We start from the raw sequence: 144,179 nt of genomic DNA, 5'->3' as shown, positions 1-144,179 counted from the left end.
TTTCTCTTTTTCTTTTCCTCCTTTTAGTGACACGTTTATTGCCAAGATGATAATCAAGCAAATTGTATGCTTTTGTTCCCATTTGCCGAAATAGCAAACCCCACACATAGCTGCACATAATTAGTAATGGTAAGTTTCCAATCATGTCTAAAGGGCACGACAACACTGATGAAGTAGGTCAGTCTATGATGGGGTTGAATGTTGGCATTCCCGTGGCTTTGCACTGAACTGCAGGTGGTGCAGATCAGCATTTCACTATCTTTAACATGAAACCCTTGCCATATGTGAAGTAGTAACAAAACAAAGTTGAAGAGTTATTAGCCATGTACCTATGCAGCATGTTGGGAATATGTCATTAGTTACATACGCAACCTTTAAAAATCTATCAAGTTTACTGCATATTATGCACACATTTGTGTTCAGCTGAAGAGAACATGGGTTTCTAATCCTTTAACCTGCAGTTGAGCATAGCTTAGACTGATTTTTGTTAGAACTCTTCTGTCCTTTAAGGGAAGGTACTCTTCAGCTGTTCGGCAGACTGTGTCACATTCACACATCACCTTACTAGTGTGGAGATGATAGAATCAAAAGCCATTTTAGGAAAAGTTGTATTCAGGTCCATCTAGGAGAGAAAAGAGAAAAGGGAAAAGAGAAAAAAGAGAAAACAGAAAAGAGAAAAAAGGGAAAAGGCAAGTGACACTTCTGAATACTTTTCCAGCCTTGTGGGACTAGCAGGTGAAGGACCTCCTGTGAGACGTCTGTATTTAGAGATATTAATTGATTATTTTCTTATGTTCCTTCCTGAAGAACGAAGTTTTATGGGAAGAGATTTTGACTAATTTTATCAAAGTCAATAGGATGAATATCATAATTTGCTTAAGTACCAGTTCAGAGAAAGTCAGGGTTTACACATGGGAAGTTAACTGTTTGTTATGTTAGGAAAGATATCATTCATAGGAGATAGGTGATATTCTATGTGAAGTTTTAGGCAAGTAGAAGCAAAAGCTTTCAGAATGTTTCCCAGAATAATAAGAAAAAAATCCTTAGCATATAGCAATGATTTCAATAATCATATGAGTAATCCTGTAGTTATTATACAACTGATTATTCCTTTAGACAGAACTTTGAGCAGAATATCAGGAAAGTAGATTTGCTAGAGAAGAACACTAGCAACATCCGGATCTGTCCCAAGTACATACTCTAAGTAGATTATTGATTTTAATATTTAACGCATCTACTTGGTTCATTTACATCGGAGTAAATATTGTCATTGTTGCTTAGCAGCTAAGACACTGAATATTTAAAATACACAGTTGGAATCCCAGAGCTTTTCTTTGAAACCTGAAGTTAGTTTCTGTCTTTGTATGTTGCTTTCACAGGCTCACTATCACACTTACAATTCTGCATTTTCTAGAGTACAGGTTAAAGGATGTTTAGGAGAAAAACACACCTTTCCTAGGTCAGGTTTACTGTTTCATAAGCGGAAGTAACTGTCAATCCACTCTTCAGTTATGTTAATGATAATTTCTTTAACGATCCTTCCTTTTCCTCACCTTCTAAGACATGATAGATACTCACCCAACCTTGGATTTAGATTGTCTACACAGTTAATCCCACTATTTTACTTGAAAGAAAGTGAGCCCTCTTTTGGGGTTCAGAAAACCTACCAGCATTATGAATAGGCAAAACAATATAATACACAATTTATTTAATAAAGTCCTTCTTGGGTTCTAGCCTTGTTAATCTTTCAGTCATATACCTCTTAGTAGTCCCAAAATTCAGGGGACCAAGAAGCAACTAAGTTGTCCAGATGGACATTCTCTGACACTATACTGTAAAGCAAAAGTATCCTGAGGGTCATACTCAAGTCCAGATGTTCTACCTTTACACACCATTCACTTGCTTCAGGATCTTCTTTCTCTGTGATGACCCACTAAATATACCTGAGTTGAAAGTGTCAGGTATGGACTGATGTTCAATGAAAACATAGAAGAGTTAGATGTCCAGGCTGGATAATTTTTTGATGGTTACATGTGACTGTCAGAAATGAAGGATGCTTGTGGTTTTCTCTGAAAAGACTGAGTTAGGCTGGCTTAGAAAAAAAACAAAACATGAATTGATGGAACCAGACTTACAGTGTACTCTGACTGCTGCTTATCTTGCAGTCTCTAATACTATCAGTTATACTATTAAGACTGTGTTGATTTGTATGGAATTCACTGGTCTGAGCTTAGTTCCTCTATCACAGCTCCCTAAGGGATTATGTTTAAACTTAAACATAAACCTGAAATGGGGATTTGGGGGGCTTTTATACTTGTTCCCAGTTCTGAATTTTACGTTAAAACCATGACTGCAATAAGTTAAGCATATTGCAAAAACTAGTTGGAGCATTTTATAGAATGTAGGTGTTCATCTCCCACTGTCAGGAAAAAAAAATGGAGCAGTAGAGTTTGCTTTATGTACTATTTATGTTTTTATGTTTCAAATAGTAGCAATGTTTTTTTTTTTTTTTTAATTTTTTCTTGCAAAGCAAAGTTTCATTTAAGAATGCCAGTTTCATTTAACCTGGTGTGATTTGTATGAAACAGTCTGGGTTTGCCTTCACTGGGAGAGGTCTGTTGAAGATCCCAGGAAGCACTGGACCTCTTTTACCAAGACAGTGAGGAAATCCAGCTATGTCAGCCATCTTTAATCTTGATTCACTCAGAGTACTTGTCTTCAACAAAACACAATTGTCTGTTTTGAAATACACCTCTTTTAACCACTATTCAACATAGATTCCTTGCCTGAGATCATTCATTTAATAGAGAATCCTCATGAGGCAGTCACTTTTTCAGAAACATCTATTCTATTGAAGAGCAAACCCCATTCTTAAGAATTCTTATTTTTAATTAAAGCAGATCATTCTATAGCAACCTGTAGCTGAAACACTGCTCACCGTTCCTTCTTCCACTTCTACACTGTCTGGCAACATGATTAAACTTATTTCAGCTGTGATAGGGCAGGAAGTAACAAGATATGGAAAAAGTAATTTTGAACTGTCTCTAGAATACTTTTCCATGTTTGACACAAGACTGAGTTAAATTACTCACTCTAGTGATGCTAAACTATAATCTTTCCTAGAAAATATTGATCAATTATAGCCGTGCATTACTCTTTATACAAGTACAGATAATAAGTGGAAGCACATCCACTTTCTTAATACTCAGAAGCCAAATTCACTACTAGTTTGCTTTTATACTATCAAGACTCCTGTACAACTTGATGAGAAAAATCTCTTTTCCATTTTCCATTGGCTACAGTCTTCTCCTGGCTCCACAATAATAACTGTGGCATCATGCCAAGGAAACTGTCAAGTTCAATGTGATTCTTATGTTCCATTGAAGAACTATGATTTCCACTTCATAAAGGAGGGTTTCTAAGTTCTGAGCACTCCCTCCGCCCCAAAAGATTCAGCCCAAGAACAGAGCAAAAAAAAATTTACAGTGCAGAAAAGTTTCACTTTAGGACTGTCAAATAATATCTAAAATATTATGACTTATTCCTCTAGATATACTCTTAGCTTTAGGGCAAGCAATTTGCAGTGAGAATTTAAAGATATGTCCCTTAATACTGGTCAAAATACAACTTTTTTCTATTGTAATGTTTATTGCTGGCAGTTAAAGTAGTGAACTTCATGTGCTTCATTTCCAGAGTGCTGGAAGAGTTCCTTCTGAAAAGGCATCTGCTAAAACATTTTCTATCAAGGAGAAAGGAAAAGGTCTTTTCTAGCCAATTATTTCCCCATCTCTCTTATTTTGATCAACTTCAACATCATATTGAAGCCATTACTGTTAGAAAGTTAAAATCATATTTGTACCAGACAAATTGACTCCAAATATGGATTTTATTTTGGACACCACTACATTTGACATACTTACTATAATAAGCCATTTCTTATATTTAAATTGCAAGCATTTCTGTGGTAATTAGGATACAATATATTCTCCATCGGATGTCTGCCCAGCTTAGGAAGTTTTCAGGATAACAACTGTCCAAGAAGCGCTGGTTCAGTGTTAAAAATCCAAACAGATGGAAAGTTTTAGTTTATTTTAGTGTATTTCTAACTTTTCTTCAACTAAATCACAGGGCAAAATAAAGTTTAATAAAATGTTGAATGACTAATAACAAAGCCATATCACTCATTTAGACCCCTAGTGTGGCAAAATACACCAACTTGCGGTAACATATCTACAGAACAGGAAGGAAATTGACTTTGCTCCTTTTGGGAAACACTAAATTATCTTATGGAGCTTTCACTGGTCAGAGCACGAAACAATGGAAATGAAAGCTTCAAAGAGACTGCTCATTTAACATCTTGGTAGAGTGAGTACATGAAAATGAAAGTTTGGACAATTTGACATTTATATTTATGGATGTCTCATTTTTCGCAAGGTAATGGAATTTACTTGCAGCAATCCCAGACAAATAGTGGCATTTCATAGTTCACTTTCTTTCACATGTATTCCAAGATATTTTTTATTCTATAGGAAGTGATAGAAACCTACAAGGTAGGCAGCTGCCAGAAGAATTTTTGGTTTCAACTCAGGATCCATCACTGACTCATCGTCTGATTTTGCTGAACCTCAAGTTAATATTTCAGAAAGTTCAAATACTAACAAAATAAAGTGCAGGATCCTATTGACCACCAGATACTCAGCTGGAATGTCATTTCTGTGTTAATCAATTAAAGCTAAACAGAAAAATCAGCTGGGCTCAAAGAGCTCTAACCTGGATCAATAAACAGCAGAGAAGTTATGTTGATAGTATTACAACTTTCTGAAATGGGAACTGGGGTTCATATAGAATATTCTGGGCAGAATTATTACAAACAAAACATTTATAAATATAGCAACAACAAAAATACGTTAATTGCTTCTTAAATGTTTGAAAAATATTTTTGCTTTACTTAAAATTCAGTTACATAACTGATATGGATGTATTGTGATTAAACACTACATGATGTTGAGTTTAGAAAGTGAATACAGACCAAAATAAAAACCACTATTTCTGTTGACCAAAAAGCATTTAAGATTGGCAGAGTTTGAAGGACTGTGACCAAATAGGGCAATATGTAGGAAATGGAAGATCTAAGTGAAATCTAAAGAGGCAAATGTCTCTCTGAGAAGGTCAGAGTAAAACATCTTAATTCAATTTATTACTGGAGAGACTAGGGGTATGAAATAAAATTAAATGATTAAATGATTCTTAGTGCAGATTTTCTGTCTCCTAACTATGCTACATGAAAGGAAAAAAAAAAAAAGAATAGGTCAGGAAGGAGGCTATAAACTCCCCCCCAATTATTCATTCTGAATAGTTTTAGTAGTGTTACTTATGGAATGATTAAAAATCGGTGCAATTACTACACTTATGAATTAAGTTAGTGTAAGGCTAATATACGGCTTCATTAGCTTTTAGCAAGGCCAAGGTTATGGCAGTGTTTGTAACATCTTTCCCAACCTGAAGGATATGAATGCAGAAAAACCTAGGATTTCCACTGAACTGTTGGATGGGAAGTAAATGACAGGTAAGTGGATACAGGAAATTAATTATGTTGGCAGTATATTATGTATTTTGTGGCCCATCAATATTCTCCACCTGTTTGTTCAATGTACATTCACTTGGGTAGTGAAACTTTTTAAGACTTTTCTTAAATATATATGTAATTGAGAGGGAGATTTTTTTTTTTTTTTTTGCAGGTGGTTTGCAGCAGAACTTAAGGATAGTTCAACTCTGTTAATACTTAAGATTTATTTCCTTTGTGTTTGTAGTCTCCAGGCAAGAAAAATCAATAAACTTTGGAGTATTTTTAGGATTTTGGAGGAAAATAGGCTTGCTTATCTTTTCCCATCAGAAATAACAATGTTGCAAATTTATTCTTGCTGCCCAAGTTTCTTACTTTTAATTAGTACCTGTGGTCTGTCTGACAATTCCTTACACCAGGGAGAAAATGTCCATGATGGACAGACCAAAACTTATCTTATTATTATTCAGCAGAAACCAGTAGCACCTCTTTTAGAAGCAGATGCTTTTGATCTCTCACTCCAGCACTTCAACTGGAACGTGAAAATGAGGATGGTGTTAATTCTAGTTGCTGGACTGATATTGACTACATCTTAAAATATTCCATTTATAAACACAGCTAAGTTTTGAAAGTGGACTTGCTGAAAATTTTGCATTTGTATTAATTTCACACAAAATTTAAAGCCAAAATCTAACCTAAACCAATGAGGGAGGAAAGGAAGGAAACAAACAAAATTAGAAATGTATCTTTTATTTTAACATCAGAAACATTAGTTATTCTCATATCCTTACATCAGAATATAGGTTAAAACTTTTCTTTCCACTTCACAGAAGAACAATGGGCATAGAAACGGTTCTTTGTATCTAAGAATACATAAAGCTGAAAAGACAATTCAGAAACATAATTGAGTCACATGCTACAACCACTGCATAGAAAGGGGAATCCATACATTTACACAGAGAAGAGCTTCAAACAAATTTTATTGAGAACAAAAATATAAACAAATTAGAAACAGAAATATTAGGCATTCACATGACTGAATGGAACACATTATTCACTCTTGAGACGGTACAGCCTTTGCTTTAGAGCACATTTGCAATAGGCTTTTCTTAAACTTGGGTATCCATGAAAGCTAGTCAAGTTTTGAAAGAAGCCACAAGCATAAATCCAAGTACATTCTATGTTTTTATCTTTTCATGTTTTGTCTCTCAATCCAGTTCAAATTAAGTTTTATTGTAGCTTTTGTTGGTGCTCAGAAGTACCAGCCAAATTATGTTTTCCAAAGATAATTTTACTCCCTTCTTATATGGTGAACTACATGAACCAAATTGTAACTATTGCAAAACTGTTATTTTGTTCTCAAATAGCTCTGGATTTTGTAGCCCTGAAGTGCGAAAACTGTGATGACTGCTAATTACAACTTCTAATTTAATCTAGAACAAGAATGAAACACATTTGTCATAATACATTGAATTCATAAGCTTATTTTGCCCATTTGTACATTCCACTGATTTAAACTGTTGGAATTTGTTCACTGTTATCTAATTAATTTCAAATGCATAGATAACATTGCTGTCAAAACATGCTGACTTAATTTTCAGATTTCTTTTAAAAGACAGAAGTACATGAACCTCAAGCTGTTCACTATTATGTTTCAGCAACTCAGCATTTCAGCAGAGTATAGATATTTTCTGTGTTATACATGTGACAAATAGATCTGCCTCCAATCCATGTATGGCTTTTTTGAAAAAGGAGAGGAGGTTTTGTAGAACAGAAAGTACATACATAGATTTAGTCTTGCTGGATATTATCAAACGAAAAATAAGCATGGTTGAAAAACTAATCTGAATATCAGCTTCCAATTTTCTATTTCTATGCATGTTTATTTTACAAACAATGTCTTTTGATTCATGTTACCCTTTGATTTACTTATAGAAAAATTTCTAGGACAGAAATTTGTTCTGGGAGACTAACACTAAAGAATGTTCCAACAGTGTTTTTTAAAAATAGCATCATTATGTCCGACGGTCAAATACAGATTATACGTGTCCATAACTTATTGAAGTACCATGGAAAATATAGGCTGTCATTGAATAAATGCCGTTGTGTGCCAAAGTTTCAAGTGTCTATCAGATTCGGAAGTAAATGTGAACACTTGGAGTAGTAAATACCACTTTGTGTTTGCAGCTGTGTAGTCAGTTCTATAGAATGGTCCCCAACTTCATGTTAACAGATACCCTTAAATTCTGTGGGAGAGATTCAGATCGCAATTATGGCACTAAACCTCCAGCAAAACTCCATTGTCTTCTACTGGATTTCTTCCAAAGAAACTGAGATCAGAGTCTGTCTGGGTGGTTTTGTATGATGGTCCTGGCAGTGTTCACCTCCCCTGATGTTTACTGCTAGCTCCTGCAGCACTTCAGAAATGCTTACAGTGTCTTTAGGAAGGTAATAAATATGGGGGACTGACCAGTTCTGAAATTTTGTTTGTGGGAAACAGAGTTGTCTGGTACATTCTTGCCCCGAGATACAGGTGCATTTCTTAGATAAATACTGAAGAATGGTGCAAATACTTTCAGTCTATTCTGAAATTTCATTCACTTGCTGATGACAATCTGTGATAACCTCTTTGTTGAACCATGAGGAGCAATGTTGTTAGACATTTTACCTCAAGATTCAACTTGTTGAAAATGATGTTAATTTGTCTTAATTCATGCCTCCTTTTCTGTTTCCTTTCAAAATGGAAAACAATATTTATTTAATAAGATGCACTCTTTCCTACATAATCTTCATAGTTCCATTTAACAGCTCATCTGAGCATGTGATTTTATGTCAGTTGTACTACTTGAGGTATAAGCTTTGGTGTTTTACAAGCCCCTTAACAATGTTGTTGAAAAGCCTTAATCAATTAGTTTACTCAATTTATTTCTTCATATTGGCAGTCAGCCTATTGCTAATAGAACAGTGTTAAAATTTATTATTAATAAAGAATAATCACTTTATCAGTTATGCTGAAATTAACTTTCACATTTCCTGCCACTTTTTTTTTTTTTTTACAATGAATCTCTGTAATCCTCCTGTTTGCTGTTGAGTTTGTGGGCTGAATCCAAAAAGAGTTGTAGGAATGAATGTTACACTTCAAAATAGGAATAGAGATGTAGGATTGTATACCATGCACTGCATGCATATTAAGAGAAAAGTGTCCTAGGCAGATAAATAAAATAAAAAAAACATACAATAAACAAATCATGCAGCGAAAATAATAGGATGCAGTGAGTGCTGGTGTTTCCCTGAAAACCTAGTCAATGTTACACAGGATTTAAAATAGGTATGTCCATCTACATGGAATCTTCTTAGGATTGTGACCAGAACTATGCTTTGAAACAAACAAACAAGCAAACAAAAAACCAAAGCAAAACTTCATTCTTTGACAAACATTTGTCTTGTTAGGTTGAGATCAGCAGTATATCAGCCTGCTCTGCAGAGGACAGCAGGTTCACGACTATCCCAGAAGACTATACTGAAGAGATAAGTTTCAGCTGCTTAGTACAGAATGAGCAGTCTTGAATCATGATCTTCGAATTTGTTTAACAAATTATTCTTCAGTGTAAAATATCTAAGCAGTCTTTGGAGTTGTCCGTTCCATATAATGCTGAGCTGTTAACTGTGTTCTTTAGGGGATGAGCTTGAATCTGCTCAAAAACAAGACTAAGAATGCAGATTTCTTACTCTAAAGTATTCTAACCCACATTTTTTGCAACTTCTGATAAAAGACAATTAATGTGCTATATCAGAGACTGGAATGCAAAACCACTGAAAAAGTATAAATAAAGTTTTAAAAAGATAAATAAAAATGCCCACATTCCAAACAAACAAGCAAATAAAACAGGGGTAAGTAGTAGGAAACCAGTTAAAATTTCATCCTACTTCAGTCACAAAATGAAAACTGTTTTGGAAAGACAACATTATCTTGGGAATATTTTTCCCACCAAAAATCTAACTCATTAGTTACAAATGCTGAGAGTCACTCTTTAGACAAATAAACTACTATATAGAAAGGAAGAATGTCCTTCTCATTTCATTAGTCTGTGAACAGCATTGTACAAATGTGGTTAAACAAATCAGAGTTATTTGTCTAACATACGTTTATTGAATAAGCAATAGTCTGTATCCACCCAGGTGGATGTTCTCAGTAGGGAGTGAGGCATCTAAGGTTCTGTATCAAGAAAGTAACTTTGAATTAATTTTTCTACATTTCTGAACTTGTCAGTGTGTGTTAAACATCTTTGGAGCATGGTCCCCCTCACAGGGAACTTACGTGCTTATTTTCTTAATCTCTTTTACACTTGGTTGAGACTGTTCTGTACATGTACAAATATTGTGCTGGGGCAGCTTGCTGTATTGCCAGAGAGTTCAGTGGTCAGTGACGGAATGACATAACTAGTTCAGGCATGCCCTGAAGGACATGGATTGTTTTGGTTAAATCTCAAGACAGATATAAAGTCTGTCTATGTCTTCTGGTTCCAGACACCATCCTGATATTTCAGTGAGATATGTGTTGTCTCCAGTGATGGAACAACATGTTACACCTTGGAACCCTAATTTTTTACACTGCTGGAATACAGAGATGAGTGTCAATTCAAGTCTCTCTTTTCCATTTTTTTTTTTTTTAATTTTTTTTTTCCCCCTCCATTCTCTGCAGATTCAAAGTAGAAAACATGTTTGGAGTCTAATCCAAAAGTTTGTAATTCCTCCTGCTTGCACCAAGCTTAATCTCCCAATGTTCTTTCAAAAGAAGATAACTATTTATTTAGGAATGACACTGAACATCGGATTTTGAATGTGACTTCTGCTCATGTAATCAGTATTTTTATTTATTAATATATTTTTTCCCAAAATAATGCTTTGTATGCTTGAATATGGATTTATCTAGACAACCTTACAGTATTTATAAGATCTATTCTATTGCCAGCTTTGACTTGATTACATCCCTAGTGTTGTGTGTTTGTGTGATCATACAGGAGTTGCGAGTGGTTTTGAAACAGGCTTTTTTATTTCTCTAGTAAGCAATATGTTTAAAAAGTAATTTTCTGTAGCAAGCAGTTGTGCCAAACATAAATAAAGACTATTACAGCTCTGCTAAAGAATCTAGATTGACTACAGGTAAGATCATTTTGGGACAGTTTGTGAATGAAGAAGTCAAAAGGTGCACATATCTAACTACCATTTAGGTAAAGATGATGAATATTATGCTTTGTGTAAGAATGGAATGATGAAGTCTTAAAAGTAGTTTTCAATTTCTTCACTTTCACTTTTTTTTTCTTTTCATGCCATAGCCCTAATGTTTCCAGCTTAACTGGCTGTCCTAGTGGTAATTTGTTTCATATAGTTTTAACAAGTCTGTGTACTGGAGATAGAAAAGTTTATTGATCGTAATAAAGCTTTATTACAGATTTAATCTCCTTTTCCTTCATGTATGGTTTATACAGTATTTTTTTAATCAGTGTCTTCCAAGCACCATGACCAATGGCTGCACACAAAGACTTCACAAAAGTACAATGCTATTTATAATGAGAGATAAGATTTTGAGATACAATGAGGAAGATACGAAATCATATTTAAATTAATGCTTCTCAAAGACTGAGGGGTTCCCTTTGGTTGTTTGTTAATGCAACTTGTCCTTCAGCAGAAATGTAAGTTTGATTTTCAACAGTGGAATCCAAACAGGCTTGCAAAATGTAAAAATATTTTTGAGATGGGATGACTTATTTTAGCTATTCAAAATTTTACTAACTACATTAATTTTATAAAAAGAAGAAAAGGATGTGCAACAAAAAACAAAGTCCTTGCTACTAGAAATGTCAGAAGTAACACTACTTAGTGAAAAAATGAAAAACAAAAACAAATCATTCAAATAATTTTATTTTAAAATCTCACTTTAACATCTTGAGAGGTCTCTTACTTCTGTCTAGTGATGTGAGTATAAACCATCCATTGAACTTATTGAAAAAAAATCCATCTAAACTTACTTTTTCTGACCCAATATGAAATCCTAAATTATAAAAGCATGTTATGCAACACTTTGAGAAATTCCTTTTGTGTGTTAGTAAATGGATTCTTAGCAACCACATACCTTTTATTGTTTGTTAATCCCTGAGTTCTGGAGGGGATCTTTTGAGAAGAAGATTGCAGTGTACCAAAAGATATAATGTTGCCCCCAAGACACTATAACATTGAGTTAAAATAGTTAAAAATAAATACACTTATTGCATTTTTCACCTTTCATGAGATATCAAATGGGCAATCACAACAGACCTACATTTCTAGAGTAGTATTTTATTGTCATTTTTCTATTTAGAAGTAGAAATTACTCACACATAGAATTATATGGAAACTGTTTTGTTGATATTACTCAAAGGGAAAAACATTTGACTCAAGATATATTTATTTTGAATCTTCAGACGGAATCTAAATAAAAGAAACTCAGGAGTATGTGTACATGTTTATATATACTTACATATATATAAATACATACATATATACATTTTCTATGGCTAATTCTAGCTATGTTACTAAATTCAAAATTGTACTGTAAACATATACACAAGTTATTACACCTTATTTCATTGCTTTATTTTTTGGGTGGCTGATAAAATCTTGTTCCTTACTGCTCAGTGTTATTTTGAAAAGTTAGTTGATGAGACCTTTAACACCACCTTTTGGAGATCATTATATAGCCTTTCAAGCTTATTTTCACATACCTAGGTAGATCTCCATTCTATAAAGGCTTCTGCAGGTAATGCGTAGCTTGTTTTCACTTGCTATAGAAAGCCTGAAGTCCAATAAACTGATTTTGACCTAAGAATATTTCAAAATGTATCACTGAATCATAGAATCACAGAATGTTAGGGATTGGAAGGGACCTTAAAAGATCATCTAGTCCAATCCCCCTGCCAGACCAAGAACACTTAGATGAGACTACACAGGAATGTGTCCAGGCAGGTTTTGAACACCTCCAGAGAAGGAAACTCCACAACCTCCCTGGGCAGCCTGTTCCAATGTTCTGGTACCCTCACTGAGAAGAAGTTTCCTCTCAAATTTAAGTGGAACCTCTTGTGTTCCAGTTTGAATCCATTACTCCTTGTCTTACCATTGATTGTCCCTGAGAAGAGCCTGACTCCATCCTCGTGACACTCACCTTTTATGTATTTATAAACATTGATGAGATCACCCCTCAGTCTCCTCTTCTTCAAACTAAGGAGACCCAGCTCCCTCGGCCTTTCCTCATAAGGGAGATGCTCCACTCCCTTAATCATCTTTGTTGCCCTGTGCTGGACCCTCTCCAGCAGTTCCCTGTCCTTCTTGAACTGAGGGACCCAGAACTGGGCACAATATTCCAGATGCGGTCTCACCAGGGCAAAGTAGGAGAACCTCTCTCGGCCTACTAACCACCCTCTTTCTAATACACCCCAGGATGCCATTAGCCTGTATGTTAGAAAGGAGCCTTACTTGGTTATTCTTATGAATGACTGCCAGTTGTTTTAAACCTTCCATCCTGAGGTACTGAAAACTGATTGCATGGACATACTAATTTCTGAGTATATTATGAAGAACTATCTCCTGTTAAGTATTTTGTGTTGTCTGCAGTCTTCGGTTTCCTGTACTATTTTCTAGTTTCCATGTTTTCCTCAATGCTATCCTGTATTTCTTTCTTTAAAGGTCATGTTCCATCTCAGAGATTGCCTTTATTTACCATGTCTGGATATTTGAAGACACAAAGGATATGCATTTTATTTTCTTTCCTTTGCACATTTAGAGTGTCCTATTCATCCACATTCTACCTCTTTAGTCATGAAATGCTTTTGTAACAACTCATAGATTGTCATAGGTTGTATAACATGTTCACATGATGTTGCATTCCTCATGTAGGTTTTGAAGATCTTGCACTCATTTTCTATAAAAGGCTTTTCAACTATTTTTCAACTATTCCTCATTATTCCATTTGTCTGGGAGGATTTTTCTTGAGAAAAAAATTTCTTAAAAAAAACCTATTGTCCTTAAAGAAAGTTCCTTAAGGTTCTCTATCAAATCTACTTCCACCTCAAAAGTGATTGATACATAATTCTATGTCCAAAAGAACCATACAACCAAAAGAAATTTGTGGGCTGTGAGCTCAGATGGGACAAATAGTAATAGCCTCGCTAGAGTCAAAATATGCTGAGGTTGTAGTCTATTCTTTTTAAGCAGGGAGCTCGTGCCCATAGTGTGAACGCAACTCAAAACTTCTGATTTTCACTCCATTAGCTGTTGTGGTCAAAGGAAATGTTTTTTTAACTAAACATTAATATCATATTTATCTATTTGAGTATCTGCAAACAGTTTTAATCTTGCTCTCTAGCACAAATAACATTTGTGTTGACTGCTCCAAACATTTAAATACACATAGGAGTTTCCAATACTGAGGGAACTTCAGTGTTTTGAGAACTTAGCCAGAAAGAAAAATACTGGTTTTTTTTTGTTGTTTGTTTGTTTGTGTTTTTTTGTTTTGTTTTGTTTTTGTTTTTTTTCCGAGCATTTTACCAGGGAGAAAAATTACAGAATGTATTGAGTGAATTATTTAAAAAAATATTCTTCAAACAGTTCTAATTGTCAGGTCCAGAATGCTACCAAGTTAATTTGTCTTTGACATTCTTCTCTGCAAGAACAATGTCTTACAAATACAGGATTTTTTTATATATATAAATTATCTCAAAACCCTATCTATTATTCATAATAATAACTGTCTCTCTGGCTGACAGATTGAAAAAACGCAATGCTTTATGGCACTGAAAGAACATTCATTAAATACCTGCAGCCCTAGTTAATCATTTTTTCAAAGGTTATACTTTTAACATAATTCCAAAATAAAACTTGAGTAGCAGACAGAAAGTTAGACAAAATTCTGTCAAGATAGAAAAAATCTTTCAAAGCAAGACTCAAAATCAGAAAAATAGTTGAAATACAATTATAAGCCAGGCCAGAGGTTTTATGTGCCTCATGCACATAAGGAAGTCAACAGAAGATCACAGAAAGATGTTCCTGCACTTCAGTTGAATCTTACCGCCTACATGGTGGGTGGAGGTAGAGATGTGTATGCCTTTTTTAGGACTACAATGAGATTTACATGTTTTTTTCTCTTTCTTCATGGAGATTATGCTGTTTTTTTGGAAGAAGTCTTCAAAGTGAGCTCATCAGATGGCCGCACAAAAGAACATATTATTACTTAGCTTTTTAATGTGGCAAGATAATGAGCAATCCGAATTCAGCTGCAGCTTAGAGAGAGCTCTTAACATGAAACAAGAGTTACAGATTTCGTTTTTTTTTTTTCTAAACTTACATATTGCCAATAGAGATTTTCAAGTTTTCTTCCCAGTAAGATACAAAAGTTGTTTTCCCCACAAAGCTAATCTTCTCTTCTAATAAAAATTAAACATAGATCACAGTGAAGCATAGGAACTGAAGGCCAAATGCTCTGTTTTGCTTAGCACCTCTCCATTTCACCCATGCAGCCATCTCTGTTCAGGCATGCAAAGTTTCATACTTGCTAACACAGAAGAAAAATCTTTTTATTGTTTGTTTTTGCTTTTGTTTTCTTTAGTGTAATCTCAGAGAAAACAAATACAGATTACTATCCATCCTTTTGCACTATGGGTAAAAAGGAAGTCACATTTAGTCCTCTTCTTTTTTTGTTTTAATATACAGGATGTCAGGACACTTTCGTATTTGAGGAGAACGCTACCGTAGTAAGCCAAGGTGAATCAAAGTAATGTACATAAATATGAATGCAGAAATTAACACAAATGCAAATAAATAGAGTTATAAAGGACTGCCTTATCATACTGTAGCCCTATAAACTGCTACATAAGTTGATGTGTTCTTGGGTTTATCTGACATTTACTTATTGATGAAATGTTCTCAGTGTCCTTCCTGAGACAGTAATAATGAGGAAAATCGAAATAATGTTATTATTTTTGACATGATGTGAATCTGAAAGCATCTTAAAAATGTTATACAGGAATCACTTTGTTTTATTTTGAATGAAACACCCTCTTGTGTCTCTAAAAGAATCAGTAAGATAAAAAACTGGACAAGCACACATCTCGCTCCATAATCTTCTCCTCACATTGTCTGCCTCACAGGCTGGAGTAGTTAGTTGCTGAAGGACTGCACCCCATGGAAAGGACCCGTGTTGGACAAGTTTGTGGAGCACTGTCTCTTGTGAGAGGGACCCCATGCTGGAGCAGGTGTAGAGTGTGCGGAGTCCTCCCTGTGAGAAGGAAAGAGCAGCAGAGACAACATGTGATAAACTGACTGCAGCCCGCATTCCTCATCCCCCTGTCCTGCTGGAGAAGAGGAATGAAGAAAATTGAGAGTAAAGTTGAACTGCGAAGGGAGGGTGAGTGGAAAGTGGTTTAAGACTTAGTTTTTAGTTTTTTGTTACTCTACTCTGATTTGATTGGCAATAAATTAAATTAATTTGTCCATAACAGTAATTGCTAAGTGATCTCCCTAACCTTTTCTCAACCCATGAGCCTTCCATTATGTTTTGTCTCCCCTGTCCAGCTGAGGAGGGGAGTGTTAGAGTGGCTTTGGTGTGCACCTGGCTTCCATCCAGGGTCAACCCACCACATAAGGGGTTAAAAGCACAATTTAATATTGCAGGTCACCAAAGTGCTGTCATGTAAAAGGTTCAGCTATTTTTTTATACACTTACCTACTTGTTTTGATTCTTACTATTCCTGAATTCCAATCAATTTTACTATTCTTGTTGTCAATGCATTCTAACCTAAATCAGATGTTCCAGATGCAGCTGAAAGAGAAACTTAGAGAAAGCATTGTTTCTTTATTCCATTTCATTATGACGTTCATTTTGCTGCCAGTTTAAGTGGCAAACTTCTTTCTGATGAGATACTGCATTTAGATCTCCAGAATTTCCAGGCTTCTTTTTTTTTTTTTCCATTGCATATGTACTCGTATATATAAATACACATTTCAGATTACTTTTCCTATCTGTATTATTTTCTCTCTTAAAATTCTACACCATATGGAAACACTGATTAATCAGGACTGTTATGTCATGTCTGAAAGCTCTGCCTTCTGGAGAAACTAGGAAGCATCCATATAAGAACAAATGAGTTTCAGAATCCATCTATTGACCTATCAATTTGCTGCCTTGTTCTTTTTGGGCTTATCACAGTCACAACATGCAGGGATGGCCTGCAAAATGATTTCAGGTTTGTGGAAATATGGAATGACTCTAATCTCATCTAAGCATTTCTTTCTATGATTATTCTACTCTCAGTGTTACACAGTGAAGATGCCTGAGCTTATATACTTCTTTTGCTGCTGGCCATCTGCTTGCAGCAGCATTTTTTTCAAAAGATGACTCTACTTATATTTAAGATTATAGGACCTTCACTAGGAGAAAAAGGGGGAGGGAATGGACACATAAAACCCAGCCTTTAAATAAACTGGTGAAAATATGAATAAACCTACTGTTGGAGAAATGCTCACCAAAATGGACATACTGACTTTTCTACTGTCTCTGTATGTCCTCAGAGTATCCATTTTAGAAACCACGATTGTCAATTTGCTTCAGCTACAGCCACCAATCACCAGCATGTGGGAGAAAACCATGACAGAATTGACAAACATATTCTTATGGCATGTCAGATTTTCTAAACAAAACACTCATGAACATATGCTCTCTCTTATGCGTCTCAGAATAGCATTTCTCAGCAACAGAGTAAAAAAAGAAAAAACACTGAACTAAAGCAGACCAAAACTATGTGGCACATCTTGTTTTGTTCTGTGCACACATCTGTCAACTTATGCCACATTCGAAGACTGCCATCAACAACAGGAAATTATGTACACAACCCTTACTTATTTGTCCAATGCTACTCTTAGACTTATCAGTAGTGGAAGCTTGGGAAGATGGAAAGAATTCAGTATTTGTTGTTTTGGAGAACTGTTTATCTCGGAAGTCTGTGTGTGTTTGTGAATGTGTGCACATAAATGCAGACCCACACAGATGTCTGTGTATTTGAAAGACTGGAGAGCAGAGCTGCCATAGGACTTGCTGCACCAAAAGCACAGATGAGGGACTGGATCATCACTCTAAGAAAGGCAGTCTGATAAAGGTGTTTTTTTGACGTTATTGAATGAAGAATGTCAGGTTTGGGTTTATGCATGGGAGCTGAACACATGGACTTCATGACAGAGCGCCTTGCTATGACCAGGCAACAGGAAGATCTCCTAAATACCAGCCAGTAGTGAAGAACTAGAAAACAAAGGGAGAAGAGAGTGCAGGGAAGGAAATATCTGGCTTATGGTATAGACCATGTGGTCACCATGAAATGTACACTTGAAACGTGGCTTAAAACATGTGGTTATCCAGAGCTGTTAATTATATTACATATAAGTCTTTGTAAATAATTCTGTCAGGGCATTCAGTGATTTAAAGAGAGCTTTTGACCTCAAGCAAATTTAGAAATTGTCAACTGTATATGGGTAGGCAGAGAATAATATATTTGAGTAGCATCTTTCTACAGTGTAATTTGAAGTCCCATAAAAGCGTTTTCTGCTCCATCTATTTATTTTTGCTTTCTCTTAACATTTTTCTTTTCTTTTAATTTCCTGCTTTTGTATTGAGAGCCTCAGATAGACCCTTGCCTCTTCTCACTTGAAAGAGCAATGAACTGCTTCCCTGGGATTCAGAAACCTATGTTCAATGATGATTAAGATTTTCAGGAAAATCAAAGTTGTTAGGCTCCCTCAGGAAAGTAAAGAGTGATTTGTGGCATGCTTATCCTGTTCCTTGACCCAGGTCTTGGATTTATTTTTAAGTTGGGTTTTGCAGATAAAAAGAAAGTTTTAGACCACATTAGTTGGTTAGTTAGTAAAGCTCATTTCCACTGATAGCAGTAGAACTTACTTTTCTCCACGGTGAATTTTTGACTATGGACTGTTTAGAACACAAACCTGTTTTTCCTAACCCAGAACATGTCTATGGATTTATCAGGATACAAAACACTCTTGTGTTTCGTGTAACTGGAGTGTAAACATGTGCATACACTGGAGTGTACACATGGAGCTATAGCCAACCTATTTGCAAAGTTTAATTATGAGAGAAGTAATTTTGTACCATTAAAAGCAAATTGTATATTGTCTCCTCAGACATAAGGATTTCAGCAAAAGATATTCCCAAGAGATTAAGCCTGTACTCTGTCAGGATACTATTTTATTTTCATTTTCATCACTGCCTTGCTACTGAAATGAAGACCTTCCATTCTCCATAACTGTTCTGTGTAGGATTTGGAAAGGAGGAGAGATTATGAGAAATTCTAACTTCCAGTGAATCCACAGTTTGAGATTTTCACACATGAAATATGCAGTATTTTTAAGCAGAGTTATCTCCTGATGCACAATCCAGAGAAAGCTTCAGAAGTGGGAGACAGTGCATCACGCTGTATTCCTAGAAATTACCCTCTTTTATTTCTTAAGGAGAACTAATGATCTGCTTTTGAGAGGCCAGGATTATTAAATCTTTGTGCAGTTCAGTCAAGATACATGTAATAAAAGTTTTTTGGCCTCTGTATGTCATCAAAACTTTGTATGTCATCAGACATAACAGAGACAGAACAGCTTTTAGCAACTGTACAGTTGTCCTACAACATTTGGAATGTAAGAAAGAAACAAATTTTAGAGCTACTTGAAAGTGCTTCACTATGTTGACTAGCATCTTAAAAGTGTGGGAAATGAACCAGAATAAAGGTATCACCATACCATTTCACAATGATCACAGAATAATTATTGAGCTTTTCCCCCCAAATACTGGGATTGATTTTCCTCCCCTCTTCCTCCATTTTTAACACAGTGATGAATATAAATAAGTCACAGGAAAATTACTTCTCCACTGTTTCACAATGCTTCTCTTATCTAACAGGCACAGCTGTCACATATTCAAATGCTTTTACTTACCTTGTCTATGGATGGAAATATTAATGCTAATGTCATTTAATGGAAAAAATACTTATTATCGAAGTACATACTAAATTTTAACCAGCCTACTAATATTTTGTCCCATGAGAGGTAATGATTGATTGTTCTATCCAGTCCACCAAAATGCCTTTTTTCTTTTTCTCTCCTACTCTCATACTGACAACTGTCACTGGATTAACTGGATGCATACTCTAAAATATGTGCATACATGAAAAGTTCACCATGTTTTCTGGTCCTTTTGTCACCATTCATGCCTTTCTAAGAAACCCCAGAATATTTCAGCACATAAGGCTAAGCATTTGGAGTTATTCCTTGTAAAACCTAACTGGTTAAATTGGAGAAATGAAATATAACTTTTCAATAAAAAGTTCTAAAAAAATGGAAATTTTGTACATAAATGTACTGGCAAGTTTTGTGCTTATATTTAAGTAAATGGAATCAGTAAAATGAGATTTATTAAATTCACTTTTTAGTCTTGTGATGTTTTTATTTTTACAACGCTATATATGGGTTTCTAGTCCTGTAACATTACATTTAAGAATTTGCTGAATTTGTAATTTAAAAACTACAAGTTCATCTAAAATTTTCTGAATGTTTTAAAAGTGATTATCTGTGCCTAAAGTATATTACCTCCATGTTCTTTTCAGAAGTTGTCTTCACTTTTACCAAACAGTTTTAAGAAGATATTGAAGCTCATTTGATGGCATAAGGGGTATCACATAGACAGTGCCAATCTTGTAGGCTGCAGGAAGATGAATATTTGTAATGGTTGCAAACTTTAAGGTTACATTCAACTCCAGCTAACAAGTCTTCCATGATAATCACAGAAAAGAACAAAATATGATGATATTTTAAAATTTACAAATCTCCATGCAAGTTATTAGGAGTTTTGTGTCATTTTGTGATTACACACCTGGAAGCTAGGAAACTCTTCTGTAAATATATTTAAAATATTTATTTATTTATGTATTTATTTATTTATTATAATTAATTGAAAAAAATCATATAGTTAATTACTTTTAAATAAAAGAGCTCTTCTGGATGAAATTATATACAGTATTTGGCTTATGATTGAATATCAAAAAGAGTAGGAGCGTAATTTCTTTAAAATTACTGGGTAGAAGATTTTGAGTGTAAAGTGTTAAAACTGCATCATTTACACAGACAATCCATATTATCTTTGAGGAAGTCAGTCAGTAAAAATCAATAATACATAGATTTGTATACAGACTTTATTGTTAAAATGGCTGAACAGTTTCCCGAAATGCAGTAAGCAACACATATAGCATATGTCAAATGCATTTGATTCATTTACTGCATGATAAAATACTAAAATTTGTCATTTGTTTGGTAATAATTAATTACTTGTATTTTGTAGTAATCTGGTAAATATTTATGTTAGAGAAAATTACGGTGGTTGTGCCTTGTCCTTGGAGCCAGATGTCTGTGATGATCCTTAGTTCCTATGGGAGTTCATTCCACTTTCTTACACTGGTCATTGGGAAATTGCTGCTATCATAAAGAGTTAAATTGTGTTTAAAAAAATGATATCCTTTGTCCTGAAGTTTAATTATTTTTTTAGGTTAGGGCTGTCAATTAAAAAGAATAAAGAAATTATAACCAACATTATGTATTATAAGGATAATTTTTTTTTCTTTATATTTTTAAACTAGAGACATAATATGCAATAAGATAATTAAAAGACCACATTGGACAGAAAAGCTCAATTGTACTGAGAAGATGGCCTTATCTTACCAGGAGGACTGGAAAAATTATTTTTAAAAACTAGCAGCGAACAACATACAGATGTTTCCTTCATTATAGTAGTATTTTTTAAAGTGAAAAACCTTTTGATGAAGAGGACAACTGATCAAAATTACAGCTGTTATGGGCCCACATGATAATTCATAAGATGTTTCAAACCTTCAAAGCATTCTAAAAGTACAAAACAGAAATTACATATTATTAGGCTTGTTTTAAAACTGTTTCTTTCCAAAATGTATATGAAAAAGGAAATTCTCCCACAGTCTTGTTTAAAGTGTTTCCTTTTTTTCTAATTTGTAGCTATGTGAGCCAAAGTAATCACAGTTACCCATGACTCTGTAGCATTCCAAGTCTTTATAATTATTTATAATTTCTCCCTAGTACAAAATTCTCAAGACATGTTTTATATAGACTTATATGCTACAAATAATTTTATAATCTTCCCGTATATTAAAAAAACAAAACAAAACAAAAACCTTTCAGTTAGATAGGTAAACATTGTTTTGTATATATAAATACTTCAGGCTTTAGAAGAAAAAGGAAATTGAACTGATGTCATGCTGCTTCTGTCAAGGTCCCATATGGTCTCTGCATGTTTAGGAGTTTGGTAGTGGGGGCACTATGCCAGTGCATTCCTGAAGATGCAGGACATAAAAACTCTGAGTTGGAGTAAGAGGTGAGAAAGTTCTGTCTGTCCATTCAATCCAGCTTATACCCGGTGCACATCTTTCTTTATAACATGTTTTTCACTCCTTCATGCAGTCCAGTTTATAAAGGTAAAGATAAGAGGTTTTCAGTTCTTGTCTCAGGAAAATATATAATAGCTTATTGTAATACAACATTTCTATTTTTATTATATGATTATATACTATTTTGTCAGTCATAGATTATTAGCTGTTACACCTGAATAAAAAAAAAAATAATGCCTTTTTTCTGATAGGATTGTGTCTGACTCCAGATTGTCTATTCACCTTTTTAAAAATTGTTTTCTGTTTTAAAGACAAAGTAATTAATCAGCCTCTCTTGTATGAGATAAAGCAAAATACAGTGGAAGTTTTCTCACCATTTTGATGTCTCATATTATGAACCTCCTCAAAATTGTATTCGAGATTGTTTTAAAAAGTCACTATCAGTGTAATTTTTTTGTCATAAGATATTTATCAATAATATGATACTACACCTACTTTTCTTCCAGCTTTCCCAGCACCCACAAGATGGATGATTTTCAGTCAATTTCCACTCACGTAACACAAACATACAGAAACAGCAATAAATTAAGCCCATTCTTCCCATTAAGAATTTAAGTTGACTTGTAATGATACTACTTATAGAACGGAGTGTCATTCTTTAAACTAAGTTTAAGCCTTATGTGTTAAACTGTATTATGCTCAAAAAGCAATCTCCAATGTGAAACTTCTCTGTTGATTAAACTATTGACATTTCACGCAAGTTTTTGCGCAATTATTTCTTTCGTTATTTCCTTGGGAGATTTTTTTTTACTACTTTTAGGTTTAATTCCCTATTTTTTAATTCAGTTATTACTGAAGCTGAATAAAAAATGCAAATTTGTCAGAGGGCTGAGGGAGGAGAAAACTCATTTGATTTTTGTTTCTATCCAAAGTTCCAGAAGGAAAAAAAAAAAGGTATTCCTAGCTGAACCACTTTTTAAACCTTCCTGGGATCTGTTTCTTTCAACAGAAAGGAAATGAAAGCTTTGGTTTTCTGCATGTCTGTTTGAAAAGGTCCTTTTAACTTTATCTTTCTGTAGGCAAAAAGAGTAATTGAAAAGAACTGTACAGAGAGCAAATCATCATTCTGATTTTCACCAAAGGAAAAAAAAAAAGACAAACCAAGAAAAAGCATTACATCTTAATCATGGTTTTTCTGCTACAAATTCTAGTTCTCTGAAGTCACACAAGAAGATGTAGTTGGCTACCATCCCATGCTACCCATTCATAGACCCTTAGAATACCATAGGCTAGAGGGGACATCCTGAAACCACCTAGCCAACCTCTTGCTTCTTTCAGTAGAGCTGATCCCTATCTAGAAAGTCCCCAGCCTGCAGCATTGCACTGAGTTGTCTGATCCCAGGTGCAAGATTTGCATTTGACTTTGTTGAACTTTCTGAAGTTTCTTGTAGCCACTTGATGAGATCTCTTTGAGACCTCCCTGGTAACATAGGAGTAGACCATCTCACATCCAGGCCACTGATGAAAATGTTCAACAGCATCAGTGTCCATTACAAATACTGAGGAGCATAACTTACAGCTGGTCTCCAGTTAGACATTAGCTAACGGGTGCTGTGGGAGGTCATTCTGAAAGGCTTACTAAGGTCAAGATGAACAATACCCACTGCTCTTCGCTTGTCCCCAGAGCTATTAATTTCATCATAGAAGGCTATGAAGATGGTCAGGCACCATTTGCCCTTAGTAAAATGAAGCTGGCTCTTACCAGTCACCTTTCTTTTAGGTATGTATCCAGAAATTAATTTCAGGAGGATTTGCTTTGCAGATTTCCTGGGTGTTGACATTAGGTTGACCAGTTCATAATTGTCTATATCCTTCTCTTTTTATTTGAAGATGGGTGTAGCTAATATTTGCTTTTTTTTCCCCATTCATTGGTTATGTAACACTTTGAAGTTATTAGCAAGAAGCCTCTCAACATCACCAGGCTCCTTCAGGATCTTTGGAGGCTTTCTGGCTCCTTACATTGACTTATTCTCTCTTTACCTAGTGTCAAGGGTTTTGATTGCGGGGTGACAATAAAACCATAGCAGATGTATTGTTAACCTCCTCTCCCTCCCCTTCCCCCTTTTTAGCGCCTCCTTCTCCTCCCTTCCCACTGAGGACAGGTGATCGAGAGGGAAAGAAGGACAGAGAGAAGAGAGTTGGAAAAATTAAAAACGTTTTACTAATGCTACTAATAAGAATAGAGAAAATAATACAAAATATACAAAACCAATCTTGAAGTCTCAGCAACTGCAGAGCCCGCACCCGAAGTCCTGGATTGGATTCTACAACCAACCGGAGCTGGATTCAGTCTGTCACTAGGCCTCAGTTCTCAGGGACAACTAGCAAGGTCCTCTCCTAATGTCGGCCGTAAGCAAAAGGGAAATCATAATCAATCTGCCAAGCTTCTCCATACTTATACTTTAACCATCCCTCCCCGTACCATACAGGCTTTAACCGTTTAGCTTGTTTGATTTCAGCGCAAGTTTCACATTCATGAATAACCTGTGAAATAGTGTCCATAGTTAAGTTCACCCCTCAATCGCAAGCCCATTTATATGTTGCATCTCTGCCTTGATGCCCTGAAGCATCATGGGCCCACCAAGCTAGGAAAAGTTCACCATTATGTTGCCAGTCCAAGTCCACCTCAGCTACTTTAATCTTAGCAGCTTGATCCGCTTGTTGGTTGTTTAGATGTTCCTCAGTGGCTCGACTTTTAGGCACATGAGCATCTACATGACGAACTTTCACAGGCAGGCTCTCTAGCCGAGCAGCAATGTCTTGCCACAGTGTGGCAGCCCAAATGGGTTTACCTCTGCACTGCCAGTTACTTTTCTTCCATTGCTGCAGCCACCCCCACAAAGCATTTGCTACCATCCATAAGTCAGTATAAACTATTGGCCACTTTTCTCGTTCAGCAATGTCCAAAGCCAGCTGGGTGGCTTTCACTTCCGCAAATTGACTAGATTCACCTTGTCCTTCAGTGGCTTCTGCAACTTGTCGTGTGGGACTGGAGTCCACACAGCAGCTTTCCACCTTTGATGTTTACCTACAAGACGTCAGGATCCATCTGTGAACAGTGCGTACTGTTTATCAGTCTCTGAAAGCGTATTATACAGTGGTGCTTCTTCAGCACGTGTTACTTCCTCCCCATCTGGAGACATCCCAAAGTCTTTACTTTCTGGCCAGTCTGTAATCACTTCTAAGATCCCTGAGTGACTGGGACTTCCAATCTGAGCTTGTTGCATGATCAATGCAATCCATTTACTCCACGTAACATTGGCTGTGTGATGTGGAGACGGAACCATCCCTTTGAACATCCAGCTCAGCACCGGCAGTCGAGGTGCTAGGAGGAGCTGTGCTTCAGTACCAATCACTTCTGAAGCAGCTCTCACTCCTTCATATGCTGCTAGTATCTCTTTTTGGAGTTGGAGTATAGTTGGCCTCAGATCCTTTGTATCCTCGACTCCAAAAACCTAAGGGTCGACCTCGGGTTTCTCCTGGTGCTTTCTGCCAGAGGCTCCAGGTAAGTCCATTATCTCTGGCTGCAGTGTAGAGCACATTTTTAACATCTAGTCCAGTTCGAACTGGTCCAAGGGCCACTGCATGAGTCATCTCACCCTTAATTTGTTCAAAGGCCTGTCCTTGTTCTGGACCCCACTCAGATTGGTTCTTTTTACGAGTCACTCAATAGAGAGGGCTCACAATGTGGCTGTAGTCAGGAATATGCATTCTCCAAAAACCTACAACACCCAAGAAAGTCTGTGTCTCCTTTTTATTAGTAGGTGGAGACATTGCTGCAATTTTGTTGCTCACATCCATTGGGATCTGATGACGGCCATCTTGCCATTTTATTCCTAAAAACTGGATCTCTCATGCAGGTCCCTTGACCTTGTCTCATTTTATGGCAAAACCAGCATCCAAAAGAAACTGAATTATTCTCTTACCTTTCTCAAAGGCTTCTTTCGCTGTGTTGCCACATACAATGATGTCATCAATATATTGCAAGTGTTCTGGAGCTTTACCTTGTTCCAGTGTGGTCTGGATCAGTCTATGGCAGATGGTAGGACTGTGTTTCCACCCCTGGGGCAAGCAATTCCATGTGTACTGGATGCCCCTCCAGGTGAAAGCAAACTGCAGGCTGCACTCTGCTGCCAAAGGAATAGAGAAAAATGCATTAGCAATGTCATTTGTAGCATACCACTTGGCTGCCTTTGACTCCAGTTCAAATTGCAGTTCTAGCATGTCAGGTACAGCAGCACTCAGTGGTGGTGTAACTTCATTTAGGCCACAATAGTCTACAGTTAGTCTCCACTCATCACTAGACTTATGCACTGGCCAAATTGGGCTGTTAAAAGGTGAGCGAGTCTTACTGATCACATCCTGGCTTTCCAATTGACGGATCAGCTTCTGGATAGGAATCAAAGAGTCTCGATTGGTGCGATATTGGTGGTGATGCATTGTCATAGTAGCAATTGGTACCTGCTGATTGTCAACCATCAGCAGTCCTACAACAGAAGGGTCATCCGAAAGACCAGGCAAATCAGACAGCTGTTCAATTTTCTCAGTGTCCACAGCTGCTATACCAAATGCCCAAATGCGTTAGGGTCTCCTGAAATTGTCCTGTCAATGATGGAATCTTTTGAGAGAGATCCCAGCTGCCTGGCTTCACCACCTTCCAATTCAATTGTTTCTGTCCCATTGTCCCAGCATTGGAGCAGCCAAGTTAAAATATTCTCACCTTCGTGACGACTAAAGTCTTTTGACAGATCTCTCAGCTCACCTGGAGAAAAGGACTGAGTGTTGGTCACTTCATCTCCTCCCTGCGCTGATGATGCCCCTTGGGGTGATGTTGGCCCTGTGGCCCCTGTGCCATCACCCGCTGCACGAGTAGTCTTTCTAGTGACTTTCTTACAACCGGCAACTGATGCTGATATGGGCTCACCATCATTTGAGTCATTTTCAGAGTCTGAATGACTGTCACTGGCATGGGCATAAAATCATTGTGATGGCCACGGTTACAGCAGCGACACTGTCCAGTGTGTGAGGAAAGAGGGGGCTGCCTTGTTAGCCTTTGAGGCTAGAGAAGTAACATTATCTTCAGCGACCTTGGCAGAGGAGCTCTGCGTAGGAGCTGTAGCTTCAGCCTGTGAAGCTGTGACTGGGGGGGCAGTGGCTGCAGAAACAGCTTTTGCTGTTTTGCTTTTTCTTGAGCGGCTCAGAGTGCTTTTTGCTAAAGCTTCCAAAGATGTACCACGAATCTCAGGACTAAAAAGAGACGCAAACCTCCTATTGAACCTCATTTCTCTTAACAGTAACACAAACTGACACACATTCAGCAAACCAGATAACACCATCACAGTTCTATCAAAGCTTTGAGGATATTCAAAGCTCTCTAAAACATTTGTAAACTGTCCTAGTGAAAAAACAAAAGTATTGTCAGTCAGCCTTTCTAAAGATTCGCTCGACCAATTAGCAAACACATAGCCATATTGCTGTTTTATCTCTCCTAGAGGTTTTTCAAGGTAAAGCAGAAACGAGTAGAAACTCATTAGCGGCTGCAGTATAATGAAATAAACCAGTGCCAAACCACACAGTATCATCATAACCATCGTCCAGTTTCTTGTTGTTGTATAACGAATACTTCAATTCAGAAAGAGGACCCAACACAGATATGGGATTTCCGAGCACAACGTAGAAAATAACTGATACAACTTATGCCATAACATCTTTAAATCAATGTAATTCACTTTGCCTTAATACCACTAAATAATGTCCGAAGCAAACAGGTGCACGAGTATCACTGTGCCAAGAAAATTGAAAGGTATGTCAGAGCAGTAGAAAACGCAAAAATCCCCAAATTTACCCCTTTCTCTTGCCCCAATTATCTGTCGAGGGTTTTGATTGTGGGGTGGCAATAAAACCGTGGCAGATGAATTGTTAATCTCCTCTCCCCCCGCTTCCCCCTTTTTAGCCCCCCCCTCCCCCCTTCCCACTGAGGACGGTTAGGTAACACCTAACTGAGCGCTCCTCTGTTGCAGGTAGCACTTCCCCAGAACCTACTACTAGATGCAAAGAGCTGATATGCCTGAGAGCAGACCTGGCCAAACCAAGGGATAGGAGGCACAAAGTTCATCAGCCTTTGCATTAGCTCTTTTGCACTACCTACCATTTCCCTGAACAAGCCAAAATGCATTCCTCTGGAGTTTAGTGACTTCATCATGAAACTGTTTTTCCTCACTTCTCTCAGGATCTGAAACTGTACTGCTTCATGGTCAGTCCAATTGGGGTGGCAGCAGCTGTCACCTCCTTGATTAGATCTTCCTTACTTATGTGTAGCAGCAGAATACCTCTCCTACTTGTTCTGTCCAGCACCTGTGCCAAAAAGCTGTCCCCGCTGCCTTCCAGAAATCCATGGGACTGCTTGCACCCCACTGCATTGCCAATCCAGCAGCAGTTATTGAAGTCCCATTAACATTCAAAGCAAAAACCCAAGCAAATATGATGTGTCTTCAATGCACATTTTCAATTTTTTCATCAGTGAAAAGCCCAATGTATTTAAATCATAACAGCTGAAAATTCCTCTATGTACCTTCACATTTTCTGCTGCAATAGAACTGTTAGCCACAGCTGAAGGAGAAACTCAGACAACTGTGTTTAAACTTTTGTGTGACAGTGCCATGCAGAGTACTCTGGGATCTCAGTCCTCAAAAACAGAAAAGGGGACCTTTTAAAGCAGATAGTGTCTGCTTTCTGCATTTTGATGCATCACACGAACAAAGTTGAACAGAGCAAATATTGTTTCTCTTTGAAATTTGTAATTAAAATAAATTCTTCACTGTCTTTAACAGTACTGTCACAATTTTCTTTTAACTTTCCTTTTCAGTGTTTCTCATTCTCACCTTTTGAATGCTTCTAACTCTTATTTTTTTCATTGCTTCCAAATATTTTCTTCTTTTTTTCTTTATTTTCTCCAGTAATTTAATTATTTCCAAAAGGAGTAAATCAAATTTTAAAAGAAAGAAGTATTTCCAACAGAAGAAAATCATCAGTAAAAATTCCATGCAGGTAGCAGCCAAGATACGAAGTTTAAATTCCATATGGATGTCAAATGATCATATATTCATATGTCTCCTTTGGAACAGAAGACATTTTATTTTAATGGAAATTCTTTACTGAATAAGATTAATAGTTATTCCATTATTTGGAAGAGGGAGAAAACAAAACAACCCCCCAAAACAGTCAAAACAAAGCAAACAAACACAAACACAAACAAGCCAACAAAAAATCTCAAACCCAACCAAGTTATTGTTCCTTCTCTGAGTCCTACTTGGATCAAGTGATGTAAGCATCAAGGAATTAATATGCATGAAAATGCCTCAGATAAAGGTCATTGTCCGTGTGTTTGACCTTACTTCTATGTTGAAACTAATAAAACAGCCCTGTTGAGTGGATCATCTGCCACGTCTGGTCTGACATAAAACTTCTGAGTAACAAAATTGTTATGACTTACCGCTGAGTAACAAAAATCAACAATTCACTATCATGTAAGCAATGAAGAAAATAAATATTCTTGGTTTAAGTACACTTTGCGGGCAAAAGTTTACAACAAAAGAAGAGCAGTGGTTTAAAGCAGGAATACAGTTAATGGCAGTTACTATTCTCCTTTATGTACAATCTCATGGCACCTAGAGCTGGCATTACACTTATAAGGACCTCACATATCTTAAATTGTGGAAACTGAGAATTGGAGCACCCAAACAGTCGCATCATTGCCCTCCAGTGATATGCAATAACAGTATTCTTCCAGTTACAAGAAAAGCAAGTAAGTGCCTGTGGTCCAGATCACATTGTTTACATTTCAAAGTAAAATATCTCCCTATCTTTCCTTTCTGTAATAGTTCCGGAAGTGATAGAGTTCAGTTTGGCTCAAAAGGCAAAGTTATTTTGTCTAACAGGAAAGCTGAGATACAAGCTGCACTATCTTGAGACCATGCTTAAACACTTGCAATGATTAAATAGCTAACTAATGAGTTTTTCTTTTGTTCAGTATTCCAGCTGTAACATTTTTTAAATAGTTTTAATACACTTTTTCTATCTTGGAGTCAAAGGCTCTTTAGTCACACCTGTGTCTCTTGGCAGAGTTTAGAATAGTAATTTTCCTAGCTGTGAAGTTGCACATGCTTTGATTTCCTTAATTTTGTAGTGGAAAGCTAGTCAGAAGACAAAGTTTTGATAGAAGCTTTAAATTAGTAGCATGAGAGTGAAGGTTTATTTTAGTATTGGAGATTACATGTTTTTCTTTGTTCAGTATTAAATGCAAGCAGTTCTGTTTCTTACATGACAATTACCACATTATGTAGAGTAAAATCTGTTTTTATGAACACCAGTTTAAAAGTTTTTATCTAAAATTCATTATTCCTGTCTTCTCTATTGAAATTATGTCTGTATTATGTGACCAGTAGTGTAACATTTTACTAGCCCATTCTACAAAATGGCAAGGTGGCTTATAAACCAAGAAACTAAGCGTTTTTGAATTTTGAATTTTGCTTTCAGTCATACACCTGTGACCAGAATAGGTAGATGCTATGACTTACATGCTTAACAGAAAATCAACAGTATGGATATTATGGAACACCTTATCTATAATAGTTGCTTTTTTATGCAATGACTGGCCTTGTTGCACCTGTATACAATGCTTTTGTACTGTTAGGTGAATCCACTTTGATTAACCTCATGTGGGGGAATTAGGATGTGTATGCGGGAGGTAAATATAAATTCAGAAGCGCAAGGACTACAGGAAGAGGAAATAATTGATCAGAATAAGTGGTATGTTAAGGTGAAAAAAAACCTAAAAGGCATGCAGGAAAATCAGCCTTTGCCCCCATCCCCTCATACAAGTTTCTTTTAGGGTCTTCTAGAAGAAATCATTTTTTTAACTAAAAACAGTCTCATCGCAGATACCACCTTTCTTGGCAACAGAGCTTCTTCAACCATAACAGCACCAACAGTACTGTGATGCTGTTATGCACATAGAAGAATTTCTGCGTTTAAAATCCTTACCTTAGTAATCCTGCAGTAGTTCTTTGACTTCACCATACAGACCTGCTCTTACTTCTTGAAGAAATAAAGATGGTCTTCTCAGCTATATCAAGGCTCCTAACAGAAAACAGATAGAAGAAAGGCTTATCAATAGTTGTCATTCACAAAAATACGTGCTCTTTCCTGACACACACGTGTACTGTGTATGAAGTGTGAATGAATTGCCAGAGAGTAAATGTGAGGTAATGTCAGCATGAAAGAGGCTTACGCTACATTAAGTTAGACTCCATTTTCCTCAGGTTTAGAGTATTTACATGGACAGATGCACTAGATTATATAATGAATTACTATGTATTCTGCTTCAGACTCCAGCAAAAATTACAAACCTTATAAACAGTCTTCAAAATGACTATTTGGTTTCACAAAGCAAGATTAATCATGAGTTTTTCAAGCAGCAAACCACAAAAATTATTCTATATAATTTCATTGTAATGAGCTTGTTTGTTTTCTTTGTGACATATTTCAGTGTACCAAATAGATCTTATCATATTTTTTTCATTCAGATCACACAGTTGTTTGATAAGCCTCTTCCTTCTTTGCACAGACTATTAATTCTCCTATTTTTCATTGTAGTGACCATCTGTCCCTTTATTTTATGACTACCTAGTATCCCTGTAGTGAAAGACAAGATTGCTTACTTGGAAAAATAATAACAGAAATGTATTCAAAGTATCTAGCTGAAGTTAGCTGTTGGCCACTAAACTTTAGCAGTTGGAAATAGGCAGTAAACTCAGTCATGTTCAGTCTGAGCCCAAAGCCTCTGAGTCAACATGCAGATTCTCATTAACTTCAGTTGGCTTATCAGATCTGTGTTCCATATGTATGTCAGTTTGAAAACTGTGAACATACCTTGTATTTGCTTATATTAAAAATTTATGCATGGTTTCTGGACTTTCATATATAAATGTGTATGAATTATATGCTTTCATTTTACTTTGAAATAGGAAATGGGAAATAAAATAACGCATGGTACTGGTAATGACTTTTTCAAGTAGGAAGCATACAAAGACTATAGATGAAAACTGCGGCTAGATATTAATGAAGCAGATACCACATATGCTAGGTCCAGATGTAGAATGGAATGTGTATTTATTTCCCCAGTGTTTGCTGCTGAAGAAAAAATTTTAATAGTTTATTTTAACCTTAATGTATAATGAAAATTAATAGCCAAACACATATGTATATGCAGACTATATAAATATGTATATGTATATGTGTACATATGTGTATGTGAATATATATATGCCAACTCTCTATATAAGAACGAGTTTTGTAAAACTGTGTATTCAGTGTGAGTGACTAGAAATACCAAAAAATCTTCAGGGCAAACGCAGGTGACAATATCAAAATAATTTCCTTTAGAAACAATTTTTTATTTGAAAAACTTTGATCTCCGATCTCCAGAGATATGGTAGAAAGCAAATGAGAAAGAAGAAACTGGTGTATTAATCCAGCAAGCCACCTAGTCCACTAGATAAGTATGTACAGAATCACACACACACACACACAAAAAGAGATATATTTCCTTCCTATTGTCAATATAAATCAGATTTTTAAAGTTGATTGAACAAACTTATTTCTATCCGTTCCATCTTTCTGTTTCTACATATAGTGCTCTTATCTCGAAAAAGCAAGATTGAATGGAACAATGGGAATAACTCTCCTAAATCAACACTAGTTTAAGACAGCAGTGGAAAGGATTTTTTTTTGTTATATCTTGAAATGAAATAGTTTGGCAGTTAGAGGCAGTGTAGCAACATATATAATCTGTCAAATTACACTGCATTCTGAAATCTCTCAATGACAGCATTAAAAAAAACAGATTAAAGTGATATAAAGATGCTCTTGAAACTTTAATACTGAATACCCTGATTTCCTTTTGAATTTCAACATGGCTTAAATATTTTTTGCATGCATGTGCATACACTTAGTAACAATAATTGTATCTAAAATATGCTATGCATAAAAAACATATACTGTTGCATTAGCAACATTAATATTTTGATGCATATATTTAGCATTTAAATTTCTTTTAAAATAATAATGTAAACAAACAAGCAAACTTGCTGATGATGACCATTACAAAAAATCATGTGGGTAAAGGAAAAGGGGAAAGAAAGAACATCCCTTCAAAAGCTTTCAATTCAGTTGCATGATTAAGATGCCTCCTCATATAAAAATTTGGCTTTTTGGATTTGTGCATTAATTTCTGTTGGGTTGGTTTCATGATTTGCATAGTCTACTTGAATACAGTACAGCTGTTGCTGAGCATGGAGAAACTCATGTTCTCAGAGTAATCGAGTTGGCAGATTTATCTGGTACCTTCTTTCATGACTGCAACGGGAGTTTTAGTCAAAGACCTTCATTCCAGTCTTTAGCTATTACATATTTCATCATCAGTTAATTTTCTCTATGTAGCTGTGGGAAAATGTCATAGTGACAAACACTCACAGCACTTTAGAACTATGTGATAACATCAATACAGTTCTATCATTTTTGAGAATTGCATAACTGGTAGAATTATACCATCCTGAATACAAGGTGCAGAAGTAGGAACAGCAAGAGGCATAACTTCTCTTGGGTAACGTGAGAAATGGGAATCCTTGAAAAGAAAGAAGAATGTGGGCAAACCCTTGTACCAAATGATTGGAGGTGCTTTCTTAGTCAGTGATTCCAATCACCTCTTAAGCATGACTTCAGTTTTATAGTCTAATTGACTCCCAGTGTGGAAACTGGAAGTTAAGTAATCTCCTTTATGGCAAAAGCACCAGAAAATGTGCTGTCATGAAGTAACTTCATGCTGAGTAGCCTTCCCTGAACTGTTAATCAAAGTGATTGACACCTGGATTTGAGCCCCCAGGTTAATCCGGCTCACTAAGCCACTGTGTTATCAATCTTTCTCCACACTCCTGTGTATTTATCGTATTTTTAATAGAAGTGCACCACTTTAAACATGCTACAATCTCCAGAATTTAAAGGTAAAGAATGGTGTGGTTATTCCTGCACTAGCAATATTGGATATTTCTTACACATTTGTGTCCAAATAACAGAGCTAACTTCATGCTTAAGCAAAGTGACACTTTGATGAAGGTAGTGAAATCATGGCCTAATATGAGTAGGAAAAAAGAATCCTCCAGGTTTCACAGTAGCAACCGTTTCTGTGTGCACACTTTGTGCTGGTTTCTTAAGTTGCAGAACAGCTTTTCCAGACACCAGTCTTAGGGCAATGAGGCCAGGCAAACTCCTTGCTGTCAGGAGGAAAACTGTGGCTGTGCTGCTGACATCCACTTCCATTTGGTATCTTTGACTCTTTTCTGCTAAAAGAGGCAGTACAGACACTGGACTGCACAAGTATTGGCGAAAGGGTTATAGTGATGGGGAAAGTATTTTGAAGCTGACTAGTCTCCATAATTTTCCCAGATGCTCAACAAAAACATTTGGTAGTGAGGGATGTGTTTTTTCAATACTTGGAAGGAACACCAATGCAATAGACTGCAGAACCCAATGAGGTGTGCAGTCGGGAAGGCTGTGGCTGTGCTGTGCCAAGAACATCAGTATTTGTTGTCTGTTTTTCCAACTTTGGCACAGAATGTATTCCCTGGTGAGATGTCTAGTCACATCTATATATTGTTGACAGAAAAAAAAAATGAAGTCACTTTTCAGGTATTTTCTTTGATGTTTGAATGGCCTGATTTTTCCATTCTTTTTTTCAGGTGATTAGTAAATTACCTCACAAATTGTCTCTTCAGTTTTGGCATTCTAAACATAATGTATGGCAAACTCTTTAGGAAAATAAAGTTCTTAGTTCCTCCAGTACTCTCTTATCTGATACGTAGCTTATCCATAACAAGTAATTTGTTTTGTTAGTTTTGCATTTTGTATTTTTGGAGGTTAACTTCAAACTGTAAACTTATGTAGCTATTTCTAGTGAGACTTCCTCATCAAAACAATTTTCTGTGTTCATTAAATGGTCTTGGTTTCATTTATGAAAAAATAGAATGTTCTAATATATCTTGCTTTCCAATCAGGTCTTGATAAATTAGGGTTTTTTCATCTTTGATAGACTTACTCTTTAAAATGAGTATGAAGTAGTATAAATTTCATCAAATAAATACATTATTATAGTTTCCTTGGTGAATTAAGAATATTACTTGCATGCATATATTGCCTATGTATTCACTCCTTTTAATTTACTATGTTTTAAAACTATGTCCTAAAATACAATTTAGATTTGTCTTTCTTTATGCAAGACCCACTGAAACTCAAGCAAAATATTGTAATGATGGGAAAATTCTGTATTACATGCAATAAATGTTAGGAATACCTTGATTTATTTAGAACTACAGTTCCTGAAGTATCAAAAAAAGACCTCTTGCTGATACATTTTGAAACAATCTTTTCATTCCTTATTCTATGTAAGAAAATCACTGTCTTCCTTTATTCTTTCTTTCAGGAGATAGTCTTAATGAAAAACAGAAAGCTTTCCTAAGCCTGTATAACTACTTTGCAGCTTTTCTTCCTATCAAATTAAAAAAAAAAAAAAAAAAAGAAGTTTACTTGATCTAAGAATATATAATATTGCCCTTTTACATTATGAAAACATCTCTTAAAAAAATATCAGGCATAACTGAATCCCATGGAAATAGGTGTGAAAAGTCTTTGATGAATTAACTCTAATTGCAATTGCAGTTCAAAAATGCCTGTTTTTCTACAGGAACCACAAGTATTCTTCTAGTAAGCAAGCAATATATGTAAATTAATCAAATAAGGGAAAACATACTAAAATACAATTCAGACACCAAAGACCTAAAGCTTCAGCGGGGAATGTTGCACTACTCACAGATAAAATACAGCCTTCAAAGGGATGATTTCACTTACAGGTAACTTAGCTCCTCTAGAGTAAGTAATTTACTCTAAAACTGAAGCTTTTCCTCTTTAAGTCAACTCTGAAGGATTCTAGTGTGTGATCATTTCAAGAATGCTAACGTTTTTTAATTTGCTCAAGATATTTGGAGAACCTGGTTACCTAGCTCATGTCTTCAAGGTCAATTCATGCTGAATTTCTTTAGGTCGGTATCTCTTTCATCTATTTGGAGTGAAAATAGAAGTACATAAGGAAAATGTATTCTTCTTAGTACTCTGAAATAAGCATCATCGTAGGTTTTGATTGGTTTTTTGTTTTATTTTTCCAAAATAGAAGTGGAAGCACATATGTTCAAGGGAAAAAAGGTACTGTGCTGCTGTTGTTGAAATTAATGGCCAGCTTTCCAAGACTGATCAATCTTGTATTTCTCTTTTTCTTTGAATTAAAGACATTTTGGGGTATCACTGTGGACTATGATGAAGTGAAACGAACTCTGTTCAACATGCCTTGGAAATGAAAAGCTTGCAATCTACAAAAATACTATCTATCATCTATTTCACTCATTAAGAATTTCAGTTGTCCATTTTTCTTCAAAATGTGACGTTCCTTTTACCTCAGCTCTCTGCGACTGTTTGGAAAATCAATAGCAAGTTTACATTAACCAGCACAAAGCTTTACACACTGTGGAGAAGAAAACATTTTGATAAACAGATAGATCTCAATGTCAGTCTCCTAAGCAGTTGTTACAGACAAATTATTTGAAAGATTATTGAAAATATACTGACTTTTTTAGAAAGATACTTTGCGCTCCATGAAAGGCACAGGAAATTGAATCAGCTGCGGTACCAAATTGACTTTGCTGCCAATGTAATGTGCGACCCTGTAGTAAAATAAAATCAGTGTCCAACTGTCCAACATGTCTAGACCTTGCTGAATTTTTCAACCAAAACAATTATATTTCTCCTTTTCTATTTTATTTTTTGTTTTCCAGGATAAAACTTTGCGACCTTTTCTGAAAAAGTAATCAATTGGAAATGGCAGTATGAAAAGCGTTTGACCAATACAGAACCGTGAGACCAAAACTATAATAAATCTTGTCCTTCTTTTTTTCCCCCAAGTCAAATTTCTGCATTATTATTTTTAGCCCAGTGAAACAAAAAATTTAATCAATGATCAACAGCTAGGCAACTAAAGAAATATCACGATAACATAAATTCAGATTGTTGCTCTATTAGCTTAATGATTTTGGATTCTGTTTGAATGCTATATGGCAATTCACAAGCTATGACTGTAAGCTATGACTACACCATTTTCAATTACTTCTAGTGGCAGAGGATACATCAGGTGGAAGCAGCTGCAAAAAATAAACTCAGTAACTGGATGTATTTTGAAGCAAAAGTCTTTCACTGTATTAATTTCAAAACCATAGGGGCTGCTGAGGTGAGTGTCATAAGGAACAGCAAATAAACAGCTGAAATCATGTTGATCAAGTATCATAATCTAACTACCATTCAGACACAAATCTGTTAAGACTGGATGCAGCAATGGATGCAATATGGAGAAGCTTCTTCTGTGTTTTTCCACATTGAGTTTACTTACAGGAAAAGGTAATAGGACACGTGAGAAAGAGGGTTGAAGTTCTTGTGAAGTCTGTCTAGCCATTTGGTAAATTTATGGGATATCAGTCCCACAAATTAATATTGCAAGGGCTCTTTTCTTCCAAGGTAGTTCTGTTTGATGAAGATCAGCTGTTACCTCTGATAACACTAAGTTAAATTCACGGGCTCATTCTTCTTCTCTCATGTTCTTCCTTGAGACTTGAGTTTCACTACAAATCTCCTCTAGTCCCTCCAATTGTTTAAATGATAGGAATTCCACCTGTGTCTCAGCAGCTGGGGAATTTTTCAAGTAATAGTCTCATCTTGGGAAAATGTGGCAAGAAAGAAAAAACACACATTTGACCAAGAAATACAGTCCTCATAGAGACCTCCTTCATAAGAGCATGCAGTGTTCTGAAAAGTCCTCTATGAGTCCAAATTATTTCATCCCACATCCTCAGGAAAGGGCTCTTAAGCATTTCCCTAGGTTTTTGTATTACACGCGCCTGTTTTCACACAAAAAAACCCTCAGCTCATTTGTGAGGGTAAAAGATTGGGAGTTTTGTTAATTTGTTATCTTCTCATTTCTAACATTGAAGAAGACCCCTTTGACTATTCTCAAAGAGGTTCTCATATTGTTCATACTTACATTTAGATTATAATTTTGTAATTGTATGAGTTGCACATAGGACTCCAGAAACAATCTGCAATCAGTCTAATAAAACATGCTGTGCCTTGCTTTCTTACACCTTGTTTCCTTAGCAGGAACAGGAACATTGCAAATAAACAAATAAAAAGTTAAGTTGAAATCAAAATGACTACAGGGCAAATTGACTGAAGCTTTTCATCCAGGCTAGAGTACTGTGAAATTTAGATGTGAGAGGGCATTATCAGTTGTACCAAACAATATATTGTTTAAAACCCAGATGAATTTCTAAATAATTCCTAGTTTTGTTTATACAATCAAAGTGCCTTCATCAAGTGGGAAACATTCCACAACTAACTGGTTGCTATTGGGTAGGAATCCTTTAAATAATTTAAAAACTGCTTTCTTTAACTTGTTGATGAAGTATCAGGTGATTTTTAGAAAATTGCAAATAATTAAAACTAATTAATAACCTAAAAAATTAGTTTGCATGATTCCGAATTAGAAATGGAATGTGAATATTCTAGGTATTACATTTGTATTTTAGCAGAACAGAATGGATGGGACCATAGAAATACTTTCCCTGGGAATGTGTTTTTTGTAAGTGCATGTTTTTGACTAATGTTTAAATTTATGGTGATAGTTTTGAATCTACATAAATAAAATTGTATTTTTGTGTCAGAGTTTACAAACATTTTCAAAAAAAGGCACTTCAGATTGGTCATCTCGCAGTGACTATTATGTCTAGAAGTGTGGAAAGTTCTTTGGATGTGTACTATGAACAAGCCAGAGCTTGATGTGGCTGTGGTGCGGGCTAGGACCGGCACGGAAGGTTTTCCTGGAGACACCAAAGACAAAAGGGAAGTAAACAGAAGCTGGTCTGCCCTCGACCCAGGCTGCAGGAGGGGCGCCGTTGTCGCTGCGCATGAACAATTTGTGGACAGTGCCCTGCAGCTAATCACCATAGTGGGGGGGGAAAGAGTGAGTGCAAGTGTAACCAATCGTAGCCTGTGCTTGCCGCATGGCCTTTGGGTAAAGAGTATATAAGGATTGGAAAAACGTGGTCTGGCGGACATTGATATTCAGTGTTGTTAAGAGTTCATTAAAGGGTACTGATGTTAAATTCATATTGAATTAGACTCATTACTCTCACTGGCCCGCGAGTCGCACTCAAAGAGGTCCTGCCGGCAATTTTGCATTCTCCACATCATACATCATAGAAGCAACCATATCAACAGTGTATGAAATTTAGCTTCATTTTGCTCACTTCTGGAAAATATATCAGTGAGTGTTTTGCATATTGATTTTCTACATAGTAATGAAAATATTTTAGTAAGATCTTTGGAAATGCTGAAAAATTGAGTAATTATAAGATTCTAATTAAATTAACCTGTACCTTTTTTTTCTTTGGCTGAAGACATTCTGAATATTTTTCATGTTCTACAGATAATATTGAAAGTTGGGTCAAGTGTCATCTGATTTTAAATTCAATCACTTTCCCTAAATTCATTTGAAGTTAACATCAACACAAATGCCAATTGCTTCCAGATTATTTTGTTTCAAAACTGTATTCTGATGAATATGCATTCTGTATTATGGTCCATACAGAATGACAAACATAGATCTAAGTTAAGTAAAATAGTAACTGTCCTGCTTATGATACCTGCTTCTACTGCAATAGAAATATTTCCTTCTGTTTTAGTAGGGATCATGAGTGAAATCCTCAAGCTAGAAATTTGAGAAGTATGGCATAGTACCTATTTCCAGAACTGTAATTCATAACTTAGATGTCTCTAGGAAGCAGGTACATTCTGTCAACACATCTGGGTATGAGGTTTACAACACCTCAGGCTAAACAGGCAATGGAAAACTCTGAAGAGAGATACTCAGGAAATTTTTCCTCTCTTTTGAACTTAAGCACCTAAATCTACATCTGAATGAGGTACTTTGTGAAACTAGTATGCATAAAACATAACTGTTTTTGAAGCAGATAAGAAAACAAAAAAATCATATTTGTCTAATCCTTATTGGCCTGGGGCTTATAAACATTCCATGTTTGTAGTTTCACATATGTCTAAGAATGTTAAACAAAGCATGCATCCGCTGGAGACATAGCTTGCCATACCTGTTAAATTCTACATGGAGAAAAAGAGAGACCACTGGAACAGAATCTTCTGCCTAGGGCCTGGAGCAATGAACTTGCAAGTTTCAGTAATGAAAACAGAGATGGTTTCCAAAACTCTAGAGCACTGGAGCAATTAATTCTGCTCATTTTCTTATTCTAAACAATAGAAGGAAAAAATAAGGATGTAAGAAGGAAAATATCACAAACTATCAACAGTAAATTCAGCGTAAAATTTAAATTGCTAGTTGTCAAAAATTTTGATGCCTAAAATAGGAAGCTGTTCATATATATTTTTGTGACATTGCCAAAAAACTGCAGTAACTTACATTCATGTTTTCTTGTTTAATTATCTGCAGTAATTTAATTTCTTGTCTATTTTTGGCTTGCAACACATATAGGAAGATTTTCCATGGATTTTATTTATAACTTTTGGACACAAAGTAGATGTAACCATGCAGAGAAATTTGAAAAGAAAAATAAGACCGTCTCTGTAATAAACATTCTATCAGCACTGATAGCCACTTTGAATTACCCTTTCTGATCTGAAATCCATATTTTCCTTTTACTATCTGAAAAGTAATTCTAGGACTGCTGAAAACTGATCTGGAAAGTGACCTTGGTACCTGAACTTTCAGAGAAGAGTTGTGAGACCTGATATGAAGAGGCATTGTCAGGCCATCTGATTCATATTTTCACTTTCATAAATCATGTTCTACTTATAACTTGTGGTTATTAATACATACAGGATATATAAATGTTTATAAATATTCATAAGTACACTTTAAAAATACAGATGCAGAATAAATAGTATATTCTATGATTAATATAGTAATATACGTACACACATTTGCAATGTGTAATCTATTCTATCATGTCTTCACAAGCAACCACTTGATTGATCTATCAGTAATATTATTTATCTGCATTTAAGCATGTATTTTCTTGTCTTTCTTAATGCAAACAAAATCTGTGTGAAACATCTCCAGTTTTCTGTTATTTGTAGCCTGTTATATTACATTTTTATTAGATATTTTTTTCCAGCTGAAACTTTGGCAAGTGCACCTTCTCAAAATTGCCAGGACAGGTGAAAGTCACTGCTCTGTAATATCTCAGAGAACCTATTTGGAAGGTTCCTAAGATGACAGACATGATACAGTAGCCAAAGGAGCATATTGACATCAGTTATTGGCTCATATCAGAAACAGATGAGAAGAAGCTACATTGTATTCCTTCCAGTATAAGCTGAAAGATGATGCAAACCGAATGTAGAGTTTCTTTTGAAAATGAATTCCAATTTTTTTAAGGAAAACACATTTTTTTTACACAACTTAATATAGAAGTTTATTGGTGAATATTTTTATTCTGTAAAATCTGGGGTTTTTTTAAAGATTGGTACATACAGTACGTAACATAAAACTCTTCATAGGAAAGGCTAGCAACAGACTTTAGGGAGAGAAACTTGAAAGACATCCAGTATGAACGGAAGTTTGGTTTTGCATGATCAAGTCCTAAGACTATCAGTCCTTTGTTGAAAGTATTGCTGCTTCTTTTAGTGCAGTATTGAACTAGTACAAGTATTGCCCTAGTGCTTGACTTCAAGACTTCATACCATTCAAGGTACTCTCCACTGCAATGCAGCAACATGCGTTACACTATTAAAATAAAACCCCACTGCTTGAAAAGTTGCCAAATTAAAACAAAACGGTGGAAACAGATTAAAGATTGAAGGACAGAGTTCAAAACATGAATCTTTATATTTTCAAAGGTCTGGTTTTAATGCTTCTAAGAATAACTAAGAAGATAAAAGTTTTAATGATGATTGTATTTGAATAAAATGAAGATATTAAAGATAAAATGAGGAATAAAAGGCCACATGTTCTATTGGATGCATAAGGTATGTGATAATGTTTCAGTTCTCTCTTTGGCTGAATGCAGTGTTTTGACTGTGCCTCCTACGGTGGTCCAAGCATATCACATTGCAATCAATCTTTAGTGAGAACTAATTTTGAAATTTTTATATCACTTGAATATTCCTTGAAATTAAATTTATATGGAAAAAATAGCCACAGAAAGTCATAGACATATTCCAAAAAATAGTAATGGAAAATCTCTTGTGATATATGCCCATCTCTAATGAAGAGAAATATAACACGTAAATTCTATACAATGAAACAAAATCTAAAAATAACATTATGTTTATTTCTGAAATTCACATTTTATCCATTGAACTATGAGTTCCTTTGGGAAATAATGTAATTTTAAAATTTATATAGGATTTTTTGAAAGTATGTTGAAGAAAGTAATAAGAGAAAATATATACTTCATAAAACTACCAATCTAAAAAAAACCTAATGTAATTTTATTTTATAGAATTCTTCCCTATGGAGCTTAGCTTTTGTATGTACATAGATGATGACACTCAGAGAAAGAACATGGACAAATTGCACTTTCATCCTGATAATTTGCCTTGCAACAGTTACATACCCAAACAGAATTCATCTGATGCTAACATCTGGTTTTCAAGATGAACATTGATTATTTATAGACTTAAGCTGTGAAGTCAAACTAAACCATATGGTTTCACAAAATGTCTTTCTAATATGGCTGTAGTTTTGCTTGCATGATTGCATCAAAAGTTTTTAGAGTAAAGAGTCATAGACAAGATTAAACATATATTTCCCATAAATTAGGGGGTTAAAAGTTAAATATAACACCCTTCTTCCTATTACCTCCTATGGTGAAGACATTTTGATATTGTTGGTTATTTTTCAATGTTTTTTAGAAAGGAATTAATTTAGAGCTGGTTGAATGCTATAAAATGGCTTTCACTACAATTCTTTTAAGCTGAAGGTCGAATCCAGCACATATTTAAGATCTCCTATTTGTTATAGCTTCTTTCTTCTGGTGTCTCTGATTAAATCTATTTGCTTTTCACAGCACTTGAGTCAGAAACTTTGCTGGGCAAGAGCTAAACAGAAAGAAGAAACAAGCTCTTACTAAAGCCCATAGAAACTGCAACAGCTAGTGATCAAATTTATCTGAGTAAGATAAGAAAATACAGGTCTCTTTGGGTTTAAACAATGATCTTCCATCTTCATCTTCCACAAGGAAGTTCAAACTCTTATCTTGGACTTAAAGGTGAATGAGATATGGTGCAATTCAGAAGACCAAACTCTGAGGTCAGGGTATATGACCTTGGGCTCACTGAGAGGATAATCAGGTAATTCTGATGAGGCTGGCAAGGCTGACACTTTGGCCTGTGCTAAGCAGATGAAAGCTGAGGAGAACTTTATTTCAGAAAGAGTTATAGAACAACAGGAGAATAAATGATGCTACAAGTGAGATGTTGAAATAGTATTGTCACAGGAAATGTATTCAGATAAGAACGAGGGGAAACTTAAACAGTCAGTAGCTTGTGAAGAGGCCATAGCCAGGAATTATTTTTTTTTTTTTATAAAACGAACAAACAAAAAACCAAACAAACCACAGAGCAAAACAGAGATTTATTTATTCTTGGGGAGTAGAAGGTGACAGGCACTCCCAGTATGCGAGGCAGGCAATTAATCTTAGGTTTCTGTTAGACATCACCATTGTTGGCAGGCCGTGAAGTACAAAGAAAGAAGGTCAGAACGCCCCTTGAGAAGGAGTTCTGCATAGGTTTAATCACACTGATGGCTGTAGAACCCCACATGATTGCAGGAACATATCAGGTGGAGAAAAGGGGAAAAGGGGCAAATCAGTAAAAAAAAAAAAAAAAAAAAAAAATTGCTATGAATTTGGTTCCTTCCCTCTCTTTTATGAGCTGTTTTTTATTTATGTGTTTGTTATCTTGACAGTTTACTGGATAGTGCATATAGAAAAGGTCAGAATGCCTCTTCAGAAAATTTCTGTACAACTGTACAACTTCAGTAGGAAAAACTGTTTCACAGCAGTCCAAAGGTTCAGCCTTTAAAAAACAGAGAATGACAAAGATCAGGGGATAAACATCATCTCCAGAAACAGAGTTGTGTTGATCAGCAGTTGCTGTTTATACCCAGCTAGGAGAACTGGTGGTTTTCAAGTCTAGAGCCTCCTTTTTTGATCTATGCTTGATGATGAAAAAAATGGTACACCTGTCTTTCTTGTTATTCCCTGATTTGGGTAAGGTTATTCCTCACAGAGCAGAACAAGTGGACATATCTGATTTGTTTTGGTACAAAGGCAGGCCAGTTACCTTAAACCCACAGTCTACATGGATGTGACTGACTGCATGGAAGGTGATCAAGAAAAACATATCTTCTACTTCACCACCTGAGATCTGTGGAGTCTCTAGAAGTGGTTAGTTTCTGGAGGAATGTGTCCAGGAGGGTTTTGAATGTCTCCAGAGAATGCAACTCCACAACCTCCCTGGACAGACTGTTCCAGTGTTCTGGGGAGTAGAAGGTGACAGAAGAAGTTTCTTATCAGAAACTGTGATAAGTTTCACTTATCTGTGTTTCACTCACTGTGAGGAAGTTTCTTATCAAGTTTAAGTGGAACCTCTTGTGTTCCAGTTTGTACCCATTCCCCCTTGTCCTATCATTGTTTGCCACCGAGAAGAGCCTGACTCCATCCTTGTGATGCTCACTCTTTACATATTTGTAAACATTAATAAGGTCACATCTCAGTCTCCTTCAAACTAAAGAGACCCAGCTCCCTCAGCCTTTCCTCAAAATGGAAATGCTTGACTCCCTTAATCATCTTTGTGGCTCTGCACTGGACTCTCTCCAGCAGTTCCCTGTCCTTCTTGAACTGAGGGGCCCAGAACTGGACACAATATTCCAGGTGTGGTCTCACCAGGACAGAGTAGAGGGGAAGGAGAACCTCTATTGACCTACTAACCACCCCGCTTCTAATACACCCCAGGAAGCCATTGGGCTTCCTGGTCAGAAGGGCACAGTGCTGGCTCATGGTCATCCTGCTGTCCACCAGGATCCCCAGGTCTCTTTCCCTACACTGCTCTCTAATAGGTCGTTCCCCAATTTCTACTGGTACCTGGGGTTGTTCCTGCCCAGATGCAAGACTCTACACTTTCCCTTGTTATATTTCACTAAATTTTTCCCCGCCCAACTCTTCAGCCTGTTCAGGTCTCACTGCGTGGCAGCACAACCTTCTGGCATGTCAGCCACTCCTCCTAGTTTGGTGTCATCAGCAAACCTGTTGACAGTGCACTCTATTCCCTCCTACCAAAATCCTGTTGAATAATAAATTCCCTAAAAAAAAGTTAGTTCTTCATTCCTCTTTGTGATCTCTTTTATATAGTACTAAGACAAATAACTGAATTACCACCAGTGACATGGTTCCACATATCCAGCAAATACAGAAATTGCTAAATTGATCAGCACTGTAGATCTGAAGAACTTGCTGTTTACATTGTGTTTGCAGAACATTTGTCATACAGTAGAAGAAAATTGGAAGTTTTTTTTGAGCATTGTTGTTCAATGTCTCATTAAACTTATAGTTTTCTGCTAAACTGAGTAATCAATTTGAATACTAGAAGCCTATTCATCACATTAGAAGATACATTATGTTTGTGGGAAACAAACTAACTGTATTCCATTTAGAAGTGAGCTTTCTCATCCAAGCAATAAATCAATTTCAGGTTTTTAGCATATGAGGAGGTAAAATTTTCCAAGCAACTGTAGTAATCATCTCAGATATTACACTACAAAGATAAGCATTAAATTTACTTTTGTTTTGAAAAATAAAATAAAATTTTCTGTTATTATCTAAACTTGCAAATTTATGCATGGGAAGTGCTCATTTAAAGAAAAAATGCTCATTTGTCACTGTTCTTGGCACTTGTGAGGCCCCACCTTGAATTCTGTGTTAGGTTTTGAGCCCCTCATAGTAAGAAAGACATTGAGGTACTACAGAGAGTGCAGAGGAGGGTGATGAAGCTGGTGAAGCGTCTGGAGTGCAAGTCTGTTGAGGAGCGGTCAAGAGCTGTCTAGCCTGGAGAAAAGGAGGCTGAGGGGAGACCTTATTGCTGTCTACAACCACCTGAAAGGAGGTTGTAGCATGGAGGGTGTTGGTCTCTTCTCCAAAGCAGCAAGTGATAGGACAAGAGGAAATGGCCCCAAGTAGCGCCAGAGGAGGTTTAGATTGGATATTGGGAAAAACTTCTTCACAGAAAGGGTTGTGAAGCCGTGGGATAGGCTGCCCAGGGAAGTGGTGGAGTCACCATCCTGGAGGTGTTAAAAAGGTATTTAGACGAGACTCTTAGGGACATGGTTTAGTGCTAGAGTTAGGTTATGGTTGGACTCAACAATCCTGAGGCTCTCTTCCAGCTGAAATGATTGTATGATTAGATGATTTCTTATGTAGAACATATTTTCCTTAGAAGAAAGCTTCCAAAATATGGTGGAGTCAAATGATTAGCACATGATTAAAAGGTGCAGAGCCAGATTTTAAAAATATATATCCTTAAAGGTTTTTAAAAAAATCTAGGAAAAGCCATTTAAGTATTACCTATTCTTCTTTAAATACATATTTTTATAAATATTTATCCCCAATGGTACCTTTTCCTTCTGTTCAAACTAGTATACAAATTTTTAACAGGATCACAGACTCAATCAATATTTAATTCAATCCTAGATATGTGTTGAATTGATTGGAATAACCCTATTAGTATCTTCGTTTTTTTTTTTTTTTTTTTTTTAAGAAAGAGCCAAGCAGGCTTGTGTTACAGAAGATAAGGAAAAGGATATAATTACTTGCTGCAAAGAGATTGTCAGTGTTTTATAAGAGCAGTTTTTAATGACCAGAGACAATTTTGATGGATACAGAATTCACATGCGAAAACACAGTTCTTCATTTAAGTCAAGATAATAAACCCTGTATCAGAAACTCAAACTTACCTAAACATTATAAAGAATAGGAAAAGAACCCTTTTAAATAAGCAAAGAGTATTTATAGGTAATCGAGTTCTGACTACCGCAGAAAAATGTTGCAATCCAGGGAAAACGGATCTTTACACTAGGGAAAGTCCAGCACAAACACATTCCATTGATATGACTGAATCTGTATAAAATACATTGTAAAATCAGAAATTTGTTGTAGTGAATTGAACAACAAACTGTGTCTGCAAGTGTTAGCTTAGTTTTAAATAAATGTTCTTGTCCATGTCTCTGTCCCTTTTATGATTGTTTTTTTGCCAACATTCTAGATTTCCTTCCATGAGAATAATCAGATAAAATCAATGTATTTTCATAGATTCCTTCATGATAAAATTCCAAGGCTCCTAATAGTTCTTTTTTGAGCCACAACAGTATTTCATTCCTATTTTATAATAGCTAAATTGGAAACTGGGGAGTCAAATGACTTCTGTAGGTTTACTTAACACGTTGGTGGTTACTTCTGTAAGAGAAGATGGAGGTTGCAAATAATTATTTGTTTTTCAACTCTACAACAAAAGAAGTGCTAGCTTGCTTTCCTTTTGTCATACCAAATGAAGTGAATTTGTGTTGATATCTAATTTTTTAAAAAGCCTCAACAACCAAACCCCCCCACTTTTTCACTGGAAAAGCCCCATGATATATGCTGAATGAAAAAGTCCTGCCTCAAATTTCAAGGCATTTGCAAAATAAACAGCATCAGTAGTCTTCCTTCCTGTTACCTGAAACTTCAGACTGTCACAAAGCATGCTTACATTAATTTCCAATTCAAACTCTGCTTGAAGTGATTAAAATATCCTCACTTGACCTGGTAAAATGATACCTTAGCCCCTTTACTTGGGCATTCTAAATGAGAACCTATCACCATCTTCCTGTGACACTGTTTCATTTGTGTAGATCACTAAGCATTCACTGGAGAGGTACACGAGCACCGTTGTCCAGATTAACACAGAAAATTAACTCAAACCTTATTTTTCTTCCTTATTTTTCTTGGTAGAAGTAGGGGAAGTATAAAGAACCTCTATTTCAGTACAGATCAAAAACAAATGAGGAAAATTCAATTGTTATTTTTCAAATTACAACTTCAATGGCCATGTAGCTCTTAGAATAAATATATTACTACCTTATTAAAGCAAACTGGATCCGAGCTCAAGTTTTGGATACTTTCTAGACCATTACTGTTTCGAAGTCAAGTTGGGTACCAAAGTTGTACCACGTCAATCAAATTCTGCTCAGTGGTCCGCTTAGTGAAGTATCTGTGAACGGTTCTCAGCTGGAGGAATATCTTCCTTCACTTGATGCATAGGAGTGGTCAAAAGGGAGATTTAAATCCCTGGCATGCTCCCTGTGCACAAACTATGGCTTTTAGCTTTGACCTTGACTAGGATCTATTCTTTTATGCATGTTGGGGAAAGATAAGAATGCAAATGAAGTCACAGAATTGAGCAAATTGGTCTCTAGTTCTGTGGACCTCCATTAACTGTTGCAGCATGTGACCTTCTCTGAATTGGTGTCATCCTGCATTGCCATTTACAAATTTTACAGCTTGTTTATAAAATATAGTCATGATTTAAAGTTTCTTTTGGGCCTGGAATAAAAAATTCCTTGTCTTTGTATTGATCCATGAAGTATCAAGAAGTGCAACGTACTAAAAGTAACAGTCAACACCAATTTTGTCTAGTTAACCCTTTAATTTATATAAGCAAATTTTAGTATTTTCAATCACAAGTAGAGCTGTAATACCAGACACTAACAAGACATGAAAAATATTAAGAACTTGAGAATAAAGGAAAATAAACATGAGGGAAAACATTAAATCAAAAGAGTTTTTATTTTTCAATCTAACAGTAGTCTTATGAAAGGGAATACTCCTTTAATATAAATGATATTAAATTAATTGATCTCTTTTTTCTGTTCAGTTCAGTGGTTCCAGTATTTGAATACAAAAAAAAAAAATGGTCTAATTATGTTGTAGTATTGGAGAACAATAGGTTTAAAGAGGAAAATAGAAATGAGAACTATGGAAGAGAGAATATATTCCCTGAAATCTTTAAAATCCCTACACAATCACATAAAATCTTGATTAAAAAATAATTGTGGAACAGTAGCTGGGAAAGAAAACAAAGTTTTAGACAAAATCTGCTTTACTTTGAATCCCAGCGATTTATCCACAGTATCGGTGGAGTCAGGCTGTTATTTAGCAGCAAAATATGTTTAGTTTGTCTTCCTTTTGTCATGTTTTGGGCTTTTTGGTTGTATTCTTTCAGAAAAGTCTGGATCCTGTGAATCACCTAAGTTCTGTGATTGTAAATAATATAATGAAAATTCATGTTACTCTGAAACACATCTAAAGAGTCATATAGATAATTTCCTGTCTATCTTTCTGTGCACTGCTTGAAAATGTTCAGTTCTCTTAAAAATGATTGAAGACTAGAATTATAAAAAAGACTGTACCTGAATAAAAGGAGGCAATTAAAGATGCTCTGTGCACTTCTGAAGGACATTTATGTTTTTGTAACATGATGCAAACTTGGAAAACCCTGCACTCTCCCTAAAAAGGTGTGTTTTCAAACTCCTAACTTAAATGTATTACACTAACTTATGAAAATACGTTGTGTTTTGAATTATTACAAACTGGGAACCAATTGCAGGCCCTGGCACATACCTCAGAGGATGTTGGAATATTATGCCTACTTAGCTCTGTCAGTGAAAGTGTGGCTGGGTATGGTCTTGGCAAACCCCACCCTTACCTCTTTTCTGCAGGTCTGTAGTACCAGCACAAATGAGGCAAGATATAAAACAGGCTCTGATCATGTTTTTTGCTGTGGGAACCCTGCAGTTATAGGCCATGTGGTAAAACAGGACGTGATAAAAACTAGCTGGTGGCAATTAGGAGGAAGATACTTAAAAAAGCATATTAAACAAGGAAAGAAAATCAGGACAGAACAGCAGGACTGACATTACAAAGTATATGTCTGCTTCACATGTCAATAACTACTAAATAATTGATTCATCCTGGGCTTTACAGTGTAGATCATATGTGTTATTAAAATCTCTGCCCCATATTATTTCTCTTGCACACCATGCTTCATTTCTTGGGCCAGCCTCACTCCTAGACTGAGATATGCCATCTGTTGTAGGTATCCTTTCCAGCTTGCAAACTATGACACCAGTTTGTAAGACGGATATTTTCTTACACTATCTCATATTTGGGAAATACATAAGGATGGATGCAACTTAATATATATCTAATCACAGACATAATCATACAACTTAACTGTGCGTCCACAAGACTGTGGAGAATGAACACACCAGCTGATTGGAAAAAAAAAAAAAAAAGAGTAAAACCTTTCTTAGGAAAAAAAAAAAAAAAAGAAAAAATATCCTTAACCTGAACAAATGAACTTGCGAAAAGGAACATCTCCTGCTGTATTAAACAAAATTAAAAGTTATGGAAGGTTATTTTTTTCAGTTCAGTTCAGTTCATCTAATTTTGAATACTGCTTAATACTCTCAAACTTTGGCTAATATACTCTCATATATTTCAGTATAACTTAAAAGACATTTATTTAGAAAATATTAATATTTATGGATATTTCTTACATTTTAAAGTCACGCATTTGTGAGCACTGCTTGGGATGCCTTCTGAACCATTTGTATTAATAAAATTTCTCTGGACAAGGTCACAAAGTGAGATTATTGGTAGATCAGGGCATAAGACTCTCCTTTAGAGTTTCACTATTAGAGATACCTTTCTTCTCTCTCTGATCTGTTTAAATGACTCTTTAACATTTCAGGATATGGATAGCTTTCATTTTCTCCTTGACAGCTCAGCCCTACAGAATCCCTCTCTCTACTGTTACCAGTTCTGCCAACATGAATGTATATCTAGCAATATATAGTTTCACTACTTCAAGCAGACTTTTAAATGCCAGTTTATCATGTGTATGTACAGCATTTTCAATTTTCTAAAGGCCCACTAGATTTTTTATGCTTTAAGTATCTCAAGCTTCAACAAATCAAATATTCTGGTAAACATTAGGCATGAAAATATATCCCTAAAGAATATGACCTGAATATCTAATCTAAGTTATCTGTTAAGGTCCTTTAAAATAAGATTTCCTGCATCAGTCCAAGATCATTATCAGTATCTTTATGCAAGGACCTGTATGATGTCATCAGCAAACAGGAACAAGAAGAAAGCTTAGGGTTCCTTTACTATACACCATATAGCATAAATGGGACAGGTAAAGTCTCTGATTTATTCTGTGATCCCAGTGTAAGAATAGGTGACATTGTGACACATCTGATTTTAAATCTGATGTAGCCATTGACTTTTTAGAAGTTGCTGTAACAATTGGGTTGCAATATACACAATTTCCAGGGGATTGGTTCATCATCCAGTCAGTCTCCTTGGCTTTCTCATTATTTTCAGAAAAATGTTGCCACCAGTTTGTGAGATGGAATACTTTTTTCTATGTTTATTGACAAAAAAACATGTAAACCAATACTTGATTACATCAATTTCCAAGCATATATGCTCCTAGAGAGTTTTACTATAATTCTTCATATCTATTTCTTAATACTCTCTTTAGCTCAGATGTATATTTGGCTAGAACTAAATGCTTTTTTTTTCCCCCCCTTTTTTTTTGATCTAGGGACAGCAATTTAACATAGCTGACAAATTCAATACAGAACATTAAGGCAAATTCAAGGAAGCTGTTACTGTTTGCTAGTTGTGGTGTTTTACAAAACTAATATAAAGATACCTTTACTTTCTCTATAAAGAAGCAAATAAGGACACAATTTGAAAGGATGCTTATACATTTCTTGATCCTCAAAGTTAAATTCACCATTACAATGAATGATTAATACATTAAAATTAGTCATACATAAGGAGAGTTGTATAATACAAGAGAACCTTAACACTTTGCAAGACTGGTTATAAATGAGCACAATACATAAACTCACAGAACAGAGGGAGAAATAACATCAGTAGATATGATTTTTTGTGTTTAAAATGAATCCAGAATTATTCCTGAAATGGAGTGCTGCTCAATGAGAGGAAGCATTTCAGACTCCATCCTTTAGTGTTTGTGAAAGGACCGACATTAATAAACCTGTCTTCAAAGGCTATCTGTCTTCATTCATGTAGGCCTGTACTGACACCTTAACGTAAGCAATTAGGAACTGAGTTTAAAGCAGGCAGACTGCTTCTCCTCTGAGGATTAACTAGAGCATCTGGACAGAAATGCAAGACAAGTTAGCTGTTATCCAAGAGAAAGTTCATAATAACTTATACTTCCCACAGAGGAGGAAAGAGCAGTGATGCTCTGAGTCATTTTCTGCTCCTGAGGTGTCACAGTTATGTGCCACTCCTCATGACAGTCATATCACAAATTTACAGTTCAGTTCATGTAAATGCATCAGTGCAGAACCCTTCTGGCTTTTTTGTGTGGTCTATTTCTAAGGGAATCAAACTCTGCAGAAGTGGCTCATCTTGCCATGATAAATCCGCCTTTGGCTTCCCCAGTGAGAGTGTCAAAATTATTATGAGTTGTGATTTCAGCAGTTATCATAGAGCCATTTCTTAACTAAGACTCAACCAATGCTATCAGCTACCTTTATGCAAGACTTATAGCAGATAGAAGAGAAGATAGTTCATAACCTACAGGATGCATTTGTTTTTAAAAAATATATGTTTATTTAATTCAATAGAACAATTTAAATTGGTAAGTTTAAAAGTGAGTTTTGTTGTTAACCTCCTCTTCTACTCTTTAAAACCATGCCCACTTATCTATAAATAATTTTATTGAGTAAATTTAAGGGTTTGTTGTTTGTTTTTTGTCTTTTTTTTTTTTTTTTTTCTGGTAAATACATTTCTGCTATGAAAAAAGTTTCATTTTGTTACATTTGCTTGAAATTTGTCCTACTGAAAGAGCTATGTACCAGAGAAGATACAGTATTGCACCAGAAGGAAAATAAAATTTAAAAAATACATATTTGAGGGAAAGCTTTCTAGGAACCTAGGTCAACCTCTTTCTCTTAACAGTTCTGTAATTGTCTCTGGTTATGAAGAATGCACATTAATGTTACAATCATCTGACACAAAAGCTGACGAGAAAAAATACAGGATATATATAAAAGCATAAAGAACATTTTATTAGACATTTGGATTGTAATAATATTACAATAGGAGGGTCTGAGAAGTATTATTGCTACAAATAATTAATGCATATGAAAACATAGAATTTTTAATTGAGACATTTTAGATGGTAAATACATTTAATCTGCTGGGAAGCATCTAGATTATTAGTAACCAGATGAATCTTCTTATTTTTTTAAATTAAACTACTACACTGTGTATTTTGAAAAAACTTTGCACATTGTGTGAGTGCATATGTCATTATTTTCTCTCCCTTTCCTTTTGTAAGTGTAATGGGATACCACATGAGGAATGTAAATGGTTAAAATGTCTTATTTTTGCTTGGTTTTACTTCTTATACTGTGCACATCTAGTACCGAGATAAAAAGTGCTATCTGTGAAAACCGTGTTTTCACAGAATACTCTTTGTTGCGTCTGGAAATCTTCGTGAGCACATTCATTTACTTGAGCTAAAATCCAAAACTATAAGGGATGGTTGAAGAGTTCTGAACTAATTTTCATAGTTTGATATGCATACATAGAAAAAGAGATGGATTTTAAATATACAAATAGATAATATTTATGAATTACAGAGATTGTCTGAAAGTGTGACAAAGGATACTTGATGAAATAGTTTTTAAATTTGGTTTAGCAGGAGTGAGGTTATTTAATTCAAATTTTCTCATTCAGGAAGGAAACTTAAAATATAACTGCGCAAATTACCAGTGTTCATTGTGAACAGATATTACATTGTAGCTGTTTTTAAAGCAAAATGACAATGTCAAGCAAATTAGAATGAGTGTCATATTGCAAAGTTAGAAAACAAAATCTAACACTGTGTTTTAAACATTTTAAAATTATTATTTCTGAAGATACCAAATGGAAAGTCTTCATTTTCTGCAACCCCAGATTATTGCAAAACAGTTTCAGGTCAATCTTAAAATGTCAAAATCTTAAATATGAAGTTTTATTTATCTTTTTCCCATATTTCAGCTTTAGATTTTTAATGTAAATCAGTTTTTTGTAATCTGTTAGTTTCTGATTTGAAAAAAAAATACACTTTCAAAAACAGAACTGTACCTCATTTTGTGACTTTCATGATTAACGTTTTGTACTCTCGATTGTTGCCTTTATCTAATCTGAACCAGGAATGAACTAATAATCCACTTTGAACAGGTCTTACTTTCATACAATTTCAAGTGGAAATTACTGTCTAGCTTTGTCATTAAAGTAGTTTCATATTAATGTGACATATAACATTAAGACAAGTAAGGATTGCTTTCAGTGTTGGTTTCATTTTTTACTGATCGACACTGAAATATATATAATTATAAACAAAATCTTGGATTGCTTTATGGATTACAAAACTATGGGCTATTCATTAGAAGTCTTCATCTAGGGCACTCTTTCTTTTACCATGCCTCTGAGCAGCAGATTTTTACTTTTTTTGCTTTTGTGAGGTAAGTAAAAGAAACAGAATTTAGGCTCTGCATTGTAATATCTCATCCTATTTTAGCCTTTTCCAATAACCATAAGTGAGCCATTCATATTCCTCGAAACAGATTACTTTGATTACTCTTTTCTGAGATCGCATACATGGATTAAGTATATTTTTTCCTCTGTACTCATGAGATTTAATTATAGTGTGTGATGATCCTTTTGTTGCATTAATGAATATTCACACATATATCTTGGCCTGTTAAGTGAAGATTGGGTTTTCACTCCTTTCAGAGAGTTCAACTATTTCAATAAAACTGGATTATTGGTTCCCTTTTTTAATGGTAACACATATTGAAGCCTGCTCATTTAGCAAGTCTGCCTTGAGCAGCTTTATCTGAGACAATGGAAATAACCTCCTGTTGCATGACCTGTTTCAAGTGCTGCACTTTCTTCTCTCTGCTGTTAGAAATCTCTTTATTAAAGAGAGTCTCATTATTATTTTAGATATTAAAATGGAAATAGGATGGTATTAAGAATCCCAATAGACAACCAGAACATGGTCTTCAGAGCCATGAAGAGGTCTTCTTTGTCATTGTCTGAGTGGTGTAAGTATGAACAGGTTCCAACGTGTCTGTCAGACAGAGCTCACTTCATTATACTTGCCATCATTAAAGTAGGCATTTGATAATTATGTTTGATCTCCCATGTCTTGTATAATATCACACCAGTACTGAGCTCTCAAAAGCCTCTTGTTAGGTACAAATACACAACAAACAATATGTGTCTTAATTTAAGAATCTTATAATCTAATTGCAAAGGAAGATACAGAAAGTGGGTAAAACACAAAAGATAGAAACCAAAGAGTAAAAATTATCTGATTTTGATAAAAGCTTGCAAAGTGATATGTACTTTGAAAGAAATCTGTCATTTTTTTTCAGACACGGAATTTTGTGGAGTGCTGACCTTTGAAAGAGATAGATAGATAGACAAACAGACAGACAGACATAATGTAAAATTCTTTTATTTCAGACCATAGTGGTCAAATAACATCACAGGGTGAAGCACAGCATTTGTCAAAAAACGATAGTGGCAGGAGAATCAGGAAGAGCCCAAACAGGTCTCATCCAATAGATATGTCTTAAAACTAAATACGTAATATGCTATATGCATCTGCTGTTCCTAGTCATTCTGATCTGCTACTCTTTTAATGCATCTGCAGAAAGACTGGAAACAGTCCATTGATGGACTTTGCTAATGAATATGGGATTAATTCAGCAACTGAACACATGTAAAAATATCACAAACAATGAATGTTTTTCTGCTATGTATAGGAGGGATATATAGAGGATGGGCTGAGGTGTGGAGGAATTTAGATGTGTTAAGTGATATGTTGCCGGTATTATTCTAAAACATCATCTGGCACTTCCAGGAGTGTTTCCTCATGACAATAACACTTGGTTCACACTTACTGCTTCTCTGTCAGCACTCCTATTATGAAGTCCTTTTTCACTGGTTTATAAATCAGTCTCATAATTTCGTTTCAGCTCTACAGTGCACTGATACAGTCCCACTTTATAAGTTAATGTTGTCTTTTATAATTTTGAAAAGTTCTCCTCCCAGAAGTCTATTCTTTCTGTGATTTCTGTGTCTGCACAAATAGTATAATGTTCCTTTCGAATATAAAAGGCACTTAACTGAATCTGTTTCATAATGTATTCACATAAAATAATGAAAACATTTAGAAAGACACCACTATATTTTTTCTTTTCTTTTCTTTTTTTTTTTTTTAATTTCGTACAAGAAACTACATTAAAACCACTGAGATACCTTTAGTTCATGTAGACTTATCTAAACTATTTAAAACTCACCAGGGTATTTTCATGCTAGCAGCAAAATCATGTCAAAACCAAACACAATGAAAACTGCAAAACTTTAGTAAAGTCCTAAACTGTCTTCCTGCAAGCTGAATTTTATTCCACTGTGTTTATAGTCCCAGCAGCCCCTGATTTGGGAACTTGGAAAATCCAAGGATAAGTCTGCAGGCACTGCAGAAGAGGTATCCTCTGTATGACACATATTCAGAAATGTTACTTGCATGCCTGAAATTCATGTGAATTTAAGGGATTCATTTCCCCCATTTAGCTCTAAAATAAAAGAATAAACAACAACATGAGGAAGTAATATAAAAATTTACTGGAACAGTATAACTAAATAAAGTCAAGGCTACTGCTACTTTCTAAGAGCACATTTCTCTAGGGAAAATAAAGGTATAAAGTGGCATTTTGTGCCTTGACTGTTGAACTCTGGACTGGACTTAAATACACTGATCGCTGTTTGTTTCCCTTGTTGAACAAAATATTAAAAGATTATATAAAATTAACAAAACTTGCACAACAAAAATCACTAAAAGTGGATACGCTAAATAATGCTGAATGATGAAACAATTTATTGAACAAGTATTTGACTATTTAAGAACAAATACAAATGAATGAAAATCTTTAGATACAATTTTTAAGTAGCTTTATTGAAAATTTGAGATACCTGTGGAAGTACAATGCTAATATCTTTAAAACTATCTTAAATTAGTTAATTTACATGTAAAACATATATATACATATATATATATATATGTATTTTTTTTGGTAACCATGTGCCTCTACACACAAAATATGGAAACTAAACTTTAATGCAAACCTCTGATTTTCTGCAATAAGAACCAGCTGTATGGATTCTGGTAACAGAGTTTAATTTTCAGAATGATGAATAAACCATGAAAGATTCTGGTTTACTTTGTGCAAACATTGCCTTTGCAATAGTAGAAGCAGTAAAAAGTAATATTTTGGTTGTATTTATGGAAGCTCTCTACCCTCTGAATATGAAGGGATCATTTTGGCTACTTTTTCAGTGATTAGTAAAATTACTACCTCACAATTCACAGTGTTAGAAAAACATACTGCTACATATGTAATCTTGAGCATTGGAAGAGATCTAGCAATATGGAACACAGCATGATCTGCTTTGTCTTACAGAAAAGCTGAAAAGAGAACTCAATCAGTCCTTAGGAGTTTTGGATGACACATACATGATGCTTTTGGAACCTAAGCTAACACGCTTTATGAAAATCTGGGTAGATTTGCAAGGTGCAAGGTTTGCATGGAAATTCTCTAAAATTAAACTTAATTTAAATTCTGTTTTCTTTAAAATGTTATTAGATTTTAATCATTCTTGCTCATATCAATGTGTTCATTTGGATACAAACATTCTTGCTTCACTGATCCCAGACTCACACATGGAGTAAAATGTGGTAGCAAATTCTATTTACTGAAATCTGAAAATACTTTACATTCATGCTGCATACAATGGCTGCTGTGTTTTGTACTTTCTAGTTAGTTTTTCTATTTTCATTTCCTGATTCAAAGAATTGACAGCTCCCAGACTGACAGGTTAATTTTGACGCAGTTTCTATGCATTAGCTGAAAGTTAAACCAGCTGTTTGTTTGAACCGTTCTAATTAATAAGGTAACAAAACCATGTCTGAGACAGTAGTTCCTCTTCACTGACAGTAAACATAGCGGCTAGTACTGTAGTTATATTCTTGATACAGCCCTAAAACACAGATGTCAGGTTCAAGATGGGGATACACAGATTTGTTTACCTTCATGCACAGTCAGAGGAAATAAATCTATGCCTATATTTTAGTGTATTTACTGCCAGTTCCATTCACATTCTGGCTGCTTGAGAAACTGTACAGTGGGCAGACAGTTTGGTATTACCTTGGTCCCTGGTGATGTAGCATTATGAAGGTAAATGTGGTAAATAAGATCCCTGTACTCAGGGGATACTACTGATAATAGGGTCAGAGATGCTACCTTTTTCTCCTCTTGCTTTTATCTACAGCAGGTACAGGATTAGCAATTAATGATTGTGGTGATTTGCATGCATGTTAGGTGGTACACTGAAACAAATTATTGCATTGCTCCAAAGGGAGTGCACATGCTTTACATAATTATATGTGTGAGCATCTTTTCTTATGATATAATCAAACAGTAAAAAAGAAGAAATAAATTTTAGAAAAGCACCATGTCACCAAACTATCGTAAGTCTCAAAAGACAGAAAGGTATGCCTACTCCTCAAATTCTTGAGCTATTGAAATGAAAGCTAACTCTTCCACTTCTGCTGGCTTTAGTTGCTTACTCCAAACAGAAGTAGTTCCTCAGTAACAGCTCTACACACAAAGATCTTAAAGGCTATAAAATAAAATAATTTAGCAATTAGATAACAGTTAGATTCTTCACATAAGAGTAGTGGGTCTCGCCACCAGCAGAGTGAGAGAGCTTAACTTTGCATTTTGTGCTGTGCAATTGTTACCTCCTTTTCCTTTCTTCCATGGCCAAGCAATAACTTTGCAATAATTTTGCACTCACTGGCAACTACACTCCACCTTAACCTAAAAGGCCTGAGGTGGGCAGTGATTTGGCATCCAAATTACTGCATAATGGAAATTGTGGATTATGTTAAATGCTAATCTGGCATAATATCCAGAGTAAGGAAGCTTGTCAGCTTGTACTCAGAGAGGAATCTACCCTGCTTATTTTTAAATCTTTGCATTTCTCTACAGTGATAGATTTTTCTTTTTTTCCTAGTGCAAAGAATAGAACTGTATTCTTTTTCTTCATATGAAAAGTTGGCAAGCAGTTGCCTGTTTGGTCTTGCTGTCAGGATGCAAAGAACTTGACATGACTAAATGGCAGAAACAAAATAGCAGTTCTGAGATGTATCTTGAAGACTTAAAACACTCATTTTCAGTTGCAAGAAAAGCTATTAAATAAGACTACAGCTTTTATAGCTAAAGAACTTGGAGAGTGGAAAGGATGAGAACACTTGCAAGAAAAGGATATTTTATCTGCTGCTCACAAGGCAGACACAAACCCCTACTGAGCCTTATCCTTTATACTTCATTACACTGTCTTTAAGAATGTCATTTTTGCTATCAAATATTGTTCAGCATGTACACATTTTTCATCGTGTTATAAATGCCAAACCAGAAAGTGGTTGTTCATGTAAGGACACTTGACTTTAGTCTTTTTGTTTAACAAAAACCCCACAACAACTAACATGAGTACCATAAGGTTTTTAAGGCTTTTTGTTTTTTTCCTGTCTGCTTTCTCCACCGAGATGACAAATCCTGCTACATTCTTTATAGGTCAAAAAGACACTTTTCAGTCAAAGTAGCCCAGATGCTGTTCAAATGTGATTTATCCTCCAACATTAAACACATACAGAGGAGATAAAATTGCAGACCCCATGGAGGACCTCTGAATAAGATAGCCATATTCAAAGAAGTCATGTGCCGAATGCAGATTTTGATGTAATCATCCTTATCATGGCTTCCAAACACAGAACTGTACTGAATGGGGATGAAACACTCAGGCACATGGTAGAAGAATATCTAGGTGCTCTAAAATGAATTAGAGGCTTTGGCAGCATTTGAGCGGGATCGAGGCCCACATAACTAAAACTCCAGGCTTTAAAAAAGCACTAAACTCACACGATACCTAAACTTGGTTTGTACCTTGGTTTGGAATATTAAAGTTGCTTCTGAGCACGGTACAGAAATCTCATACTGGACACTGAGGAAAAGCAAATTGATACGCAGTTCAAATCCAAAGCCAAGTTTTGCCTTGGAAATAATGGAGAGGGGGGATCTTTCAGTCTAGTCCCTCATATGGTGAAAATACATGAAGAAATCTTCACCTCTGCCATCCAGGTGAGACTCCTAATCTCTATACTTCAATGCCACGTTCTTTCTTTCTGACCCTTTTGGAAGAAGCTCTTGTTTGTTTGCTTGTTTTTTTATGTAGTGAGACAATTTCAAAAGGAATAGTAGGGAGGTCAGTACACCTCAAATAGATAAAAGCAGTTACCTGAGGAAAAGATAACAGTAGACTGAGCTGTCCTGAAGCAGAAGAAGGAACTAAACTCAAACACTTGCATGCTGAGCAGGGGTTTGCACTAAATGACCTCTTGCACAATTGTGAGAGTACTGATACCTTAAAAGAAAATAACAAGATATTTTTCCTTAAAATGCATTTTTTCTTAAAATTATGGGGAAAAAAAGTGGAAACACACGGTAAAGTTTTCCTTAAAGTACGTGCAGACATGTACTTTTATAAGATCATGATCTGCAATTCTTGATAATGTGTGAAAGAATTTTCTTAGTGATGTTTTCTCAGTCTTCAGGTGAAGGTTAAGAAATTCTACCATCTTTTCCATCTTACTGGATAATCAAATTAATATCTATCTAAGAAGTCTGTTTGGTTGCATGGAGACAAATCTAGCACATTCCAATTCTAGGCACTTAACTCAGGTTTATAATTCTCTACTGGGAAACAGATGATCTAAACCTTTTTTTTTTTTTTTTTCCAGTCTAGACCTTAATGGTTTTCCAAGGTCACACAGTAGCACCAAGAAACAAATTCTCCTAGCAGTTTCAGCCTGAAAAGTTATTTTCATTTAGCACTGCAGGCAGAGTTATGTAGCATTACTGCCGTCATGCAGCTGAGAAATTCCACTCAAGATCTGTGTGGATTTTTAAAATGTTTCCAAATTCACAAAGGTTTTCTCATTTCCATGATCTCTGGTCACCCAGACATTTAGGTTAACATGAGTTAAAGAGTGTCTTGCATTCCAGTGTATACAAGTGCCTCACTGGCTGAATCTGCCTGTTTCTACTGGATCTCTCTCAGGAATAGCTGAAAAGTAGGATTTCCAATTGCTTTTTATTTTTTTTTCTTTTTCCCCTGAAAACAAAAGATACATTACCGTGTTAAATGGATTTAAAAATATCAACTACATGCTAATGTTATGTGCTGTAGGATGGATGGAAGTTCTGAAAAAAATTCAGGATGTGTTTTTTCAAAGTCATTGAGTGATTTGTACTTAAATTAAATGCAAGTCTGTCTATGGTCAAGTATAAAATAAACAGAAAAACTCTAAGACATTATTTTCTATTTCTGCTTTTAAATACTAAGCCTAAATAATAGTATTATTAATTATTAAGATTTCCTGTCCTGCATGTTAATGCTTACTGCATATCTGCTCATCCTGTGACATGTATTAGGGACTTAATGATAGAATATTTTTTTTCTTTTAGTTATTAGCATGCTATTTTTGTTGGAGATGCATACTAAGTTAACACACCCTGACAAGTCACCCAAATATGTAGATATGTGAGATATAATGTGTATTTCAAATTCTCCATCAAGAGATAGATTTGCAATAAATATAGAAAGCTGTGGTTTTGTTTTTGTATTTTTTAATTTAGAGTATTACATAATGTAAAAGTGTACAGATTTATAAATTATACTAAGGCTATTAATTTCTCTTATTTTAAGTACATAGAGTTTACATTACAGTTACAAATATTTGTGTGGTCAGAAGAGGAGAATATAGAAAACCACTTATGACCTTAAGCTTTTACCCATTAAAAGCAATAAAGAACAAAGTTGTAGATGGCAATGTGTGTGCATATGTGTGTATGTGTGTGCACATTCATGCACACATGTGTTAGTTCAGAGAAAGGGAATAAGGACATGGCATACAGTCAAGGTATGAACATGTGCCTGGAATTTTGGAAATATTCCCATATCTGATAGTTTCATAACCTGTAAGGATTTCTGTCTATAAGAAGTGATGAATAAATATAAAATCATAAAGGTATATTATCAGAAGAATAATAGTAACAGGCTAATAGAAAGAAATAGTTCTTAACAAATGATACACACCTCAAGGACATGTAAATCACCAATCTGTTTCTGGATTCTGCCTGTTTCAAGTATTTCTTCTCACATTTTCTCACTTCCTATCCCACTGAAAGTAAAGGTAACCAGAAATAATGCTTCTTCTAAGAAAACTACCCTGGGACTCCTTGTCAGGACACCATACAAGACAGTTTAGAAGAGACAGTAATTGTGAGAGCAGCAGAAATATTTCTGTATTGACTTTCTTTTTGGCATAGGTACATTTATTGCATTCAATAAGCCGGCACGTATGTCTCTTAGTACAGATTATCAGTCCATGGCAAACAGCTTGCAATATTCTTCCTGTCAAAACAAAATGCTACAAAATACTTTGTTTCTGTGTCTTGGGGTGAATGTATTGTTCTTATGCGTGTTCAGAAATATTTAGGAAAACCGTGAAAACCTTAAGAGAATATTAATGTCATCTTATATTCAGCACATAATTTCTCATAAGTATTTTGCACTTATTTCTCTGACTTTCTGTATGGTATAAAGAAAACACAACTGTGAGAGACTGAATAATGTCTGTTATTTTCACTTAAAAAAAATAGTAACTTTAATGATTTTTTAATGATTTTTTAAAAAATGTTTCTAGATGCTTTGCTGAGTATTCGAAAATAACAAACAACATATGTATTCCTGTATATTTCTCTAAAATTCATATTTGCTCTCACAAAAAAATCAACCTCATACATCCGTCTGAAACATTGGACTACTTTGACCTTTGAAGATATGCTGGAAAAATTTATGTTCTTTAGCTTGGTTTTTTAATTTTTCTAGTCTCCATGTTTTTCTCATGTTCAAATAGAATCACTCAAGCAACTATCAGCCCAAATAATCTCAAGCTAGTTTGCCACAGTTTTGCCACACAATGCAAAAATTACCATTTCCCCTTGAAGAATCATAGAACGGCTGTTTTACTCACAGATAGTTGAATAAAAATGAAAGAAACAAAATTGTATGTTGTACAAAATGAAACAAAATTTATGTTGCTGTTTACAGGCATGCAATTACTTCTGTAAGAAGTCCACTTGTGCTGGTAAATTGTTCGGGCTTCTTAACTCATATTGTTTGACTGCATTCATTATTTGTGAATCTCTACTGGGTATCAGTAAACTCTTTTCATAAAATAAGTAATTTGCTCTTCTCTGTTACTTCAATACCTCATCTATGATTACCACCTCAGTGTTGCTTGCTCTTTCTAAATGACTGGAATATTGACAATGAAATAAAGAAGGATATTTTAGCTAAATATATATGTTTATGAGCATTCTGAGACTTTTGACATTTTTATAAATATCCAAACACGAGTTGTTGATATGCTAGTAATTAATATCACAATGATGAAATCTAATCTACAATCTTAATTAAATGTTTAGATTCAAAATTTGCAAATGGTAGACGTACATGTTCATTTAATAGGATGGGTCAGTCATCAACTATTGTGATTGCTATGCATGTAGCTAGAATACTCAAGCAGTTTACTGGTAAGTAGATAGTATTTTGATTTTGAAAATAAACATGAAATTAACATTTAAAAAAATGAATATTTTTTTCAACAGTATTGACAGAGAATCCCAGAAGCTAAAGTCTTTCACACATATTAGTCACACTTTCCTGACTCTAATCAGCAAAGCCAACAAATTTGTGCATCGATTGAAATAATCAAGTAGTTTTATTGTGTTTAAAATTATGTATTTAAGTGTTTTACTTGATCATAGTGGTAACACCAAACTGATGCTTCCTTTTAGTCTCCAGACTGAGAGGCCCAAAAGATTTGCTATAATTTTTTTCAATGCTGCCTCCTGTCCTACCCCTGTAAACTGAACTGTGACTTTGTTTCCACAAAGCTACAACTATCTGTCAGTGTTTTGCATTGTTTTCTTGTTTGGTAGTTTGCTTGTTGGTGGTTTCTTTGGTGTTCATCTGTTTTATTTTGTTTAGAAGAGATGGGTTAGTTTTCATTTAAACACAATTTAATAAGTAATGATGAACCGTGGAAAGAACTGGTGGAAAGCCTTACTTACATTCTAGTGTCCAGAACACATTAATAGTATGTAAACACTCTAACAACATTCTCTGGTTTGCTTTGCTCATGTGGCCCATTTCAGAATGCTGAAATTCAAACAGCAGGCAATTTAAAAATAAGTTTTTTATGTTGTAGCCTGATAATGTTGCCTTTTATTCCAACATTTGATTAAAGGTTGATAAAATGATATATTACCTACTTTTGTGTTCTTGTGAATCATAATTTAAACAAAGTGTATAGCGTAAATATTTATTAAATTTTAACAGGCTACATAAACACTGTTTGGGTTTGTTCTAATATCTGGATCAAATCTCAGAACAGCATTAAGTTCTATATTAAATGTGAATTTCTCATATTCTTTGCTCTTCTAACCATATTTGTCTAGTGAGATGACAAGTTAGGTTCAAAATCAAACACTCCGTCCCTGTTTCTTTTAGTGGAGTTTAGTGCTTGATCATTTATGTATGGAAAATCTGAGAGCCACAACCATGGCTTCTAATGCACTCTTGTCAATGAATTAAAGAATATTTAATGAAAGTCTCTGTACCATTGGTCTACCTGTCATATTAAACTATAACATTTTCTCTTGGTGACTACAAAATTGAGAATTATGGAGCATGTTCTTCAGCTCAGTAATTTTAAAGAAAAAAAAAAAAACAAACTCCAACATCTTATTCCCTGGATGGAACTTATTAAAGTAATGGGATGTTTTATGAATCCCAGAGTAGTTGCTTTCTACCATCACTGCATTAGAGATTTTATAATTTCTAGGGTGACTTGCTGCTAGCCTGACTTTATGTAAGTTGAAAATGTGAAAAAATTTATGTCACAAATTTTATGAGGTTCCTCCTCTTCCTTAAAAGTGACCTTTACTATCTAATCTACAGCTGCATGGTTATTTCTATTCTTCTGTTCCTGTGTTGTTGTTGTTGTTTTCTTTTTTCCCCCTGTGAAAATCTGAGATCGTGCTGAGATGATGTATGCATTTTTTTCCAAACTATCAGTTGATTTTTCTGAAGAAGACAATATTTTACTTCTTCCTCTGCTGTAGCTGTGAATAAAGACACATCAGTATGTCTCCCCTTTAAACGTCTTCAGTACAGTCTGTCCTCTTTGTTTATTTTGCAAATCAATCAGGATTACAATGAAGGATGGATTATTTGACATTCAAAGTAAATAGCAAATACAACTCTTTCCTGCCTAATAATCTTCCATGTTTCCCATTCATTTATGTCAGAAGGTGTGGCTGTGATGCTGGCAAATCAGAATTGTTCATTTTGACAATTTGGTTCACAGTACTTTCGATATGTCGCTTTTATATTTATCAAATGACTGTCAGTTAATACACAGAAGGATAAAGACTGCTACAAAGGTAACAAATATCTCTGTGCAATGTGCATGCTTGCAAAGAGAGATAACACTGTGCGGCACAGACATTCTTTTTATTCTCACAAGCAGCAAAATGCTACTAAATGATGTTCATCGAAAAGATCTTGAGTAATAGAGAGGCATGCATATGGTCAAACTGACAGCTACTCAGAAATCAAATACATTTCACAAGTATAATTTTGATTGTATCCAGCTCGCTTTAAGAAGAGCCCTGAATTTTTGCAGTCTGTGTCATGCAACTGGCATATCCAATTTACATGTGGTAATTCCTTTTTAGGAAAAGTTTTGCTCATCTCTGGTCAACAGAGAAACTTTAAGCTATACATAAAAAACACTTACATGAAGGAAGGCTAATAGTTGTTTTCACTGGCACATGCCAAGAATGAGACATATGACAACTTGTTCATTTGAATGAAGACCAAAACAATATTATCAACCATGAATCTGTAGAAATGAGTCTAAATTACCATCGGTTATTAAAAAGAACTAAAATAATGTAGATTCAAATTATTGGACCTTTGCATAACTTGACAGATCTCGTACACTTGCTGGCTGGGGGAAACTGACGATGCATCCTCAGGCATCCTAACAATTAGTCCGTGCAACCTAACCCTTTGCTGCTTATCCCCATGCAAACATTGAGAAATACGTCAAAAGAAACTTTTTTAATTTCTGCTGTTCCTTAAATAGTAGTCTTCATGTCCTTTTCAATTGAACTTCAAAGATCCCTACTAACACACAAACAGAGTCATTGTCATATGCTGGAGTATTTTCCCAAAACTTGTGGAAATAAACCACACATTTATCAACCTCTCCATGTAGGATGTCTTTTTAAATCTAAGGTAAGTATCTTCAGCTGTCCCCAAGACATAGGAAATGCTTATAGAAAATTTAGGCTACCTTTATATTACAGAATTTACAAGATCCCAATCAGAAAAAGTGTTATGTACTTGTAACCAGAACATAAATTTTTTATCTGATATATGCAGTCGAAAACCATTGTGCCCAATTACATATGTTATATGAAGAGTGGTATGCATATTGATGCTGGGAAAGAAAATGGAAATATCTGGAGACTAGGGGAGCACAGGAAGAATGTCTCTCAGGTATAATGGGCTTAGGCAGCTGGTTTGGAGCCCCACTTTTTCTGGTCACAGATTCAAGTGTTGCTTGCTCATGGTCCTGCCCAAAACTGAGTGCCCTGTGAAGGCAGAGGTTGTTCCTCTCCATTTTCATGGCAAGATTGTATATAAGGACAGAGATGTAAAGGAGAGAGAAACATATTCTGACTGTATCACTAGTCAGGAGTACATCACTGTTAGAAGTAACTGAGAATGGCAGACAAACAAGCTGTTGGACAGTACAGCAGTCTCATCTCTGAACTAGAAGTGAAATTCCTAAGAGCTCATTAGAAATACTTTCTCTTGGGATTTTCAACAAGGAGCAGACTGGTTACCTTTATACCGGTCATTACCTTCCGATTAGTAAAAGTCCGTGTTTACCTTTGAGGAGTTCCACACACATTGTGAAAGTATTAGGCAACCCTCATGACAAGATTGTAGCTTATCATTTTATTTCTCTCCTTTGATCGCACAGACTAGGAAAGTGTCACTCAGCAGTGTTTCCTGAAGGGCTTCACTTGCACAATATCATCCTGGGAACATATTACTATAAATGTTACAGTGATATTTGAATTGTTTTGCTGATATTATTATAGTACATTCAGTGAATAAGTTCAGCTGTGAGTGACAAATATTGTAGTTAAGGGAAGATTCAAAATAAACAATGAAAGTTAAAGCCCGCTACTGAAACCACTGGTGTTTAGATGTGAAAAACTAGTATTCAATTTTCAAGTGTTCTGAGGCCACATGCTTTTCACACTATGAACTTTATGATAGACCATCAAATCTTTGAGTAGCAAAATCCAAGCAGAAAGCTAAAATAGCCCAAATATCAGGTATATTTTTTAAAAAAAGAAGTATGCTGAAGAAGTTCATGGCAGCAAGGTTAGATTTCCTGAACTTTATTGTTACCATAAGCCAGAGCAATTTAGAAGAGCCCTCGAGCAATTCAAACACTGTGCATTATGGAAGACTTTCACAGTATAGTACTGTGATGATGGCAGTGCAAATGAGGGTTTTAAGGCAATTCTGTACTTTTTCTGGAGATGTCTCAGGCTTGATTGTAGGGGTGAGCTCAACAAAAGTGCTTACAGGTGGTTGATTTCTGCACAGTGAATTCTGGTCAAATCAATACTAAAGCTTTAATGTCAGATGAAGAAAGCAAAGAGGACTAGAAGAAGCACTTATCTTTGGTCTCTGTTGGAAGCCTAAAAGACAATGATAAGCTAGTACTATTAAACAAAATTGAACTTTAGTTTCATACACAATATGGTGTGTTACTAGGTCTGTGTTTCTGCTGGGAGATCTTTACTGAAATATTAGAAGCGATGTTACTAATCAGAAGATAAATTTCTTGTCAGATGGAAAATAAGTGGAAATAAAATGAAACATGTTATTAATGACATCCAATTAATGTGACTGTCCTGTCAAATGGTAAGTAAAACAAACTGAAGACAGTGAGAAGTCATGCATAGTCTTTTGTTACTGATACACTGGACATTAAAGAAGCACAGGAGCTACAGGCCCCATAAACAGGCTTCTCACATATTCAGATTGAGTCCAGTTAATTTATTTTTTACTTTTTCCCTCATTTGGAGCTCAATAAAAAATTAACCACTTTTTCAAACTAAGTGAAATATAAAGAGAAAATTGGAAAATTTTGTTAACACATTTATTCCAGAATTGAACTATGAGTATTGGCACAGTGAATAAATTTAAGACAATTTGGTTGGCTTTTAATAAAATTAGCAAACTTCCATGATGTATAGAGTAAGTTCATGGAACTTACTTTCTTCTCAGAAACTTAAGAAGGTTTCAGGATACAAAAATTAACAATAAAAATAAATTGGCAGCCAAAGTATGCAGTATGTTACCTAGTAAATTTGAATATTGAAACTACATTTACGTCAATTGTCCTGCACACAAAGGAACAGGACCAGTCTGCCTTCTGTGAACTGAAAGATTTTTCTGGTGCATGATGAGAGCAGATATGCCCTGGCCCTCTGTCTTTAGAACACAAGCCAGGTTAGGTCCCAAAACCCCGTTCATATGTGACTGACCTTGCATAACGTTACCCTTGCCCCAACAGCAGTTCAGAAGCTACATGTCACTAAAGTTTCAGGCAGGAGGCTGGCTCACAGTCAGGGAATATGATTATCTTCATCTGACCACTCTCATGTGCCTATGCAACCTAAGATATGCAGTACAAATAACTACACCGGTTAGTAGTTTGTAAAGGACAACTCTATAAGGAAATGGGAAACAAATTTGCCCAGTCATGGAGGAAATCCTTGAAGAAATATTGACAGGGCTCTTCAGCTCCTGGAAAATTGCCATTTGCTCTGTTGTTCTGAAAGAAAGGACTGTGTGATTACTAACAATTAACTCCTAGTTTAGCCTCATGCTATTAACAGAGAATATAAAAAGGACAGCTTCCAGAACAAAGAAGTCCACTACAAGAAACTGCAACTTTGCATTAACATTTAAGCAAAAATGATCAAGATTTTAATAAACTTATGAGACATGTTGAGCTACCTAGGGTACTGTTTTTGCAGAATAAAGACATTGATTTAATTCTAATATGAAATCTGAAACTTACATTCATACAAGAATAGCACTTGCACTGTGTTCTTTTCTAGCTGTGGTTCCAAATAAGGATATAAACCAGTACTCCTAATCCTTGAACTAGAAAAAGAGATTCATCCTCCCATAACTGACTTCAATAGAATTAAAACATGTGACAAAGAGAATGGGAAAGACACTCAGATCAAGATGTGCTTGTAGTTGAACAAACAGGCAACATTTTCTTTTTCCTTCTTTAGTGTATACTGGTTAGTCAAAACATTCCCTTAATAATAGTCAGCAAAGTAAGACTTCAGAATATTTTTGTTTTTTCAGACCATTCAATGAGAAACTAAGTTCAGAATGTGCAAAAACTGTAGGCTTAATTCCAAAGTCAAATTACAATGAAGTTAACAGAAGTTATGAAATTTAAGGAAAAGTATACTTGGAATACAAGTCCAATTTTACATGACAGAAATAGCATAAAAGGCTAGGCTATAGAATTTACCAAACTTTGAGATGATTAATGTGTTGCATCTCAATATCCTATGCTATTATTTACATCATCCTTGTATAAGAGGTATTTGATGCAATGAAATGACTTCCACACCTATTAAGAACCCAAGAAATGAAGCAAAGTCTGTAGCACCAGCCTGTCTATCTATGTTTTTATCAAACTAGTGATAAAAAGATTATTAGTCTAATTGGTAAAACACATATTGATTTCAACTGGAAGAGCAGGCCAATGTTGAGTTGTTCTGAAAACATCACATATTTTCATCACTGCTTACATATTTGGTGATCAAAGGAATTGCTGGAATGTGCATCTGCCCTATGAAATCTAGGATATTCGTAGTCATCATATAGAAAAATGTAAATATTAATCTGTGGATAAACAGGAAAGGCTAGAATTACTTATTACAATTTCAGTCTGAAAATATAGAAATTTTATCCCATATATTTCATAAACCAGATTTTAATAAGTGGTTTGGTGAATTACATTCCAATGTGTTCTATGTTGAGTTATTATCTCTAACGCTGTTTTTATGGAACACACAGTTCTCCAGAAAATTGAAGTTGTTAAAAACTGTAGTCAGGACCCAGCTACAGAGTTTAGGCATTCAAGAGATTCTTAGATTAACAGAAGCAGTGAGAAACTGAAAATTTACAGGCCTTGCACATTAAACCTCTGCATGCTTTCTATAAATACCTTACGTGCTGAAGAAAAGTTAAAAAACCCCCAAACCAACAGGAATTTGATGAATGTTCTTGAAATGAATTAAACTTATTATTAACGAAGTGTCATTGCTTTCACTATCACAGATTCCCCAACTCTATGCAGGAACCTTCCCTTAAGAAAAAGGGCAAAATACATCATGAACTCTGATAAATAACTGGTTACCTCTGCTCTCAATCAAATTGAAAGAAAAAAAAAGAAAAAATAAGGAGAGAGAAAAATTCTGCAAGACGGTTTATTAACCTAGTTATAAAAGGAACATTGCATTGTCTTAGAGATCACATAGTTTATGTATTAGGAAACACATTCATACTAACATTCTGTGATTCTGTGATTCCTGATTATCAGTGGCATTCTGTCCTGTTAATAAAGCCTTTACTTTGCTTATTGCCAGTTTCAACAGGCAAAATGTAATACTCAGAAAGAAGGGTAATGTGATTATGAGAAGGAAATTAATAGCTGAATAAACTGAACTTCATTTAACAGTAGGAAATACTCTAAGAACAATTCTATTTTTATTCAAATATTCCACTTTCTAAAATGGATCCTGTTGTTTTTACAGGGGGAAAATATAAGACTTTAAAGTGGACTTTACACAGTGTAAAAAATCATTCCAGCCTCAGTTCAGCGGACAAAGTTAGAAGTCTGTCAGCATTTCCATTATAAACTTGTATTTTCTGGGGTTTATAACTTAGCTGTAAAATTCACTCCAGACTGGAACTTGGCATGAAAGTTCTTACAATCAAGTATTGTATTTTTAATATATAGGGAATACACTTCAAAGAGAACTTGCAGCATACTAAAAGGATTTTGAGACTTTTTTGTGAAGTTAACTCAGTACCAGTTTAACAGTGAGAAAAAAAAAAATCCTGAAAAATACTTGAAAACTAAACCCAGTGTTTATAGGATAAGAGATATGAAAGCTCAAAACCTTCAATTTATGCAGCAAGTTTGTGATGATACAGGAAGGAGCAAAATTTTTAATGTTTCTTCTTGATGCTCTGTAACTTAAAACCAGCATTACCTAACATTCATTCTAGAGCAAAGCTGCTGTTAGGAGTGTGAATCTGAGAAGATTGAACATTAAAAGAAGGGAAGACAGAAAAAAACCCAGCTCTCTTAGGAAAGGTTCCTTCAGGATTAGTTTGAAGATCTGCTTATTCTTTGTGTAAATGATATTGTCCTGCCTTGTTTGGCACGGTCGCAGCACAAACTGGAACAACTTCCACTGTCACATGACTATAATTATATCCTTTCAATGGTGACTCTTGTGTCTGTTGTATGCTGAGCCGCCTTTTGCAACCTCCCTATTAAGTCTTGGTCCCCATTAGGTCTGGATTGCATTGGCCAGCCTGTATGTGAACTCCTATCATATAGCAAGTCCTATTGTGTTTGGACATCTGTAGCTTCCATATGTGAAAGTCTGGTCCCTAAAATGTATATAAATCATACAGTCTCATTAAAAAAAATGGTGAAAGAATACTTTTGAAAAACATCATTAGAAAAAAAAGAAAATCATTGTAATGCAACATGCAGCCAATCTCACCTAAAAATTTGCAGTTATTTATTCTTATTCTCTCATATGACCACATTATCTCTCTCTTTCCCAAAAATTTCTCCAAAATTTTTATTCTGACTTTGATGATTCTCCCTTCAGGAATGTGTTTTGATTGAAAGTCAAATGAAAAATGAGGAGTTGTAGCATGGTACTTTAATTAATGAATTTGGGTTGATGAAAGGCTATTCAGGATATCATTGGACAACCAATGTTCTCCTGACCTTGCATGAAGTTCTGAGATTTTGGAAACCATCTTATTTCTCACAAATCAAACCCAAGTCTTGACAACATTTTCCAGGAAACAGCAAGGAGCAATGCAAGAATAACAAATAGATGATGCCACCTACCCATGGGGGTGAGATTGATTTTTACCATTTTACCGTTTACTTGGCTGGTGGGAGATAAAGAGTATGGGTCAATTGTCTGCATATGAAACTATCAGTTGTAAAATGAAGTAGAAAAGATTACTGAAAATATCTAGTAACATTTAAAATATTTGGGGAATCATTACATCTAACCAACAGCTTCAAAATATAATATGATACAATTCATTATGGTTTAGTTTGCATTGTAAGGAAACACGGAAAATTTCAGAATTAAAAAACTGAATCAAAACCTAGAATCCAAGATCCTTGAAACCTGCTTAAATAAGACTTAGAGTTCATAGTCTAGGTATATGTCTAATCATTCTAACAATAAGGAATATTATTTTATTTTTTGTGGCTTTTTCATTTTATGGTCATTCTGTGTCTTCATAAGTGAAAGTCCTCTCTCATAAGCCAAAAAAATCTTTATTGTTTTTCTGACTCATTTAGAGTCCAGTTACGAGTGATTTCCTAATACAATTGCACAGATATAATAAGTTAATGTCAATCATGGTTTGAAATCAAACGCTGATGAAAAAAATTGCACAAATATATAATATTTATCCAACGAAACAGTTAGAGGGCTGAGTAGTGAAAATATTGCTGCAGTTAAGGGAAAAGTAGGACTTCATTATGAAAGATTCCCATCATTTAGAGAAAAAAAGAAAAAGGCAAGCAAAGTAACAACAAAGGAAAAGAACATAAATCATCTACAATACTTTCACCTAAAACCAAGCAGATGTTAGATCATTCTGGAGTTAAGATACCATTAAGTATTTACAGGACTATTCATATTCCACAGATTATGCATAGGAAATTAGATTATTTTTTAAGTGGGCCAGCACTACTTGCACCACGATTACCTTATTTGTTGATCGGTTCCTCAAATGTTCGTGCTAAAAAAACTCCTTTCCATTTAATGTTTGAATTCAAGGCTATTATGAGTCATAATGTATCTAATCACTGCCATATAATGCATATTGAAACATATTTATGGTGTGGAGAAGCAGCAAGCTGTAGTTGTCTTGTGTAAAACAAGGGGGAAAATGATATTTTGCCATGAATTTTAAAGACTGCAGGAATTAAGGAATTTACTCTTAAAAAATAAATTCAATTGAATCAAACTGGTTGGAGATGCTACTTGCTTGTTTTTTTGAAATGATAAGAAACAGGGAATAGAAAATGATCACCATATTATCTCTGTTAGAAAATTATTTATGGTGCAGAAGGAAGCATAAAAATTAAAACCTTAAATGTAAGCAAAATTGTAAACCAAATAAAAATATACCTTGCAGTTCTGAAATACAAGTAGGATGTCTTCCTTTATCTAAATGTCTTCTCATCTCTGCATCCCTGGATGATACTTGCGGGGGTGAAAGTATTCTTGTGTGCTAAAATTTGCAGCTCAAAACCTAGCAAGACATTCACCTGAAACTTTGAGAGTTAATCTGAAGTGATCCTGTGTATTTTTGCTACTGAAAAGTTTCTTCCTCCAATACAGAAATTTACTTGAAAATTATATTTTATTTTATTTTATATTATTTTATTTTATTTTATTTTATTTTATTTTATTTTATTTTATTTTATTTTATTTTATTTTATTTTATTTTATTTTATTTTATTATTTTCTGTTTCATACAGTTCACTAATATTAAAATAGTTTCTTAACTATTTCCCATTAGTCAGAAATTAGCTAAAACATTAGAATCATAGAGTAGTTTATGTTGGACTGGCCCATTAGAGATCATCTAGTCTAACCCTCCTGCAATGAGCAGAGACACCTTTAGGTAGGTCAGGCTGCTCAGACCCCCGTCCAGCCTGGCCTTGAATGTTTCCAAGGGTGAGGCATTTATCACCTCTCTGGGCAACGTGTGTCTGTGTTTCACCACCCTCACTGTAAAAAATTTCTTCCTTACGTCTGGCCTGAATCTCCTCTCTTTTAGTCTAAAACCATTACTCCTTGCCTCATCGTAACAGGTCCTAAAATTATAAAAAGTCTGCCCTTGTCTTTTTTACAGGCCCCTTTTAAGTACTGAAAGGTTGTAATAAGGTTTCCCCAGAGCCTTCACTTCTCCAAGCTGAACAACCACATCTGTTTCAGCCTTTCCTCAGAGGAGACGTCTTCTAGCCTTCTGATCATCTTGGTGACTTCCTTGGACGCTCTCCAACAGGTCCATGTCATTCCTGTACTGATGGCTCCAGAGCTGGACACAGTACTCTAGGTGGAGTCTCACCAGGGTGGAATAGAGGGGCAGAATCACTTCCCTTGACCTGTTGGCCAAGCATCTTTTGATGCAGACCAAGATCTAGCTGACTTTTCGGGCTGCCGGTGGAAATTGCCAGCTCATGTCCAATTTTTCATCCACCAGTACCCCCAAGTCCTTCTTGGCAGGGCTGCTCTCAATCCCTCCATCCCCCAGCCTGTATTGACACTTGGGGTTGTGTCAACCTGACTCCAGGACTTTGCACTTGGCCTTGCTGAGCCTCATTGACCACAAACTCTTTATATAAGATACTAAATGGTACAGCAGAATAAGAACGAAGTTCCAACTCTTCTAAATTAAAACTAAAGTTTCAATTTTCAGCATTGTATTACTATAGATACTAAAATACTGTACTACAGATTCTAAAATACTGTAATAGTGTAAGGAGTGGTATAGCTTATCACTGATGTCATTTGAGGGCACACTAATGTATGCTAAAACTGAACCTTGAATGCACTGTTGGAGTTTCATAGCCAGTGGTATTTTAATACTTCCATATAAGTTTGGAGCATATTTTCTGGAGCAAGTATCTGATGCTACTCATGGAAGTTTAAAACAATATCATAAAAAGATCTACTGAATATTTTCTTACTTTGTGAATGCAAAAAGATGTCTACGTTTAAAACAAACAAACAAAAAAAGGCAAAACCCCAAGGCCTTTTAATAAGGAAACAAGATACCGAAGCTCATTTTATGATCTTGACTTATCTCTGAACATAAAAACGGAAATACTGATACCATGACAACACAGATAGGTTTTCTACTTTACAGAAACCAGATTTAGTTTTAGGTGGTATGAATCAAATTTATGCTGAGAGGCCAACTTCAAAAAACAAAGAAAAGATTGGCAATGAGAGGCTTTCACCAATTTGGCTAAAGTGAATCTATTCACAGTATTTCATCCTAGCAGAATGCCTGTGAAAATTGTTCAAACTGTAATTCTTCTGGGCTTGCCAAAAGGGGATTACAAACTGAGGTCAGTGTTGCAGGATATGTCACCTCCCCTTCTGAAAAACTAACAATAAATCATAAAAGGCCTTTTATTCATCTAAAAAAATGACTGTACCATAGTTGTTATTCTTTATTTAACAAGAAAAGTAAATAGTATATGAAATATTTCATTCTTAGTATCTTATTTTAACTTCTGCTGGATTAGCTTGTAAGAAAAGGAATGGTAAAGAACTGCCTTTTAGTTCGTGCTCACAAAGAAAGGGGCACGAAAGCTGGCTAAAGGAGACTAAGTGATAATTTAGGTTGTACAGTTTACTGTGACAGGGGGTGTAGCTTAGTGTTGAAGTTTTTGAAAGAGATTAAGGTTTTTATTATTTCTTTAGTAATTTTGTTCCAAAACAACAACAACAATAATAGCAATAATAAACCAGTAACAAAACAGAACTACCAAAAAAATCATTCTTAGATTCTATAGTAATACACTGTGTTTTAAACTAATGGAAGCAAACCTATGAAACAAGCATAATGGGGATGCTTTGTGTCTGCTTATTGGCTCTTCTGTTTTAATCATCTCTCAAGAGACACGGGCAATAAATACTGTCTATGATGAGAACATTTTATCACACCATTGAAAGGAAGCTTTCTTCCCTTGGGAGACTCCCTGCCTTGTGGGTATTTATGAGTATGGTGATAATGTCACTTCTTCTAGCAAAATTACAATTAATTATGTATAGTTGTTATTTGAAAAAAGACCAGGGAGACCAAGATTTACACGATAATATATTTGCAAAAGCTGTTTTCTCTGTATCCTCTAATACTAATGTTCGGGGAACATTACAATGTCACAAACCATAAAGGCAATGAAATTCACAGGTCAGAAGAAAATACACTTTATAATTTATACTTTAATATTAATGTACAATATGTGCCTAAAGGTTTCCATTCAGAAAATTATCCTTTTTTAGAAAATTCAGTCCAGCAAGTGCTCAAGTTTTGCTGAACACAATGAGACTAATACTCATGTTTATAGGCTTACCTGAGCTGGAGACAGCATAACAGGCGAGGTGGTACATTTCACATTGACTTGTCCTTTCTTTTAACAGATTGACTATGAAGCCTAGCAGAATTGGAAAGCAGGATTTGCTGGAAATTTTCCTCCTTATTTTTCTTTTTTCCTTTTGATGTTTTAAAGGCTTGATTCAAAGCTTGTTGAAATCAATGAAAACATACAATGGGGAAGTTATCAAATAACTTTTGAAAATGTTAAATTCCTTTAACTCTTACAGCATTGGGGCACCATCAGTATCTCTGAAAACTATTCAGATCGATGCAGGTGTGATCCTTGAATATTGCCAGAACCAGTGTTACTAATAATTAATGTAAGCATCTATTAACAAACTTTGGTTTATGTAGAGTCATAGAATAGTTTGGGTAAGAAGGAATCTTCAAAGGTCATCTAGTGCAGCCCCCCTTCAGCCCCCCTGCAACATCTTTAGGTAGGTCAGACTGCTCAGAACCCCGTCCAGCCTGGCCTTGAATATTTCCAAGGATGAGGCATTTATCACCTCTCTGGGCAACCTGTGTCTGTGTTTCACCACCCTCACTGTAAAAAATTTCTTCCTCATGTCTGGCCTGAATCTCCTCTCCTTTAGTCTAAAACCATTACTCCTTGCCTCATTGTAACAGGCCCTACTATTATAAAAAGTCTGTCCCCATCTTTCTTACAGGCCCCTTTTAAGTACTGAAAGGCTGTATTAAGGTCTCCCCAGAGCCTTCACTTCTCCAAGCTGAACAACCACATCTGTTTCAGCCTTTCCTCAGAGGAGACGTCTTCTAGCCTTCTGATCATCTTGGTGGCCTCCTTGGACGCTCTCCAACAGGTCCATGTCATTCCTGTACTGATGGCTCCAGAGCTGGACACAGTACTCTAGGTGGGGCTTCCCTAGAGTGGAGGCCTTGACCTGTTGGCCATAGTGCTTTTCATGCACCCCAAGATACAACTGGCCTTCTGAGTTGCAAGCACACATTGCTGGCTCATGTCCAATTTTTCATCCACCAGTACCCCGAAGTCCTTCTTGGCAAGGCTGCTCTCAATCCCTTCATCTACCAGCCTGTATTGATACCAAGAGTTGTCTCAACTCAGGTGCAGGACTTTGCACTTGTACAAACACTCCACCTCAAATTCACCACCAGTAGCATGGAAAACATAGGCTCAAGGAATAGTTCCTCAAACCGTGAGCTGTAACAGCCCATCTTGGGCAATGGCCAAGTTGTGAGCACTCCTTGCAGACTGTGAGCATTCCCAACGTGTCTCACAAGCCTCTGCACTCCCCAGCCCGCTTTCATCTTCCTTCGCCTCAGGCTCCAGATGTGGGAGGCAGCAACACAATGCGAGTTCAAAGCGTTAGCCATGAAAAGGGCTCATCCAGGCTCCTCAATGGGGAGGCCCTGGCTGGCAAGACCCCCTTCCCCATCTGCAGTGCAGTGTAGCAGAATCTCCTCCGCACTCTGCCCTGATGGGCCAGGTGCAGCTGGCAGGTAGATTGTGAGCCCTGCCAACAAGCTGCATCTGGTAGAGGAGACGGTGGAAAACCTGGGAGATCAAAAGATGTAAGGTGTGGCGGCAACTCCTGGCTCTGAGTCTTACCTGCTGCAGCTGCTCTCTGCCACAAGGCAAACCAGGCTGTGCAGATCATAGGTTTGTTTGGTTTGTGAGAAATAGGAGTCTCCACTGCCTCTGTGCTCAGGATCCTGTACGCACCAGGGGTAAAGGGCTAGGAACAGGAAAAGGAGGCGATGCAAGAATGTGGGTTGTGGACTAGGGAGGTGGACAGCTGTCAGAGGAAGAGCTCAGGAACTGCAGCCCTGCATCTCTCCTTGCACAGTGTGATGGGAAGTACACTGCAAGGTGGCTTGAGGCTCGCTGGATTGCACATTCAGTCAATATACATACTAGAGATGTGAATAGTTCAAAAGAGGCCAAAGGCCTGCTTGCTACTTGAATGATATTTTATAGTCCTGAGTGGAACCTGAATATATTACTCTCACTGTTTCCTGGCCAGCCCATATCCCATTAGTTTATCTAGCTTCTGTTTTAAGTAAGTATAAGATACTCTTCTGTTAAAAGTAAGGTAAATCTCATAAAGTCTTATCTTTTTCAGGTAAGAAAGTTCAATATTTGCTGGCAACATCACAAGAAATGGATTTTGCAATCTATTGACGCTCCCATTCTTCCAAAACCCACAGCTTGCAAAGCACAATAATTAATGCATTAAAACTTTTAAAATGTTGAATTAAGGTTTGTTTGTTTGGTTGGTTTTTTTCCGTATCAAAAAAAGATGCCTTGAATGGAATTTTTTTGCTCTATTTTTAACTCTTAAAGCTGTCAAAACGTAGAAACCCTGTTTACACCACTTCATAAACAACACCAACCATTTGAAAGAGAAATGAACTTTTGGTCAAGGAAGTAATGAAGGGAACACTGAACCATGGAAAAAATATTTAAGTATTGATCAAACTTCTATGAAAAATAAACTCAAGTGTACGCATAACAAAGTGTGTCTTATCTGAATATGAAAACTCAAAGCAATTTTAAAAGAGAAAAAAAATTAATATCTTGCCATGCGACTTTTAGAATCTCAAAAACACCCCAGCTCTCATAAATGAAAAAAAATATAAATAAATACACATTTTGTAGTGCTAAAGCATACAGAAGTCTTGTGTATCAGGTTGAAAGGGTGAAGACTTTTTAAACTGGACCTTTTCTGAGCCAAAACATTTATTTTATTTCCTATTCTCTCCTGGAATTTTGCAAGCAATAAAAAAAAGTAAAACTGTGTTTTTCTGTAAATTGCTCCTGTCTAGCCCTCTGTATGCTTGCTTAAAAGGAATATGTACCTACTTCCATTCTGTGTCTTTTCAGTTTGATAATTGTTACATTTGCAGGCAGAAATTTCCTTAAAGGCGCAGGACCAGTACTGCACAAAACATGCTTCAGACATTTCATATTCATTTCATACTTCATCCTTTTTCCTTCTGGAAAATATTAGACTCTCAGTCTCAAGCAAAAGCTAAAATGAACCTTCCTCTGACTTTGATAAGTGATGTGTTTTTCTTTAATTGATCACAGCAATCACTTAAGATTAGGGCTACCGATCTTTTATTTAGGTAATGTCCTAACCTATCTTACAAATTAACATCTAAGTTATGAACCAATTATGTTGATGATAATCTTTCTGTAATTTAATGACAAAATAATAGAGTGACTCAGACCTAACCATCTTTATTCTTTCTCAAGGAAAATGTTTGGAAATGCTCTTTATGATTTGAACCCGTCAGTATAAATGCTTGTGCTCTGCAGGCAATAATAAGGGATTGTTTTTCAACTGGTGTTTCAGGTGAGCTTGCAAGTTGGAATTCTCTACTCCTGAGGTGAGTTTCCACATCATAGGGTTCATTTGGACCCAACTTTGGAAAAGCATTTAAGCAGTGCTGAAGCACATCTATGAGTGACAAGTACCTAAACATGATCTTAATGTTATCAAATGAAATACATTTTTAAACTGAAATGTGGTGTATAAGTACTGCAAGGGATTTACAGCTAACACTGGAAAGATCTTAGAGACTTCAGTAATTAACTTTCTAACTTGTTTCTGAATCCTTAATTAATTGCTGAATCAAAAACTCCATGATTTGTAAGATCAAATTAATCAGTAGTCATGTCTGTATTTGGTCAAAGAAACAGACTAGTAATTTATTATTGATGGCATCTCTGAGCAATTGTCATTGCTTACCCTGGTAATATTTTGTACAAACAAGGGATGTTACTTCTACAAAACATATCATTCTGTAGAGAAATTTCTGCTATTCTTTCTATATTTGTTTGTTTTTGCTTTTCAACCAGAGGAAAAAAAAAAAAAAGGAGACAAAATTAAATAATAGAAATGTAATCTTACTATTTTAGCATAGAAATGCAACTGCTCAGCATATGAGTCATCTTAGGATTAGATTGTAATAAAATAAGATAAATCAATACTTCATGGCTAAATGTAATACAGACAAGCAAGGATGCAAAGTTTGAAAGAATGTAGAGTCATGTGGAAAGAAGAGGAGGAGAAAGATGGGCTAGATGAGACAAACATATTTGGTACCCTTCCTCAGTTGTCTGAAAAAATGTAACTTAGATTACTTCAAACTCTTGTAGTGATACAATGTGTATTAACATCAGCAAGTCTTGAAAAGTTCTGTAATCTAAAGTAATGTACATGTATGTACATGCACTTAAAATTCAAAATATAATTCCAATAATCATAGCAATTCACAGTGGTTCCTAACTGAAGATCTCCAGACCTGTTCTTCCTTTCTAATAAAGTACTTGTAGTCTGTCAGGATCTGGTTTTGGGTGTAAACTTCCATCATTACTGAATGATTGCTCCATTGTTCTAAATGCTTCATTGCTTTTTAAGCACAATTTTAGTACTGCAAGGTTTGAGTCAAATGGCACAGGCATTAATTTCCCAGGAGCGGTTATTTCTACTGAGTTTGAATTTTAGCTGCTACAAGAGACTTTTTATATTTTAATATCTATTGTTTGGGACTTTTTAATGTCAGTGTTGCTGACAGAGTTGGCCTCTAAAATGCCAGGATATTTATAACTTTCTCAGAGAGACAATAATGCTAAGGAATTTCTCTTGTGTTAAAATTCAAACCACCCCTCTTATAGCCTGAGCCTGTAAGAGTAATGGTACAGTTTATTAATTTTTTAGCATTTATTAATCCTTGTGTGAGTTCAAGACAAACCAAAATGTGCAAATACAGGAAAATATGACACTTCCTGCCTGAATGAGCGTATGGTTTGAACAAAAGATTTGACAAGGACAGACTGACAAGAATGAGGGAAATCATTAAGAATACTGTTTACATGATTAGTAGAAGATGCACAGCTGTCAAATTTCTTAAATATGTTGTGCTTTTAAGAAAGTATTTCAGAGAAGAGAAGGAGATAAAGATTGCCCTTATTTATATACTGCACCTCTACATGGAGGTCTGCATGAGAAAGCACAAAATTTCTTCGGAAAACTGAAGTGTTTGAGAGTGATTGAAATCTTGTCAGTCTGAAACAACTCAGCCTTTCCAAGTGGAGTAACAGGAAATAATTAAGATAGCTATGAGAATCATTGAGAGTGAAATTTAGTAGTTTTAAGCTCAACATGATAAAGGAGCAGGAGCCAGTGAAGGGATGCTCACACACTAATAAAATGGTCAAAGTAGTAAGGTATGAAAATAATCCTTGCAGCAGCTTCCTGAAAAAAGCAACAGAGCTCTCTCATTTATGGGGAAATATCAACATGGGCCAGAGAGACTATGTTGTATCATAGCCATTTGAATTAATCTAGCCTTAAAAATTTGTTAATACATCAGACCTAGGAGGGTGACAATACTTTGTTGAGTGCATCATATCTTATTAAGCAGTATATGTGAGAAAATCACTTCTGACATCCTGGAGGTAAAAGTTATTTTCTGTGCTTGCAGCTTCTTTCTGATATAATTTAATAAGATGTGAGCTGCTTGGCAGAATATATATATATTTTAAGAATGTGTGAAGGTGAGGAGCTCTTAACCACATTATCATACAATACTGTCCAGAAAGAGTAGCTTACACCTTTCAAATTCTGCTGTTTCATCCCTGTCAGGAGTGTATGATCAGGATTTAACATAGAACACGATCCTACCTACATGTGTTTCTTACTGCCAACATTTTTAGCAGAGTTCTCTTTCGGTTTATAAGTGAAGACTAACTTCCAATATAGCAAATAAAAACTTTGCCTAATTCTTTTATACACAAAATAGTGAATTTACCCATAATATTTGCTGTTTTCACTTCATGTTTTTGGAATCTGGAAAATATCCTGGGCATGCAGAGAACAAATCATATGGACCTTTCGAATTAGGAATGTCTAACCAGCCTCTTTCCTCCTGTAGAATCTGCTGGTAGGGTGATGTTAGCAAGACATCTGGCAGCATGTTCTTGGAGATAAAGATCACTTTTATATGAAAGAGAGAGTTCACTTTGCTCAGGAGTATTATTACAAACTGCTTGGACGCTCAAAGCCTGTTTCTGTTAGGCACATTTGCAATATAGGAATACATACCTGGTAAAATGAGTACAGACTTTCCTAAATTACGCAGGTCTGGCTTCCTTATTCTGGGTTTCTGCAAACTTTCTTAAAGCTTTTAGGAAGAGAAGGTGACTTCAAAGTGGAAAATGAAGGTCTGCAATGTGGTCCTATATTTTATATTAATTTGGTCCTATGAAAGAAAGGTCCCAAAATCATGTGCTGAATATATCCTTTGGTTGATGGTCAAGTATGGATCTGTAATCACTTTTTACCTCCACAATCTTTTTATGAGACACTTTCCATATCTATAGACTTGTGACATTCAGTTCCAATCTGAACACTCGTGTATGTTTAGGGGATTTTTTTTGTTTGTTTGTTTACATTTCAGGAAGCACTAACAATCAGCTCTTCAACACGTTCATTTCAACCAAAAATTTTCTTTTAAGTGTTAATTATTCCAAGAAATCGGTGAGTCTACATTCTTGGTGGCTTAATGAACTATCTTTCTGTCTTTTCCAGAAAAAGATCTATTGCAAATTATCTGTGATTGATTCTACATTACTACAGTACTGTGCTGATTTTCTCTATTATTTTAGATTATTTTAGTCAGACTTCTAGATGCAATTAGTATTTGCAGTGTCTGCTAATATGTTGTACATGGTATTTAGATTCAAGAACTGATGATATTATAGACTGAGTTTTTGAAAGCTTAATTGCAGACATACTAAAATACATATTTTGGTCTCATGAGAAAAATGTTCTACTTCAAGGTTCTTTTTTTTTTTTTTTTTTTTTTTACCTTATTTTTACCTTTTTTTTGTTTCATTGGTTGGTTTCCAGATTTCTGGTACTAAATATTATACAGACACGAATCCATTCTGAAAGGAATCAGTTTTTCCTCAGAGACTGTAGACATCATCGTAAAAATGAAGAGAAGATTTGGGCTGGATGGTATTTTCATAAACAGCAAAAGAGCTCTTTGTTTCAAAGTTCTTTCTTATATTGTAGGGCAGTTGAACATCTGAGTCACTGCTTATGTGACTATACAATTGGTAACAGTCAACAACCATATTAGGAGACGGAACTGCAAAAGATCTAAGATGAAAATCCTTAAATGGTAGTTTTAAAAGAAGTTCCAACAAGCAAAGGGGAGTCATCACATAAAGCAAGAAGAATCAGATAAGTCTACCAAGGTTTCTGAAAAATTTCTGTGTGCAAGGAGGCTGTTAGAGTATGCAGGGATACAGTGAGGAAGGCCAAGCTCCACTTGGAAGCAAATCTGACCAGGGATGTCAAGGGCAACAAGAAGAGCTTCTTCAAGTATATCAGCAGCAAAACGAATGTTAGGGAAAATGTAGGTCCACTGTTGAATGAGGAGGGTGCCCTGATGATGTATGATAGGCAGAGTTACTGCCTGGTGAAGGCGGAGTTACTGAATGCCTTCTTTGCTTCCGTCTTTACTACTAAAACTGGCCCTCAGGTACCTCAGACCTCAGAGATACAAGAGAAAGTCTGGGAAAAGGAAGACTTTTCCTTGGTTGAGGAAGATCAGGTTAGAGATTGTTTACACAAACTGGACATCCACAAATCCATGGGCCCCAATGAGATACACCCACAAGTGCTGAGAGAGTCGGCAGATATTATTGCAAAGCCACTCTCCATCATCTTTGAAAGATCTTGGAGAATGGGAGAGGTGCCTGATGACTGGAGGAAAGCCAACGTCACTCCAGTCTTCAAAAAAGGCAAGAAGGATTACCCAGGAAACTACAGGCCAGTCAGCCTCACCTCCATCCCTGGAAAGGTGATGTAACAGCTCATTCTGGATGTCATCTCCAAGGACGTGGAGGAAAAGAAGGTTATCAGGAGTAGTCATAATGGGTTCATCGAAGGCAAATAATGTTTGACCAACCTGATAGCCTTCTATGATGGTATGACTGACTGTCTGGACAAGCGAAAAGTAGTGGACGTTATCTACCTTGACTTCAGTAAGGCTTTTGACACTGTCCCTTACAACCTCCTCAAAGGCAAGCTCAGGAAGTGCAGGCTGAATGAATGCACAGTGAGATGGATCATGAACTGGCTGGATGGCAGAGCTCAAAGGATTGTGATCACTGGTGCAAAGTCTGGTTGGAGGCCTGTAGGTAGTAGGGATCCCCAGGGGTCAGTATTAGGTCAAGTCCTATTCAGCCTGTTCATCAGTGACCTGGATGAAAAGACTGATTTTGCTGATGATACCAAACTGGGAGGAAGGGCTGGCACACTATAAGGCTGTGCTGCCATTCAGTGAGACCTGGACAGGCTGGAGGACTGGGCAGAGAAGAATGTGATGAAGTTTAGCAAGGGCAAGGTCAGGGTCCTTCACCTGGGGAGGAATAACCCCAGGTACCAGTACAGGTTAGGGGCGGACCTACTGAAAAGCAGCATTGCAGAGAAGGACTTGGGAGTTCCGGTCAACCACAGGTTGACCATGAGATAAAAATGTGCCCTTGTGGCCAAGAAGGCCAATGGTATCCTGGGGTGCATTAAGAAGAGTGTGACCAGCATGTCAAGGGAGGTTATCCTCCCCCTCTATTCTGCTCTGGTGAGGCTGCATCTGGAGTACTGCATCTAGTTCTGTGCTCTCCAGTTTAAGAAGGATAAGGAATTACTAGAGGGAGTCCAGTGTTGGACTATGAAGAAGATTAGGGGCTTAGAGCACCTTTCTTGTGAGGAGAGACTGAGAGAGCTGGGTCTGTTCAGCCTGGAGAAGAGAAGGCTGGGAGGGGAACTTATCAATGTTTATAAATATCTCAAGGGTGGATGTCAAGAGGATGGGACCAGACTCCTTTCAGTGGTGCCCAGCGATAGGATGAGGGGCAATGGGCACAGACTGAAGCAAAGGAAGTTCCATCTGAATATGAGGAGAAACTTCTTTACTTTGAGGGTGACAGAGCACTGGAACAGGCTGCCCAGAGAGGCTGTGAAGTCTCCTTCTCTGGAGACATTCAAGGCCCACCTGGACACATTCCTGTGCTATCTACTCCAGGTGAACTTGGTTTAGCAGGTGGATTGGATCTCCGGAGTCTCCTTCCAACCCTAACCATTTTGTGATTCTGTGACTCTGCAATTTATAGAAATTGGGAAGCACCAAAACCCATGGAAAAAAATGAAAACAAAACTGATAATGAATGCAGATAAGGACTGACTTCTCATGATCAATTAAAGACAGAAAATATTACTATATATGACCTGTATAAATACCAAAGGTATTTTTATCACAGTTAAATCCACCTGCACACAAAACCCAAGAAGACTTATCTCTCACCACCTTGCAGCTTAAGAGAGCTTCAGTATCAGGAAAAAATGCCAGCTGAATAATACCAGAACTCTTTAACAGACCTATTAGCCTTGGTGAGTCAAGAAAAAAACCACTGAGAATAATTTAAGATAATTATTATTGAAGGACTATGGCAGTACCAGACACCAAATACTCCCATGCACCAGCCTCACCAGCTTTAAGGCATAAAAAATTACCACTGAAGATATCCAAGTATTCTAGATAATATGACCAATTCCATTTCTAGATTTCAGTTCCTTGTGAAATGTACCAGTGTGAAAGACCTGGAGGAAGAAATAGTCTTGCTTATCCACAAAAAATGTGCAGCACTTGCAGTACCAAAGCCTTCCACATGCAGGGGCTGCTTAGAAAAATGAGATCATAACAGATGGAAATTAAGGAATTGGGAAAACGAAATTTTTTCCACTGCCCTTAATTTTAATACTTCTGGAGAGAAAAATACACTGTATTTATTTAACCCCTCTGAGTTAAAAAGAAAAAAAAAAAAGTTGTAAAAGCAGGATTTTATTGATCGTATATTATGATCTCATTTTTTATCCTAAAAGTATGGTTCAGAAAATCATAATGGCCTCTGGTCAAAAGTGAGGAAGTCTATAAATGTTTTGGTATGAAAGGATACTCAGAATTTCATAACAGAGCAAGAATACAATTTGAAGTTCTAGTTATTAATCCCTTGATTCCAGCATAATTCTTTATTGACCTTCTAAGACTGCTCTCAGATCAAAAGATTATGAAGGCTTTTGATGTGAGCAGTTTCACACTCTGTACATTCTCCCGATCTCCCTTCCTTGTGCTGATGAAGCTTCTCTAACATGTTCTTCCTTTACCCACTTTCCTGCAATCTCTTGATCTTCCCATCACAGGCCACTTGTTCCCAATATTCCCACTACTAAATCTGACTGCTTATCTTTGCCTATTCTTTTTTCAAGAGCACAATGAATTAATCTATTCATTTTTATGATTTTTCCCTCAATATCCAATTCACTAATGCATCTCCTTTGTCACTTTCCTTTTTCTTCTTCATGGTATTTGCTTTAGCTTTTATTCACTTAATTTTTTTTTTTTTTTGTTCGTCTCCTACTGCTTGATCTGACTGTCATTCTCAAGAATAGTTGTACTAGATGATGATAAAGATCCACTAAAATTAGTGCTGAATAGAGGACACTTCTAATATATAGTGTTAGCTCCCATGATACTGTCCTAAATTCAATAACCTCATACTCTTGAGATGGGGTGAGTATCTGTAAACCAGAAGCTGTGTCCCTTTGCAGAAAGGCTGCAGCATTAATGAAAGACTGTCCAAGATTAAATAGGCTGGTTTTTGTTGTTGTTGTTGTTTTTTAGGGGTGGGGGCTAGGGGGGTGGGAAATGTTCTGAGAATACTATATTATCTTATTTTTCAGCCAGTTTTAGCACTCAGTGATGTAAAAATATAACTCTTGCATGTTAAATTAAAATTAATCTAGCAATTTTTCACCCACATATTAATGTTGTTATATTACCTCCTCAAAATCTAATTGTCATGCTTTAAAAAAAAAAAAAGCTAAGAGTCCTTAAAAGGGAATCAAGAAAAGGGAAGGTAGAAAATCTGATGCATTTCCTGTCAAACTGCTTAAATACAATTGCTTCAATCCGTCAAGTGGTTTGAAATGCAAATCTACAAATATGAAAATTTGCTTTATTCCCTCTGCTGTTCAATGGAAATGATATTTTGCAAAGTTATTTTTCAAAGCCTTTCAGGGCACATCTGTTTATAATTTTGGCAAGCATCTTCCAAATGGTAAGGCTAAATTAAAGCACACACATTACAAGCAGAACAAAACTAAGTAACAAAAATAATTTATAGTCCAGAAACATGGCCCCTATTACTCCACGAAAGAAGCTGTGAAGAATTCCTGAATTTCTGACTGAAACACTTGGTATTTCTATGAATTTTAAAGTGTTCTTTAGGTAGAAGTCTTCAGACTTGTATCATAGCAACTATTAATAAACTTTGCAAACTTAGTAAAGTCAACCAAACAACTACAAATGCACCTAGTGAATTGCCAAGTGATGCTGCTGAAATTATTTTGGCTGTGGTCTTCAAATGCTGTCAGTGCAGTTAGTGTAATTTTTGAAAAATTAAAGAAAATCAGCAACAATTAATCTCTACTCAAAACACATTCACGGTCCTGATTTGTCAGTCAGATCTCAAACTCAGATGGCCTTTAGGCATCTGAATTTTGCCTTTCATTAACTTAGTCACTAGACTGAAAGCATGCACAGATCTTAAAATAACCTTAGCACACACACATCAAAGGGGCATAAGTGGATGAATGAGCCTCTGAAAGAAAAGCTTCAGTGTAAGTTTCTTTCACTTCACCTGTATGATAAATATAAGGTTCCTAGTTTTCTGTTATTACCTGGAATGAAGTACCTGGAAGCATTTCTCATCTACCATCAGGTAGAAGCACATACATAGAAATGGCAGCAGCTGGCATGAGTTAATGTTCACATTACTGTATCTGAGGGTAACTTGTTAGTCTACCTATTCCTTAATCATATCAGAAAATTGTACTTGAGTTCCTGAAGACACTGAACTGAGGTTATCTTTCAATACTCTTCTTGGTTTTGTAACTTAGCTTTACATACAAAACTGCTGAAGACACAGCATTTTAAAAAATTGAAAAGATAATTAATCCTTTTCATCAGGACCACTCAGATTCAAGAGTCTGCAATTTTCCTCAGCATCTTTGTTAATCTATTTGAAAAAGGCAGTCAGCTGCCACAGGAAACCCTGGATGCTACAGTAGCACTGTGATTGAAGATACAGGATTGCCATCATGATCATGTAATTCTTTACATATTTACTACTACTGGAGTAGTTAGATGAACTCATCTTGACCTGGTAACTGTAGATGATCATGAGTTTTCTTAGGAATATGACTTGGTGGTAAGGTAACATTATATATGTAGGTATGCCTGTAAAAACATTGGCAAACACACATGTGGAATCACAGAAGCATATAACAGCACAGTGTCATGCAGTTTGGAGCTAGGTTGGTTTTGTTCAACAGGATGGTCATGGATGCATAGAAGACCTTCTCTCCTGCGTAAGGTGACATATAATTCCAAGCATCTCAGAACTATCTCTGCTGGCGTGGAGACTGTTTTCTCAAGGTTTATCTTTCATCGTATTGGCACTTAATGTCAGGGAGGAAAGCTGGCTACCTATAGTCCTTGTGCAGACCCTTGCCCGAGTAGGGGTATTTACAGCATTCCTGGCAAAGCATGCACTTCCAGCACATTTTCACTGTCAACAGAGGTAGGAAAGAAAAACCAAAATCAATTCTGTTTTTTATTAAGTGGGAGTTAGTTAAGTTTACTTGCAAAAGTTTTCAGCTCCTAAAGGTAACAGCATTTCTTTCTCTGGTGTAGACAGTTCCTACCTTACAAGGATGGTTTGTGCCTCTGAAGGTGATGTGAGATGTGCAGGGGTGTTCCAGATGTAAAGGGACAACAGAAACAGTACTCATTGCACTAACTGAGGAACTGGGCATCCATCCAATTAAGCCAGAGTAAACAAAGCTATTTCAAAATGCTCAAAAGGCATAAAAGGAAGATAAACTACATAACTATAATATTAAGATGTTAAAAACGCTAATGAACTGAATCAAACTAAGGAGATGGTCCACATGAACAGATGTATTGTTTTGACTTTTAAATAAAAGACCACAACAATGCATAGAAACAGCAGCTTTATTTGCTATTTTCTCAAACAAACCTGAAAGAACAAATACTCTGAAATACACAGATATTCTCCAATGTCTTTGTTTCCCCATTTTTCATGTAATGTTATGTGTTTCCAGGTCTTATTCAATGTCATTGATGACAGTAATTTTTAGATATTACCTTAAAAAAAAAATGGTAGATCATAAATAGTGAACAGTATTTAGAATCTTAGGTATTACTCGTGTGTTTTTAAATAACCATTATCCTTTAATATAGAAGTAAGTCCAAGAGAAATAGCTGTGGGGGAAATTGCATGCCATTTCTCCAGTACCAAAGCAATGAGCTATGCAGTTACATAAATCTTTATCTAGGTTGAGAGTGTCAACCAACAACAAAAAATAAATTTGATGGCCCTCGCCTTCATTCCTTTGTGCACAGTAGCCTATTCTCAGCCAAATGTGTCAATTTATAGCCCATAGGGTCAGTTGTTGGTGGTGCCAGCAATCTGCTTGTGGTTGGAGAACTGGAAGCACATCAGGGAGTGGATTTGATCTCAGAGGCTCTGCCAACCCAGCACGGCCCAATGCCACCATCAAGCTGGTGACAAGCATTTCTAAATCCTGACATTGACTTCAGCTTATTCCAATGTGAAATGTGAGCATCATGAAAGGGAGCCCACACATTTTTCACTGTTTCATAAGTCCAAGAGAAAGAAGGATAAGCAGAAGCATTAGCATTGGTATAAATGCTCCAAATGGGATGATCTTTTTAAAGCTTAAAGGATCATTGAAGTATGCTTTTTTGTGTGTGCTTGCTTTCTCTTTGAAATGGGACTTCTAAAGTATTTGTTTATGTAATCCTATCTCTGTTCGCTATTATAGTGGTTTCCTGATGTGTTAAGGAAAAGAATCAGTACAGCTTCTAACCAAATAATTACACTTATCTGGCAATATTTTTGCTGCCTAAGGGCAGCTGTATTAGTTACCTGTGGTTCAAAAATCCTTCCAATATATGTGCTGATCTCGAACACTGAATTAAACAGCAGTACTGCCCTTTAAATAACGTTTACTATTTCAACAATATGAATGTGCAGATTACTATATATACTTTTCAAGGAAATTCTTCCTCTATTGGCAGCAAACCCCCTTTCTTACACTTAAACTCTATTTGTTTTATTGCTTGTTAGCTTAGTTTATAGAAGTTTCTATGGCATTTTTATTGCTTCATGGTTTTATTGTATTTTTTAATTGTGAGATAATGTGCCAAATCCCTTGGCAAGGAGGAACTATATTATAGTTTTATCATGCAGTTTTTTGAGGAGCAAAGTCTATGGGGAAAGAAAGTCTATGCCCAAAGGTAAAAACTGGTAACTTATTTGGTCCAGAGAAAAAAAAAAAAACCAACGCTGAAGGGTCTGAGCTCAACCTTTCCATCTGAACTTCTGTTTTGTCCGATGAATTGGGAGAGGCTACAATTATAGTTTTATTTTTATGTACAACAATCCCCTGAAGTGTATGATGAAAGAAAAGAGCCTTTTTAGTTGTGAGTCAGAAATCATTCTCATACACAGAGTTGTAGGAATAGACAGATAGCCTTGCAGTATCTTCTGTAATTCCTGCAGATAGCTCAGTTACGCTTTTCTGATTTTCCCTGATGTACTTTTAAAGTTAGGAGACACCATACAAAAGGTCTGCTATTAAGAGCTAGATAAAACCTTGAATTTCTATAGTAATCTTAGTCTCTGTCTATGAATGAAGGAATAGACTCAAACCCAGGAATTACACTGAATTAATTATAAACTCATTCTTTTTTCTTCTAATGCTGATTACCTTCAGCAAAACTGTTCTTGGATCTCTGTCAGTGGGTAGAGATCTGCAGTTGTGTAACAGTGTAATTTTCCCTAAACTGCTTTCAAATCATGTGCTCATTTTGCCATGTTAATAAAGGTAATTAAGCACGATACACACTGACCAGCAGAGGAAAGAGTTTACCTTTACTTACGTATATATATCTTTTACTTAGCCACCTGAAAGATTCGATGTTTAACCTCAATAAATACTTGATATCCTGCTGTGCTGGGAGGCTTCAAGTAAAACAACTCAGAGTCAAAAAAAAAAAATAGTTTAAAACTCATTGCCGAGGAACGATATTCCATACATTTATGGTGTTATTGGTGTTATTATTTTGATTGTGTTCTTCTCCTTTCCTTTTTTCAGCCCATCCCTTCTTCTCTCTTTTAATTTTGTTTCACAATATGACTCACCTTCTTCTGAAGACAGTAAGGTTTTTTGTAAAACTTTACCAGTTCATTATTGGAATCTCCAAGGAATAGTATTGTAGAAATTATTGAAAAAACCCAACAGTATATTAAACAACATATATGGCAATATTATTTCCAGATGAGCTTTTTCTGTTTTGGCCTGGAAGTTGAAATGAAATGTGACTTTCAAGTGTTTCTTTCAATGCTTATAGGAGTTCATCTGCAGTCTAACATTACATCAGTTTGTCCCTTTGATTGAGCACCTCAGTAAAACCCCCAGCTTTGAACGGTACCATCTCCATCAATGGCATGTCAAAGACTCTTAAATAGTCTTGAAACTTTCATGCTGTTGTATTGATGCTTGAATGGAGTCATGCAGGAAGAAACATCCGAATGATAAGAACATAGTTTGTTGTGTTATACCTTTACTACTGTAACATGATAATTTGTTTTGTATGTCAAAAAGAGCATAAAAAACACACAAAAAACCTCAAAACCAAACCAAAACCAAACAAAAAAACTCCTTATAGGAAATGTGAAGGGCAATTAAGAAAACTAAGAATAGCTACAGAGGTCAAATTATAAATGAAGTATTTTACAACTGAACTCTGTTTGAGGATACCTGCCGTATACATGGGATGTTCCCAGCACTCATCGCCACTCACACTGCATCCTAAATTAAAAGAGAAAATGTCGTCAAATGCTTAATATGCAGTTTCTACAAAATTTTACAAATATGTTCTTACATCCATAGATATGGGTGTACCAGTGAACACATTTATCTTTATTGTTCAGGCTCGCATTATGTCACATGGTGGCTAAGTAACTTATGGCTTTCCTGAATCAACAGTTAATGGAAAACCCTTAGGATATGTTATAATTCAGCCTCCATCATCCAGGACAGATTCAACAGTTATTTTTAGAAGAAATAAAAGTCACTTGATTCCTGCTATTTTGCAAGTATAACAGCCAACAGCAGACAGAAAACTCTATTTTTCATCCAGAAGATAAAAGTAGGTCAGGCAGCCTTTTTTTCATGCAGGCAGCATTCAGTAGTTCAGCCTGGGGTGAGGGTTTGGCTGACACTTGCCTTTCTCAAGGCTTTAAGCAAAAACCAGTTGAGTTTTGTTGACGCTTTTTCTCACAGTCCTGTAATGCCTCCTCATCAATAAATACTCTTGTTCTTCCTGCAGCAAAACGCATGAACCAAAAATGCTCTCTTCATTTGAGTTCTCTTCCTGACCTATCTATCTCTATCATAAAGTAACAAGTGATTTTCATACTCACCATATGTAATGGTTTGGCGTTTCATTTCAGGCTGCCTCACATCTAAACAAATTGCTCAGGTTTTGTCACTGAGGTCAAACGTCAATGTGCTACCAGTCTGTTTGTTGATCATTTAAAGGAATCCTTTGCATCTGACTCCCCGGATGGCTGCTTTTTGGCCAAGCACAGCTTCAGAAGACCTTCACTCATGCATTCATCTGTTAGTTGGGCTTTACTTCAAATGATCCAGCAGCAGTGTCTTTTTCCTCTCCTAGAATGCTTTTTGTCCAGCAAAAAAATACTGCAGAATATTGTGTTTTTCCTGATGCTGGTGAAACCAGAAAATATTTATCACTTTCTAGTAATTTAGATTTCATTTTTTGTTGTTCTTGTAATTTTTTTTTTTTTTTTAAGGTAGCAGTTAAAAGTCTAACAATTTTGCTTATTCTTCTGTGGAAAAATTTGGAAACTATTAAATTTTGCCTAAAATAAATTTGTTCGATAGGCAATCTGGTTTTATTTTAGAAGTCCAATTGTGGTGGAAATGTTATGAAATTCTGCGTAGTTGTCAAGATGTCAATCTCACATCACACATTACAAATGTGAGATCACAGTCTTGCAGCATCCAGAATAAACAACCAGTTCAGGTTAATGAGTTCCAAACCAAACTATTACTGAACTTTAAAGCTGTAAATTTTTTTGGGAGAGTGAGATATAATAATGAGTGGATAGATTGTATTACATTGCCAGTACTGTATACTGTAAACCGTAGTTACTGAAAGCACTTCCATATGACAGTGCATTATGAACAAACCAGAAACAGTTTTTTGTTTGAAATTTTCTCTGAAAAAGAAGAAAGAAAAAACAGTGCAAGAGATTTTTTTTCTCCTATTACATTTATTTTTGTATAACAAATTATTCTAAGGAAAAAAATGTGGATTTTTTTTCACTTACTTATTTGATACACTAAGCAATTGAAAACAATCTCATAATACATTAATCTACTGTTGGGACATTTCTAGTCTTCTGTGATGTTGTTGGAAGTGGAGAAGTGTAAAATGGAAGCTTCTGTACTAGCAACTCTACCACTTGACACAGAAATAAAAACCTTTTACAGGGAATCCATTTGTATTCACTCTGGATTTCAAAATTATTTCCATCCTCTGACAACTTTGGAATCTGTGTGCTTGTAAATGCAATATGTGCAGATGTGAGGGGTGCCTGCCAAGAGTCTGGAAAGTCAGCAGAAGCTGGTGTTGTCTGGTTTGATCAGGAAGGGGTTGACAGTCAGACAGTGAAAAGATCCATTTTGTGTGACAAGAAATATTTCCATATATAGAGCTTTGATATGTGTGATCCTTATTCTTTTTGAAACTTGAACACAAGTGTGCCCATGAGGATTTGCCTGTATATTTAGAATGGAAAGAGACACTGTGGCCTGGACGATCAGCAAAGAGGATGTCAAGGGAGATGGAATAATAAATACATTGATGTTGGAATTATCGTTTTTTTTTTGTTCATTCGTATTCCACTTGGTATAAATACAGTGACTTTTTAACTATGAAAAGTAGGGAACTAATCCATTCTGTTTGGAAAGTGTTTAGCATAGTGGGGAGACTTTGCTTCAGTTCGACTCCAGGGATAAACTGGAGCCATTAGTTTTGCACTTGGTGCAGTTGAAATCCATAAGTACAGGAAATACTTGCCAATCAGTCATTCAGTGTACATTAGTTAAATAAGAAGTTTGAAAACAAATATGCTACTCAGGACACTTAATGCCTAGTATTTTTCTGTAGTCTTGCAGGACATTACTGATCCGGAATAATTGAAAGTATTCTTACTTCTGTTCCCTGTTTACTTACTACATTTTCTGATTTGAAGCTTTAGGTATTATTTTAGTTGTACCTGTGTGCAAATGAAGTTACCTATAAAATGAGTGAGTTTAAAAATGGGCCTATTGTTTCTTTTACTTTTAATGGCATTCAGAATACCTTTAAATGGCGAAACTAAGCATATAATAGGAACAATATGGTCTATTGCCCTATGTCCTAATGTAAGTTAGCCAGTAAAGGTGGGCAGAATTTTCATTGGTATGCAAAATATCTGAGCAGACATATCTACAGTAAAAGGTTGTGTGCCTGGCATCACAGTGTTCCTTATGGATCATGTCCCTAGAGGAATGGCAAGTGAAAACATTGAGCAAGGCAAAGACTGGAACCAGGTTCTCCTGACACAAAGAAGGCGGCTCTCGCTGCGCCTGAAAGTTTGCAGGTACTGCACAGGTTCACTGCCCTGAAAGCTGAGGAAGAGTTGGATGTGCTTTGGTGCAGAGCATTGGGGCTAACTGACTCTGAGCCACAAAGGAGCACCAGGAGGAAGTGGCAACTGATAGCAGTGGATGACTCCCCACTGCAGGGGACAGAGGCACCTGACCTGACCTGTCCGAGAAAGTTGGTTGATATTTAAAGATCATCTCTTCCAAGCTCAAGAACTGTCCATCTCAACAATCAGGAAGCCAAGCAAAAATGCAAAGAGGCCTGCACAGATGAACAAAGAGTTCCTGGTGAAACCCAAACATAAAAAGAGAGTATACAGAATGTGAAAGCAGGGACAGGTGAGATGGGAGGAATATAGAGACTGTTCAAGTATGCATTGTTACAGTTAGGAAAGCCAAAGCTCACCTGGATTTGGAGCTGGCAACAGATGTGGAGAGCAACAAGAAGGGTTTCCATAAGTACCTTAGTAGCAAGGAAGACTAGGGAAAATGTGGGTCCACTGATGACTGCAGCAGGGTCTCTGATGACACAAAACATGGAAAAGGCTGAGGTACCGAATGCCTTCTTCACGTTAGTCTTCACTGAGAAGACCAGCCTTCAGGAATCCAAAGCCCTGGAGAACTGCAGGGAAGTCTGGAGAAAGGAAAACTTGCACTTTGTGAGAGATGATCAGATCAGAGGATTTTTAATCTGACTGGACATATGTAAGTCCATGAGGCCTGATGGGATGTCTTTGCAAGTGCTGAGTGAGCTGGCAGATATCGAGGGGGCATTCTTCATTATCTTTTAACAGTCATTGCAACTGGAAGGGCTGAATGAGGAGTGAAGGAAAGCAAAATCACTCCTGTCTCCAAAACGGTCAAGGAGGAGGACCTAGAAAACTATAAACTGATCAACCTAACCTCAATCTCTGGTAAGGTCCAGAAGTACTTAATCCTGGAAACTATTTCCAGACACATGAAGGATAAGAAAGACCCTGCGAGAAGTCAGCATGGATTCACCAAGTCATGCTTGACTAACCTGATGACCTTCTACAATGAAATGACTGGTTAGGCAGATTAGGTGAGAACAGTATATATTATCCACCTATATCACAATAAGGCTTTTAACAATGTCTCTCCTAACTTCCTCATAGAGAAGCTGATGAAAACTGGCTGGATGAGCAGACAATGAGGTGGACTGAAAACTGGCTCAACAGCTGAGCCTAGAGGATTGTGACCAGTGGTAAACTGTCTAGCTGGAAGTGAGTAACTAGTAGTGTAGCTCAGGGTTCAATACCGAGCACAATTCTATTCAATATCTTAACTAACTATCTGGATGATGGGACAGACTACTCTCTCAGCAGGTTTTCTGATGACACAAAACTGGGAGGAGCAGTTGATAATCCAAGGGATTGTGCTTCCATTCAGAGGGACCTCAGCAAGCTGGAGAAATGGGCTGACAGGAATCTCATGAAGTTCAACAATGAGAGATGCAAAGTCTTGCCCCTGTGAAGGAACAACCCCTCTACCAGTGTATGCTGGAGGCTACCCCCCTGGAAAGTACAGGTTGAACATGCATTGAACATAAATATTTCCTTGGAGTAATTTAAAAGCTATCTGGAGAAGGTCCTGGGTAGCCTACTTCAGGCAACCCTGTTTGAACAGAGGAGTTACACCAGATGATCTCCAGAGGTCACTTCCAATCTCAACCATTCTGTGACTCTGCAAAGTTCAATGCTGGTGAGGTTGAAACTAGAATTTTTTGACTGAAGTATAACATGTAAAATCTCCTTTCAATAAAACCCCCATAGTAGTTTTTGCCAAGTTTAATTAATAATGCAGCTTATTTTGCAGGTATTTTGACACAAGTTTCCTTTCTTCGTGTCCCAGGTTCTTGCAGTTTGTGCTATTGAATTAGTTAGTTCTTGTTTACATCATCTAAAAGGTATGCATTTAATTTATACTGGTTAGTTAGGTTCCTTTCAGTCATAAGAGCAGAAAGAGAGTAGTTCATCTGTTTTGGAGACTGATTTATCACTTCTTTGATGGCGGGAGAAGAAAGAGTAAGTGAGAAGGGGAGACAGAGGCATGGAAAAAGTCATCCATGAGCTTGCAGTTTTCTTTCTCCTACTCTTTCAGGGTGAGAACCATATTTGAAACAGCTTTTGGTCTAATGGCAGGGTATTGGTGTTTCAGTGATTACAAAGACAGACTAAAATGCTGAATTTGAACTTTCTAATGGATAAATTGTAGGTAAGAATCTCAAACAAAATTAATAAATTCTCAAACTTTTAAACAATATAAAGTTATATAGGTTAAAGCACATTACAGAAAATGTATATTCTGAAATTCGTTATTCCTTTTATACACACAACCCTCCACTCCCAGTGACTGAACTTTAAATTGAGCTTTTCATTACTGAAAATATAATTTGTTGCCAGTTTCTCTGCTACAGGACAGACATTTCACTGTATTCAAGGCTATTACAAAGAGGTTTTAAGATTTTCAGGTGAACAAATCTCCCATAGTCTTATACATATTTACACATAAATATATACAAATTTATATTTCAATACACACATACACATCAATAATTATGTGTATAAGCATATGCAATTTTAAAGATACATAAGTCATAAGGTGGTTAATCATACTTGGTTGCTGACCCCTTCTAGTGCTGCTATATTTAATTACATGCAGACATTTTCACACAGACAGTTTGTGTATAAAAAGCAGATATTTTTTTCCTATTTGCTCTACTGCATGGCTAGGTAAATACATAGGCCAAGTTTCCAAACATTAGTGCCAGGTAGGCTTTTAGTTTAGTATCAGCAGATACTGATGATACGAACACAAGGCAGATCATGCTTTCCTCCCAGATGTCCCAGACATGGTTTTGCACAAAGTACTTGGTATACCTGTAAGTAATCTTACAAATCTGCAGAGATTTCATGATTTTCATATTTTAAAATCATATAAAATTGAATTAATAAATAAAAATTCACATAAATTTAACAATTGCCTTTGGGCTATATCTTCAAATTAAGATGTCTTTGTATCTAAGCATTTGGTTATGCAAAATTATTTCCTTTGACATAATATGTTCCCATGCTTAGGAACATGCAAAGCTTCAGGGACTGGAGACATTGACAATTTTATCTTAATTTCATCATTGTATTAAATTGTATTAGACTAAAACATCCAAATGCAATAAATGACATAGCTTTATATCTATGAACAGATGCCATACCTAGATCACATAATACAGTTACTACTGTTTTGTTCAAAATATCTCTTTTTCCCATTGTTTGTCACTATGTAGCTACTGTATTTCATTTTATATTAGACATTTCCCTGGCAGGTATTACACATGCTGTAAATACACACCTGTGAATGGCATGGTAGCAGCCAAAGTAATCCAAATGGGGAAATTTGCCATGTGTGTCTCAGATTCAGTTGGTCTACCCAGATGGTTAATTGTGTTGGACTGATGTATTTAACTATAAACCCTTCAAGGTAAAGACCTTGTGTTCCTACAATGACACACATAGTGTTGGAAAAGACCATCTAGATCATCAGATTCTATGTCTTTTTTTTATATTAATAGTCAAGTAAGTACTCTGTGTATCTCATATGGACCTACAGAGTCATATGTAGAATAACTTCTCCAGTGAAATCTGATTTCTGATTTGAGATGTGGGAACCATTTCAGTTAAAACACTAAGGAATTTCAACATTGGTCCAAATCAGAAACAGTGAGCGAAGAACCTTTAACTTTGAGATACATGTTACTCAAATTGTTAAAGACCCTATAAAACATAAAATTAACAGTGTGCACAAAAAACAAACAAACAAACAAGCAAACAAAAAAAAAACCAAAAAAAACCCCTCAAAGCAAAACCATACTCCCAAATTCATAAATACAGAGAAAGCACTGTCTTCTGACACTTGGTATAATAACATGACTTACCTGTTTGTTTCAACACTACTTTTGGTGGGGTCTTTCCCCAGTAAAATACAGGAATAAACATTCATGGGAACAGATCTGTTTCATCTGTATCACATGTATGTATAATTTTCGATTTGTAGAGCAGAAGAACATGATTTATGTGGTATTATTGCATGTTAATACTGTTTCAGTACATTTTTTTCATCATCTAGCTTACCTTTTTAATCTTTTCAAACATGAAATGTCTATATACACTGAGCACAGTGTCTATAAACATTAGATTGAGGGACTTTTTTCTTGGCATTTGAAAAACAGAGAGATTAAAGGAGTAGCTATATTGCTGGCAAGCCACTCGCATTTATCATCATCCTGGGCTGACACTGTGGAAGAGAGTCTCAATACATATTTAATTAAACTTCTTGTTCTTCCTCAAATGAGAGCTTAGGATGTAGGGAAAAGTAAGATGAAATGTGTGCTGCAACTGAATTTAGCATAATGCATCTATGACTCTCAGTTTTGGAAGGACTCCAGTTCTAAATAACTGGCAGCTAAAAAAAAATAGGCTGACGGGGGGGTAGTGAGTGGTGGGAGGAGAGGATTATCCTGCTTACCAAAAAGCTCTTTTATTTTAGTGAGATCTGGAGTTATCTTCTATTACTTTCACTTCGGTAGAATTAGAATCAGAAATAAAGCTTTAAGTTGATATATTAGAAGAAAGTGAATGAAACTAAATTTGAATCTTCATTAAATTATAGTAACCACCAGGTGGGTAAGAGAGAATTATCAGTCTGTGAATGGAAGAGATGCTTTCTGACCATGGCAAGAATTGTCCCCTTCTAGACTTTCTAGAACTCAAATAAAGCACATAATAAAAACCCCATTTTTTGACTTTCAGTGCAAATACAAATATGCTCTGAGTCATTCTGAATTATCACCAAAAAGGCAACATAATGGAACTTTATTTATGTGCTATCTAAATATGGCAAATGTCAAGTTACCCTGAATGTAGATATTTTACCTATACTATTTTTTTTTTTTTATGTTCAACACCTTGAATTCAAGGTTTTCAATAACATACTGAGAGTAAAATAATTTTATTACGTATTTTGTACACATATTTTCAAAATCACCTCTCCAGAAATCGGAGTTTTAAGTCATTCTGCGCTAACCTGCAACCTGAATAAAGACCTAAACCTATCCTCAAGTTGCCATCGCCCACTACAGTATAAACTGTGGAACCTTGACTTTCCCTTTCCATGTTGGAACTAGATTTTCATTTTCAAATATCCCAGAATGAATGACATAACAGAGTTACAGAACATTTTGACATCTCCTGCCCATCTCCCAGATGGTAAGTTGAAAATCACTCGTGTGTGTAAGGAATTTAGATGTTTATTTATGGGACTGGATGCTTAACACTAGGTGTATGTCTGAACAGTTTTTCCTCATCTTTGAGCCCTATACACATGATTTTTGCTGTTATCTGGAGAAGGAGTCAGGCTTTGCACTGACTTGGCAGTGCAGGGTCTCAGGACTTGTCTGTAGCTACCTCACCCTGAGCTGGTTTGGGCTTAGTTTAACAGTTGTGCAGTGGTCAGTGACTGCTGCTTGACCTGTTTTAGCCTGAGCTGTGGGAATATCCTGTGTGGCAAAGGCCCAACAGTCCCAGGAACCAGTGTGCAACAAACAATAGCACCTTGGGTAACAGGTCTGGGGGAGACTGGGGGCAACTTTCTAACTTCAACTTGGAATCAATGAAAAGAATGTAAAGTATGTAATGAAAACAGAAGAATAACCACAAGCAGACTCCAAGATTAAAGAGAGACAAAGCATTGACATCAACATCACATTTCTCCTAGTGAGAGGAAGAAACCTTCACCTTTGACTTTGTACTCCTCTCAGCAGAGATGGCAAGGCACTGTCAGCTCGTCACAACCTTCTTTCCCTTCTCCTCTTCTCAAGGAAGTACTAAGTGTAGACTTTCAGAACCCAAGGGACATTTGTTAGATGTGAGTACCATACCAGAGAACAGGGAAAGCTAGCAGGAGTGTCTAAGCATTTTTTGCAATAACAATTTTAGTTATCTTGTTAATTAGTTTTTTCTGCATTAAATCGTCTGGACTATTAACCTTTAAAAACATTAATTGGACTAACAACAAATTCTTATCTCTGTGTACAAGATGCATTCACTTTTGCTCTTCAGAAGATTCTGAAGTGTAAGAAACTTTTTTCCTACTTTTTCTAAGTACAAATCAGTCTACTCTCCACACAGCATCAGCCAGCAGAAATAAATTTTCTATGGTAAAAACTATGGTTTGTGAACCCCTTAGATAACTTTGGTTGTTTTCTAGGAGAGTGAGGCATGTCCTTATTCCAGGTTAGTCTGCAGTTTATGTTATATTATTTTATGCTTTTGAATCCTCCGATACTAAGAAGAGTAATGGATCTGGGTCTTGGACTCATTTTTCCCCAGGAAGTTTTTGAATGAAACCAATGCAAATGCTGTGACTCAGCGAAAACTCAAAGCTCATCCATGCTTTGAGCATGACTACTGGATTGTAGCTACCATGAATTTAGGTGTCATTTACTCTTTTTCCAGTTGATTTGTGAATTGTGGTGGAGCTTAGGCAAAAGCTAAGTGCCTAACTGTTTGAGTGAAGTATTTACTCGTATTTAGGTAGCTACGGCCCTTATGTTCAGGACGCTGCTATGTCACTTGCATTCAGGAGACTGTTCAAGTATTTATATTTTGCTACAAATATTCATTGCTTGGAAACAAAGGCACTAGTTAATTTGTGCACTTTCAGGCTCAAAATTAGAGAACGGGCTTTCTAGTTCACTCAATGGTCAACATCATGTTTAAATCCTTACTTATTAAAATACTTAAAACACAGAAATGAACATTGAACAGCATGTTTATATAAGAGGACTGCATGTTCATATGAGAGATGACTTATCTGATTTTCACCTGTGAGAAGATGACAGCATTGTCATTTTGGTTTATTTTTTGGAAAAAAAAAAAAAAGTGTATTTGCTGTGTGTGTATATGTACATGCATGTGTGCATATACATGTAGGATTTGGTTTCTTAAAACAGCTGATTTGGTATGTGGAACCCCTTATGATACGTATGGTAAGTAGCTTAGTGGTAATGAGACAAAAATGATCCTCATGTAGCCTTACGGAGGTTGACTGAATGGCATATAACCTTGCAAAACCAAATCACAGTTTAACATTGTTGAAATTTTTTAAAAATTAATTTTGGTGAGAAAAATAGATTTTGTTCAGAAAAGGTTTCTCATGTATTTATAATAGCATCTGCAGACAGAGAAAGACTGCAGAGAAGCGAAAAGCCAGTGCGCTCATTATGTGGACACCAAATACCTTTGCTCTGCACTGAAGTGTACTTGCAGATACCTGAATTTAGCTCAGAACCTGGAAACAATGGGGACAGCAGAGATGGCTGTGGAATTTAATGTATCCTGGTTCCCAACAAGAGTTTATTACATTATATTTTTTCCACAGAATAAGATCTAAAATGTCCACCGTTTTGATGTGTCCTACTGACTCTTTTGGGAGGAGAAAACCACAATGAAACTCCCTATTTCTTCTACCAGTTTAAGGCAGAGCTGAGCTTTCAGTCTATGTGGTGGGAAGGATTGCTTTGTGGCTCTGTATTGGCAGTGGGGATACTAGAGAATAGAAGGACAAGGACAAAAAGAAGATGAATGAAGGGGAGAAAGTGCATCAAAGCAGCAATCTGCCAGTATTCTAGGTGCCACTTCATTGTTGTCTGACAGGATGTGAATAAGTACGCTGTCATCTCCTCAGATCAAATCAGAAAACCTTTCTTTTTTATCACTGTGAAAGGTATTCAGTAACATTGCCATGACAATTGCCGGAGTGCAGCACCATCGATTCCCACCTCATCAGGAACTAATCTACTTGCTTATAAATGGGGAACATGTAAATTCTAAGGTGCAAAAAAACAGTTGTTGATAGAAGTAGTGATAGATCAGAAAGGAACACTAAGGTTTTCCCAGTCTCGTAAATACTTTTTATAACAAGGAAATCTTTAGTTAATATATCCTCTAATTCAAATAATAAAACTGTGTATCTTAGGATAAAGTGTTCTCATGACCATTTTGGTTTTAAATGATGCCTTTTTTCAAGAATTTGCAGTTTCATGAGCCAGACACTTCCTATAACATAGTCTTTCAGAACGATTAGGCAATGAAACCTAATTTATCATCATCTCATATACTTTTATACCTCATATAGCTGTGGACTTCTTAATATGCTATTCTGATTCCAGCCAGTTTGGAGTTGCACACACCCACGAAAGTACAACATGTCCATGGGCAGAAAGCAGTAGTAAATAAAAATTACTAGAAGTAAATTTAAAACTGAAGCAGATATCACTGTAGTCACCAGGTTTTCCCTGATGTTATCATCTCAATCTCTTGTGCTGTAATAAAAGCACATTTTGAAGAAATGTAAGAACATGAAATTTTTTTTCTAATTTTCTAGTGCTACCTGAACTGCCAGTTGAATTTTAATTCTCTACAAGACCAAACCACTTTTTAATTATGCTCATTTTCTCCATAATACGCTCATTTCCTGATATGTATTGTCATCAGCTTAAGACATGATTCTGCATACTCCAGGAAAATCAGATATATAATGAAAAATATTTAGCTTTTTTGTTACACTCATGAAATTTTATGCTTGTGTGACAGATTTCTTTCTTTGTTGTTATTTCATGTTTTATATGCAAGCATAGATAAAATGACTTAACTAGTTTGAAATCAAGCCAGAAGAATTACTACTGAAATAAAAATTCTTAAAATCCCTCCATGATTTCCCGTCAACAGACAATTATGATGATATAGTTTCATGTGTCAAAAGGAAACATAGTCATATACTAAATTTTTTAATTTGAGATTATTGTTAACTGCATTTTGATTACACTTAAGCATGCACTATGTATTAAGTTTAGAAAGCATTGCTGAACTGGGAACTTATGGAGTATACAAATTTTTTAAAAAGTTCTGTAAACTAGGAAGAAGAGAGAGGAAATGATACTCTACATTTTGTATGTAGTACAGTTATTTGTAGATATCAGGCTAAAATTTCTGTAATAAAGGTTAAAAAGAGACATGGTGAGAAATGAGGCATCAAAGGAATCTGAAAGGTATATCATTATATCAATTAATATAAAACCGTAATATCTTACTTTATATAAATATTTATTACTTTAGCTTTTGTATTTATATCTTGTATAGGTAATGGAAACAGTTAGGTAAACATTAGATGAGATTCATACCATCCTAAAATAAATGTTTAACACATATGGGATGAACTGCCTATAACTTGACCTTGACTACAACTGGAACCTAGTTCTCAGGTGAGTTTCTGTAGAGTAGATGTAGTTATGCAGTCTGAATCCCATGTTTTCAGTAGAATTGAGATAGAAAGGCGTGGCCTGGAGGACCAGTAATCTGAACATCCACTCTATGTTTGGGTCCCTGTGAAAAATAAATTCTGTTTTTCCCATTTATATCTCTATTTCAATAAAATGAGAATGCACAAGTCTGTGATCATTATTGAAATACTGCTTTGGGGACAAAAATGCTGCAAAAGAGCAGGGAATGTGTCATAAGATGACTCTCCATACTCCATAGCCTGTGAAGGTCTTTTTCCAAAAGGCTGTCACAAACTTTATTGATTTGTGTTAGAGTTTTACTAATTTTAAGCTATAAATATGAAAAAAAAAAAAAAAAAGTAAGGAGTAGTTATATACCTATTGGTCTAAAAAATTTATTACCTCTCCCTATAAACATGGCAGTGCTCAGGAATAAGATAAGATCTGATACAAAGGACACAAAATGAAAATTTTAATAGTAAATTTTACTAGGTTGAATCCAACATAAAAAAAAAAAAAAATGAGTTATCAGGAGAGTTTGTACAAAAAGAAAAAAAGCTCAGAACTGCCATGTTTTTCAATGCATTGCTACATGGCCAAAATCTTTCTTATTTTTGTATTTCCTAATTCTAGAATACAACTTGTTTGGAACTGTAGTGACAAGCAAAGGAATCTATCTGGACTAGTAATTATCACTAGTGTTGGTATCCTTCAAGGATGAAGGAAAGTAGTGTCCAGAGCACAGGTAAGAATATATGATTTTCCATTCCAAAATAAGGAATTAAGTTAATCAACACATTGGATAGCTTTTGTAAAGCTTTAATTTCCTGTAAACAAAATTTATCACTAGGTTTTAAGGATTTTAGATCAGTCATTAAGAGCAAATAAGTAAAATTTTATGGTTAACAAGAGCATCCCAGGACTGCTAACCCATGCTATCCTTTCTCATCCCTTCAATAATCAAGCTTCTTATTTGCTTTCATTTGGCGGTTTGTGTCAATCTTTGTGATTTCATGCACCATTAGCTAATTTGATAGATCTTGATGAAACCCACAGAAACACTATATTTTTGATGTTTTCCCTATCAAGATACTCATGCTTTTAGTTTGTGAGTTAGGTGAGAATTTAAATTAATATTTTAATTGTTCTAGAATTTAAATATGGAATCCTTGTGTTTCCCACTTTCTGAAACAGTGTTAAATATATATTCAAGTTTTTCCTCTAAATTAAACTGTAGTATCCTACTAAGAACATTGTAAAATATTTCAAATTTTTGTACAGAATTTTGCCACTACACTTTTAGATTTTTTTAATTAGAGAATATATTATTCATAATTATCCATAACCTGTACAGTGATCCAAGAGTTGGCAATAGGCTTCCTTTCAGAAAATTTGTTCAGAGGTGTCCCATTTTTCTGTAGTCCTTCTCCCCAGGGCTCTGATATCTGTAACTTATGCCCCAGTTTGGTGACACATGGCTCTGTGACTTTGACTCAGTTTTATTAATAGAAGTTAACTTGTGAGAAAGTCTGTGAAAAGAAGATACATGAAACAAGTAAAAACAGAGACTGAAGTATAATTGCTGAGACAGTATTAGCAACTGAGGGATTCACAAGGAAAAATATTGATGTGAAATTTGACAAAAATTCCAAGGAAAAAGAGAATCAGGAGACAGGAGGTCAGAGACCCTGACTTTCTTACCTGACTCTGGCTGCCTGGCCTGCAGATATCCATCAAACATGATAACCATATTAATTCTTAGTTTTGGAGTTTGCTAGCCCTTGTGATTTAACATCTGCGTTGGCCAATAAATATCTTTGCACTGTGAACTTCACATCTTCAGTTGTTTATATTCTGTTTGCAGTGTGTCCTGCAGAATGGTGAAAACTGTCTGAAGAAAGTGATTTGGAATGGAAAGATTACAGTTACCATTTAATAACCATGTATATCTTAAAATATTACAAAGGTCAAAGAAATCACATCTCAGAAACAAATGTGCGAGTTACTTTTAGGTAGCACTTCTATTAGCAGTGTTATCACAAATCACATTGATATAGAAACAAGGTGTCTCCCTTCCAAAGGCTTCCTCCAAGTCTAGATTGAGGTATATTAGTGTATTATGTTCATAAACAAAAATGTTTGATATTTTAGTCTCATTACTTTATTATTATTTCCTAATGTATACTAAGGTCATTGATCAGAATGCACTATTCTTCCACTGACATAATACATTTTAGATCTGAATTTCAGATGGTGCTGAAAACATGGGAGAAAATCTGGAATCAGAGAGAAACAAACCAATCTCAAAAGAATTTTTTTGTTTAAATGCATTCATAATTACAGGTTAGGTCCAGATGTACTTAAGTGTCCATATCCTACAATTTGGATATTGAGGAAGAAAAGCAAATGTCTCTTTTAAAACTATTTGTAACAATAAATAAAAAATTAAGAGCACTGTACTATAATGAAGAATCAAACCATGGGAAGCTGAAGTAAAAACTAGCTCACAGGTGTATAACTTTACTAAACAATAAACAGAACCCTAATAACTTTGTACAGCCAATTATAATATATCTTCTAGAAGCCATGGAGTGAACTCAAAAAATGAATACTGTCTTGTTAAACTAAACCAATTGACATGGAAATGGGAAGGTTTTTATAATACATACATTTCCAAGGACCATCCATAAAACTCTGTATGTCATTTATTCTCTATGAGCACAGACTATGGATATCTTACAGCTTTTCCAGTTCAACTGGTTAGTTAGAAGCATTAAATAATTTCATAATTTTGTGGCCACAGATGTATTCTTGTAGAAATCTTACCATAATGTCCATTTGTCTTCTCTTTGCCCTTGCATAAATATACAGCCAGCCTCGAAACCCCTAAGGGTGCAGTAGGTACAGAGCCTCTTTCCTAAGTATGTTATTTGGTATAATTGGTTTGTTCAGCCTGGAGAAGAAGAGACTAAGGGGAGACCTCACCACAATCTGCAGCTTCCTCACAAGGGGAAGAGAAGGGGCAGGCACTGATCTCTTCTGTCGCACAACCAATGACAGAACTCAAGGGAATGGCAGGAACATTGGCCAGGGGAGGTTTAGGTTGGACATTAGGAAAAGGTTCTTCACCCAGAGGGTGGTGGAGCACTGGAACAAGCTCCTCAGGGAGGCAGTCGTGGCCCTGAGCCTGCCAATATTCAAGAAGAGACTGGACAATGCCCTCAGACACATGGTGTGAACTGTGGGGTTGTCATATGCAGGGGCAGGAGTTGGACTCGATGACCCTTGTGGGTCCCTTCCATCTCAGGATATTCTATGATTCTATAATAATAATGTAAAGTAATCAAAATAGTTTAGGTGAAACTGTAAGTAATTACTCTGAATATACAACCAAGCCTTCTAGGTCTCACAATCAGATTCAACAACAGCTACTGGCAGGTTAAAAAGAGGTAGAAAATCACAGCTATCACTATATCACCCTAACTACCAAAATTCATTTTCTTGTCTTTTCAATCTGAATTCCCCAGAAAAGAGAGTTTCTTTCTTCTGGAATGAAAATATCTATCTACTTCAACTGGATATAGAGGTATATATATATAAAAAAATATATATATATATATATTTCCCATCCTAATCAGAAATTCAAATCCTGTAATTATGAAGAGGCATGTGATTTCTTCCCAGGAATTGCAGCAAGGAGATAATTTTTTTAAACCCAATTATTTTGTAAATGGTTTGCAGCAGATGCTTCACATTCCTTGCTATGTCTGATGAGCCCAGCAACTTACATGAAACCATGATAGCTCTGCTGTCTTTCAAGACTGTCTGCAGGTAAGAGTATAATCTTTCCCCTCGTTACTAGTGATGTGCAATCACATGGACTGCAGTTTTTTTTAGGGTTTTGACACGCTGGAAGATAAAGTAATAACTGCAATGCTCTTAAAGGGCTCTGTGTTCCCTTTTCAGCAAGGTCAGGTGGTTTTCTTCATCACTTTTGTCAACTGGATTTACCTTCAAAAACTACTTCTATTTAGTGAAGTTAGGACAGTTAAACCTGTAATGGCTAATTTATTCTCCGATTTTTCTCCTGCTCAAAGGCAATTAGGGTTTTGTTTTGTTAAGCTACATCATTTTAAACTGGGCATGAGATTGGTCTATTTAATATTACTGTAGTGCTGATGTGACCCCTCAGAATGAAAGGTTTTCCTCTACCAAGTACCAAGTGGCAGGTAGAAATTAAAGCATTAATAAGGCAAAACAAATGACAAATTAAGGAAAAAAAAAAGTATTTGAAATGTAAAGCAAGAAAGTGGAACTAGCATGCAAACAAGAAAAGAGAAGAGAAGAGAAGAGAAGAGAAGAGAAGAGAAGAGAAGAGAAGAAAAGAAAAGAAAAGAAAAGAAAAGAAAAGAAAAGAAAAGAAAAGAAAAGAAAAGAAAAGAAAAGAAAAAAGAAAAGAAAAGAAAAGAAAAGAAAATGGACTGGGATGAAATGGGATGGGATGGGACGGAACAAAACAGAGTGGGATGGGATAATAGAATATTTCAGTTGGAAGGGACCTAAAATGATCATCTAGTCCAACTGCCAGACCAGTTCAGGGCTAACCAAAAGCTTAAGTATAGTCTTAAGGATATTGTCCAAATGTCTTTTAAACACTGACAGGCTTGGGGCATCAACCACCTCTCTAGCAAGCCTCCTCCAGTGCTTGACCACCTTATTGGTAAATAAATGCTTTCTAATGTGCAGTCTAAACCTTCTGTGGTGCAGCTTGGAACCATTCCTCTGTGTCCTGTCACTGGATACCAAGGAGAAGAGATCAGCATGTCCCTCTGCACTTCCCCTCCTCACAAAGTCATAGAGAGCAATGAGGTCTCCTCTCAGTCTCTTTTTCTCCAGACTAGACAAACCCAAAGTCTTCAGCCACTCCTTATAGGACAGTCCTTCCAGCCCATTCAGCAGCTTTTTTGCTCTCCTCTGAGTGCATTCAAGGACCTTAGCATCCTTCCTAAATTGTGGAGCCCAGAACTGCGGACAGTACTCAAAGAGAGGCCACACTAATACTAAATACAGTGGGATGACCACCTCCTTTGATTGTCTGGTTATAATGTATTTGAGGCACTCCAGGACACGATTGACCTTCTTGGCTGCCAGGGCTCACTGCTGACTCATACTGAACCTGCTGTCAACCAGCACCCTCAGATCCAATTCATGCTATTAATTCTGGAGTTCGAAAAAGAATATCTGTCATCCCATTCTTTTTGAAAACAAATATAGCACTGAATGATTTATTTTGTAAAGTCCTATGCTGTTATAAAGATGTGAGACATCACAAATGCCAAGAGACAGATCAAATTAGTAAGGTTTAGGTTATAAATAACATCATATTAACAATAAGCAAAACAAAACATAGACTGCTGCCGAAAAATGAAGGTAATTCCAGCAGACAAATAAGAAAATACTTCAAATAAAAGTAATGAAAACTCTTCTCAGAAAGATAATTCACGTGGAAGAATGCACTCCATTTGTACCGCAATACTTAGAAAAATAAAATAAATAATAAATGAAGTAAAAATGTCCATGGATATACAATTGGACAGTGTATTCTCTGCTTCCTGCATTGCTATATAAAGCATAGTTTGAGGAACTGTCACTCTCATGGTAATATGCCAAAATGAATTTTTTCACAGGTCAAAGAATGTGTTTGACTGTAGAAATAAAGCTGACAGTGATCCATGAGGACAAAAGGGCAATTCTACTGTTGAATGTGCTGAAGATCAAAAGACAGGATGTTCTTCAGCAGATATTTCCTTCCTTTTAAACTGACAGATGTTTAAAACTGTGCAGGCTGTAAGAAAAATGCCATTTAAAAAGTTCTAGCCAGAGGATTTGATTAACATAAGTGGGAAGGGCAGGGTGAGCAGCAAAATATGTGTGTATATGTAAACAGCACGTGAGATTCACTGTTATCACATGGGTGGATGTTATAAGCACCATACATGGGAATCTGGAACTGAAAAGAAACTCCTAGCTAATCAAACCCAGGTTCACAGTACTGGAGGTTGCTACTTTAAAGCTAAAATTCATAAACTTTTCAAACCATGCTAACCTGAAAATTCAGCTTTCTGCCTCTGAAGTTTGAAAACTATTATTGAAATTAATTTCTTAATTGCCTAGAAACAATTTCCCTAATTCCCCAAATTTAAACATGACATACTATTTGATTTTTTATTTTACTTTATCTAAATTTATTTTTTTCCTTATGGTTTCATCATATTTTTGGGAGGCAAACATTTTATAATTGACTACAATAATGAGATCTTTTAAATCTTGTTATTTAAAATATTTGTTGATAGTCAAATTTCTTGTTACATAACTAATATTTCCTTGTATTTTTTATCTTAGTCTTTAGATCATCTAGTGTTTCTTTTGCACATTTTTTGATCCTTCAACACCATATCTCATTATGAAATGTCAATACAAACTTTTTCCTCTTTGTTGCAAGATCATGGATATTTTGTAAAACTAATCCTAAAATCAGTTTGGAGCAACTTGTCTAGAATTGTCACTCCAAAACTATCTACTGATTTGTCCTGTAAGTTTTTTTAGACGTCTTATCTCCTTTCATTTAAATTAATCCATATTTTCTCCAGTTTAATTAATAACTCATTGTGGGTATTAAAGATGTTGTTGAAACCTAGATAAACCAATTTTTTTCAATCAAACCACTGAATCTTTAGTCCTCTTTGCTGTTGGATCACCTATGCATATTATGCTTACTCTCTACAGCTACCCTGAGTAAAGAAACACATGATAAATTCAGTATCAGGTGAAGTTATATAGCTGAGTGTCATTGAATAACTGGTTCCTGAGTTATTTAGTTCCAGCAGTTCCAGCAGTTATTTCGTTTCTCAAAGTGATAGAACACCTTACAAATACATCTTACAAAAAAATGCAGATACATATAATATATGTATATATATATGTATATATATATGTATATTATTGGGGATGTGTTTTGGCAATGACAGACTCCCATCTTTGAGGCTTTAGAATAACTTTACAAAAAAAGGCAGAAGTGGAAAATGTGGGTTGTGAGGTTGACTTGCTACCTTACTTGTTAGATTTACTTTTCGTGTTAAAAAAGATAAGTCAGAGCAAACTACACCTATTTTACCACCTAAAACCAGGATTATTTGCTTGTCATGCTAGTAAAATCTTCATAATCTGGACTTAGTATAGTAATATTACAGCCAGAATTTTTTTTTCTACCATTATTTTCAGTGTTTTATTTGTATTAGTTACTTGAAAGATGGAATGAGAAGCATGAGGAGGAACAACAGTTCTCCAAAATCAAGACTCTTCATATAAATATATAGGGTTTTAAGGAAGCCTTTGCTTGGGCATGTCTCAATTTCTGGTTGCAAAGAGCAATGGACACACCAGAACAGCCAATAGTAAGCACCTTATTAAGGCTGTTACTTAGCACATCAGCAATCCCATTCTGTTTCTTTTCTGACTGTGGCTCATGGAACTGCAGAAATCCATAGTAGCAAGATTTTTTTTACTTTCAGAAACATCAACCATTTGTGGTACAGGTAGGATTACTCTATACCCCTAAGTACACAATGGAAAAACTTAGAAAAGTTACAGTTACAGAGCTGTGCACACTGGTTCTTGTTAACACAATTTCAGATTCATTTCAGTTCTTGACTTTAAGTGTGTCAACTTGTATTATGTACAACAGATATATATGGAGTTCAAAGATGTAAATTTGTGAACTGAAATAAAATCAATATTTTGTTTCATTTAAGCTGCTGGTGAACAAATACTTGACAGAAATAACCCATGTTTTCATAAGCTCAGACTATAGAAATTAAGTGAATTAGCATTATATTTGAACACGTCAATTTTTTTTTAACTATACTGAAATTCATAGAGATGCTAGTTTCAGCATGTATTTTATAACCTGGATTATTCCATTGCTTATAATGTATTTCCATTTATTTCTAGTTTTGTGTTTGATTTTGTTACCTCACATGTTTGCAGACTCAAAAATATTGTGTAGCATTTTCTCAAGACATTACTGGAATATGTAGATATGCTTCCATACAATCTCTGGAAATTGTCCATCCAATCATCAAACTGACAACTTTCAGGAGGTCGTATCAGATGCATTAAGACAATGAATCTTGTATCAGTGAGTAACAATACTGCAATTTATCTCTGTAAATATAATATGAAAAAGGGAGTCCCTATAGAATAAGTTCTAACTCTGATCTAACACAAAATGTTATGTTTTTTTGTTCAGTGACCACATATCCTACATGAAGACCCCTGGTTTAGAAATGAACTTGTGTTTTCTTCCAGATAAATGTGCACTGATAGTAGTAGAACATATTACATTATTTAAGACCATCAGAATCAAATAGTAACACAGATGTTAGCTGAATATGATAAGCTCTATATCTAACCTATGACTAATGATCTGACTTTTCTGTGATTCTAAGTAATGTGCACACAAAGATAATTTCAGACTTTGCAGTCACATCTACAAAGATTAACGTACTTTTTAAAATTAATGTATTTTTTTAGTTTCAAGAAGCATTATCCACTTAGGTACAAAATTTTTATCTGGAACTGGCATGAAATTAGTCTTGGCTGTGTTAAATTCTATTTTCTCCAAAAACATTGTCCTGTATTTTTTTTGAAAAAAAAAAAGTCAATGTTTTCAATAGTTTTAGGTTTTAAATAATATTAAATTAGAGAAATTAACAGAATCTATTTAGGACTACAAATACAAAGTGGGGTAATTTAGTGCCCTAATTTTTAGTCAATACGTGCATAAATACCTGTTCAATTCAGAGGTGAATGCAGAATTCCTGCCACACAAGTAATAACAATAGCAGATACAAAAAGTCATGACTAGAAGAGCTGGGTGTCAAAGATGAGAGGAGATTCTTTATTAGACTCTCTTATTTGTATGATCAGTTCCATGAGCATGCCATAATATTTATCAGTATGTGTCATACAAATATTGAGGAGGAAATATCTATTAACAGCTTCTACATTTTTCTTTAACCAATTTTGATTGTATGAAGGCATTTTGACAGCCTCGATTATGTGTCATTTTTTCTTTGAACATTATTTTCAAATTTAATTTCAATACCTGACAATTGGGCATTTTTTTTTTTTTTTTGTTTTTTGTTTTTTGTTTTTTAAAACATCAACATTACGCTAATTACAGACTTGTGGACATTTTTAATGCTTGCTACAAGTTTAAGAAGATGTTAACTCTATGTTAACTTTTGCAGTCTTGTGAGAATTTCACAGAGCTAAAACATTTGCAGCAAAATGAAGGCCGTGTATATTGTGTGCATGCAAATCCTATAGAGACAGTAAGAGCTCATTTACATACACACAAAAAGAGGGAGATGTAAACATCTAGAGGTGAAAACTATTATAACAGCAACTGAGTATCCATGTAATATCTCAAATGACTGAACAAAAAATTGTCTTTTTATCATCTTCATAAATGGAAATGCTAAAATACTCAACAAACAGAAATAGTCAAGAACAAGTTCACTAGTTTATTTCAAATTATGCTAAGATAGCATCAAAATTCAAATGAAAATTTCTGGCTTCTAAGTTTAAGGAAGAGGATTTAACACTAATTTAGCAGAGAGCAAGGAGAGGATCTTCAGCAGGTGGTGAGTTTCAGGAAACAAAACTTTTGTGGGCATTCACACAATTTTTTTTGCCAGAACAGTATTTCATGTCTCATGAGGAGCCTGCACAGATGTTGCCTGGGGAACCACTCCTGCCCAGGGTGGTTCCACTATCTGGTTTGCACAGACCAGGTAAATACCAGCTAAGTGCTGAGGGAAAAAAAAAAAAAAAAAAAAAAAAATTTAAAAGATTCTTTCCTCAAAAAGTGGATATGTAAAATTCATAGAAAAAGAATGCGAATGTCTCAATTGGTACTTTTTAAACCTTTTGAAAAAAAAAAATCTATATTTAGAATAATTTCAGTATGAAAGTAAAACTGTTTACTTTACAATGAATACAGTATTGATGTCCCCTCTCATTGCAGGGGGGTAGACTAGATGACCTTTGAAGGTCCTTACCAACCCAAACTGTTCTATGATTCTATTGTTAACACTTTGCGGATACGTGATTTTAATCAGCATGCAGGATTTACTTCAGTTTTGAATCACATTGACAATAAGCTCTGGGTACACTCCGAACTCAGGCTGGCTATTTTCCACTCCTGCAAACATGTCCTTTAGAAAAATTACACTGGAGGAACAGCATTTATTGAAGTATTGTTACTGAGTTATGCACTTGCCAGGTGTTTCACGAACAAATAGAAACTAGAAAAAATCATCTGTGATATGGACACCAAAATAATTAGGTTTCCAAGTGATATATCAGCAAAGTTTTGTAAAATGTACTGAGTGTGCAATTAGACCCTGCTTTCTAAGACCATGTTTTTCACACTAACCATGCTCACAGACATAACAAACATGGATTTTGTTAGCTTGGTCAAACTATTTCTAAGGTTTTCATGATAACTTCCAAACTACCAAACAACTAGAAAACTGCATCGCATATTTAGACAACTTAAGTTCCAATTAGAACAAAAATAATTTAATTTAACTGATCCACAGTTTATGAATACTTAAAACATTAAATATTTTCAGAATTATTCTGTTAATCGTGGTTATTTCAATATATGTAGTATTGCTATCATTGTTCTGTATGAAGTGTTTCTCTTTCAGCATGTGCAACTTCAGCATCAGTCACCGACATCTTCAGAGATCAACGTGTACACTAACAAAGCATCACTCTGGGCATATCATAACATATCTTAAAACGCACATTTCCCAGGTCTGGCAGACGGAAGACCTTTGATGGCTGTAAAAAACTCTGTTTGGGTTGTTTTGGAAAGGTGGCATCTGAATAATAATTCTGGTACTAGTACTGATTATAAAGTACTTTCAGATGTTTCTCCTGGAATCAAATTTTCACCCGTTTTTTCTGTATAGTCCAGTGCCTCAGACATCATAGAAAATAGAAGGCATTCACTGACTTTGCTTTTATAATCTGTTTTAATCTGTGAGTAGAATTAGTTGTAATTGTTAATGTTATATTGATTTTCTACTGTATTATACAGTTATTTTAGCAATTTGAATCTCCAAGGCAAACTCACGGAGTATTCAGCAGGATATGTAAACACTTTGTCTTTTCTCAGTCAGAAAAGAGAGGTCTTTTACTCACTTTCAAATGCATATGGTTGACAAATGTACCAGTTTGTCTAGCAATTTTAAATTTCTGACAGAACTGAAAAATCCTGAAACAAATGGAATACAATGCTATTGATAATTAATTGCTTACTTTATTTACTCACAAACAGAATAAAAGTCCCAGGTACTTAACATATTATATAGAATAATTGCAAATATCTTCAGTTAGAAAATGTACTATTTGTTAGAAATTTGACAATCCTGATGTAAGAAAGCTTTATAATTTTCTTTTCTTTTTTGTCAAAGGCTAAGTATGTTGAAAGAAAATCTAAACACCATATCTTATTTGCAATAATTGCCATTTAAAAGGTCTGCCTGCATAGATCTTCCTAGTTTTAACACTACATGACTGAGAACAATATCTGTAGATGTGGCTGCTATTGCTAACATTCTAGAAAATGATTTCTTAAATTCAGGGCACAATATGTAAGATAATTGTGTTTGGATTTTGCTGTCTGTGCAATAAAAATCTGATGAACTAAGTAAAAAAGAAAAAAATAAAATCACGGTTGTTCTGCTGAATTACTTCAAATGCTGGATTTATTATGACTAGGCAAAAGACCTGTGTGACTTCATCTACCCCAAAAGAGTAACAAGAGCTACCAATAGACTCTGACAGTTTTTGCTTTGTGCTATCATGCTTATGTATATTATACTAAAAATAAAGAAAAACAATTATATGAGAGCAATTATGAAGAGATTATTTTCTTCTCAGTTGAAAAACATAATAAATGACACAAAGGTAAATTGCATAATTGAGATTTTACATTCTTTGTTTCCAATTAAAAGTGTATGTGGAAAGAGGCCAGCTCAGGCAAAAATATTGTTTTAATAATATACAACAGTCTTTGAGGAAAGAATGTTGACATTGTCATTTAACATGTATTCAAAGGCATTACTTTCTTTTTTAAAAAAATTCAGTACTTAACCAATTACATAAAAAACAAGGATTAATGTATATTTTACGGTCTACAAATGGGTTTAATGTCCACACATAAGTATACTTAGTTTGTATGTACAGCTGGAACATTAATTTTGGTTGAATCAAAACAGAAAAATGTTCCTGGTGTCTCTTACACAAGAGCAGGTTATTGACATTTCAAAACACTTGAAGACCTAGAGAAAGTACTTGAAAATTTCACTTGAGAGCCTGCCAAAGTTTCCCTTAATTTCCCATGCTGGACCTACATTTAAAACAAAAAAGATATATATAGATATAGATACATAAGTGTTTGTGTATTACTTACCTTTTATTTTTTAGACCCAGCTTCTGATGCAGTCTAGCTAAAGGTTGTAAAAGATAAAGCTATTCCTTGTTATTATCCAAGGCACTATCCCACAAATAGTGGGAGATTTTCTGACAGATTTGTTGTGAGTAATCCTACACTAGGAATAGAAGCGAAACAGATGAATTAATTCTTCCCTACTGCTGATGCTTGTTACTTTTATGATGCAAATTAATAATGTGAAGGTCACACACATTTTGCCCCTCTGAAACATGCCCAGTAGATTGTAATTCTAGTGAGACAAAAAGCATGACTACTAACATAAGAACATTTCACAAGAATAACCCAAATCCCCATAACTCTAGAAGTCTAGAAAGATAATCGTCTTTAGTAGACTGAGGCCTAAAAGGGTTCCTTGGAACTAAGCCATCACCTTTATTTATGAAAAACAGGCAGAGCAGTAATTTTTTTGATAAAGAGTGATAGTAGTTCACTTCTGATTATTAGAAAAAACAAGTATTACTGAATGGATACATTTTTGAAGTACCTATTATTCTTTTTTTTTTTTTAATAGAGTGACCTTAAAAATTAAATTTTAATAAATAATAAACATGTATCTGCAAGTTTCTGCTTCTACTTCAGAGCCTGCTGATTTTACTTCTGATTATTCTTTATGGCTTTGAATAAATATGTTTCAGTTATGGCACTACTTAATAGCAATGTTCCCTTGTTCTCTCTGAACTAGGGCCCTTCCTGGAGTTTAGTTACATGTTCTCCGCCTCCCTGTCTACCTTAACATAGAAGTAGCAGGCAAAGGAGGACCTGTGGTCCTGGGAAGTGCCACCAGGCAGCCTCCTGTGATTGAGTCATGCCAGCCTGGGCATGTTCTCAAACATACAACATACTTGGGAGGTCGTTGAATGCAGGGTCAGTCTGGCAGCCTCAGTAATCTCTAGGGATGATGCAGACTGCTGACAGGTTATGAAAGTAAGGTACTGCAGCAGAGAAATGGCATTTACAGATTTGAGTCCAAGTTCAAAGAGAACCTTAATATGATGATGGATTTAACCGTTTGCGTGTGCCTCAGAAGAGACTCAGAGAAGAAACTGTGTCACAGGTAGGCAAATGGTTTTCTTTAATTCTTTGTTTTAGAAAAGGAAATTAAGGCTGCCTTTTTGAATACAAGCATGCTTTTCCCTTATGTTTGCTTAGCCCTATCAATCTCACTAATTGAAGGGCTGGCATAGTTTGGTGTTTTTAACTCACTGGGTCAGCTAGGACTAAGGGTAGTAAGAAATACAGATAAAGAGGTGCTGAGTGCCACCGTAAGGTGTTTTATGCCAACAGAGCATCACTAAACCTAGAATTTGTCATCTAGGTCACTGTAATTATATGAAGCATTGGAACGCTGAAGGCATTCCTGAAAATAACACCATGAAATGAGATACTAATATTAATTGTGGAAGGTTGTGGTATGTATTTTCATGAGTCAGAGTCTCATTGTGTATGACTTCAGTTGCTAAGCGTTTCTTGTTTATCATCCTGCTTTTGAAAGTGAATAAGTTAACAAGCATGCTGTGGATTAATTCCTGTCTCTACTTTGCCTTGTGAGAAAAAGTCAGAAGCTGCCCTTCCCTATTATACCATCCCATGGTTTGAAAAAACTTGAGCCATGGGATTTGAAAAAGTGCACATCCTTCTGTTATCACAGTGATATGTGTAAGGTAAGTAATGATCAGCCATTGTTTTCTGAAATCTCCATGCCTCGTCCTCAACAGTGTTGATTTTATGGGTTAGCATTTAGGAATCTCAATTACGTGACAGAGAGCTCTAACAAAATGTTACTTGGATCAAGTGGAGTTAAAGTAGACCTTTCTGACCGACCACAAAATACACTCTTCAGCTTGAAAAACCACATTAAGCTTCAAATCGTCAAAGGAGAAACAATAATAAGTTATTTCAGTGTCAGCTTCATCCATTTATTGTGACGCTTTTCTGCATGTGGCAGTAGCTGTCTCCTCTCTCTTATAGTCCAATAAATAGCCAATATCAACTGAAAATGAACCTTACTCAAGAGTGTTTGCATAACTGATAGTTCTTTTTAGTGGGTATAGTCCCACTTATCTCTAGTTTTCAACCACGCTAAAGGTTTGTGATTTTTTTCACTTTACTGATGGATTTCTGAGACCTTTTTACATAAATATGCGTGTGAGTAATGCATATCCAGGAATTTAAATCAGATACTTGCAAAATCAATAACATTTATCTGACTCTGATTCCTGTGTTCTTTGCAGACATTTAGAATTCAGTTTACAAATGCCAGGTTTCAATTAATTAGAAACAGTTTATCTTAATTAGTATGAGTTACCATCCTAACAAGAAATAAATTATCTCAGCAGAGAAGGCGAATTCTCTGAAATGCTAATGGTCATCTAAAGCCTTTTTGGAAAAAAAGGGACAAACAGGAATTCAGGAGCTGGAAAGACAATTTTTTCTGCTTCTTTATTCTAAATATTCCTGTCACTGTGGATGTATCAGGTTTGCATGGCAAGGTTTTGGTAGCACGGGGGCCACGGGGTTGTCTTCTGTCAGAAGCTGCCAGAAGCTTCTCTCATGTCTGATAGAGCAAATGCCAGCCGGCTGCAGACTGATCAAACGGTGGCCAAGGCTGAGCCCATCAGCGATGGTGGTAGTACCTCTGGGATAACATAGCTAAAAAGTGGAAAAAAACTGCTACACAACAGCAGCTGCAAACAGAGAGAGGGGTGAGAATATATGAAGAAGGAGTGGAGAGAGGTGCTCCCAAGATTCTCCTGTAGACCATGATGCAGACCATGGTGAGTCTGGCTGTTCCTCTGCAACCCACAGAGGTCCATGGTGGAGTAGATCTCCACCTGCAGCCTGTGGATGAACCCACAGTGGAGCAGGCGGATGCCTGAAGGAGGCTGTGACACTGTGGGAAGCCCACACTGGAACAGACACCTGACAGGACCTGTAGCCTCATGGAGAGAGTAGCCCATGGTCAAGCAGGACTTGTGCCAGCAGGACTTGTGACTCCATAGGGGACCCACGCTGGAGAAGTTCATAAAGAACTACAGTCTGTGGAAAGGACTCATGCTGGAAGAGGCTAGGAGTGAGACGAATCCTCTCCATGAGGAGGAAGGAGTGGCAGAGACAACGTGTGATGAACTGACCACAACCCTCTTTCTCTGTCTCCCTGTGACCCTGAGGAGGAGGTAGAAAACAAGGGAGTAAAGTTAAACCCAGGAAGAAGGTGGAGGGGGGGGTGGGGGAGTGTATTTTAAGATCTGTTTGTTTTTATTTTCTCATTACCCTACTCTGATTTGATTGGCAATAAATTAAATTGATTTCCCCAAGTTGAGTCTGTTTTACCCATGACTGAGTGATGTCCCTGTCCTTAACTCATGAGCATTCTGTTATATTCTCTTTTCCCTGTCCAGGTGAGGAGAGGAGTGATAGAGTGCCTTTAGTGGGCACCTGGCATCCAGCCAGAGTCAACAGACCACAGTGGAAAAAAGAGAAACTATGTCATATCCCTCAATTATCTGAAACTCTATAAAAATGAATATTATTTTAATTCCCATCAATATGCATTAAATATTTAAGAAAATACATTTCAAGGTCAAAATTTCCTTTGCTTAGGCTATTTTTGGTGAAGTATGAATACTACCTGTAAGTAATCTATCTAGTAACCCAAAACCCTCTTTGTCTACTCCAATATCCACAAAGATAAGAGGGACCAACTGATAAAACTAAAACAAATTTTCTGTCTTTCAGGCTGTAGATATGATAAATTTCTCTTTGTTCTGCTCTTCTCCCTTAACCTCCTCTTCCAAAACAGTATTTGAAGATATTTCTGTAAGATTAAGTAAAGGGGAGAAGTTGCTTTTGATGTCAGACAAAGCCATCCAAACTGTACCTTTGCATTTGTGTGAGCAGAGGGATTAATCAGCTTCAGTTTATTTAAGTCTGTGAATAAAGTCCTTAGCTTATGCACCATGTTTTTCTCTTTTAGAGCTCTCAGAAAAGTTCACAAAAATCCTGATCCTGTGTTGCCAGTTCGGGGACTAAACTTGTAGCCAGAATTAGTAGACCCTGCAAGTGAAGGCCATATACAGGCTTGCACTTAGTAGCTTTCACCCTCATGAAGGAACAAGTGACCTTGTTATAAAATGCTGTTCATAGAAATCAGTAAAGATGGACATAGAAAATATGACTCTACTGAAGCTAAACTAATCAACCAAAGCACTGTATGTCACTTTCGCCTATGAAGGAATGGAAATCATGGGAGACATTCAGGCATCAAAACAGAGGAATCTAGTGCCATTTTAGAGCTATCTGATGCTTCCGTGTTGTGTGATTTGATAACAGGCCTGCAGAAAATCCATGCTTTTCTTGAGAAGTACGTTATGGCATCACGTATGTCCTGGATCCTGATGTTTAGGTGGGCACTAGGTGCTGTAAATTGCATCTGAATGACAGGTAAAATAACAGGAGAGATCTCACAGATGTTCATAATGTAATATTGGTACTGGAAGCTCAAATGAATTGAAACAACGAGTTCCTTTTTATAGTTGTCATGTCCTTAATTACATGGGGCATTAATATCAATCTGGCTGTAACTGAGTATTTGTCATCCGCTTTCTGCAAGGTATTCTGAATACACTGAAAGAAAGGTTCCTTGTCTTCTGTGGGAAACAATTTTGGGCACTAATGTACATTTACATCTGTTTACATCCTTATTCATCTTCCTTTTACTTTCTCTTCCTCACTATTTTTTTTCTCCCTTTTTCTCACAATCTTTACTGCCCTTACTTTCTCTTTGAAATAACTTGCTTGGGTAGCTAATGCTTTACTTTTCAACAACTCTGAGAGATTAGGAGTGAAAAGGTAGCTACAAAACAATGATTTAGGAAATCTGATGTTGGTACAAATGTTCTTTGCCTCCAAGCAGTAGATATATTTTGACAATGCTTTGATTCTGTTTTTCTTCAGCACCATGGCTGTATAGTAACTAACTAAAAAACAAAACAAAACCCAACAACAACAAAAAAAACCCCACAAAAACAAACAAAAAACCCCACAAAGCTACTTTTTATGTCATTATAGTTTGTTCTTTTGCTTTTCTGTATGTAACTTTATCACGTTTTGTCTTCAAGGAGATAAGATTAACCTCAAACAACCATAAATATAATAGCTTTGAACACACTTCAAATAAATTTTCCTCTTTTCTGAGTAAAAACTAATTAATACCTTATTAATATCATCTAAAAGCCTGTCAAGCAAATTGTTTTTCCTTTGAAAAAATTCTACAGTTTACAAAAAAACTATAAAGGGATTAAATATGTTCTTATTGATTTTTCTAAAGTACATTTTTACATATCAGTTATATACGTATCTTTTAAAATAGACCTTTTGCTTGCACTGAAATGAAACACAATAAGTACATGTATTTAAAACTTGAAAACTTCCTTAAAATTTATGGTCACAGCCACGTGCCTCTCTGTTTCCCATTTGCTTTACCTAAATAGACATTGTGCTTACAGTAGCAGTATGTTAATTAAATACCTGTACTACTGTATCAGTTGGTCTACGGAGCTATTATAGCTAGCTTTGTTTCTGGGATTTTGAATAGAGTGTGCTTACATTCAAATGGAACAGTCTTACATGGCCTCCACTCTACTGTGCATAAGCAACCAATCATTGTTCTTGCAATAAATCATGTCAACAACTGGCATTCTTTATAATTAACACAATTTGTCTTCTGTCTTTGAGAGAGCAACTCTGGAGTCACCACAGTGTCATGGGCTCTAAACTCCCTTCCAAAAAACAGAAAAATAATGTGTTTCACTGTCTTGCAAGACTCACACGTTTATAAATGGAATGGAAAATACAGTTTGAAGTACTTCGATAAACCTGGGAAACTGAAGGTTTTAACTTTACAAAAGAAGAAACTGTAATTAATTCTAATTCTCCAGCACAGGATGTAATAACTTCTGTCAATCCTGTCAATCTAAACTAAAATTAAAAGAAAATATGTTTTAATTATAAATCATTTCATCTTATCTTAACGTCTTAAAATATTTTGGATACCACCAGAAAGTTTAAACTATTAGTTACTAAGTATTTCATCCAGAGAAATTACTTATTCTGCTGTAAAACTGGAAATGGAATCAAACTAAAAAAAAAAAAAAAAAAAAAAATGAAAGCATGTACACTTAGAAAAAGCATCCTAAATGTTAAGTCTGTCACTTACTAATATGACATGCATGTTTTTTCAGTCCTTATGGAAAAGTGAAAAACAAGAAAGAAGACACGGCACTTAAGATTTATATACAACATATGCATCTTACGACATAAGATTTAGAAAATAGTATGACAGATAAGAGAATGTTGAGAAGTAGCAAGAATTAATTTCTATTTGAAAAAATAAATAATTATTCAAAGAAGCTGTGTACAATCCTAGGAAAGAGGAGAGTCTTGTCAGCTATTAATATCTTTGGAAAAATCTTGATTTATTTTGTTTGTTTATTTTTATTTTGGGAAACAGGAAAAAAAAAAGTCTCAGAAGACCACTCAGAACACACTATCTCTAGATGGGAAAAGTAGCAGGAAAGTCCCACAAATTCCTTTCCACTTTTTCCCTAAGCCACTGGAGCAAGTATAATAGTGCTAAGAATAGTGTATTTCCTTGTTTGGGAACTGAAGTTCGCCTTATAAACCCTTTATCTCATCCTGACAGAGAAAAGAATTATTAAACTGGTCATAAAATAAATCTCTACTTACCTCTAGGTCCTTGTACACACTTCACAAGAGGTCTAAAAGGGGCCTTAAGTACAGATGACAATCAGATTCATGTGGCTTGTATATGTGGAAAAAATATCAGCTTAAGCCAACAGAAAATCTGAAAAGAAATTCTCTACAGTGTTGTACTATTTTTTTAGAAATAAAAGTGATAGAAACATTCCAACTATTGTGATTGTTATGTGTTTTGCGATATTTGTTTTAAAATCTTTACTCCTATAGACTTGTGATTAAGCATAAATCTTAACCTTCACTAAAAAGATAAAGTTCATACTATTCCTACTATGAAAAAAAAAAAAAAAATTGAAAAGTAGTCCCATGAATGAGGGCAAAAAAAACCTGAAAACCAACAGGCAAATTGAAAGAATGATGTATTTTTTAATAATTTCTGTGTACTGTCAACCAAACTATTGATTTATGAAGAACTAATTCATTATTTTCAGTGATTTGTGTTTTTCAATGGTGTTACCACACTAGAATAGTAAGACTATTATTTGTTGCAGAAGATAAAATAACAAGACAGGCTAAATAACAGCATAGTTCAAGACTCAGCAAAATGTATGTACACAAATGACAGTGTGGATATGTATGGCAACCTTTCCTTCTCTGGTGTCTCAGGCAGTTCCTTAAAACCAATATGAGGAAATCCAATCCAGGTGACCAATTTTTCTCATTTATCAGTTAGTTTCATTCAGGTTTGATTAATTATATTTAGGCTTCCTTGATTATTACTACCTAATCCAGCTGTTTCACACTTCATATTCATGCACTCTTTTTCTCTAGCGTTTGCTTAGTAAAGGTATTGACAGAATGGTAGACTAAGAAGAGACAATGGAAACAAGAAAGATAAAGAACTCAAGGAATGCTAAACCTGTTGTTCACTCACAGCTGAAGACAGTTACAAGAGGTTAGACTTTTCCTTTTTTGTCATCTAATACTGGCTGTCCCTTTCATTTTTCTTCCTTTTTGTTTTGTTTTGTTGGGGTTTTTTTGTTTGTTTGTTTGTTTGTTTTCAGTACAGTAATTAATGCTTGCAGAAATACAATATATAGTTAACTTACAGGCATCTTTGTGCATATTATAGCTTGGTAGTGGTTCATCTATTCTCTTAAATCCTGTTTATTACTCTTTCCTTTAACTGTACTTTATTTTTTTTTTTAAATTTTGTCTCTTGTTTCCTACAAATTAAGATGGTGGCTTTCCATTGACCTTTCTCATTTCCTGGGTTGCTATTAATCAGATTATATTGGATTATAAATTGTAGAAATTCCTTTGTCTTATGTTAACAGGTGATGACACATATTTTTTTCTTCTTCCTAACTTGTGCATATATGGGATTTTTAAATAAAATATTAAAATAAAATCAGATAGTAAGATAAATTTTTAAATTATAGAGATGAATTGCATTCTTTCAAAGAGACACAAGTGTCCTTTGCTATAATGAAATTACACAGTAAGATGACTGTCACAGAAAAGAGAAAGAGAGTCATCTGAAAGGTATTTCAGCAAATCATTGTTGCTGTCACATATTCAGTAGACTGGGATTGCACTTGTATGACAGTGGAAATTTTGCCATGGATAGCATGATAAAATATTTTAGTGTGATAAAATGACCTAACATGATAAAAGTTTGGCAGCACTCACAGTCTCCAAGCATAATGATCAGCAATCATTAATTTTTATTTTGTCTTGTTCTTGTAAGAAACTAATACCCCAACAAGTGAAACAATATTTGCTATCAGCTTCATTAGAATGTGTCAAAGCAAGAAGAACTGTCTGAGCTGAGGTTGGAACCAGGAGTTAAAGGAGTTAAAGTTTTTCCAAGAGGAAATATGAGATAACCTAAAGGAACACAGCACAGAGTAATCACTGGGACTTGCTGACAGAACTAACTGACATAGTGAATCTGGTCCAACATCTACACACAGAGCAATATTAGTATATAGACTAGAAGCAGTCAGATTCCTTTGTGCTTTCTCATAAATTTCAATCCCAGACTGTGTTCATCAAAAAACCTGAGCCTGAGCTACTGTTTCAAAACCACCTGACATTCACAGTTGCACAAGTTTACAGTACACAAAGTAGGTAAGAGACAATCACTTCAGTTGAGTTTCATGCTGGGATTGGTACCAAAACCAACTCATCCCAAGGAAAAGTGGGTGGATGGATACTGCCGACCAGGTTTGTGGTCCAGCAGGGAACTCTGTGAAATCTGCAGAACTTCACCTCTCTGAAATGGGCACGAGCACTTATACTCACTTTGCAAAGTAACTACACCAAGATACTCCTTTTCTACTACAAACTAGGTAGCTGTTTAAAAGCACCTGAAAAATCACAAAATCATGTCAGCCATGGTTTTGTAATGACTCATAAGAGCTGTGGTTTATGAAAACAAGCAAACAGAAAAAGGCACTTCGCTTTTAGCTTCCAGACAGGACAAGTAAGGAATCCCAATCTGATCCCACGCTGGAATTTTCTAATGCTATACTTGGCACTGCTATGGGAGTTTAATGCTGTGGAGGTAATCTGCACACTCGCCAAACCCTTCAATGCATCAGCAACTGACACAGTTCATGCCTCTGGTTTTAAAATACCATCAATTAAAAAAAAGGAGGGGGGACTTAATTACTTGCAAGTTTTGCTATGCTTCTGAGGTACAGAATAAGATTTTTATGGACTGCAGAGGAAGCAAGACATTTTTTAATGACCTTTTGGATGAAATTCAGTTTGTAAAGCAAGGAAGTAAATTAATTTTTGAAAGATATGTGAGCCCCAGGGAGTCTGAAACAAAGAGAAGCAAAGTCTACTTCATTGGAAAAGTAGTTTGGGGTCAGCATATTCAGAAGATACTACAGTACACTATCTCACTATGTCTGGTCTTATAGTACTACTTGCTGATGGTTTGTGGCTCTTAAAGGAAGGAAGAAATTACATTCATCTTATACTAATTTCAAATGTAAGACCTGTGGTATATAATCTGAAGTTTTCCTCTACCATTCTGCATTGCCTCAATGCTATGAAGTTATGCTAATGACCAATTATTTCTGCGTGGGCTATTTGCAGAGATGGAATTTATTTTATGTTAACATTTCTATGGAAGAATGCACAGAGTGTTCTGCTCTACTATATCATCAAGTGATACTGAGTGGCTCTGTAATTTAAATAACTTTAACTAGAATGTCTCTGCTTAAATAGATCATGTTTCTGTGCCATTTTACTTCATTGACTGAAAAATCCCACACTAATTTCTGAGCTGCTTGGGAACTAATTAATTTTAAATCTGTTTAACTGTAATACAAGTTAAAGTAATAATCTGTTGAAAGTAATTGCAGTGGAAAAATTTTAATTTAAAGTTCCAGAAAGCAATACCTGCACTTTTAACATCACCAAACTATGTATTCTATTAATGCACATAATCTCAGTTTCCATTAAGTGACAAAAGTACAAAAATAGAAAGAAAGTATGTAAATTAAAAAAAAAAACCGAGGAAAATTCACTAGAAATGAAAAATGTACTGTAGAAAATATTATTTTGCAGTACTGTAATGGAGGACTCATTTGTCACAGGAACTATAGCAAGATAAAACAATAGTCCACTGGGCTACTATGCTGACAGAAGTTTTTAAGACCTACTCTTTACACTGGTGTGTTCTTTTTGGCAATGTTCTGTGAAATGTCTATGTTATTATGGTTACTTTTCAGCAAGATGATGGAAAATAGAATATATGAATAAATCTACCTCAGCTGAAAAACAGCAAGTTACCTGTTGATATCCGTGGGCTACACAGTTACCTGAGAGTGTGATGTTTCTTCAAACATGTGAGACAAACTCAGATAACAAACTTATCTGGGGAAGATTTTAAATAAAACCTGCAGAATAAAGAAAGGGGGACTATAGGAAGATTAGGTATAATATCCATCAGCTTTTCTAGATGTGCAGAATTCTTCATTATTCTAGGTCCAAAAATATGGTGAAAAAAAATGTTAAGGACTGTAAATGTTAAAGCTGTGGGAAGACTTCACCAGCCTCTACTATCTCTTAGATTCAGTGCTGTGGCAGACAGGACAAAATACACAGACAGTTTTGCAAACATAACTCAGAAATTAACCTCAGGAAACTACAAGTTGTTACCAGAGTAAACTGTTTATGAATTTTTAGCAGCAGAAGTTCAGTGGCCACACAGATCATGGAGGCAAAAAGTCATTAAAGCTACCTGCTTGCAAGAGCCTAACATTGCAGTGGAAAGGATGGAGAGAGGAAAGAAAGCAGCAGGACTGAACAGAGTACAGTTCAGCTGCTCCTTACTGCTTCCGAATATGTCTGACAAAATAAAGTCTTTCGGCATCCCAGTAAGGAAAAACTTGTGTCAGCTGAAACAAATATAAAAGAGTGAAGGAAACCCTCTAGATGTTGCAAAGCACTATAATTAAAATTCATATATATGTATATATATCTATAAAACCAGAAAATGAGATAAATAAGTACACATAAGTCATGATATTTTTTGATGCTCAGGGACAGACCTTTAACAAAATGTTTCAGACCTGAAAATATTATCACAGTCAGGCTTTAGATCTCTTAGAAAGAGATTTATAATGCAATTACTGACAATACCTGAGGTATATTTAAACAAATTGCTTCTATCCTGGTATAATGAATCACAGCATTAGGGAGCTTTCCTTTCATATAGGAAGGAAAAAAGTCTATTTCCTTTTTTTGAACTCTTTCATCTATATTTTTTTTTTTTTTCTTTATGTAAGGTATCTGCATACCTTAATGTCCTATTATTCAGAAGTTGTGCAACAATCCTGTGTCATTTTTTTCTCCATAGTATAAGACCTATCTGGTTATTATCTCTGCCACCCAAGAGCTTAAAGCGTTGCTCTCTTTCCACACTTCTAGCACATAGCCACTATCTGAGGCTCACGTGCACTAGCTATCTCACATTCACAAAATGTATGGGGTTCCAACAGGATGAGAACAGTCTAAACAGAGGTAAATTAGTCTATTTTCTTCTGATTACTTGAACATCTTCATTCTGAAAGGGTCTGAAAAGACCTAGTGTATCACATAAAGGCTGGATTGAGTTGACAGTGTGTGTATAATTAAGGGTGGGAAAACGAGCATCAACATTTCTGTCATTTCAGATGAGAGGTTCAGTTTATTCTGACTTTATGATCTGTCATAAACTGTCTCTTACAGAAAGAAAATGTCATATTGCAGCTTATTTACAGAGCCTCTGATTTTACTAGAGACAAACTATAGTGACTGTCTTTTTAAAGAAGTTATGAAAAATAGGCAGTTCATACGATCAGAGTAACCAAGTTAATTTAAATAAAAATAAACAGCTATCCTATAGTAAAGCCTGATTTATAAATAAATAAATAAAAAGCTAAACCATAAAAAAAAAAAAAACCCCACCTGCAGTATTCCCTCCATTTTTGGAAGCAACATGAAAGCAAATATTATGCTAGCAGTGACCCACATTCTGGACACTGACACCAGTGGATAATTCCCACTGTCACTGGTGAAATTTCAGTCATGTGTCTGTGTGAAAATGTTTTTTTAAGGACCAAAATATGATCTTGTAATGGCACTTGGAGTGGTTGCAATACCTTGCTGTCTATTTTTATCACTAGATGTGTTTTTTAGTAGGCCCTCCTGAAAGAATAACTGAAGTAATATGATTACTTCTGAAACATTTACTTTATAATACAGTATCAATTCAAAGGCTTGCTAGGATAACTTATCTTACCTACCCAGAAAAAAGTAATTACAATCAAAGTATGTATAGTACAAATAGGCAGAATTTTAGCTTCATTGAAGATCAATCAAATTAACTTCAAAATAAGTTTTCAGGCTGTCCCAAGCAACATTACAGATATGGTTTTGGTCTGTATTTGAGAGTATCAGAGACTCACAAGTGTTGTTCATGGAGTTATCGCCAAAACTGGATATGTTCAATGAAATAAATTCATACGAGGTTTCAGCTGGCTAGGATTTAGTTCACATGGGAAAAGTTATCTTTTTTGTCCCTACTGATGGTTGATTTGGAGGTATACAGAGTAAGACCAAATAGTAAAATGTCTTCCTTCTGCTTCTGGATGTAGGACCTAAATAGGGATGATTTTTTGGGGGTGAGGCAGCTAAGACAAAGTTAGCACAGCAGAGTCTTCTTATCATTGGCCTTATCAAAGGCCTAAACCAAACAAGCCAAAGGTTTTTTCATTAGTCTGTATTTTAATCTAAAATAAGTACTGGAGGGATAATGGGATTGCAACAGGAGAGGCATTGACACCCTTCATGATCCTTCCGGGTTTTTTGTGCTGTCTCTAAAATGTGGAACTTTTCTGAAGTGTAACTCATCCTCAAAAAGAAAAAAAATATGCACATAGGCAGCCTTTCTTTTTCTTTAAAAAGTTACCAACTTTGTATTTTAGTTCAGTAAGTCTTGCTCGCCTCCTTTTAATGCGCCACACTTGTATGATTGCCTAATACTGCTGAACTAAGACAGCAGCAGCAACTTGTGCGATGCCAGGCCTCCTTTGCATCATTAGTGACGGTCTATGAAGCAAATGTCATTAACTTGTGAGGAAAGGAAGCAAAACTGACAAACCCTCATTGACAAACTTCCCTCCATTTGTTCATTAGTCTTTATTAAATAGAAAATTTAATATCAACATCCTTGAATAAGACAAGTCACTGAAGTCTTTCACCATGAAAATTAATGCTGTTTAAAATTAAACTTGCCTTTGGGTTTCATTTAAAAATTAACATTGTAATCTTTGTATGCAATGTTGTGAAGTCTAAATGAATGCTAGAAAATTGAAGTAATGAGACACAGGAGCATGTGTGGGGATGCATTGTAGGGCATGCAGTGAAGTGTTAATTAACGTAATCAGTGCTGAAAAGTCATGGAATTTATTTCTGCTCTTTTTCTCGCTGCTGCACAACGTGAAAAAAACACAGAACAGTGATGTGACAACAGAAATCATGGTCTTTCCACACAGATTATTCACTTTTACTTCCTGGAACATAGTATCAAATGATGATTTTCTTCATGCAAATATATAATTCATTTCCGTAGATGATTGCATTAAAACAGAATAAGTCGTAAATCCAATGAAATCTCACACAAGTACTTTTAAGCAACTGCTTCAGAAAGCAAAGCACAGTGTGGATTTTCCTAGTGAAAGAATGTATCTGCCTGAAGAGTGGTACCGTCTTGCCATCACATTCTTGCCATTCAGTTCTCTAAACTCTGCAGAATTAGCCTGATTTTGTGACAGTAAGCAAAATGAGTGAGATCTTTAAAATCCAGGATTTATACCTATTTGAAATGATCTGTTACATTTCTAATCTAGCACTTCTAGTTTCAGCATTTTAATACATGTAGTAACTAACCTTGTGTTTATATAATCCTCTATTTCTAACCCACTTCACATTTTATTTCAGAAATAGCTACTAGTACTAAACAAGAAAAGCCCTCACCATTATTTGAAAAGTGACAAAATGCTTTGTCTGCCATTTAAATTCTGTTTGTGAGGATTTTGCCTTGAAAATACCTCTTTCTTCTCTTTTCTTCTTCCTATGAATGGGTAAGAGAGACATTGACTTCTCCAGGTTATTGTCTCTATGTGGGTTGGAAGCGGCTGAGTGGTGAACTTCTAAGTTGTACCTCACAGCCATCCAGGAAAACATGGAAAAAATGCAAGCAAGAATCAGAAAGGCTTTCTAACTGACTGCAGAATGATTAAAAACACAATAGCTGTAATAATGTATATAAAACTCTCAGGGTAACTTATTATCAGGATGTTATCTCCAACACAAGCATAGATGAAGCTTTCAGCTAACCTGTTTACATGGAAGCAATTATTTTAACCCGGAATTAGTTCTCTGCGCATAGAAAGCTCAGTCTTTCTGGAATATCTGTGTGTACATTATGATTTGAAGTCATAATATGTACTACTTCTTTAACAGATTGTCTGGGGCTCCTGTGGAAATAAGTAGCTCACACCTCCCAGCCACAGAGGCAAAAGTAGTATATAGCTGCTGTAGTGCTGAACAGTCAATGGAGTCTTTGTCTAACTGACTAGCATAGGCAGAAAGAAATTTAATTCTACATTGAAAATGTAAATGAAATACCTACCTTTCTACTGAAACCTCCCAGTGACCACAAGTATGTGCAGAAAAAAAAAAAAGTTTACTTCTAAATTACTTTGAATCTTGAATAGAAGAGCCTTCTCCAAGACCCTGAATGTAATTTCTGACACTTTATACTTATGTTTGCCAGTATTACCTGAGTAGAAAAAAAAAACAAAACACCTTAGTCTGATCACAATGCTACACTGGAAAAACGCAATCAAACAGCATCCTCTCTCTCATGGTGTGATTTTCACGGGGAGAGAGCTCCTCTCTGCATAGCTAAGTAAATTCACAACAAAGAGGCCACTTCTAACCTGTTTGATGAACGGATAGGAAGTCCAAAACAATGTTAGTGAATGAACACACCATAAACACACCTGAAGAAGGAAATCCAGCAAGATCATACATGAGTGCAGAAGAGAAATGCTGGGTTGTAGAAAGTGAGAAATAAGATATGTAGTCTATCCTCTGTTTTTACTGAGTTAGGAGCTGAGAGAAAGTCTTGGGTTTACTCTATCTTGACTCTTTAATCTTCTTTAAACTATTTGTATAAAACAATGACAAACTTTTAATGATCACCAGATCACTTACACTAAGAACATTGTCCAGAAGGATCTCTGTACACCTACCAGAAATCTTCTTTGATCAAAAGTTGCAAGTGAAAATACATGAATATTGTCTCCATGGAGATAATATAAAACTGGGAAAGTGATTATTCTGAATACAGTCAACACATCAAATCAGCAAATACGTAGTTCACAATTTTGTGTATGGGACATTACTATGTACAAAAGTCCACATTGGACACAATGGTTCTTTGTGCTGTTTTGCCTTTTGAGAAGAAATCTGGAAAACAGTGAGTTAATTAGCAAAATTAAGCAGAATGCTGTGTAACTGTCCTTCAGTAGCAGGAAGAAAGAAAAATATATGAACACAGTGAGTTTGTCTTAATCTTAATGCAACAAGAGAAAATGTAGTTTTCTCAGCAGCTTATAAATCTGGCTTCTCTCTCTGTCATTTCCAGAATGAAGATATTTTTTGATGTAAGTTCAACCAGAATCAAATGCTCTGTCTTGTGGAAAAACTGGACAGGAAAGGTTTGAAATCTCTTAATTAAATTCCTTATGCCAGCTAACCTCTCCAAAGTGTTTCCATTCAGCCTCTGAGAGAATGAAACTTTCAGAGAACTAGAGGAACTCCCATGTTAATCAAGATGAAGTTATCCCATCAAGGATAGGGAAAGTCTTATCTGTTAACTGATCAGTTAACTGATCCACAGCTCTTCTTTGTGAGAACTATGTACTCCACTTCTCTAAGGTGTTTTTTTTTTGTTGTGTGGGTTTTTTTTTGTGTGTCGTGTTTGTTTGGTTGGTTGGTTAGTTGTTTTTTTTCCTTTACTTTTTGATCCCAAACTTCTTTTCTCTTCACTTGAATTTCTTCATGCCTCTTCAGCTCAAATGTGGGGTTTTTTGGCCACTTAATGGGCCTGCTCCTTACACAGAGCAAAGGCAATCTCACTTTCGGGGAAAAAGAAAAAAAAAAAAAGAAAAATGATTGGAGTTTATGCAATGCAGCTTGTATTGGCTTTGAACAAGCTTGCTGGAGCAACCTGGAGGTGAATTGTTAAAAACAGTGCTAACAAAGTGCTGCCCGGTAAGTGACCAGTATTAGCCTCCCTGAGCTCTGTTTTGCTGCAGATAGTTTCAGGGTTGCTCAGGTACAACTGTGAGAAGAGCAGTCATCAAATCCTTGCCTGCAATAAAGATCTTTTATGCTGCTTTGACACTACTGTATTACCACACTCTAGTTATAACTGTAATTTACACCACCTTGGTGTAAATAAAGACCAGTGAGAATTAGATTCCACTTCTAAAAATATTTTTGTCCTGCCTAGCCGCCCCGATAAGCCCTCATCTTTCTCTTAGTCTGCCCTTCTTAAAAGTAGGCATGTGACCATTGCATTGCTCAGCGACCTAGGAGATATTTTATGTCATGGTTTTGTTTCTGAAAAGCTTGCAGTCAACATACAAGCAATTAGAGGGCCACTTTATTTCCTGGCAGTACTAAGGACTCCTGCTGTCTGTTTTAGTACTGGCAGATGCAAAAAAGGCTTCGAAAGGATCACTGTTAGTCATTCAGGCTGATGTAGTGCTTTCATTCCCCACAATACATTCAAATCCACATGAAAATATGTCTCACATGATATCAGTAGTCAGCCAAAGCTCTGTCCTTGGATTTCTTAATTTATGGTAGAAATCACATACTATTTAACAGAAACAGAAAGAAAAGAAAATGCAAAGCAATATGCTCTGAGCTGAAACAACAGGAGAGTTCTGTTAATGTGATGCAGGAGTTCTAATTATTCTGAGTTTGCACCTTTAGAGCTAGCCATTTCTCAGCCCAATTAACTTGTCCTATTGTACAGTTCATGTAAGGCATAAGGCAATTAACATTTGTATCATAAATAAACAATTAAGGGATGTTTTGATGCCTGGTTACACTTTTTGTCATTCAAACTGCACTGTAGTTTCTGCCTACCAGGGATTTGCTCTTTTAAACACTTCCCATTTCATTACTGTCTCTTGCCTATCTTACATCCAACAATGCATCATATATAAATATGAAACTATAAAAAGGTGCCAGTTCACTGATGTAACAAGCAAATAACAGAAATCACAAGCATCTCTCAGTCTTTAGAGACTCTTGTCACTAAGTACTGTTTAATTTTACCAAATCTTTAAAGAAATAGCGAGTATGTTTGTTGGTTTTATTCTGGAGTTTATTGTAACTGAGAAGAAACTCCTGTCCAATTTGCAATTTTGCAATTTTACCCCATGCCTTTATTAGCTAATATTTGTTCAGGCTCTGAAACGCTGTGTTATTTACAGGTATTCTCCTTATTAATATTTCTGACAACACTACTGGTTTTATATCTTTCTGTTCACTACTGAATTTTGTTAGATATAGGTACAAGGTTTCTGGGCAAGGACTAGAGTTCCTTACTGATGATAATCTTGGGTTATTTTTATGACTCTGATAACAACCATTGCTTTGATTAAGGCCATAATTTCTATGTGGATATTGATAAAATAGTTATAATTTATAGAGCGCATAGGTTATCACTATTGCACCCACAAATTCATAGTAAAATGTGAATCATGAAATCAGGCTGTTAATGGAACTAGTTAATCACATCTATTAATGTCATTAGCTCGTTAATGACTAGTTAATAATTAGTGACATCTATACAGGCAGTTTATGGCACTGGTTTCGTAATGATGTCCCAGTAGGCAGATCCTTATGCAAGTAGAATCATTGAGGTCAATAATGTCCTTCACAGACATGAGGGTCAATCTTCAGACTAATCATTGCAACATTGCACTATAAAGTTATGGGTGAATGGAGATGAAAGAAAGGCAGATTTTTAAGATTCATAGATAGTAAAAATATTTATAACACAATCCAGAGTTGCAACTGTCTAAAGAAAAAATTAACTTAGAACTAGTATTAGGTACATGGTTTCATTAAATGTATAACAACAAAAAGGAAAGTGGAATATTGTGTCCAGTCCTGGGCACCTCAGTTCAAGAAGGACAGAGAACCGCTTGAGAGAGTCCAGCTCAGAGCCACGAAGATGATTAAGGGAGTGGAGCATCTCCTGTATGAGGAAAGGCTGAGGGAGCTTGGTCTCTTTACCTGGGAGAACAGGAGACTAAGGGATGAAATCATTAATGTTTATAGATATGTAAAGGGTGAGTGTCACGAGGATGGAACCAGGCTCTTCTCGGTGACAACCAATGACTGGACAAAGGGTGAGGGTGACAGAACACTGGAACAAGCTGCCCAGGGGGGTTGTGGAGTCTCCTTCTCTGGAAACATCCAAAACCTGCCTGGACGCCTTCCTGTGTAACCTCATCTAGGTGCTACTGCTCCGGCAGGTGGGTTGAACTAGATGATCTTTTGAGGTCCCTTTCAATGCCTATCATTCTGTGATTCTGTAAATAAGAACTCTATGCCTTGTAATTATTGCAGTATATTCAAGCAGATAGATTACATCAATGTTTTCTAGCTTTTATTATTCTAGGGCTATGAAATGGGAATCACAAATTTCTGTAGTATCAGGTCATCTTTATCCAATTATACATTAAAAGAAATTCACAAATCTCATAAATTCATTAATTTTCCACTACACACAGCCTGGATATTGAAATTCACCACTCTTTCAGAAAATAAATGCAGTTTCCATTATTTTTGTTGTTACTTACATGCAGCATGAAAAATTCTAGGATTATGCTAGCAAAAAACAGGACACAAAAGTTTATGAGAAAATTCTTCATTCAGGTAAGAAATGGCTGAGGTGTAAACAAATAGTCTGCAGGAAAAAGCAGAAGTTGTCAGCAGATGACACATGCAGCCTAGTATAACACCGTCTTAAAAATAAAAAGGCCTTACAGTTTCCTATGGAGAAGATGTACACACACTGCCAATAAAATTAAATATGTGAACATCTTAGCATATTTGTCCCCAGGAGAAAATCATATTTGTTTCTTGCAGAAATTATATGATATGAGAGTAGTCAGAGCAATAAAATGGCAAAAGTCCCAGTGGACAGATGATATTTTCAATGAGAAGCTGACATTGTAAATCATACCCATTTCAGATTACTGTGTGTTTGTGTTTATTTTCCATGAGCCATATACGTCCTGGAAATGGCTTGTATTTTGAATGTCAATTGTCAAATGTGTGAATTTCAGCTCATGCAAATATGAAAACTTATTTCATAACCATTATTCAAATCCCTTTTAACATAGTTTTCATTTTTTGTTACATTTCTTTGTAAGTAGGAAAACAATATGAATGGTGTCCATCTGTTCTAGTATGATTTTTATTTCAAGGAAATTTTAATTGGTTTATTGGTTCTAACAAAATGAATTGACTACATTTACAGATACATTCTCTAGTCTGCAGTCCATTTTGCAAAAATCAGTGTTTGTAGGAAGCAGATGGAAACAGGGTGGTACTGATAGTCTCTGCAGCACTTCAGCAAGTGCCACACAATAGTGTGTTTGTGAGAAGAACAAAGTCATGTCCAGTAGGTCAGGGAGGAAGAAGTCTACAATAAATACCAATGATATTTGATCCAGTAGATAACAGGTTATTGGGCCTTAGATAACAGAATGATTCATTTATAAAATAAACACTACAACTACATTCCAGGACTGGGAACTTCAAAGATTGGTGTGTCTGAAATTTTTCCTCTGTTCAGTTAATTTATCTCAAAAACTGGTCCAGTTTCCCTCTGACTTCGAAATGGAAATTAAAAAAAAGACTTTTTTTTAAAAAAAGTGATCTCTGTTCAGTTTTTTATATCAGTAACTAGCATGCTGTGAACACACAAATATAGTTCTCCGTTTGTCCAGTGACAGGGTTTTATTGTGCCTCTGACTTTCCCTGTGAGAAGGAAATGATGAGATGGTATTCCATCTGGTTAAGCAGTTATTCTGTATCTTCTTTCCCTCCATTGTCAAATCTTCCAGGCCAAAGGCACTTTATCAGTATCCAAAACAAAATATTAAAGAATGGTCGCATTAATCTTAGCAACTGAATTATTAGTTTCTATTAGAGTATGCTGACTCTGTTCTACAAGTTTGGTCTAATTTTCTACCTATCTTCCTCTACACTGAAACAACAGACACATTGCTATGGAATATCAGCCTTTAAAAAAGCTGAGCATTAACCTAGCAAATAGTTTGGATATCTGATTTGTCAACCAACAAACAATACTAGAAATAAGAGTTTAATCTTTAAAATAAAAATAATAAATAGGTATCAATATATATGATCTGCAAAGAAGCTGACAAGCTTTTAAAAATTTAGCTATTTTGGAAATCTTTTCATAGAATCACATAATATCCTCACTTGGTAGGGACATTGAGTCTAACTGTTGAGTCCACACAGGGCAACCTAAAAGTTAAACCATGTATCTAAGGGTGTTGTCCAAATGCGTCCTGACTGTGGGCAGGCTTGGTGCCATGACTGCTTCTCTGGGAAGCTTATTCCAGTGCTTGATCACCCATTCAGTGAAGAACTTTTTCCTAATATCCAATTCAAAATGCAGGTGGCCAGGTGACTTGAAGATTTGACTTTTGAGTTATTTTAGTACATGTTAACTTTATATTTTTCTTGATGGGTACAATGCTTGTTGTCCTAAGTGGATCTTGGTTCTAAATCTTTTTTATGTTAGTGAAAAAGTTCCAGCTGCTTTTAATGAGTTTTGGCCAAAACTGAAGCCCAAGAAGATACTTACGCACATACTTTGTCCATGGGATTATTCCCATGAATGTCAAACTGAAGATAATACTGATGTAATGTCTTGTAGTGAACTGGAATGTTGTTATGTCAGCAGGTATTCTTCTAACCACTAATTTCTTAATGAGGGAAATGAAAATTAACTTCATTTCACAGAATATCTGCTTCATTGTTGTGAAAACTGATTTATTCTGGTCCCTAAAAAAGCTCCTTAGATAAATCAAAAAATAAATCCAAGGAGTTTGACATAAGTTGGCTCATGTTGTAAGGCTACCTCAGGGCTGTGAGACTCCTCTGATTTACAGTTACATAATTGAGAGCAGAGCTGGCCTTTTATCTTAAATTATCTCTAAGAGAGTGCCAAATAAGATAGCTCTTTTAAATCAACATGCTCGGGATTTACTGTACTGCAATGTGCATAAGCTGACCTTGGACTTCCAGCCTGTCAGGAACAATCACTGCCTGGAAGCTCTGGGTTATGGAGTATTCAGAGAGTATTTTCTTCTGTTTAACACAGGGCCTGATATGCACCTGCAAACAACAGTAGAGATATTGAAACTTACATTATTTATTAACTTTCTATAATATGTATTTGGATTGTTCAGATTCCTGGGGCTTATCCTATTTTCTTTCAAATCAGTAGATTAGTCTGTTTATCTACAAGAACTTGATTTACAGATGATACCAGATTTATTTTCAGTGTTAGCTGAGAAGCAGCTTTCTTGTTAACCCTTAACTCACTCTTTCAAGAATTTCTTATCACTTTGACCAAAAATTGTTTATTAGACTATTTTCATTCTATCCCATCCCTACCCAAAAAATAGTATGCTATATCATTATTTTTGCTCCCTGGCTAAGGGTTCTCTGTTGTAAGGGTTCCAAAACCACATGATACTGCTCAGCAAATACCTCACATTATCGTCCAGATGTTGGAAAAGAAGTGTGATTATGAAAGAAGATGTTACATTAAATATTCTGAATTTTAAATTTTTATATAAAAATTTGAAATTCAAATTTAAGTACTTTTCTAGAGAAAATATGCATGAATATAGGCTGCTACTTTTTGAAGATAATGGGAAATTGGGATGAATCAGATAATGGATACATTATCTACTCCAAGATATAAGAAAGGTGCTGTCAAAAATTTCCAGGTGACTTCTCATAAAAGAAGCCTGGAATCAGGAGGACTCACAAGAATCTTCCATGTATGATGTAATTCTACTCTAGAATGAGTGCAAATATAGCACACGCAAAGTCCAATTGTAGAGCAACTGGAGGGAAATTCCAGGAACCTGGAGTTCTTAAAAGTCAAGACTTTGGAGAAGTGTCAACTTCCGGATTCAACTGACACTAAATATAGCTTAAGTATGTTTATGCAGAGCAGTGTGTGACTTACGAAAGGCTAACTAGCTTTACAATTGTGTTACCCATAGCTCACTCCATTATTTCTGTATCCAAAGCATGTGTACAATCCTTGCACAACCTGACTGAATCTTTGACAGATGATCAAGAGCTGTCAGAGCGTTTCTGTTCACTTTCAAACTGTTTAGTACTTCAGTTTGACATTTTGTGTAGTTGGTTTCTTAAACTGTGTGTTCATTTTTATCAGTTTTTAAAGCTTTTTATAACTTTTATCCATAAAGTCCATTTGATGGTATGAAGAAAATGTAAAAAATACAGTATATGAATGTATCTTAGGTTTTGATAATGCCTAATTTACATAGCTAAGATTTTCAAAAGAACCACAATGAGCTACAGACCTTGATTAATTAAAAATGCTAACTTACACTGTTCTGGAGATCCTACTCCTAATACTTCCCGTTGGAGAAGCTGAATATAGTCAGATGCACTTCTCGCTTCCTGACATATATTTTTATAGCATTATTCTGTCCCCCTCTTCATTTAAGTCAGGGGAAAGTATTTTTTTCAAGGAATTGTCTTAGTGAGTTATAGAGGGCAACATCAGACTCTGAAATAATTTGACCTAGATGTAATTTTCTAGGTGAACTTCTACAACATACTTCATCCTCCACATGTGAATACTGGTACAATCAAATTGTGGATGAAAATCTGGGTCCTGACACACTGCAAACTTTAAAATGATAAGGGAAGTGCAACTGGGATTGAACTGAGAATGATGAGATGGTTAGCATTAATCTTAACATAACTCGTCAACTAAAAGTGGTACTTTATTGTATTGAGTTTTGATCAGTGATGCCACTCAACAATGAAGGTTAAAGACATGTTTTCTGAAGGCTTCTGCCATCACAATGTAAATGTTCAGAATGGGATGAACAATACTGGCAGCTAGGGTAGCATCCTTAAAATTTCCCGTGCATCTAGGTTTCTCTTTTGGGCCGCTTGTACAAGTGGATTCAGATGGTATGGTGCTACACAGCTGATTGTCTTACAGTCTCGTGGTCTAATCCTCCACATCTGTCTGTAGCAGGGTGAAGAATCTGGTTCTCACACACGCTGGACTCTCCAGCAGTCTATGGAGTGAAAACTGTCTCTTTCTCTCTACTGAACTGAATATAGCTCCCTTCATTCCTTTGTACCTTGTACACCTGATGTTTTGGATACAGTCAAGTGTAGTTAAATGTTGCATCACTGAACATAGAGGTTTTGATAGACAGACTCTGTGAATCTTAAGCTGACCCAAAGGTCATGCAGTTGCCATGTCAAGTTTTGCCACTGCCAAACACCAGTCAGGATCAAAAAGATAACAAGACTGTAACGTGTGTCTCATATATCTCAATATAATTGCAAAACAACTCCAATGAAAAAGCTTGTATCTTAATTGCAAACCTGCCTTCCCTACCCCTTTGTGATGAGACATGAGAAGCATCTTCAAAGCAGCTGAGTGCAGGAACATGTTCAGTTCCTCTGCTCTGTTCTCAGAGAATTAAACTCTGTCCAAAGGACTGACTGCGTTAATAGAAGTAGAACTTCTTAAATTGTCATGGCCAGATTGGTTGGCTTTATTAAATGGTATATACTCAGCAGATGCACTTCTGCAAGCTTTGAGGCAGAACTCTGTTTTAACAAGCAATATAGCAGATTCCTCTGATGAAAAATTGAACTCATGCCTAAATTCCCTTTCTCCTCACTGCTCCAGTCCCAAATCATTTGGATTTACTTAAACTAAATCTATGAATTATGAAATTAATGTAGATTATTCCCTTGAGAAATATGACTTACCACGACTACCTGATTGGAAGGTGGAAGCACAATGACATCCATAGTGTCTTCTTGTATTCCCAGGTTATCAGCTTTTTGTTCTGAATGTGGCTGGACAAAATGGCCAGTTTTCCCAGGTTTTCTTTTACAAAATAAGAACTGCAAATCCTCATTATAATTTAGGTCACATGGTGTATAAATTGTAAACTACATGGTGAAATTTCATTATACTCACTATATGAAATAGCTGATTGAGTAGGAATATTAAATTAAGTTCGCACAGAGCATTGAAATGTGGCTTATATGTGTTGCCATCATGGTCACCAAGCAGTGTTATTAGACTGACTTCTCTCCTTTATCTCTCTTTGAAGCTCAGCAGTGCAGAATCCAGGTTGTTACCAGATGTCATGCCTTGGAGCTTGATTGTCATTGCTTTTCAGTTATTTTGGACTGGGAAGTAGTTACTGAAGCAGGGTTGTCTCTCAAGTTTGTAGAAAATTTATGCTATTTGGTACTGAAAGTTTTATAGAAGGAGTATTCTCAAAAATAATGACAACACTGTATGGATATAGTTATCATCAAACAAATTATTTAAGGTGTATTTAATACACAAAACTAAAGTAAAGACCAGCTCTAAAAATATTGCACTTGAAGAGTATATCAGTAATCTGTTCGTTCATGAAATGGTGGTGTTTTGGTTATATACTTATTCGTTGTACTATGGCACTAGTTTTGTTTTATATTCCACTGGATTGTCTAAATTTCCTGTTGTAACTTCATGAGTAGACACAAAATTACCATCAGTGAAACAGCACTGAGAAAGACTTTTCTTTCCCTTCTTACAGATATTTAATTTGACTTATATGAAGAATATTTTTCCCTTGTGACCCTGAATACTAAAAGTAAACAACTAGATACATTGTGGTCTTTTCCTCCTCTAAGTTACATGTAACTATATCCTCATTTGTGAATTTTTAATGAAGAATAGAGCCTTTTATATGCACTAATAGACAACTAAATAGAGACACTGAATTACTGAGACAAAGGCCTGGTAAACTGAGAGGGCTTATGAGAAAGAAAAAATACTAAACTGTCGTTGGTTTGACATCAGTAAGACAATACATATGCATTTGTTATCTTGGGAATAGATTACAAATTTTAGGAATAAGGAATAACAATGTCTCATAAGTCACCTCAGGACATTAATCTCTGTGAATACAATGAAAAAGCAGACTCACCTCTTACGTAAAATATTCAGGCATGATTTTAGCATTTTATGTTACATCAGGAATAGATTTTCCAGAAACAATCAGCCTGATTGGAGAAGAAGATGAAAATAATCTAAATTCTAAAACATGGTAACTACTGGCATTTGTGTAAAGAAATTAGTTAGTAACACAGGTAGACCAAAAGAAAAAGATAAAAGTTAAAAAGTAAAAGCAAAGTCAACTCTAGCAAAGTATTGAAATTAATATCAAGAGCAATGCACTTCTTAAATATGACGTTGCTCAACTAGTTCACAGCCAGCCTGCACACATTTTGCAACACACACACAGAGTACTGAATTCTTGATTTATAATATACAATGAATCTCACAAGCAGTAGTATATGATAGAGATGTCAAGATCTTAATAACTGTGATGATAGAAAAGAGTAGCCCA

The sequence above is a fragment of the Patagioenas fasciata genome, chromosome 4 (genome assembly GCF_037038585.1).
Source record: "Patagioenas fasciata isolate bPatFas1 chromosome 4, bPatFas1.hap1, whole genome shotgun sequence".
Lineage (NCBI taxonomy): Eukaryota > Metazoa > Chordata > Aves > Columbiformes > Columbidae > Patagioenas > Patagioenas fasciata.
This window is presented reverse-complemented; position numbering follows the sequence as displayed.